At 45.2% G+C, this 144,179-nt stretch overlaps 2 protein-coding genes across 2 annotated transcripts in view; both read right to left on the bottom strand.

Annotated features, from left to right (window-relative positions):
• Positions 1-41,694: 41,694 nt before the first annotated feature.
• Positions 41,695-122,624, bottom strand: LOC309553997 (AP-1 complex subunit sigma-1A-like). Its single transcript, XM_082255518.1, has 5 exons — positions 122,467-122,624; positions 94,752-94,930; positions 75,480-75,588; positions 56,702-56,839; positions 41,695-41,851 (listed from the first exon to the last, which is right to left on the bottom strand). Exons 1-5 carry the CDS (start codon positions 122,467-122,469, stop codon positions 41,804-41,806), a joined length of 477 nt encoding a protein of 158 aa, XP_082111644.1. The 5' UTR covers positions 122,470-122,624; the 3' UTR covers positions 41,695-41,803.
• Positions 122,625-136,163: 13,539 nt separating this feature from the next.
• SERPINE1 (serpin family E member 1) overlaps positions 136,164-144,179 on the bottom strand; it is a 22,949-nt gene continuing 14,933 nt past the window's right edge. The window contains exon 9 of the mRNA XM_082253407.1: positions 136,164-136,508. Coding sequence (XP_082109533.1) covers positions 136,471-136,508 — 38 coding nt within the window. The 3' untranslated portion in view covers positions 136,164-136,470. The remainder of the gene's footprint in view (positions 136,509-144,179) is intronic.

Here is a 144,179-nt window from a genome sequence, read left to right as displayed (position 1 = left end):
AGGGTTCTGGGTCATGCCCCATTAACTATTAATCACACAAAAAAAGTTCTTAAAAATTGTCATTTTTGATAAAAAAAAAGCCAATTATTGAAAAAATTAAAAAAAAAAAAAAAGAGATTTTTTGATTTTGGATTTAGTATCTGGGGGGTCTAAAAGGTGTGCATGTGAAGTTTCAGCTCTGTAGCATGTCCAGAACCATGAAAAAAAAAAAGATAATTTTTCAGTAGAACAGGGATGTGGGTCGGGACCCTCCTTTAACTTTAACACCTATATGATCTTTTTTTCTGGCTCTGGACATGCTACAGAGCTGAAACTTCACAGGTACACCTTTTAGACCCCCCAGACACAAAATCACACAAAAAAAGTTCTTAAAAATTGTCATTTTTGATTAAAAAAAAGCCAATTATTGAAAAAATTAAAAAAAAAAAAAGAGATTTTTTGATTTTTACTTTGGATTTCAGATCTGGGGGGGGGGGGGGTCTAAAAAGTGTACATGTGAAGTTTCAGCTCTGTAGCATGTCCAGAACCAGAAAAAAAAGGATTGTTTGTATTAGAAAACTTTCTGACAGGGGGTTGGCTCCGCTCCTGTAACACCTTGCCGGTTTAATAGAAGGCATTTTTTTGGGATCTTTGCAGTCAGGAAAAACATCTGAACTTGTGTATAGTGGTACTGTGCACAAGTTCAGATGTTTTGCCTGCCTCCAAAACCCCCCAAAAAATGCCAGCAAAAACACACCTGGGCATTTTTTTTTTTGACGCTAGCGTTTTTTTGGAATTTTTTGGGGTTCTTTTGAGGCAGGCAAAACATCTGAACTTGTGTATAGTGGTATATATACACACATACATATATTTATATACACACCTAGACATATATAGGTGTGATAGTAGCAGAAATATATTACTGTAAATGATTTCATTAGCGCAAGCATATATTTCTGCTACTATCACACCTATATATGTCTAGGTGTGTATATAAATATATGGATGTGTGTATATACACCACTATACACAAGTTCAGATGTTTTTCCTGCCTCCAAAACCCCCCAAAAAATGCCAGCAAAAACACACCTGGGCATTTTTTTTTGACGCTAGCGTTTTTTTGGCATTTTTTTGGGTTCTTTTGAGGCAGGCAAAACATCTGAACATGTGTATAGGGGGTATATATACACATATATGTCTGAATATATACCCCTAGACATGTATAGGTGTGATAGTAGCAGAAATATATTACTGTAAATGATTTCATTAGCGCAAGCATTTATTTCTGCTACTATCACACCTATATATGTCTAGGGGTATGTATACACATATATGTCTATATATACCCCCTATACACATGTTCAGATGTCATGTCTGACATCAAACATGTCCTCAAAAAAGCACTGGCAGTGGCAGCCCCTGCAGCATAAAAAATGCTTGGCTGGTGAGAAGCCATATGGGTGTCCCGAAGCTATTCAGAAAAATGATAATTTCTCTATAGCGGTCACCCTGCTATGGAAGGGTTTTGTCACCCTGCCATAGCAGTCACTGCCAGTTAACCCTACACTACACTACGGTCCCCTGACACTTAACACTTTCCCTACAGAAACTAAATTTTTGAAGCTAACTAAAGTGTAAAGGAGCACTCTAACTACACTAAATATCCCTTTCCTGACACTAATAAATAGCTAAATGACACTTTTCAAGTAAAATTAACAGAACTGCTTCCACTCTCTTCCATGTCCAGTATAACAATGCTAGGAATATGGCGGGGGCGATCTTATAAACTGGGGGGCGTATTCACTAATGATTGGTCTAGGGACCCCCTAGTCACTCCAATCACATTCCTAGCATTCTCCTGCCCCCTCAATTGGCTTTTGCTAATGGTTCTGGTCCAATCACGGGCTTTTAAAGCCCATTTCCTGAACCATTGCATTTTGGGCGGTTCTGGTTGCCGAATTCCGAACTTTTTGGGCAAAAAGTTTGAAATTCGGCCGAACCTCGAACACCCAATGTTCGGGCCGAACCGATGGTGGACCCGAACCGTTCGATCATCCCTATCCCTCGCATGCGCCGACGGTAACTGCACGGGGCTCTGAAGGAATGGCACGAGTGGCCGTTCCTTCAGAGCGCATGCACCAGTGACGTCACTGGCTGCATGCATAGTAAATATCTCCTAAACGGTGCATGTTTAGGAGATATTTACAGTACCTATAGGTAAGCCTTAATATAGAGGAGTTGCAGAGGAGGGTTTACTTCCTCTTTAAGTAACTTTTTTGCTTCTAGTTCCTTTTTCACAATTGGGGAAATAATGGCTCATATTTTAAAAGGTTTATTACCTTTTTTTGTGCTGCAGCCCACCACTTTCTCACCTAGGCGAGAGTGAAATAAGGAACCCCTTCCCCCAAAGCCTCTTGGGATGTCCACATCACACATGGCAGTAGACAGTTTTACTGAGAGGCATAGATGATATGTTAGATTCTGCAGCTGCTCTCTGTCAGGTATTTCTACGCATGCGCAGGGTTTTCCAGCACAAGTTTACACATGGCACAGGTCTTTACAATGTCCCAGATGCCAGAAACGAGCAGCTGGTATCTGCATGTGCAAATTCACATGCGCAAACATGCTACAGTTCTCAACCAGGTCCCAAACGCTTGATAATTGTGCGGCGGAAGAGGAGTGGTGTGCCGAGACTATTACAGGGGTGAAGTTCCTCTTTAAGGCTGCCATACACAGCTCAATTCTCTTTCAGTCGATTCCCTATCCATGCTGACAGCATAGAATGAGGAATCGACGATGCCGACTACTGTACTCAGGCAGCCATGGCAGCCCTGGCTGCCTTAATACCCCAACAGTGGCTAAAGCTGATAGGATGCAGTCACTGTTCAGTGGATAATTTTCCACCCAGCTTAGTTGATTTGTAAATTGAGTGGTACTCACAGGCCACCCATGGCTTAAATTTAAATATGGGATTCACTTTAAGTAAAGGACTTGTTTGCACGGTTCGGCAGTTTACAGTCAGCTTAGGGGACAATCACGTGTCTATAAAGGTCTCCTTAGAAGGATAACATTTCTGCTAAATCAACTTAAATTTGAGCTGTCTATGGGGATCTTTTCAGACACAGGATCCTCCCATAATTGTACCGTAAACTGCCGGACGAGGCAAACGCTCCCGTTACTTAAAGTGAATCCCCCGTGTACAGTATCTAAGTGCTTGTTCCAACAAAGCCCAGATCAGAAAGTTAAATGGCTGTGTCAGAGAGACAACACATCCTGGAATCGTAGATGATACAGACGGATTTTCCGTTCCCCCCAGGCTGCGGCGAGGACGCGGACTTCTCCGCTCCTCTATGTTTGTTATGACTTAATACCTTTTGCTGTCTTCCTCGACACTTGAATCACTCATCTTGCCCACAGCAGAGCAGGCTGTGACTCATTCCGTATTAATGATCTGTATCGGAATTCTCACTCATCTGACTAATGTGTGTGATGTTTTTATTAACCGTGACATACAGATCATTTCTTGCCTGCCTGGCTATTAAAGAGGAACGTACGCTCCGCAAACATCAAATGGCCGTTAGATTAAAGCAAAACTCCGCCAGGCACTATTTGCATCTAAACTGGCCACGTAGCCGTCTGCTGGCAGAGGGAAACGAGTTCTGCTTGGATGATCTGCTGCTGCTTTACCCTTGTCTGCTCTGTGTATGCTGTGCCATCCATCAGCATGATGTGCTGAAGGGAGGTGGGCACAGACACAAAATTCCTCCGGGTAACCAAAATGGGACTGTTTACTAGCACAGCATTTTTTAAAGGTGAACTCCGGGCTGCCCTTTAGCCTTGCATAGTTGTACCGGCTCCTCTCCCCTACTTACTCTGATCATACTGCACACTGTGCATTAGAAGGTGCAGCACCAACCTCATTTCTTGGCTGGTGAATGTTCAGCATCATCTATATCGTTCCTCCTCAGCTTGCCTGAATTTCAGTTCTTTCAATTTTTGGGACTCAACATCACATGCGGATGCTACCTAGGGTGGTCTGCATACAAATGCAGCCTGCTTAGGAACACATACTCCTTCAGACTACATTCACCCATCAAGGGTTTTGATATTTGCATAGCTCTGCCTAAGAGCCAGCCCCGTTTGCATCAGGGCATGAGAGGAGTTTGGCCCCTCCCACCAGCCATGATCTGCCTTCATTGAATAGAGAAGCACAGTGACTGGTGATGTCAATGGGTCTAAATCAGGGAATGTAATGAAAATGGAAAGTTTAAAAAAATCCTCAGTAGCATGTTGATAAAGGGAGGAATCAGAGAAGGCAAAATATAAGCAAAATAAACCACAACTTCAAGAGCAACTCTCCCCCAGTTTTTTTACGCTGAGTGGATTGAGGCACGGTTTGATTCCCTGCCATATCTATATTGTTGTTCATTAGGCACATTTTCTACCAGCCAACATCCAATCTATGGGTCCTGAACAGAATTCAGGACACATTGTTTAGTCTGTTATGCTCGGTGTCCAACGGCACTGCCCTGAGCTTTGCATGTAGTGTTCAGGCCACCTTATCCTGCTGATTTCATCTCTTTCCTAAAAGCATTTCCAGTGCATGCTGTATGGAACGGGTACTGGACGCTCTTCTGCCTCCACCCTAACTGAATGGTATTTTGATAAAGCACGTTGTATCATAATCAACTGCCATTTTTTTCCAATAAATAAATATAAATAGCCACTTCCTGTCTATCTGCAGTACAGCAATGGCTGCATAGCATTTCTGATGGACCACGCCTACATGATGTATGTTAACTTGCCACTTATAGTTTCCATGGTAAGCCTGTGTGCCAAGGTGACAACACAGTAGCACTGGAAGACAGGGATAAAGGGTTGTCACTAGACATGTGCGGTTTGTTTCCTTCCGAATAAATATTCGGACAAACTTTTGGTTATTAGGCGAATCGGAATATCTGAATTACAGTATCAACAAAGTTTACAGAGTGCACCGAATAACGAAACACAATTCGTCCGAATTTCCGAGATTCAAATTAAAATTTGAATTTAATTTTTCATCAAATTCCATTAAAATTTGAACTGTAAACCTATTTCTGAAATCAAAGACTGTGTTATTAGAGTACCATTACGAAATAATACTGTTTTTGTTAAGCCAAAGATGATTTAAAGAGTCATTGTAATCATTCGATAAAGATTTATCTTTTGTTTGTTCACTTTGCTGTATTTGAATTTAAAATAAATCTAAAATTTTCCATTCAACCGATTCAAAATTATCGATTCGAAAGTTGTGAATCAAAAAAAAAAATCTGTAAATTCAATAAAAATTTAAAAAAGACATAAAAACAAATTCAAATGTGAATTCGGAATACGAATCCCGAACATGAATTGAACAAATCAACCGAATTTAAGGAAACCAAATTACTAGATTAACTAATCTACAGGGAGTGCAGAATTATTAGGCAAATGAGTATTTTTGAGGATTAATTTTATTATTGAACAACAACCATGTTCTCAATGAACCCAAAAAACTCATTAATATCAAAGCTGACTATTTTTGGAAGTAGTTTTTAGTTTTAGCTATTTTAGGGGGATATCTGTGTGCGCAGGTGACTAGTACTGTGCATAATTATTAGGCAACTTAACAAAAATCAAATATACAGTATACTCATTTCAATTATTTATTTTTACCAGTGAAACCAATATAACATCTCAACATTCACAAATATACATTTCTGACATTCAAAAACAAAACAAAAACAAATCAGTGACCAATATAGCCACCTTTCTTTGCAAGGACACTCAAAAGCCTGCCCTCAATGGATTCTGTCAGTGTTTTGATCTGTTCACCATCAACATTGCGTGCAGCAGCAACCACAGCCTCCCAGACACTGTTCAGAGAGGTGTACTGTTTTCCCTCCTTGTAAATCTCACATTTGATGATGGACCACAGGTTCTCAATGGGGTTCAGATCAGGTGAACAAGGAGGCCATGTCATTAGCTTTTCTTCTTTTATACCCTTTCTTGCCAGCCACGCTGTGGAGTACTTGGACGCGTGTGATGGAGCATTGTCCTGCATGAAAAACTGAATTTTTGTAAAATCTTACCTGTAAAATTCCTTTCTCTGAGTCCTCCGACAGTCGCCGCCTCTTCATATTCGTCACTAATGGGGTTATTGACCTTTGCTCCGTAGGAGTGCTAGGCAACAGAATATATTAATATCAAAGCTTTTAGCATATCCCACCCCCAGGGGGTGGTCCCCTCAGTCAATACCTCCTTGCTTCCTGCATACCAACTCAGTTTCAGTAGAATAGCAGTAGAGTATACAAACAAACCCCAAAAGAGGGGCGGGGGCGGCGACTGTCGGAGGACTCAGAGAAAGGAATTTTACAGGTAAGATTTTACAAAAATTCCGTTTTCTCTTACGTCCTCCGACAGTCACCGCCTCTTCATATTCGTCACTAATGGGGACGTCCCAAAGCAGTGTAGACATGAGGGGTGGGAAAAAAAGCAGCCGCGCCCAAACAACGCAGTACCCACATCAGAGAAAGGAACCTTACCAAAGTAAGAGAACCAACTGGGCAACAGGAAAACGTGCTCAACAGGAGCAACAACCCAGGAAAAAACAAGTAACCTAGGGGTAAAAACACCCCAACAGCCAAGGACCCAAACAAGGGACCCTAAGGCACTGCCGCACTAAGAACTATGCGGCCAAAAGAAGCATCTGCCGATGCCTGAACATCCACCTTGTAAAATTTGGAGAAGGTGTGAACGGACGACCAAGTCGCCGCCTTACACACCTGGGCCACAGAAGCCCGATGATGACAGGCCCAAGACGTACTCAGAGATCTGGTAGAGTGCGCCTTCACAGGCACGGGAGGAACCTTCCCCCTCAAAGCATAGGCCTGTTCAATGGTCTGTCTGATCCATTTGGCGATGGTAGAAGCCGACGCCGCCATGCCCTTCCGAGGTCCCTCAGGAAGGACAAAGAGAGAATCCGACTTGCGAAAGGATTTAGTCGAAGACAGGTAAACCCTGATCGCCCTAACAACATCCAGGGAATGTAAAGCCACCTCCTTCGGATGCTTAGGCTTCACGCAAAGCGAAGGCAAGACAATGTCCTCATTGAGGTGAAATTCAGAAATTCTCTTCGGAAGAAAAGATGGGTTAGGTTGCAAGACCACCTTATCCAAGTGAATCACCAAATACGGAGACTTGCAGGACAGGGCCGCCAGCTCCGACACCCTGCGAGCCGAAGTAATCGCCACTAAGAAGGCAACCTTCTTGGACAACAAAGACCACGAGATCTCCCTGATATTTTCAAAAGGAGCATGTTGCAACACGGACAGAACAAGGTTCAAATCCCATGGAGGCAAAGGCTCCCTCCTAGGAGGGACCAAATGTCGCACCCCTTGAACAAAGGTGCTAACCAAAGAGTTAGACGCCACAGGACGTTGAAAAAGAACGGCCAGCGCAGAAATCTGACCCTTAATCGTGGCCAACGCCAAACGCTGGTCCACGCCCGTTTGAAGGAAAGCCAACACTCTCGACACCGAGTATGAGCGAGGGGAATACCCCCTGGACTCACACCAGGCAAAATACGCCTTCCAAGTACGGTAGTAAATCTTCCCTGAAGAGGCCTTCCTGGCCTTGATCAAAGTGGGAATGACCTCAGGGGAGAGACCCCTATCCTTCAAGACCTGGCTTTCAACAGCCAGGCCGTTAAAGCCAGCGACTGTAAAGCAGGATGGAATATCGGTCCTGAGAGGCTCGAAGAGGCAGACGCCACGGAGCGTCGACCGCCAGATTCACGAGGTCTGCGTACCAAGACCGGCGAGGCCAGTCCGGTGCCACCAGAATCACCGTTTTCGGTTCCAAGGCCAACCTGTGAAGGAACCTGGACAGCAGCTGAATCGGTGGAAAGGCATACATCAGACGATACTGATGCCAGTGCGTCACTAACGCGTCCGAGGCGTCTGCCCGAGGATCGCGCGTCCTTGCCACAAACCTTTCCACCTTGTGATTTAGACGAGCCGCGAACAGGTCCACATTTGGGGACCCCCACTTCGCGCACAACATCTGGAAGACATCCGGGTGAAGGGACCATTCCCCCTGGTCCAGGGTCTGGCGGCTCAGATAATCCGCCTGCCAGTTTTCCACCCCCGGAATGTGAACTGCAGAGATCGCCGGGACGTGCGTCTCGGCCCAAGACAGAATGTCGGCTACTTCCCGAGCCGCCCGGGCACTCCTGGTGCCCCCTTGGTGGTTGATGTAGGCCACCGCTGTGGCGTTGTCCGTCTGCACCTGAACTGGACGGCCCTGAAGCCTGTCCGTCCAACGCAGAAGACAGAGATTTATCGCTCGCAATTCCAGAATGTTGATCGGAAGGGAGGATTCCTCCTCCGACCAAGTTCCCTGGGAGGACAAAACGCCCAGAACACCACCCCAGCCCGACAGGCTGGCATCCGTGGTGATCACCGTCCATGACAAGGGACGAAAGGACTTGCCCCCCGACACCGCCGGGGACTGGAGCCACCACAAAAGACCCCTTCGGGTGTGGCGGCTCAACGAAATCCGCAGATCCAGAGATTGCGGACGCCCGTCCCACACGGCCAGAACCTGAAGCTCCCGTGTGTGAAACTGGGCGAAGGGAATTGCCTCGAAGGCCGAAACCATCAATCCCAGACACCTCATACACGTCTGGAGTGACTAGCACTGATTGTCCCTGAGGGACCTGACTTCGCACTGAAGTGTCCAAAGCTTGTCTTTCGGCAGGAAGACCTTTGCCTGAACAGAGTCCAGAATCATCCCCAGGTAGGGAAGACGAACCGACGGACACAATGTCGATTTTGGAAAATTTATCGTCCAGCCAAATTCCTGCAGAGTCTGCATCGTGATGGACAGGTCGTTCACCAGACCCCGATTGGTCGCGGACCGAATCAGGATATCATCCAGATACCCCAAGACAGAGATGCCCTGGGCTCTCAGTAAAGCCAGAACCGGCGCAAGCACCTTGGTGAAAACCCGCGGAGCCGAAGCGAGACTGAAGGGTAACGCCACGAATTGATAATGATCCTCCGCAATGGCAAATCGAAGGTACCTCTGGTGACCCTCGAAAATGGGGATGTGTAGGTACGCATCCTTCAAGTCGATGGAGGCCATGAATTCCCCCGGAACCAGGGCAGCCACCACCGAGCGCAGGGATTCCATGCGAAACTTGCGAACCCGCACAAAGCGGTTCAGAGCTTTCAAGTCCAGAATCGGACGTACTTTGCCCTCCTTTCTGGGCACAGTGAACAGATTGGAATAGAACCCCCGAAATCTGTCCCGATGAGGCACCGGAACCACCACCCCCTGGGCCCGCAGGTCCCGCACCGCCAGGTGCAGATCCTGCAAGCGCTCCGGAGTCAGCTGAAGGTTTGAGGGGAAAAATCTGCCCGCCGGCCGAGAGAGAAACTCGATCTTGTATCCAGATGCGGTCCAGCCAGGTTTGAAGAAAACCGAGCAAACGTCCTCCCACCCCAGAAACTGGTGAGGGCGCCGCTTCAAGCCGCATTGTTATGGGCAGCGGATCCGGACTGACCGGACTTCTGCTTACCCGCCCACGGCTTCTTCTGGGAGCCTTGGCCCTTGAAGGGCTTGCCCTTATAGTGCGACCGAAAGGCACGAAAGGACCCCTGAGAGGGCCTAAACGAGGCATTCTTCCTACCACGAACAAACTTATTCTTGTGAGATTGGGGCAAGAGAGTGCTCTTACCCCCAGAAATACCCTTTATCAGAGTATCCAAAGATTCGCCAAAAAGGCGGGATCCCGCGTAGGGCAAATTTGCTAGAGTCTTGCGAGAAGATTGGTCAACCGACCAACATTTTAACCATTATCAGGCGACGGTTCAAGACCGCCACACTAGAAAGGCGCGCCGCCAAAGGGACTAAATCCAAGTCTGCATCACACAAATACATGACACCCTGATGAATCTGATCCACCATAGCCAAAGTTGTCGGCGGGGCAGAGTCAGCCACCAGAGTGCGCTTGAGCACCTGCGTCCAATCCGCAATAGCCTGGGCTGCCATAATGGAAGCAAAAATAGGCTTCAGCATAGAGCCAGCAACCGTATAAGCATGACGGGCCAGAGATTCCAATCTCCTGTCCGTCGGGTCCCGGAACACCAGGGTATCCTCAGCAGGGATCGCAGTTGATTTATTCAAAATCGCCACCGCGTGATCCACCTGAGGCGGTACACACCAATGCTCATCAGTAGCCGGTGTAAAGGGATAACGCAGTTTGAACCTACTCGGCACAGCAAAAGGCTTTTTTAAATTGCGCCATTGCTCATCAACCGCGCGCTGAAATTCCGTAGAGCAAGGAAAAACCTGCGATGTTTTGCGTTTTTTCTGCGTCCCATAAGAGGACATCAAAGCAGGAGGACATGGTTCATCCTGCAAATGCAGCGTTTGCTTGATAGAAGCAACCAACTCATCCATGAGTGCAAGCTCTTCAGACGAGCCAGGGGGAGAATTATCAACCCCTTCCACCTCAGCCTTCCCGTCAGACCCCACAAGGTCTAGGGATGAGTGAGTCCCTGAGAAGGGCACTCCAGCCATAGCAGCCCCATCGCCCTCTGAATCAGAGGAATAGACACCCTGGGCCGTTTAGTGGATCGATCAGCCACCAGCATCTGCACCTGAGCAGCTACGTTTGCCACAATAGTGGCCAGATCAGTCCCCTCGGGGGAAGCAGCAGCCCCTTGGCCCCCCACCAGGGTGGGAGGAAACTTGCAATCCTGAGAATCCATGCCCCAGCAAAATAATTAATAAAGGGTACTGCCCCTTTAAGATCGCGGCGAGCGCTGCCCACCGCACCCACTGAACGCACTGACCCCCACAGGGATAAGAAACTGGGCAAGGAATACAGGAAAAAAGGAGATATAAAACCTGGAGAGCTCACACAGGCTGCTGCACCGATCGCTGTCCCAGAGGAAAAGGAAGTGATGCAAGACTGACCGCCCCTATGAAGCCTATGCAAGGCTACACAAACATGGCCGCTCGGCTGAGGACAAAACCCTGGGCAAAGAGAACATGGCGCTGACATGTGGGATCGATCGCCGCTCAAAATGGCGGCGTTTGGCGCCAAAAACGTGTGCAGTACCTCACAGGACCTGCCACCATAATTTTTGCCCCAGAAAAATGGCGGATCGCCGCAGCAATCTCCGCACAGCATGTCTTAAATCTTACTGCTTCATATATGACACCCAGCAGAGCGGGAGAGCCCCCCCCTCACAGCCCACACACAGGCAGCAAGTGCACACAGGAGCTGACAGGGAGCACAGCAGCCACACAGATATGCAGGGTCACACAGTCCCAGACTGACACCCAAAAAAGACAGGTCCCCACATAGAGATACACTTACCAGTCCGGATGGCGTGGGGAGCCTGCTCCAGCGACCAAACCGCAGTACTGAGGACAGGGAGTGTCGCAAGCATGACGCAGTGGAGTTGCGGTGCGAAACCGCAATGGCGTCCAGTGAGGTAGCCACCTCACCGATAGCATCCCTGCAGCGAACAGGGATGGGTCGTTCAATGTGCCAGGGTTAAACCTAAGCTGAACGCTCGATGGCAGGCTGGGAAGCCCCTGGCCCTGAGATCCAGGGTGGCCAGACTGAGACCCAGCTCCGCACGAGCATCTTCATCAGAAGAACTAACTAACGCTGGAAATAAACAGCTAAGTAAAAGAAAGAGAAAAAACTTCAAATAAAATCAAAAAAGAGAAAAGTGGCTGAGACTAAGAGCCCCAGCACAGGAACAACCTGCACTCCTGAGCTAGGCATATGAAACTGAGTTGGTATGCAGGAAGCAAGGAGGTATTGACTGAGGGGACCACCCCCTGGGGGTGGGATATGCTAAAAGCTTTGATATTAATATATTCTGTTGCCTAGCACTCCTACGGAGCAAAGGTCAATAACCCCATTAGTGACGAATATGAAGAGGCGGCGACTGTCGGAGGACGTAAGAGAAATTATGTTTTTCTTGAAGGATGCAGACTTCTTCCTGTACCACTGCTTGAAGAAGGTGTCTTCCAGAAACTGGCAGTAGGACTGGGAGTTGAGCTTGACTCCATCCTCAACCCGAAAAGGCCCCACAAGCTCATCTTTGATGATACCAGCCCAAACCAGTACTCCACCTCCACCTTGCTGGCGTCTGAGTCGGACTGGAGCTCTCTGCCCTTTACCAATCCAGCCGCGGGCCCATCCATCTGGCCCATCAAGACTCTCTCATTTCATCAGTCCATAAAACCTTTGAAAAATCAGTCTTGAGATATTTCTTGGCCCAGTCTTGACGTTTCAGCTTTTGTGTCTTGTTCAGTGGTGGTCGTCTTTCAGCCTTTCTTACCTTGGTCATGTCTCTGAGTATTGCACACCTTGTGCTTTTGGGCACTCCAGTGATGTTGCAGCTCTGAAATATGGCCAAACTGGTGGCAAGTGGCATCTTGGCAGCTGCACGCTTGACTTTTCTCAGTTCATGGGCTGTTATTTTGCGCCTTGGTTTTTCCACATGCTTCTTGCGACCCTGTTGACTATTTTGAATGAAACGCTTGATTGTTCGATGATCACGCTTCAGAAGCTTTGCAATTTTAAGAGTGCTGCATCCCTCTGCAAGATATCTCACTATTTTTGACTTTTCTGAGCCTGTCAAGTCCTTCTTTTGACCCATTTTGCCTAAGGAAAGGAAGTTGCCTAATAATTATGCACACCTGATATAGGGTGTTGATGTCATTAGACCACACCCCTTCTCATTACAGAGATGCACATCACCTAATATGCTTAATTGGTAGTAGGCTTTCGAGCCTATACAGCTTGGAGTAAGACAACATGCATAAAGAGGATGATGTGGTCAAAATACTCATTTGCCTAATAATTCTGCACTCCCTGTAAACAAATGTTTTTGTCATGCACATATCTAGTTGTCACCCTATAACAGGAAGTGCCTGGACATGGCAGAAGCACCAGGTACTATTTTAATGAATGCTGCACGAATAAAAAGACAAATTACATTTTAGCAATTGGATTTACATTTACATAACTCCTTGCAGGTATCAGGAATCGCTCTGTTATAGCCTTATGTGGGCAAGAACTGTCAGGTCATAAAAGTAACGGACTGCAAATGAGTTTAGAGATGTAAAAAAATGGACTTTTAAAAATTCAAAGTTTTAAAAGTAAACCTGTGCCCAGACTATGCATGTTAAAGTATTTACATATTCTTAACATGGAGTAAAATATACATTTTTTTGTACTCACTGTAAAAATCCTTTACTTGAGGTACACAGGAATTTAGATACTGTGAAGTTATACTGCCACTTACTGGAGCATTGGAGATTGGCACAATTGTAGGCCTGCTTCAGCATAACAACTCCTCTACCCTTCATGCCTCAGTTTAAAGCAAGCAGCAGCAAAAGCATGAACATAAACAAAGAGGGGTGGGACCAATGCCCTTCAATTAACTCCAAGAAAATGGAATATTGCTAATAAATACTTACCACAATTTTATATGGTGCTCCATAGCAGCATATGAATAAGTAGGCTCCGCTCTTGCTCAAACCTCGTATGACCCCTCTCCTATAAATTATGAGGCTTATCTAGTCCACATGTTCTGTAACTAGACTGCTCAACAATTAGCAGGGATCCTATGCTGCCATGGAGGTAATCAGGAAAGAAAAAGTTTGGTAAGTATTTGATAACAATTTTTCGTTTTTTCCCTGACTAGCTCCATGGCAGCATAAGAATGGGAAATAACTAGCTCCAAATAAGTGTGGGATGCTTTAGCCGACTAAATATTATTAACACCAAAAAATAACCAGGTAAGGATGTTAACTTGCCACCGCAGTCAGCCATAAAAGTATTAGTGGAGGACCATGCGGTCCTATGCATTCCTGGACATGGCCAATAGTAAATAGATGCTGTAGCAATGATATGCTAGCAACTGGTGATAACATAAGTCAAAGCACATATCACCAGCACATCATGGCTCCTGGCTGAGCATGTTGCTATTGTTTCTATAAGAGTCCAACCTTAATCTTCTATCCAGTGATGAATCTGGATGATGTTTTCTTAACTCTGATTTTGCCGAAATAAGCGACAAAGATGGCCTAAATCTCCAATGAAGCCAAAGTTTGTGAAAAAGCTTGAAGTAACTTGACATCCTGTGAATGGAACTGATCATACCAAGTAGTCCTACACACAGGGAGAACAGTACCCAAAGTGGAAATGAAAACAGAAAAGGAATAAAAAGGGTTCCTTGCACAGTAGCTGAAAGTGAATCTTCACCCAACAGTCAATCTTCAGTCCTATCCACCCCTCCTCCCCTCCACCTGAAATAGCGCTGTTTTTTATTTTTTACTTTTTTTTTAAGTGTTCGGGTCACCCCAAGGAGCACATCATTCGCCTAGACCAATTACATGCACTGTGCTCCCTTTGCCTCTTAGCTCTCTCTGAAGTCAAGGATGCAGCAGCCCATTAAGGAGTAGAATGAGCAGGGGGAAATTTACCCAGGATACATTGAAAAGATATGGATTGCCAAGATCAGCACTCTCAACAGAGCCAAAGATCAGCCCAATATCCAGGTTGGTCTGTAAGAAGTCCAGAATGTGTTGGACCTAAGGATTGAAACAAGAGAGAAGGCAGAAGTAGCCTAACTGGATGCACTTAACTCAAATTCTGTTGTAAACTATATATGTGCACCATCTAACTACAGTATAGATACATCTATCAGTCAATAACTGGAGGAAATAAACAAGGGTGAAGTATTGCACCTTGTAACAGAAGATCTCATCTGAGAGTTAAAGGGACTGGGTCCTGATAACCGAGTTTGAAGTAGAAGAGGGAACCAAAGCCCGTTTGGCCAAAAGGGAAACACCACCATGGTTTCCATTGTTTTTAAAAGAAGTCTCAAGAAATGAAATATGGTAAAGACTGAAGGGAAAGCATACAGCTTAGGAAACCTCTCCTGATCTGTTAGAACATCAACTTCCAGGACTTGCTAGCCTATGGCACTTATGAAAATATCTTGCATGCAATTGTAAAGAGATGCAAACAGAACTAACTCTGGAATCCTATGCAGAGACAGAATCCACTTTAAGGAGCCTAGAAGTAGAGATCACTTGTCCAATAGGGATCAGGAACATGGAGTCCTAGAAGTTCTGAATCCTTGGCATGTAGATTGTTAAAATGTTGGAGAGATTCTTCTCAGTCCGGGTCAACTCTACCTCTCAATAGACTAATGCTACAAGTTCCGACCTGCCTCTTGATGTATGCCACTGTCATGTTATCTAGCATCATTAAGACTGAAGAGCCTACAGCCAAGTGACAAAAATCAAAAGAAGGCACAAACTGACCAGAAATCTGGAATGTGTGTGATAACTCCCTGAACAGGGAAGTTCTATTCACTTTTGAACCACTGTCAAGCAACTGAGATTTTCTACTACGCCCACCATCACTGTTTGTGAGATATGAATAGTATGGTGCATGTCCATTGTTGGAAAAAATCCTTCTGGAAAGGGTACCGCCTCCATTGAGCCCACTTAATACAGGGAGAGGGGAGACCATAGTCCAGGTAATCATCAGGCATTCAGGTCCATACAAATGGAGAGGAATGCCAGGTCAATTCATCACCTTACCATCGCTATGTTTTTTAGCAGCAGAAAAGGCATACTTCTGAACCATGATTATTTGGGCTCCAAAATACACAGGGGGTTTGATTTACTAAAACTGGAGAGTGCAAAATCTAGTGCAGCTGTGAATGGTAGACAATCAGCTGCTAACTTCAGCTTGTTCAGTTAAGCTTTGACAAAGAAAAAAAAAAAAATTGAAGCGGATAGGTTCCTATGCAGAGCTGCACCAGATTTTGTACTCTCCAATTTTAGTAAATCAACCCCAAAGACTTGTGTAGTTGTTGGATGACCCTGCTCTTTATTCGCTAACTAGCTGAACACTTGTAGTAGGCATGTAAAATGAATAATGACTCAAACTGCAGATAAACAGAGATCACCCTCTGAGTAACAATAGTACCTGTCCTAAAACCACATCTGTTGGGATTGGAATTATCATACCATGAGTAAGCAAGTTGATTTGTTTGACAGGCTAGAAGAACAAATTTTGTTGCTGGAGCAAAAAAATTATTTGTGGCACAATATGAGACATGAAGGATGAATTATCTCCCAAACATGGCCGGAAGTGCTTCCCCTGAGAGCCCAGGTATCTGAGATCAAGACTGTACCCTATCAAAAGAGGAGTAACCAAGCAACCATAAAAACATTCATGGGTGGCATCATTCCCTAAATACCAGGAAGCATCCTGGCATGGAGCTCTTTGATGACTTCTTAGATGATGTGTTGGCTTCCCAGTTTGTCCTTGAGTCCCATCCAAGACTGCAGAAGCTAACCTCTCTGCTTTAACTCAACAGATGTTGAGACAGGAAGCCAGACTAACCACAATCTCAGATCCTTCTAAGATCAAGAATAATGCAGTGATTTAGTACTTCCTTGAAAAACACAGCATCTTCTAATAGTAATGTCATATCTGGCCAATCTCATAAGGGACACAACGAACAAAGGGGTGATTCCATATGATGGACACCTTCCACTTCTATTTCAGTTTTTGGATCGCATACCCTTTGTTGGTTTTGTACCATGGATGGATTTACACCCATATGTTGGTAATGTCTATACGGTTTTATTTTTCCTCATAAATTGTAAGAGCATTTTGACATTCTCCTGTGAACACATTCATTTTTTTGCTCCATTCCTCAAGAATGGGCTTTTAATCAAGTCACCATAGGGAAATAGCCAAGTCATCTTTTGGAGGCACTTGAAATATTTCCACTGCTTTGGTTCCATTTTAAGGCATCTCATCAGCCTTACAAAGACAGGGATAAAAAACCTGGACAAAGATCACCCTCATCCACGTCTTCTTTAGAAGAGACTGAAAAAAGATGATTTACCCGAGAAGTCCAATTTACTGGTTTTGGAAGGAAAACCGGACATTGCCAGAATAGATAGCCCTTGCACAAGGTTAGTGCAAACAACTTCTTTAGAGTATAATGAGTGTAAAACCCGCGCTACCAGTGACTAACCCCCAATATTACCGCAAAAGAAAACTACTTGTATCCAGCTGCTGCTAATACTAAGTGTGTTCCCACAAATACAACTGATTAGCACAAGAAATAGTGCTGCACTGGTGTCTTATGCCCCATACACACGTGCAGATTATCTGCAGACTTTTGTCTGCAGACTTACCAAAACCATATAATATGAGGTCAAACCTAAACACTTTCAATTCGTAAGCAATCCGGCAGGCCCTTGCACTACATAGAAAAGGTAAGTCTGCAGACAAAAGTCTGCAGATAATCTGCACGTGTGTACGGGGCATAAGTAACAAAAGACTGAACAATATGTGCAAGGTTTGTTATGATGTAAACACACACACAATTATAAATAACAAAACCAATCAAAATCACCAAAAAGTAGTAAGAATCAAATAAGTACTCATAGATCAAATGCAAAATTCCAGTAATGTGTAAGAAAATATTACAGTATATACACAAACGCTGAGCAAAGAATAATAAATCAGTCTCTTCATAAAACCGCAATCTCATTGGGGGTTGTAACTCAACTTTAGTCTTCTGTAATAATGGATCCACACACTGGTGATAAATCACACAATGCCTCCATATACAGGTCCCTCTCAAAAAAATAGCATATTGTGATAAAGTTCACTATTTTCTGTAATGTACTGATAATCATTAGACTTTCATATATTTTAGATTCATTACACACAACTGAAGTAGTGCAAGCCTTTTATTGTTTTAATATTGATGATTTTGGCATACAGCTCATGAAAAACCAAAATTCCTATCTCAAAAATTAGCATAAAAAAAAGTGTTTTTAATACAAAAAAAGTCAACCATCAAATAATTATAAAACAACTATGTACCTGCGCTGCTTGTGCATAAACACCAGATAAATATGTGTCAATGATAAAGTGTTAGTGCAAAACTATGCTAAGTGCAACTATAAATCATGTGCATATAAATCAAGTAAATATCAGCAGTAAATATTGATTATAAATAATAAAAACATTCCATGTGCAAAAAGAAAAAATGAAAAAAATATTACTCTCATATACATAAAAAAAAAAAAAATATATATATATATATATATATATATATATATATATATATATAAAAAGTTCATAAATTTCTATAATCTTCCTCCAATATTCTTAAAGTGAAAGTCTCTGTGCTCATTCAAGTGCTTTGTGCTTCGTAGATAAATAAATAAATAATAAAGTGCCAGTGCTCAGTCCAGGTGAGATAGTGCTCCCCTCTCGGTTCCCCACTCACCAGAAGCGGAGTATAAAATCGCCTTATCAATGATCTTATGGAGTAGGCACCTCAATAGATCGCCAGCAGGAGGAGGGTGCTGATCCACTTGCCCACACTCTATATCCAGACAATACTCTCCCAGTTCATGAAAAGAAAAGGGCCATCATCGTGTAGTATGTTTAACAGTTTATTAACACGCAGTATAAAAATACACTTACACTGTATAGGGAAACAATCCGCCTTGTGCAAACCCGCGGGACGCCAAGCAAATGGCCGTGCGTTCCACCCGCGTAACCGGAAGTGGTTGCAGCCGGAAGTGACGTATTACGTATTTGGACGGCTTGACGCGTTTCGCTCCGCCAATCAGAGCGTTATCAAATAATTATGTTCAGTTATGCACTCAATACTTGGTCGGGAATCCTTTTGCAGAAATGACTGCTTCAATGCGGCGTGGCATGGAGGCAATCAGCCTGTGGCACTGCTGAGGTGTTATGGAGGCCCAGGATGCTTCGATAGCGGCCTTGAGCTCATCCAGAGTGTTGGGTCTTGTGTCTCTCAACTTTCTCTTCACAACATCCCACAGATTCTCTATGGGGTTCAGGTCAGGAGAGTTGGCAGGCCAATTGAGCACAGTAATATCATAGTAAACCATTTACCAGTGGTTTTGGCACTGTGAGCAGGTGCCAGGTCGTGCTGAAAAATGAAATCTTCATCTCCATAAAGCTTTTCAGCAGATGGAAGCATGAAGTGCTCCAAAATCTCCTGATAGCTAGCTGCATTGACCATCACTGACTGTGGGTACTTGACACTGGACTTCAGGCATTTTGGCATTTCCCTCTCCCCAGTCTTCCTCCAGACTCTGGCACCTTGATTTCCGAATGACATGCAAAATTTGCTTTCGTTCGAAAAAAGTACTTTGGACCACTGAGCAACAGTCCAGTGCTGCTTCTCTGTAGCCCAGGTCAGGCGCTTCTGCCGCTGTTCCTGGTTCAAAAGTGGCTTGACCTGGGGAATGCGGCACCTGTAGCCCATTTCCTGCACATGACTGTACACGGTGGCTCTAGATGTTTCTACTCCAGACTCAGTCCACTGCTTCCGCAGGTCCCCCAAGGTCTGGAATCGGTCCTTTTCCACAATCTTCCTCAGGGTCCGGTCACCTCTTCCCGTTGTTTTCTGCCACACTTTTTCCTTCCCACAGACTTCCCACTGAGGTGCCTTGATACAGCACTCTGCGAACAGCCTATTCTTCAGAAATTTCTTTCTGTGTCTTACCCTCTTGCTTGAGGGTGTCAATGATGGCCTTCTGGACAGCAGTCAGGTCGGCAGTCTTACCCATGATTGCGGTTTTGAGTAATGAACCAGGCTGGGAGTTTTTAAAAGCCTCAGGAATCTTTTGCAGGTGTTTAGGAGTTAATTAGTTGATTCAGAGGATTAGGTTAATAGCTCGTTTAGAGAACCTTTTCATATGCTAATTTTTTGAGATAGGAATTTTGGGTTTTCATGAGCTGTATGCCAAAATCATCAATATTAAAACAATAAAAGGCTTGCACTACTTCAGTTGTGTGTAATGAATCTAAAATATATGAAAGTCTAATGTTTATCAGTACATTACAGAAAATAATGAACTTTATCACAATATGCAAATTTTTTGAGAGGGACCTGTATATGTGCGACCACAGTGCTCCCACAACTCTTACCTCAATTGTAAGGTAAATAATCGCATATATGTATAGAGCTACCAGGGTCTCCCATCTCCTTAGACTAAAAACACCAAAGCCTCCTGTCCACTAGGGTCTTTCTTGGTACAATCCACAATATCCCCAGGTAATGAGTAGTATGGTTCCTTTAACCACTTAAGGACTGGAAGATCTTCCCCCTTAATGACCAGGCCATTTTTGCGATACGGCACTGCGTTACTTTAACTGACAATTGTGCGGTCGTGCGATGTTGCACCTAAATAAAATTGATGTCCTTTTTCCCCCCCACAAATAGAGGTTTCTTTTGGTGGTATTTGATCACCTATATGTATTTTTTGACCTATAAAACAAAAAAAGCAACAATTCTGAAAAAAAAAAAACAATATTTTTTACTTTCTGCTATAAAACATTGCCAATAAAAAAAGAAAAAAAAAAGAAAAATTAATAATTTCAAATTTTTTCATAATTTTAGGCCAATATGTATTCTGCTACAAATTGTTGGCATACAAAATCCCAATAGGTGTATATTGATTGGTTTGCGGAAAAGTTATGGTGTCTACAAACTAGGGGAAACATGGGGAGCGACTGCACATACCCGGCGGACATCACATCCACCGGACTCGCTAAGTGGCTCCTCCTGTGGCCAATCGGCACGTGTGCATGTGCCCCCACTAGTTGTCTCATGAAGAGACATACAGGTACGTCGTTTCGCGGGACAGAGCCAATCTGCTGCAGTAAAACTACGGCGGCTGGTCGGCAAGTGGTTAAACCTCTTTAGTATTCATGTGGCCATATTTGCCCTGCTCATATTTAAAGAAAGCAAACAGAAAAGCCTCCCGTAGTGTAGTGAATAAAATGCAGGTATTTATTTATTTTTTTTAAATTGCACTTACACTAAAATAGCTGTGAACTCGCAATAAAACATGTAGGAATACCGTTATACCCTCTATATTGTGCCACTTCCGGTTCGCATCCAACTCCGCTCCGCCCTAAGCATTACGTCACAATCATGTGACTTCCTCAGGACATGGCTGTCCCCTGACGAAGTCATGTGATTGTGACATAAATGATTTATCATTCTTTGCTCAGTGTTTGTGTATAGACCGTACAGTTTTCTTACTAAAATTTTGTGTTTTAATCTAATTCGATCCTCATTACTTTGTAATTTTTGGTGATTTTGATATTTATAATTGTGTATTCACATCATATATGCACCTTGCACATTGCTGAGTTTTTTGTTGCATCAGTATTTCTTGTACTAACTTCTTTAGTGTCTTGATCGCATGCCTAATGAGTTGTGACAACTTGTCATGATCTTAATCACTCACTTTTGAACAAAGCAAGATTCATACAGTCATATTCATCTGCATCTTCTAAACAAGAAGAGTCCTAAGATGGTTGATTTGCTTGCGAAGGCTCTGAGACAAGCAAAACACAAAACTCATGTATAAGCCGTATTTTTTTAAGCCAGTGTGCATGGACCCTTAAAGCAGAAGTATAGGCAAACATTTTTTTTCCCATTTTGGATAGAGTAAGGGAGACCCCTGTCAGATTTTTTTTTTTTTAACCATCTGTGTCCCATTACGAAGATTTCCCTTCACTTCCTGTCCCATAGCCAAACAGAAAATCCCTGCAAATTAAGGGAAATCCTTGGGGACCCCTTGGTCACCAGAACTAGTGTCCCCATTGGAAGACAGGAGCAGAGACTGTGATACATACTACATACATACATACATACATACACACACACACACACAGTATCTCACAAAAGTACACCCCTTACATTTTTGAAAATATTTTATTCTAACTTTTCATGTGATAACACTGAAGAAATTACAAATGCTACAATGTAAAGTAGGGAGTGTACAGCTTGTATACAGTGTAAATTTGCTGTCCCTTCAAAATAACTCAACACAGCCGTTAATGTCTAAACCCCTAGCATCAAAAGTGAGTACACTCCTAAGTGAAAATGTCCAAATTGGGCCCAAAGTGTCAATATTTTGTGTAGCCATCATTATTTTCCAGCACAGCCTTAACCCTCCAGTGGCATAGAGTTCACCAGAGCTTCACAGGTTGCCACTGGAGTCCTCTTCCACTCCTCCATGACGACATCACGGAGCTGGTGAATGTTAGAGAACTTGCACTCCCCCACCTTCCGTTTGAGGATGTCCCACAAATGCTTAATGGGGGTTTAGAGCTGGAGACATGCTTGGCCAGTCCATCACCTTTACCCTCAGCTTCGTTAGCAAGGTGGTGGTCCTCTTGGAAGTGTGTTTGAGGTTATTATGTTGGAATACTGCCATGCAACACCCTCTCCGAAAGAAAGGGGATCATGCTCTGCTTCAGCATGTCACAGAACATGTTGGAATTCATGGTTCCCTCAAACTGTAGCTCCCCAGTGCCGGCAGCACTCATGCAGCCCCTGACCATGACACTCCCACCACCATGCTTGACTGTAGGCAAGACACACTTGTCTTTGTACTCCTCCCCTGGTTGCCACCACACACGCTTGATACCATCTGAACCAAATAAGTTTATCTTGGTCTCATCAGACCATAGGACATTGTTCCAGTAATCCATGTCATTAGTCTGCTTGTCTTCAGCCAACTGTTTGTGGGCTTTCTTGTGCATCATCTTTAGAAGAGGCTTCCTTCTGGGACGACAGCCATGCAGACCAATTTGATGCGGTGTGCAGCGTATGGTCTGAGCACTGACAGGCTGACCGCCCACCCTTTCAACTTCTGCAGCACTGCTGGCAGCACTCATACGTCTATTTCCCAAAGACAACCTCTGGATATGACGCTGAGCATGTGCACGCATCTTCTTGGCAAGACCTGTTCTGATTGTAACCTATCCTGGTAAACTGCTGTATGGTCTTGGTGACCATGCTGCAGCTCAGTTTCAGGCTCTTGGCAATCTTATTATAGCCTAGGCCAGTGATGGCGAACCTTGGCACCCCAGATGTTTTGGAACTACATTTCCCATGATGCTCATCTACACTGCAGAGTGCATAAACATCATGGGAAACGTAGTTCCAAAACATCTGGGGAGCCAAGGTTCGCCATCACTGGCCTAGGCCATCTTTATGTAGAGCAACAATTCTTTTTTTATTTTCAGATCCTCAGAGAGTTATTTGCCATGAGGTGCCATGTTGATCTTCCAGTGACCAGTATGAGAGAGTGAGAGCGATAACACCAAATTTAACACACCTGCTCTCCATTCACACCTGATACCTTGTAACACTAATGAGTCACATGACAGCAGGGAGGGAAAATGACTAATTTGGCCATTTTTACTTAGGGGTGTACTCACTTTTGTTGCCAGTGGTTTAGACATTATTGGCTCAGTGTTGAGTTATTTTGAGGGGACAGCAAATTTACACTGTTATACAAGCTGTACACTCACTACTTTACATTGTAGCAAAGAGTAATTTCTTTGCTACAATGTAAAGTAGTGTCACATGAACGGGTATAATAAAATATTTACAACAATGCGAGTGGTGTACTCACTTTTGTGAGATACTGTGTGTGTATATTATATATATATATATATATATATATATATATATATATATATATATACACACATATACATACACACACACACACACTATATACATATATATATATATATATATATATATATATATTTATATACATATATACATACACATACATACACACACACCACTACTTGCCTGCACATTTCTCCTCTCTTAATGAATACTAATGGATCTCGCCAGTCTCCTCTTATCTCTGCCCTCATCCAGCCCCCTCCAGCTCTGCAGCCCTCCTTGGCTGTCCTAAGACTTACCTTGCTGCAAACTCTCTCATGAGAGAGAGAGCTGTGCATGATGGCATTAGCCTAGGCTAATAACCAAACAAGAAAGAAGAAGAGGGCTGTATAAGGTGTTTGGATAGTGAAACATTTTTTTCTGCCAGTAAAGTTAAAAACAATTAGGGCAGAGGATTTAATAGACGGAAAGATGAAAAAAGACTGATGAGCCGCTTTAATGTGTTAGTTACCTCAACACATTTCTGATATGTGCCTGCTTTACCATATACTTGTAGGAGACAGTATCCTGTTCTCTTTGTATTGCTTCCTTTATGTGAAATCCTTGGTGTTCCTGCCAGTCCCTCTGCTTTCCTATTAAAAGCTGACTACACTAAGCAGGAGTGCACACTGTGGTCAGTTCTCTAGCTGTGCTGGGAACTCAGTTTGTTCTCATCCAATGATCAGACGTGCCCTGACATCCCCCCCGCTGCACAGCCATTCAATGCATACTGCTACTTCTCCTCACAGCTCTTATGCAGCTAAGAACAGAGGGAATGTGATTACCTATATAAAAAAGGGAAAAAGGTATTTATAAATGTTTTTTTTTTTTTTTTATATCTATACAATGTTTTGCCTTTCATTTCTATTTTAAACTGAATAGGTTGTTTTATAAGGTGATTGTTTAAAATCACTTTAGTAGGACTATAGGCAAAACTTTTTTTTTTTTTCCATTTTGGATACAGCGAAGGAGAGTTATAACCCAAAAGATTTTCTTTTTTTTCCACTATCTGTGTCCCATTGTGGAGATTTCCCACACTGTCCCATAGCCAAAACAGGAAGGTAGAAGAAATCCCTACAAAATAAGGCAATCTCTTGGGGGTCCCAGGAAGGTAGAAGAAATCCCTAAAAATAAAGGCAATTTCTTGGGGGTCCCTCAGATCACCCAGCTCTAGTGTTCCCATTGAAAGTTTTCCCCTTTATTACCTTCTGAGGACAGCTCAAAATTTGGGATATCCTTTTACTTTCAATAAATAATGGTAAACATGACAGAGAGGGTGAATCTTCTTAATGGGTGTTTAGACAGTAATACCACACCCCTGACGACATCAATGACGTATGACGAAACACGTTGGGTGGAGCCCACAGTGGACGGACGCAAGCGCGACCGGGGAGTACGGCGGCCATCTTTTTGGTTTGAAACAAGCTCACGCCGGCTAGCCATTGTATGATACGCTACTGCCACTCTGCATACATGTAAGCTGCTTTTCTTTTCTCTTAATAAAATTGTTTTAACATATAACACTATGAGAGGCATCTCTGCTTGCTTTTTGGGAGTTGATTTGGAGTGACATGCTGGCTATCACATCATGCTGGGAGAGAAGTATTATACGGTCTAGAGCCTTGATCTTCATTACCTACAGTCTGCAATATAGGACCTGTTTAGGTCTAACTGTCTGGTAAGAGTATATTAATGAATACTTGGTGGTAGATCTTTATCTCCCTGCACTACTAAGCCTGCTGGTGTGATTCGTATTCCACATGTGGAATTTTATTATATTTCCTATGGACTCTAAAGCACCTGGTTTTGGATTAGCGCTACACCTCCACTTATATAGTAATAAAACCTTACAGGTGTTCTAATTCCCTCTCCACGCTATCCAAAAAACAAAAAAAAAAAAAATTGCCTTTAGTTTATACTTTAACTGCAGCAAAAAAAAATAAAATAAAAATCAGGTCTCCTACCTGCCCAGACAGGGGTGCACTGTGTGTCACCCCTGTGTAAATCTCAGGTCTTGATTGACAGAAAACAGCTCCTGTATATGTATTTTATCTCTGTATTTATCGGTTTGCCTAAACGTCTGCTTTAAATATTCCTGTTTTGGTTGGATAGTGCTGGATTGACTCACTCACCAACTCCAATAGTTAGATTTCTACAGCAGATTAGGTCTCTGCACACAAGAGTGCTATGCAATTCAGATGTGACAAAGCTATTCTCAAGGAAGGCGATGAATGTGTATTAGGCTGCCTGTACAGCTCTGAAATCATATATAGCTATGGAAACACAAAGTTACTGACGTTTGTACAAAATAAAACGAAGAGACAGCAGACTTGTAGAATTGAAATGTGAGCGATCTTTTGCATAATGCTTACATTTAGGTATTACATTTTTATTTACATACTTACATTGGTTAAGAGTGGACCACCAAGTATGTACAGTGCCTTGAAATATTCATACCCCTTGAAATTTTCCACATTTTGTCATGTTACAATAAAAAATATCAATGTTTTTTATTGGGATTTTATGTGATAGACCAACACAAAAGTGGCACATAATTGTGAAATGGAAGGAAAATGATTAATGGTTTTCAAATTTTTTTTACAAATAATTATGTGAAAAGTGCAGTGTGCATTTGTATTCGCCCCCCTGAATCAATACATTGTAGAACCACATTTCCCTACAATTACAGCTGCAAGTCCTTTTTGGGGATGTCTCTACCAGCCTTGTACATATAGAGTGACATTTTTGCCCATTCTCTTTTGCAAAATAGCACAGGCTCTGTCAGATTGGATGGAGAGCGTCTGTGAGCAGCAATTTTCAAGTCTTGCCACAGATTCTCAATTGCATTTAGGTCTGGACTTTGGCTGGTCCATTCCAACACATGAATATGCTTTGATGTAAACCATGCTATTGTAGCTCTGGTTGTATGTTTAGTGTCAGTGTCCTGCTGGAAGGTAAACCTCCACCCCAGTCAAGTATTTTACAGACTCTAACAAGCTTTCTTCTAAAAGCCCATACACATGATAAGAAAATCGTAAGTATAATTTCATCCCACGAATAATCTGCCGATTTTCGGATCGTTAGTATAGTGCTTTCGTCAGCCGATTACGAATTTTCATACGATAAAAACTGCATGTGCAGGCTTTAAAATTTTTATCGTACGTGAACACAATGTCCCATTTTTGTTTAATTAGTAGGAATAATCGAACGGTTCGGGTCGACCATCGGTTCGACCCGAACATTGGGTGTTCGAAATTTGGCCTGAATTCCAAACCTTTTGCGGTAAAAGTTTGGAATTTGGCCACCAGAACCGCCCAAAATGCAATGGGACAGGAACTGGGCTTTAAAAGCCCATGATTGGCCCAGAAACATCAGTAAAATGTGATTGGAGTGACTACGGGGTCCAGAGCCCAATAAGGAGTGAATACGCCCCCCAGTATATAACATAGCCCCCCCAAAACTATAGCACTGTAATACAGGGGCTGTGGAAGAGGAGTGGAAGCATTTGTGTTGCTCCAGTGTCATTTTGCAATTATTAGTGTGAGGAAAGGGCTATGCAGTGTAGTTAGGGTACTATATACCACTATAGTTAGATTCAAAAATCTAGTTTTTGTAGGGATAGCTTTAAGTGTCAGGGTGACCATAGTGTAGTTAAGGGTGAACTGACGCTGCCATGTCAGGGTGACCATAGTGTAGTTAAGGGTTATCTGACTCTGCCAGGTCAGGGTGACTGTAGTGTGGTTAAGGGTGAACTGACGCTGCCATGTCAGGGTGACCCCACTATGCAGATTCTGGGTTAGGGGTGTATATATATATATAATCTCTCAAAAACAACAATTTTTAAGAATTTATTTTGCCTGATTCATCATCCCTGGGGCATGACCCAGAACCCTAGGCACTTTTTAGGGGCATTTATTGGGTTTTAGGGCTTCAAAATGGTGTTTTTTGATTCCAGAAGTTCAGGTCCCATTGATTTCAATGGGGTTCTGGAATCCGAACCGAACTTTTGGGAAATTCGGGTGTTCTGGTCGAACCGAACTTTTCAAAAGTTCGATCATCCCTATTAATTAGTACAGTTTTCGCCCCCCCAAAAAATAAAAATCATAAGAGCAAGACTACACATGCTCAGAAACTAAAGAATGCATACAAAACAATTCCACATGTGACAATTCTGAAGTTGAATTCTGCCGTACGAGAATTTTCGTATGAAAGTAACCTCTTCACTTTCCATAGAAGACGGACATGCAACAAAAAAATGCACAAAAATTTGTCAGATAATCTGATTGTGTGTACGAGGCTTAAGATTGCACTGTATTTGGCTCCATTGATCTCCCCATCAACTCTGACCAGCTTCACTGTCCCTGTTGAAGAAAAGCATCCCCAAAACACGATGCTGCCACCATGTTTCATGGTGTGGATGGTGTGTTCAGGGTGATGTGCAGTGTTAGTTTTCCACAACACAGGGTTTTGCTTTTAGGCCAAAAAGTCCCATTTTGTTCTCATCTGACCAGAGCACCTTTTTCCACGTTTGGTGTCCCCCACATGGCTTCTCGTAAATGGGACTTAAGGCTTTCTTTCAACAATGGCTTTCTTCTTGTCACTCTTCCAAAAAGACCAGATTTGTGGAGTGCACGAGTAACAGTTGTCCCGTGGACAAATTCTCCAACCGGAGCTGTGGATCACTGCAGCTCCACCAGGATTACCATGCTGGTTCACAGATTAATGCTTTACTTTACCAGCCTGCCAGCCAGTTTAGGTGAACGGCAATGTCTTGGTAGGTTTGCAGTTGTGCCATACTCTTTCCATTTTCAGATGAAGGATTGAACAGTGCTCTGTGAGTTGTTCAAAGCTTGGGCTATATTTTTTTTTGTATAACCTAAAGTGCTTTAAACTTTACAACTTTATTTACCCATGATCTGTCTAGTGTGTTCCTTGGCCTTCATGATACAATTTAACTAAGGTTCTCTAACAAACCTATGAGGGCTTCACGGAACAGCTGTATTGATTGACAATAAATTACACACAGAAGGACCTTTTTTTATTTGTTGGGGGTCTTCTGAAGGCAATTGGTTCTACTAGATTTTAGTTAGGGGTATCAGAGTAAAAGGGGGCTGAATACAAATGCACGCCACACTTTTCAGATATTTGTAAAAAATGTTGAAAACCATTTATCATTTTTCTTCAACTTCACAATTCTGTGCCACTTTGGGTTGGTCTATCACACAAAATCCCAATAAAATATGTTCACATCTTTGGTTATAACATGAACAATTTCAAGGAGGTATGAATACTTTTTCAAGGCACTATTTGTTCCATAGGTGTGGGATCCCTGTGGAAGCTGGAAATCCTTATAGAAGGCACCGCTACTCCAGCAATCTCCACTCACTTTCGGGGGCCTAAGCAAGTGGCAGCTCTGCAAACACAGAAGGTCGCTTGTTTGGCATGAATTTCATTCAGGGAATACATTGCATTTTCGCAATAAGTTCAAAGCCTTCTCGCATATGAAGATGTGGAGAGGAAAGGAGGTGGCATCAGGATATTCACCTTATTGAATCAGAGAACACTTTGCATTTGTTGAGAAAATGCAGTGTTCTCTAAATGCCATCATACCCAGGGAGTAAACTACTGTGTTTAGTAAGCAGCAGGACCCATGCTTGGCATGGGACCCAGAAGATAGTGGAGATCACTTTAGTAGCAGTGCCCACTGCAGTGATTTCCATTGGAATCCCACAGGTTTCTAACTTACAATGGTCCAAGCTGGACCAAATGTAACTACAGTGCTATTTGCCCCATTCCTGATATATTTTTTTTCTTTTGCATATTTATCACACCTAAATAATGCAGATCATCAAACAAATTTTAAAAATTACACAAAGATAACCCTAGTAAATACAAAATGCAGTTTTTAAATGATGATCTCATTCAGGGGAAAAAAGCTGTCCAAACCTGCCTGGTCCTACGTGAAAAAGTAATTGCCCCCTAAACCTAATAACTGGTTGTGCCACCCTTGGCGACAACAACTGCAATCAATCGGGTGCGATAACTGACAATGAGTTTTTCACATTGCTGTGGCAGAATTTCTGCCCACTCTTCTTTGCAGATTTTTTTAAATTCAGCCACATTGGAGGGTTTTGCAGCATGAACCAAGACGAAAAAAATCAATCAGTGCAATCCCAGTGTAAAATAATGAATAAAATATGCATATAACCCCAAGTGGCCACCGTCACTGAAACAGTGTTTTCACTACACTTAATACAATACATTAACTGATAAAAACAAACTATAAACAATAGTCCATTATATAATCCAGCACTAAGCAAAACAAGAATATTGTGTAATTTACCATAAACCACATATCCATATGAAACAAAAACACTGTTTAGGATGAAACAAATCAACAAAATGAGCCACCATGAAGTGCAAACAAATATCAAAGTGCTCGCCTCCACCAGTGCAGTTTGGCCAGTCACCTCATATTTAGACCCGTTTCACCAGTGAGTCAAAATCAGCGGTCCCCCTCGGGGGATAAGAGATTAAATATGGCGTGCTGCTGGCACTCTGCTCCTCTGTCACTCACTCTCCCTCCAGCTGGCTCAGTGAGCCTCGATAACACTTCACAATATCAGATATGAGAGGGAACAATAAATGGCAGAATCTAGTGCTCTCTGTTAAACTAAAATGGTATTTCTCCACAAAAAAATCAAAGGATTAAACACTCACAAGTGTGGCAATTAAGCAGTGCTAGCTGATCAAGCATGAATCGTTAGACTCTCTTAGACGAGATGGCCGCGATGCAACATCAGCATGTAGGCTCCGCCCCCTATACATGTTGCATCAAGGCATAGACTTCTTCAGTGGGGCCGAAATAGGAGGCGAGCGGCCAGACTGCACTGGTGGAGGCAAGCATGAGCACTTTGATATTTGTGTGCAATTCATGGTGGATTGTTTTATTGATTTGTTTCATCAAGTCACATCCTAAACATTTATGGACTATATTTTTTGTGTTTCATATGGATATAAGGTTTATATGGTTAAATTACACAATAATGGGATTTTTGTACTTACCGTAAAATCCATTCATCGACGAACACAGCGCTCCATAAATCATAACTACTGGGTTATATTGCCTCCTCCAGAAGTAGGCCTAGGCAGAACAAAAAACACCTAAGCCCCTGGGCCATCCTCAGCATGGTATATAGCCCCCCCCCCCCCTCTCTGCTCTAGGTAATCAGTTTAGTAGCAAGCAGTATTAGAAGTATCAGCACTCCATAGAGAGGTGGGTGCTGTGTCCGTCGATTAACTCAGAGAAATGGATTTTATGGTAAGTAAAAAAAATCCAACTTTCGCTATCATTCATCGACAGATACAGAGCTCCAAAAATCATAATTACTGGGATGTCCAAAAGCAGTGCCAAAAGGAAAATGAGGGTGGGGAAATTAACCCAAGGCTAAACATAAGAGCTCTTAACCAGGACACAGGAGCCCTAACGGGGTCACAGGAACAGCCCCTCTTAAACATCAGCCTGAAAAAAACTTTGCGGCCAATAGAAGCATTGGCAAATGCCAAAGTATCTACTTTATAGAATTTTGTGAAGGTATGCACCGACAACCAAGTGGCCACCTTGCAAACTTGGGTTATTTATGCCTGATGACGGAAGGCCCAAGAAAGCACTCAGCGCCTAAGTACTATGCGCCGTGACAGGGAAAAGCGGAACCTGACTTTTAATGGAATAGGCCTGAGTCACCATCTGTCTGATCCATCTGGAGATGGCAGCCGAAGGAGCGGCCAGCCCTTTTCTCGGTCCATCCATAACCACAAAAAGGGAGTCTGAACTCTGAAAGGACTCAGTAGCTGCTAGATAAACTCGAATCACACAAACCACATCCAAAGTATGCAAAGCAAATTTCTTGGGATGAGCCGGTTTGGGACACCAGGAAGGCAACACAATGTCCTCATTCAACTGGAAGTCAGAGACAACTTTGGGCAGGTATGATGGACAGGGACGAAAGAACCACTTTATCCCTATGGATCACTAAACAGGGACTGCGACAGGCTAATGTCGCCAATTCCGATACCCTGCGGGCTGAGGTAATAGCCACCAAGAATGTCACCTTCTGTTCCAACGTAGGCAAATTAATCTCAAGAATATTCTTAAAAGGAGGTTTCTGGAAAACTGAAAGTACTAAATTTAAATCTCATGGCGGCAAAAGAAACAGTACAGGTGGAGCCACACGTCAAACTTCCTGAATGAAGGTACAAACTAAAGAGTGCATGGCTAGAGGTCGCTGAAAGAAGATTGCCAGGGCTTTGATAGTGTTCAAGGCCAACTTCTGATCAATGCACTATTGAAGAAAGGTTAAGATCTGAGCCACAGAAAAAGATTGAGGATGAGCGCCAATCGACCATACGATGGTATATCTTGCTGGAAGACGACTTCCTCGCCTTCACCATAGTAGGGATCACTGATCCAGACAGACCTCTATCCCTCAGTACCTGGCTTTCAATAGCTAAGCCATTAAAACCAATGCCTGTAAAGCAGGATGGTAGATCATCCCTTTGGGCAACTGGTCTTCTCAGAGAGGAAGCCCCCAAGGGACATTTATGGCCAACGGACTGATTGGAAGATCCTCGCCCTTGATTCTTCACAGGAATTGCGGAAGGAGCCTGAGCCTAGGACGATACTGGCCTTACCATAGTCCTTGGACGTCTGCGGCGTCTGCCAGAGGAACTCGTGATCACTCCACAAACCTCAGTATCCTCCTGTGGAGCCCAACCTGCTAAAGGAGCTGCATGCAGGACTGTGCAAACAGAACTGTCTTGCAAGAATGTCCCATGAAGGCGCCACTGCCATAAAAATGGCACTAACTGCTGACCCTATAAATGTGAAGATCACATTAGTGGTAAAATAAAAGTGATTAAAGTGAGGCACTATTAGACTGTGAATATTACATAACCATCTAAAGAAAGGACCCATTAGCCAGTGCGTGTTCTAAATGGATGTCCGACCAACTATAAAGAATATATATATGTGTGTGTGTGTGTCCCCTCTTCATATATTTCAATACTTGAGAGCCATTAGTGAAGAAACAGATAACAGTCCATAATTCAATGTTGAATGTTGAACTTAAATAAGTGCTCTTCATTTATAAACTTCCACCAACACAGTGATTTCTTCTTTTATATTTGGGTGCTCCACCCCATGAATGACAAGTATAAAAACGCTCACCAAAAGTCCCCAGGTCCCAAATAGCTTTCACAACTCAAAGCCCACAGATCGACCAGAAAAAAACTCCCCCCTCAATCTTCTTTCAGGTAACCGGTGACATACAAACAATACACCACATAATACCGCAACCTTGCTTTTATTGAATATTGGTCATCAACAACACAACCAATGGTTCTGCTTACATCATTATTGCCCAGACCGGCAACAGCTTAAATGGCACATATATTTGCATCCCAATAGAATACCAGTTATAGTCTCTCCCCTCGCTGAAAGCTCCAGGAAGCCGGCCGGCGTGCGTTCCACAGAGTTGCGGGATGTGACGTCAATGGTTTACAGGAAGTATTAACAGTGAATGAACAGCAATGCATTTTGATGTATGGAGTCTTCAGGAAATTCAGGGATTTCCTGAAGACGCCATACGGCGAAATGCATTGATGTATATGGCCTTTCTTTACATGGTCATGTAATAGTCACAGTCTCACAGCGCCTTACTTTAATCACTTTTATTTTAAAACGGTCTTGAAGGTGGATACCACCAGACTCAGCCGGTGAATCACGGCCTGTGGTTCTTGAAGTTTGTCCAGAGGAAGGACCACCCAGGTCAGAATTATTATCAGACCTAGGTAAATGAATTCCCTGGACAGGGACAGGGGGGACCTTAGGTAGTTTGGACATCACCTGAACCTTTGCAGGAATTAAATCCGCACAAGTAGACTTCGGACCTAAAAAACCTGAAAAAGGACAAGCTTTGTCCCCCTTTCTGGGTACCCCCAAAATAATCATTTTGTGGATCCCCTTGATGCTCATGAAGGAGGTCCACGAGGCCAGAAACCAAAGAAGATGTCACCCAGCCCAATAATGGGTGAGAGCAGACCTTTGCGCTGAAGGGGTCTTGTCTTCGGGTCTCGAGAAGCTAGCTCTAGGCTTACCAGACCAAGGATGCTTGGAACCTCCCGCAGAAGATTTGAAAGATCTATTTCTCCTATTCTCTGTCCCAGAAGCACAAAATAATTTTCTATGTGCTGAGAAGGAGGACCCCCGCCTGCGCTGAGGCTCCATCCCTTTCCTAGACCAGTGGTTCTCAAATCCGGTCCTCGGGACCCACCAACAGGCCAGGTTTGCAAGATAACTAAATTACATCACAGGTGATCTCATTTGCTTCTCAGTGATTGCAGTATTCTAGTCTGCATCCCTCAAGGTAATACTTAAAATCTGGCCTGTTAGTGGGTCCCGAGGACCGGATTTGAGAACCACTGTCCTAGACTATGGCAGTAAGTTACCCCCCACCCCAATAATGGGTGAGGGCAGACCTTTGTGCTGAAGGGGTCTTGTCTGCAGGTCTTGCACTGCATTGATAAGTGCGTCTATCAGCGCTTTTTAATTCGCTGCTGCGACCATGGAGGAATCATCCTCATTATCGGATGGATCTGGGGGTGGGATATTAGGCCCAACTGGACAAGCTGCGTCCATGGCAGCATCAGGCTAAGAATCAGGAGACAGACTGAGCAGGATAAGGCAGGGGACGCTTCCTGCTGGGCCTTTGCCCACACGCCACTTCCACCCAGGCTACTAAGGACTGCAGGACCAATGTCTGTGCAACAATGGGAAGCTGTGGTTCAGAGGGACCTGCCACTTTCATGAGGGGGTTAGTGGGGGAGATGTGACCCTGAGGCTTCATAAAAGGAAAGGAAGACCTTGCAGTACAAAAATGATCTTTTGGCACCAATAAAGGATCCCCCCAAGGCTCAGGGTACATATCAGCAGAGAGAGATAACAGGGACCCCAAGGACTCACCCTACCGATCAGAGGAGCGCAGAGAATTCAAATCCAGCATCACCATGGACGCCATCCCTGTTCATATGTCCTGGGCACAGGAAGAGGAAACCAAGGAGCTTTAGCAACCCCAGGAGGCTTCAGTCATCTCCAGCGTCTCCCGAACTAAAGGAAAATAGCCCCAGTCATATCATCGGGCTACACAAACATGGCCGCCAGCTGGGGACCAGCCAGACTAAGGGAAAATGGCTTCCATCAGCTACAGCATGCTGCCAGGATCTTCACTGTGCCCTCTGCAATACTGCACCCTCTGAAAGGTGACCCCCTTCTGAAGGTAGGACACACATTAGAGGAGATCTGCTGCGCACTCTGCATCGGTCTCTGCACTGGGACCCCCCTGCACTATACCCACACTGCAAACAGTGGGGCATGCACCTAGGGGGTCATCTACACTGGGACCCCTCCAGACTACCAGGGCAGGACACACTATCCCAGGCCCCTACAGGACCTCAGGAGGGCTCTGCTGCATCCTCTGCCCTGGGACCCACACCAGACTCCAGGTCCAGACAGGGAGGAAAGGTAGTGGGGGGAAGCCCAGCTCACTGAGGAACTTTTAAGGATGGGAGAAGGGAACCTGCAGCAGATCCGATTGTCCCTGGAGGCTACCCGTGTCCAACCCCCCAAACAAAGAAAAAAAAAGCCAGAAGGAAAAAAGCCAGAAGGAGAGAAGGGGGGGGGGACTGTACTTACCCTTCCGTGGTGCAGGTAATGCTCCAGACGCTCCTCGCCACCGAAGGGGAGCTGTCAGCCAAGGGACCACTGCAACTCAGACTAAAGCCCAGTCGTATGTGACCCTGCGAGACGTTTAAGTCACAGGCCAGCCTCTGTTGGTGAGGCTATTTCGTGGCCGACCTAGCGCGTAGCTGTAGTCTGCACATGCTCGCTGGCTTGTGGGGGGACCACTGAATCTAGATTATCCAGCCCGTTGCCCAGCCCGGCTGTTGGTTGTAGATCTCCAGAGAGAAAAAACAAAAAAGATGTAAGGAAGGAGGAAAAAAAAAAATTGCCAGGACCAGAGATCCCAGCCGGGAGCCTAGGTCTTTACTCCTGACTAGACAGACAAAAACGGATTACCTAGAGCAGAGAGTGGGGTTATATACCAAGCTGAGGATGGCAATTATCTCAGAGAAATGCTAACCCCTTCCTGTTTAATGGGTGCAACGCCCTCCAAAATTGAAGGACTACAAGTCCCAGCAAGAACCACTGAGATCTCATGGGGGGGGGTTGAGAGAGAGGGGGATGGGTGAGGAAGGGTGTGAGAGATGGGGGGTGAGAGAGAGAGGGGGTGAGAGAGGGGGGTGAGAGAGTGGGGGGGGGGAAGAGAGAGAGAGAGGGGGGTGGGAGACCCCCTAGCCCTGCCTGCAGTCCCTTCTGTTCCCCCCTGTCTGTGGGTAGGTGTGTGTGATTCATCTACCTCCCGCCCGTCCTCATCTTTTGGGCCCTGTTGATGTCCCCCAGGAGAGAGGAGGTTTGAGGAGGAGTGCAGACTCTGGGAGGCGCCAGGGATGCGGCACCCGCTGCTGCTTAGGACAGGGTGGCGCCGTGGCAGTGGAGGTCTTCTCCCTCGCAAGCTCTCAGTTCTAGCCAGCTTCCAGGGTTGGCTGGCTGCCCGCTTGCTGTGTGAAGACGTCACAGCTCAGCAGCTGCTGTCGGCGGTGGATTGGTAGATTTTGCTTCATTGCCCTGCACCCCACTGTCACCGGACCAGCAAGAATCTTTGGCCCCCACAAGCACTAGGTGTGGAGGAGGAGGAAGGTAAATCCTCCTCCACTTTGAATCATGGCCAGGGAGTCACGGCTGTGACGTCACTGGTTGCTAGATGCCAGCCGGCTCTAGCAAACAGTTGCCAATAGACTCAGGTGGAGGTGGGGGCAGCTATTTTGCCACCCTAGGCCTGGGCAAAAATACAGCGCTGGTTCTAATACTTTTAATACTGCATGCTACTAAACTGATTACCTAGAGCAGAGAGAGGTGGGGTTATAAACTAGCTGAGGACAGCCCATGGGCTTAGCCGGGTGTTTTTTGTTATGCCTAGTCCTACTCCTGGAGGAGGCAATTTAACCCAGTAGTTATGATTTATGGAGCGCTGTGTACGTCAAACTAAAAAGATCAGCACTAGAGTATATAATAGACTATTGTTGATAGATAGATTTTATCACATTTATTGGCGCAGCACTGAATTTGAGTTTGATAATTTGCAGCATGAACGGCCTGCTTAAATTCATGTCACAGAATCTCAATCAGATTTAAGTCTGGACTTTGACTAGGCCACTCTAAAACCTTAATTCTGTTTTTTTTGAGCCGTTCAGGAGATGGACTTAGTGTGTTTCAGATCATGTTCCTGCTGCATAACCTAAGTGTGCTTGAGCTTGAGGTCAGGGACTGATAACCAGACATTCTCCTTCAAAATTTTTTGGTAGAGTGCAGAATTCATGGTTCCATCAATTATAGCAAGTCGTCCAGGTCATGAAGCTGCAAAGCAGCCCCAGACCATCACCACCATATTGAACTGATGGTAGGAACGTGACGCACACTTTCCAAAAAGTTCAACTTTTGTCTCATAAGTCCACAGAATATTTTCCCAAAAGTCTTTTGCAAATGTGAGACAAGCCTTTGTGCTCTTATTGGTCAACAGTGGCTTTCGCCTTGGAACCCTACAATGGATGCAATTTTTGCCCAGTCTCTTTCTTATTGAATCATGAACACTGACCTTACCTGAGGCAAGTGAGGCCTGCAGTTCTTTAGATGTTGTTCTGGGTTCTTTTATGACCTCCAGGAGGAGTCATCGTTGTGCTCTTGGATTGCTCACCCAGTGAAGTGACTAGCCTCATGTGATACAAAGAGATTTTATATAAAATCAAACATGCAGCACTGTATTGCAAATAACCATAAATACACTGCTCAAAAAAATTAAAAGGAACACTTTGAAAACATTTTAGATCTCAATCGAGAGAAATATCATGCTGGATATCTATACTGATATGGACTGTGTAATGTGTTAGGAAGGAAAAGGATGCCACATCGTTTAATGGAAATGAAAATGATCAACCTACAGAGGGCTGAATTTAAAGACACCCCCAAAATCAAAGGGAAAAAGTGATGCAGCAGACTAATCTATTTTGCTGAAATTTCATTGCAGCAACTCAAAATGGTCCTCAGTAGTTTGTATGGCCCCCACGTACTTGTATGCATGCCTGACAACATCAGGGCATGCTCCTAATGAGAAGACAGATGGTGTCCTGGGGTATTTCCTCCCAGATCTGGACCAGGGAATCACTGAGCTCCTGAACAGACTGAGGTGCAACTTGGTGGTGTCAGATAGACCAAAACAATGTCCCAGAGGGGTTCTATTGGATTTAGGTCAGGCGAGCGTGGGAACCATTTAATGGCATCAATTCCTTCATCCTCCAGGACCTGGCTGCATACTCCCGCCACAAGGCCAGGCATTGTAGTGCACCAGGAGCAACCTAGGACCCACTTCACCAGCGTAGGGTCTGACAATGGGTCCAAGGATTTCATCCCAATACCCAATGGCAGTCAGGGTGCCCTTGTCTAGCTGTGTGTTGAGTTATTTTGAGGGGACAGCAAATTTACACTGTTATACAAGCTCTACATTCACTACTTTACATTGTAGCAAAGTGTCATTTCTTCAGTGTTGTCACATGAAAAGATATAATAAAATATTTACAAAAATGCGAGGGGTGTACTCACTTTTGTGAGATACTGAATATACAGTACAGACCAAAAGTTTGGACACACCTTCTCATTCAAAGCATTTTCTTTATTTTCATGACTATGAAAATTGTAGATTCACAGTGAAGGCATCAAAACTATGAATTAACACATGTGGAATTATATACATAACAAAAAAGTGTGAAACAACTGAAAATATGTCATATTCTAGGTTCTTCAAAGTAGCCACCTTTTGCTTTGATTACTGCTTTGCACACTCTTGGCATTCTCTTGATGAGCTTCAAGAGGTAGTCACCTGAAATGGTCTTCCAACAGTCTTGAAGGAGTTCCCAGAGATGCTTAGCACTTGTTGGCCCTTTTGCCTTCACTCTACGGTCCAGCTCACCCCAAACCATCTCGATTGGGTTCAGGTCCGGTGACTGTCGGCCAGGTCATCTTTCGCAGCACCCCATCACTCTCCTTCTTGGTCAAATAGCCCTTACACTGCCTGGAGGTGTGTTTGGGGTCATTGTCCTGTTGAAAAATAAATGATGGTCCAACTAAACGCAAACCGGATGGAATAGCATGCCACTGCAAGATGCTGTGGTAGCTATGCTGGTTCAGTATGCCTTCAATTTTGAATAAATCCCCAACAGTGTCACCAGAAAAGCACCCCCACACCATCACACCTCCTCCTCCATGCTTCACGGTGGGAACCAGGCATGTAGAGTCCATCCGTTAACCTTTTCTGCGTCGGACAAAGACACGGTGGTTGGAACCAAAGATCTCAAATTTGGACCCATCAGACCAAAGCACAGATTTCCACTGGTCCAATGTCCATTCCTTTTGTTCTTTAGCCCAAACAAGTCTCTTCTGCTTGTTGCCTTTCTTTAGCAGTGGTTTCCTAGCAGATATTCTACCATGAAGGCCTGATTCACACAGTCTCCTCTTAACAGTTGTTCTAGAGATGTGTCTGCTGCTAGAACTCCGTGTGCCATTGACCTGGTCTCTAATCTGAGCTGCTGTTAACCTGCGATTTCTGAGGCTGGTGACTCGGATGAACTTATCCTCCGCAGAAGAGGTGACTCTTGGTCTTCCTTTCCTGGGGCGGTCCGCATGTGAGCCAGTTTCTTTGTAGCGCTAGATGGTTTCTGTGACTGCACTTGGGGACACTTTCAAAGTTTTCCCAATTTTTCAGACTGACTGAACTTAATTTCTTAAAGTAATGATGCCCACTTGTTTTCCTGTACTTAGCTGCTTTTTTCTTGCCATAATACAAATTCTAACAGTCTATTCAGTAGGACTATCAGCTGTGTATCCACCTGACTTCTGCACAACACAACTGATGGTCCCAACCCCATTTATAAGGCAAGAAATCACACTTATTAAACCTGACACGGCACACCTGTGAAGTGAAAACCATTTCAGGTGACTAACTCTTGAAGTGTGACTACAATTTTCATAGTCATGAAAATAAAGAAAACTCTTTGAATGAAAAGGTGTGTCCAAACTTTAGGTCTGTACTGTACATCTCGAGCTTGGTACTACAAGCTTTATCTGGCAGCTATTTTTTTTTTTTTTTTTTTTTTTAGGAGACACACCTGAGTGCAGAAATGTATCTATTTGTTTCTGAACTAATCCTCCTACATAAGTTGTCCTTCGTGCACAATTTACACAGCTTTTCTGAGCTTCCAGTGGCAGGGGATCTGATGGCACACACTCCACCACTGAGAGCTCAGTGTAGGGAATGGGCGCGGCAGCCCCCCCCCCCCCCCCCCCCCCCAAAATTAAGCAAACATGCACAGTCAAGGATGTCAATAACAGTTTGTGTGGCGGAGCTCCACTTCCGTCTCCTTCAATCACTTGGAGTTGGCACAACCTACCAGAGAGGACCCATGCAGATAGCAATGGAACGTAGCAGCAGACAGAAATTACACTAGGTGCTTTGGATTGAGGCAAGTACACACTTTAACAGGATATGCTTTGTTAATTTTTATGACATCGGATTTACCTGATTACGGGGACTCAGCATTTTAGTGCAATGGTAGCTTTAAAGAACTTGTTATATATATATATATATATATATATATATATATATATATATATATATATATATGTTGATTCAAGTAACCCAACCTTTCCAATGGCAGCAAAAACCCTGGCTCACACCTCCCAAAAATACCTTGGAATGCACACACAGGAAACATACAATGGCACTTAGTAACTTAGCAGCACTCATGTTTTATTCCAGAAGTTTGAGCAGAGGGAGGGAGGCCCTTGTAGCGGAGACGGATGGAAGTAGTGGTGATCCTTGAACCAGACAGGACAGTGTGGTGGGAGTGTTCAGGAGAGACGAGCAAGTGCAGAAATATACAGACGAATGCCCACCACCATATGTGAAAATCAGACTGAAAGGAAGGGGAAAGAGGTGAGCCCTGGCAATAGACAGTGTACAAAATAGAATTGCGTAAAAGTGCCTCCGTAGCATTAATTCATAAAAAAAATAAAAATTAAAAAAAACATTATAAAATAAATTCAAAAGAAAAGAAAAAAAAAAAAGGCAAAGAATGTGGCTGGGTGCTATTGGTCCCTTTTTAGAAAAAGTAAAGCAGCCTTTTTACCTATCAGGCATCTAATGCCCTATCCAGCTCGCTAGTATTTAGCGAATTTAAAGGTTGCTTCTTTGGCAAGCCCAAAAAGTAAAAAAAAACATTGCTCATTTCTCAAAAGATTCCCCAGGTACAATTTTAGTTTTGGTACTAGTATGCCAGTGGTAAAGCCAGAGCATGCGACAGCTGTGACCCAGAGTTTGAGGACTGTGTTGTGGCCCTCCATAGCAAGGGTAACAAGCACCTAAAGTATATTCTGGAAGGCCACAATATAGTCCTCAAAAACTAGTCGGACTCCGGAAAGCACCCTGGGATACAGTAAGTGGCCACCTTTTGAGGTCCAAGCTGTCGTTATGGTAAACTTTCCATGCAAAACTAAAATATTGGAACTGAAATTGTGGGTGGAGAACTTTAGAGAAGTGTGCAAGCTGCCATTGTTGAACAAGAATGCAATCACTGAAATCAGAACTGCCGGCCTACATTCTTGCTCCAAAAGCATCCGAATCAATGCGACAGCCAGTCGACTTGCATTTTCTTGAGCAAAGATCAGGAACAACACCGTTCGTATTTCTGTCTTTACAGAATAACTTTTAGAAACTGATTCATAGAATGGCTACCCATCTGTAGGTGGAAGGTCAAGCTGAACAGAAGCGACTACACACAGTGACATACACGGTTACCTAGACAAAATCCTAGCTGGCACTGGTGTGTGTGCTGGTTATGTAGACGAGTCTCTGCAGTGACTGGGAAGAAAGGGGATGGGGGGGGGGGGGGAATTTAGGTTGCTGGATTTGGGTTTTAAAAGTATTCGGGGGTGAAAGAAAATAGGAAAAAAGGAAGGGGGTGTTGGTGGTCTTTGTCTATCAAGCCAGTCCCATTTCCTCTAGCACGCTGCGCGGTGACTCATCCTCCTGCAGAGAAAAGAGAGAGGGAGAGAGCAGGGGTCAGACGAGAGAGAAAAATACATTGCAGCACATTACAGAATGCAGTGGGCTTTAATAGCTTGACACAAAGAGCAGCGATGTGCAGTAACCCATGGCAACCAGATGTTCGCTTTTTCGAGCCAAACTACTAAACTGCTGAAATTTGATTTCCGATGGCTCACTGCCGATTACTCCAAATCATCTCTCCTTGTTTTGTACAGTAAATGAAAGCCATTTAATGTATGAATGAGAACACTTTCAAAAAATACCTTAGTTCTTCTCATTTCCAGGTGAAGTATGAAAATAATATAATTTTGTACTCCCTGTAAAATCCTTTTCTTGGAATAAACTAGGGGACACAAACTGTCACAGGTATACTGTCGCCTACATGATAATTGGACAATGGGCATCAAAACAACTGTAGACCAGCCTCAGATAACACCCCACACCCACCCCCCACCGACATGGCTCACATTGTAGCTAGGGATGCATCAATACCATTTTTTCCTTTTTTTTTTAACACAGAGTACGGATACTTTCTTCTTTTTAAGTACTCGCCAATACCAATTATCAATACCTTTCGCCTAGTAACAGTAGGTAGAGGGGTGGTTTGGGAGGTGGTGGTGGTGGTGGGGGGGAGTGGGGTGGTTGGGCGAGGCTGGCGTGAGGGCAGGGTGGGGTGAGGGAAGGGTGGGAGGGAACGGAAGGGTGGGAGGGGACTGCACACACATGTATCCACAGACACCGAACCCACACTCTTCTTCGCTATTTGACACAAGACCCCCATGTTGCCCTCTCTGAAGATGGACATTGCCCCTGGTCCCTCTCCAGACAGTACTGGGTAGTCCTAGATACAGAAGGACAACAAGTCACAGCTGAGTGTACACCAGCCACTTACCCAGCACTCAGTGGAGAGTCTTCCTCCCTGTGCCCGCCACTGCTCAGCGTACACAGCAGCAGGTGGGGGGGGGGGGGGCATTTTGAAAATGGCATGCGGGATGCCTGGAGGAAGTGCACAGCCAACGGCCCGCCCCTTCCAGTGAATTGGGCACAACCCCAATCCTAAAATCCAATTGTGACAGTGGCTGGACAGGTGTGAATTCTAGGAATGAAGGTAGCAGTTATTGGTCAAACAATTGTACTGGATCCATACTAATCCAATCTGTGCTGGCGAGAGAGTGGAGCGGTACCTGTCAGTACACCCAGCGAGGGCCTGGTCACAGCTGGCGGGGGGAGGAGTAGGTAGGGAGGGGAATCCCGCGGAGAGTTGACACGGTTGATAAGAATGCGGCGGCCCCCCTCCTTAACAACCAATAATTGCCAACATTTTATTTACAATTCATCTGTTAGCGGGGAAAACCCGCTGACAGCTGAAAAAACCGAGCCGTATCGTTTTCGGGTATTGGTGTATTTCCATGAGTACCAGTACCCATAAAATGCTTAGTATCGGCACCAATACCAGTATCAAGAGCATGAGCATAAGCATGCGTCCCTCAGCCAGGGTTCACACTACTGCAATGCGGGAACTAGCGCGATTCTAACGTGGGTTCCTGCATCGCATCTCCCCCCGCAGGCAGTTTACACTGGCCTCAGCGAACTGCTGCGGGTGTTAATACAAAGGTAATGACACCCAGGTCGGTTTGCAGATCGCAGTGTGAAAAGTGGCATCGGACAGGAATTCAAACACCCATGTGATCAGATTCCAGTGCGGGAAAAAAAAAAAAAAAAAAAGGTTCCTGGACCATTTTTGTGCGAATGGGATGAGAGTTCAGCTATACAAACTGTAGGGCTGAATTTGCATCACACAGACATCGCATGTGATCTGCACATCAATGCGGTGCGAATCATACGCAATGTCTGTGTTCGCAATAGTGTGAACTCAGGCTCAATGGGCTCCAAGAAAAAAAAAAAAAAATGTTATGACAAGTACAAAAATCTTGTTTTCTTTTTTGTCCATTGTAGGACACAGGAAGTCATTGATTGTCGAGATGTCCAAAAGCTGTCCAAATGAGGAGTGGGCAATAGCGAACCAAGCCATTACAGGCCCACTAAAAATGGAAAACTGGGGACTGCCTGCAGCTTAAATTTCTACCTGAAGAACCTTATGCCTGAAGTTGGAATTAGATGAGGAGTGAACAGACATGGGGACATGGCAGAACTTGGAGATGCTTGAAGAGAAAAACATGTGCAAAGGGGGCAGCCTTGCAAATCTGGGAAGGGAAGCAGTAACCTGATGCTGAACAGCCTGATAGGCACTAACAGATCTAGTAGAACGCGCCTCAACAGAAAAGGGTGGAGCCTTGCTTTAGGACTATAAGCTTGGATAATGTGTTGTTTGAGCCACTGAGAAATAGTGGGATGAGGAGCAGATTTACCTTTATGGAGAACATCTGGAATGACAAAGTCAGTCTTTCTGAAGATAGCAGTGGTTTAGAGATACTCTCACAGACCCAACTACAACCAGTGGAGACAAATCTCCTTACAAACTCACAGACCCAACTACAACCAGTGGAGGCAAATCTCCTTACAAACTGGTGAAAGCAAGAGGTGGAAGCACAATGTCCTAAGTCAGCGATGGCAAACCTTGGCACCCCAGAGGTTTTGGAACTACATTTCCCATGATGCGCAACTACACTGCAGAGTGCATGAGTATCATAGGAAATGTAGTTCCAAAGATTCGCCATTATGGTCCTAGGTTAAGGTGAAAGGTTGAAACTACAAATAGGTAGAAAGTAAGTTCTGGGCCTAAAACAGCACCTTGTCCTTGTGCAATATCAAAAAGGGTTCTTTGCAGGATAAGGATGTCAGGTCAAACACTCACCTTGCAGAGGTGATAGCAACAAAAAAACACCACCTTATGGGTATAGCTCTGGTTCAAAAGGAGGTTTTTGAAGTACAGGGAGAACAAAAATTTATATCCCATGGAGTCACAGGAAGATGAACAGGGGATCCACTCTGCACAAATGTTTTAACCAAGGAAAGGAAGGTTAATCTTTGTGACAAGATAGCAAAAGCTTAACGGCGTTGAGGGCCAAATGCTTGCCCAATGTCAGCTGGAAGGTGGTGAAGATTCTTCCCACAGAAAATGTCCTGGGGTAAAAGCCTCACAGCAAAGTGTGCCTTTCCCGCACTGCTATCGACCTTGCAAGAAGTAGACTTCCAAGTTTTTAGCATTGTGGGGATAACCAATACAGAGATGCTCCTGTCTCTCAGAACCCAGGCTTTAAACAGCCATGTCATTAAAGCTAGCAATCACGGAGCTATAAGAATAACCAGAATGCTCTGCATCCTGATCTTTCAAATCAGACAAGGTCAGCGTTTTAGGGGAGGAAAAGGCGTAGAATAAGGTGTACTGATCTACCTGGAGACAAATCTGGCCAGCTTGTAGTTGTACCTAGAATACTGGGAGGTACACATCAAACATCTCCACCTATAACAGGTAATGAACACCTCAGGTTGTTGGGATCAGCTGAGCAAGTCTCTCGACGGTCAATGCGTGAGATTTCAATGGCAAACATGGCTAGCTGGCATAGAGAACTGCTATGGTATTGTTTGACTGAATCTTGATAGGACGACACTCCAGCTAGGCAGGTCAGTGCTGTAGGAACAACAAAAATCCCCTGAAGCTCCATAATTGGCAGAGGAGATTCCAGCAACATCCAAGTTCCCAGGACTCTTTACCAGCACAACATGCTAGCACATATCATGAGGGGCTTACAAAATACAGGGAGAAAGTACTCCAACTCCAGAGCCGGATCCCTGAGCCACCAGGCTTGTGACAACCTGTTGCTCTTTCCTAGATGAATTGATCCAGTGTTTGTTAGTCAGTTCCAGTGCTAATCTCTGAAGTTTCAGGATCCAACCAAAACCTCTGCATTGTTTGGACAGTTAGGGTTTAGTTGTCTGCCAGAACCTATGTGGATTATTCCTCCAACAAATTTGTCTAGGTATCCCACAATAGGAAAGCCCGGAGAGCACAATAAAACTAGCACTGGGGCCAGAACTTTGGTAAACACTCAAAAAAAAAAGAGGGCAAATGGAAAAAATACAGCGCAGAGGGCCCACAGCAACACAAACCACTGGTGTGAAGGTAAAATGGGAATGTGAAAGTACATGTTCTTGATGTTGACAGAGGCAACCATCTCCCCGGTGAAGGGAGACATTCAGAGCTTTAAGACCGGAAAAGCCCTTTGGATTTGGAATGGTGAGTAGATTGAAGTAAAACCCTAAAACCATTCTTCCCCAGAAACTGGGGCAATGACACCCTGATCCAAAGGGCCTGCTACAGGTGGCCCCCTTGCAAATTGCTAATCTGTGCAGTGACACAGAAAAGGTTGGAATTGATGAACTTAGAAGGGGGTTGGGAGCGAAACTATCTTGTAGCCCCTGGAAACCACCTCCTGAATCAAAGTCGTTCAAATGTCCACAAAGGATAAGAGACATTCCCTCACTTGAAAAAGTGGGGGCCCACCTTTTCAATGAAGATCTGTTCGTCTGTTTGGCAATTAGGAGCTTCAGGATTTGAGGAAAGTCTGGGAATGTGGCTTGGGTTTGAGACTGCAAAGTAACAAAGTAATTTTTCTTTTTTTTAATAATAAAAACCTGCCTAGCCTTGGCCTTAGACTTCTTTGGCTAAGGTAGATGGGTGCTCTTACCACCTTCAGAGAAGACCCAAAGAGACGTCCCTTGAAGGACATGTAGAGTAAGCGCTTTTTGTATGTGGAGTTCATCAGTCTAACACTTTATTTAAACTGTTCTCCGCATGTGAAATGACAGGAAACTTATGCGGGAAATGAGATGAGAAACCTCCAACAGCTCGTCTACAACTATAGTTCAGAACGATAAAGCAGTCTGCTCAAATGTTCTATGACCAGTCAGTGTTTCACAGATCAGGGTCACGGCTAGAACTGTTTTCAAAGCAGGGCCTGCCAGAGAGAACACGGCTCTAAAGAGGGCATCCAAAAACTTATTGGTGGAGTCCTTGAAGGCAGGTGCATCCTATCCATATATCCAGCCATCCGCACACCATATATATGTACAGGTGCATCTCAAAAAATTGGATTTTTGACTTGTCGTAAAATCCATTTCTCCGATGTTCATTGACAGACACAGCTCCTGTCATTCTTGACCATTGGGTTATACTGCCCCTACAGGAGTAGGACACTAGGCAGGAGAAACTTCTGGCTACACCCATGGGCAGTCCCAAGGGGTATACTCCCTCTCCCTGCTATAGTCACTCAGCTTTGTTACAAGCAGTATCAGGAAAATTATAGCTCCACAGAGGGGTGGGTGCTAAGAAATGGATTTTACGGTAAGTCAAAAATACAATTTTCTTTTGTTCATTGACAGACACAGCTCTTATTCTTGACCATTGGGACGTCCCAAAGTAGCGTTAAACAGGAGGGGTGTGAAACAGGAGGGGTGTGAAACAGCAAACAATTCTCAACCAAATCAAAGTTTGGGACACTAGGGCAATGGAAAATACCGGCTTCATTGCAGAACCCACTAATGTGTACATAATACAGGCCACAGCCCCCGCCTTCCAGTCAGCTGGATCCTTAAAGGCCGGGGACTCTTCTACCGGAATCCTGGTTGCCTTGTTTAATCTGGAAACCGAAGAGTCCACCACCGGTGGTACAGTCCACTTAAGAAGGGACTTCTCATTGGGGTAACACCTAGTAAAGTGCTTAGGAACCCCATGGAGAAACTTTGGTCGTCCCCACTCTTTAGGGACAATTCTGTCAAAATAGGCAGGGAAAGGAAACACCTTTGCCACTCTGGATGGGTTTGCAAGTGCCAAAGGGTACCTGCGCCTCCGTCGCAGCTTCAGCCGCATATCTCCATCTTCAGGGTCTAAAGCACAGGTACAATCCGTGCATCTACCAGCGCCTTTTCGTGCGCAGTCGCAGATGTGGCAAAATTATCCTCACTATCAAAAGGATTGCAGGCACGTGGTCGCAGACCCAGCAGGGTGACCCACGTCCGTGGTGGCTGAATCAGATTCAGGATCTGATGAGACAGATGAAGCAGGGGGCGCTTTTTGCTATCCAGTCGCCTGCAACCTGCCTCCACCCAGGACACAAGGGACTCCAGGACCGCCGTCCGTGTATGGATGGATGGATGGTTGGGACCCAGAGGGCACTGCAGCCTCAGAGAGGGGATCAGGTAGGGAATTGTTCTCCGAGGACTTCATAAGTCACCAGGGGGACACCACAAAAAGTGTAACACACTGCTAAGAGACAACCCCCACCGAGCTGGCAGCACCACACAGTCGGCAAGCACAAGGCACAGAGCGATCAGCAGAGAGGGGGAGAACCCCACCAGACTGCTCATCCGCCGACACACAGGCACCTGCAAGCACCTGGAAATTCTGCACTATACGTGCAGCGATCAAGAAGCTAAATGATCCAGGAGTCAGCACCAGGGGAAAAGGTGGGGCTGCCACCGCCGAAATCGCTGCCTACAGGGCTTCATTGGCCGCCACTTTTTGCAATGGTAAACCACATGAAAATGGCCGCCCGACTACACAAACATGAAACAGAAAGGTGGCAAGACCACCCCAAAAAAATACATCCCCAATGAATGTGGAGGGGGGGGGACAGGATGAGGGACTTGACAAGGCGGGGGGGGAGGGGGGGCTGCCCAACTCCACCCCAAAACCCTCCAGGGGTAGAGGGGGGATAGCTACTCACCATACCAGGAACCAGGTGGGCACTGCTCCAGACAGATCCTCCTCTCCAACTAAATGGAGGGGCTGTCGGCCAGGAGGAGCACTGCAACTCAGTCCGAGGCCAGGTCGTATACGACCTCGCGAGATGTTTAACTCGCAGGGCCAGCCCCCCTCCAGTGGGGCTATGTCGCAGCCGACTTATCGCGGAGCTGAGGCCTACGCGCGCTCGCTGGCCAGACTGGGGTGACCACTGGATCTAGATTATCCAGCCTGTCACTCAGTCTGGCCTTTGATAGTAGATCTCACAGGAAGAATCCAGGAGGAAAACATTTTCTATCTAAAAAATTTTGCCAGGACCAAAGATCCCAGGAGGAACTAGGTCCTTACTCCTGACTAGGCAGAAAAAAACTGAGGGAGAGAGAGTATACCCCCTGGGACTGCCCATGGGTGTAGCCAGAAGTTTTTTCTGCCTAGTGTCCTACTCATGAAGGGGGCAGTATACCCCAAATGGTCAGGAATGACAGGAGCTCTGTCCTTCAATGAAAATAGGAGAACATTAGAATATCAAAAAGTTAAATTCAGTAATTGAATTCAAAAAGTGAAACTTCTATTTTAAACAGATGCGTTACACACAGTGATATATTTCAAGCATTTCTTTCTTTTAATTTTGAGGACTATGGCTTACAGCTAGTAAAACCCCAAAATTCAGTATCTCAGAAAAATATATTATTACAAAACTCCAATAAAAAAAAAAAAAAAAAAAAAAAGAAGATTTTTAAAACAGAAATGTTGGCTTACTGAAAAGTATGTCCATGTACAGTATAGTATGCACTCAATACTTGGTCGGGGCTCCTTTTGCATGAATTACTGCATCAATGCAGCATGGCATGGAGGCGATCAGCCTGTGGCACTGCTAAGGTGTTATGGAAGCCCAGGTTGCTTTGATAGTGGCCTTCAGTTTGTCTGCAATATTGGGTTTGGTGTCTCAGCTTTCTCTTGACAATACCACACAGATTCTCTTTAGGGTTTAGGTCAAGCAAGTTTGCTGGCCAATCAAGGACAGCGATACCATGATAATTAAACCAGATATTGGTACCTTTGGCAGTGTGGGCAGGTGCCAAGTTCTGCTGAAAATGAAATCAGCATCTCCATAAAGCTGGTCAGCAGAGGGAAGCATTAAGTGCTCTAGAATTTCCTGGTAGAGGGCTGTGCTGACTTTGGACTTGATAAAACACAGTGGACAAACACCAGATGATATGGCTCCCTAACCACTTGCCGACCGCCGCACGACTATCTACGTCGGCGGTCAGCCCCTCACAGGCAAAGTGACGTAGGGCTACGTCACTAGCTTGTGAGGGTCTAGGGAGCGGGCGCGCTCCCTCTCCCGCGTGGTCACGGACCCCCCCGCGCGTGTGACCGGCGGACCAGATGTCCGCAGGCCACTCTGCGATCGGAGGGGGAGAGGGAGAAGGTCAGGCAGCTTGTGTAAACAAGCTGCCTGTCATTCTCCCCTCTGTATGAGAGATGATCATACGGATATCTACTATGTAGATCCGTTGATCACTCTGCATACAGCTGAAGCCACAGCCAATCACAGTAAGAATCACGCCCCAAGGGACACACACAGCCCCTCCCTCTCAAATAAAGTTAACCCCTTCACTACCAGTGTATTTTTACAGTAACAGTGCATATACAGTGGGTACGGAAAGTATTCAGACCCCCTTAAATTTTTCACTCTTTGTTATATTGCAGCCATTTGCTGAAATCATTTAGGTTCATTCTTCTTCCTCATGAATGTACACATAGCACCCCATACTGACAGAAAAACACAGAATTGTTGACATTGTTGCAGATTTATTAAAAAAAGAAAAACTGAAATATCACATGGTCCTAAGTATTCAGACCCTTTGCTCAGTATTTAGTAGAAGCCCCCTTTTGATCCAATACAGCCAGGAGTCTTTTTGGGAAAGATTCAACAAGTCTTTCACACCTGGATTTGGGGATCCTCTGCCATTCCTCCTTGCAGATCCTCTGCAGTTCTGTCAGGTTGAATGGTAAACGTTGGTGGACAGCCATTTTTAGGTCTCTCCAGAGATGCTCAATTGGGTTTAAGTCAGGGCTCTGGCTGGGCCATTCAAGAACAGTCACGGAGTTGTTGTGAAGCCACTCCTTCGTTATTTTAGCTGTGTGCTTAGGGTCATTGTCTTGTTGGAAGGTAAACCTTCGGCCCAGTCTGAGGTCCAGAGCACTCTGGAGAAGGTTTTTGTCCAGGATATCCCTGTACTTGGCCGCATTCATATTTCCCTCGATTGCAACCAGTCGTCCTGTCCCTGCAGCTGAAAAACACCCCACAGCATGATGCTGCCACCACCATCTTCACTGTTGGGACTGTATTGGACAGGTGATGAGCAGTGCCTATTTTTCTCCACACATACCGCTTAGAATTAAGGCCAAAAAGTTCTATTTTGGTCTCATCAGACCAGAGAATCTTATTTTTCACCATCTTGGAGTCCTTCAGGTGTTTTTTAGCAAACTCCATGTGGGCTTTCATGTGTCTTACACTGAGGAGAGGCTTCCGTCGGGCCACTCTGCCATAAAGCCCCGACTGGTGGAGGGCTGCAGTGATGGTTGACTTTCTACAACTTTCTCTTATCTCCTGACTGCATCTCTGGAGCTCAGCCACAGTGATCTTTGGGTTCTTCTTTACCTCTCTCACCAAGGCTCTTCTCCCCCGATAGCTCAGTTTGGCCGGACGGCCAGCTCTAGGAAGGGTTCTGGTCGTCCCAAACGTCTTCCATTTGAGGATTATGGAGGCCACTGTGCTCTTAGGAACCTTAAGTGCAGCAGAAATCTTTTTGTAACCTTGGCCAGATCTGTGCCTTGCCACAATTCTGTCTCTTAGCTCTTCAGGCAGTTCCTTTGACCTCATGATTCTCATTTGCTCTGACATGCATTGTGATCTGGAAGGTCTTATATAGACAGGTGTGTGGCTTTCCTAATCAAGTCCAATCAGTATAATCAAACACAGCTGGACTCAAATGAAGGTGTAGAACCATCTCAAGGATGATCAGAAGAAATGGAAAGCACCTGAGTTAAATAAATGAGTGTCACAGCAAAGGGTCTGAATACTTAGGACCATGTGATTTTTCAGTTTTTCTTTTTTAATAAATCTGCAACAATGTCAACAATTCTGTGTTTTTCTGTCAGTATGGGGTGCTATGTGTACATTCATGAGGAAGAAGAATGAACCTAAATGATTTTAGCAAATGGCTGCAATATAACAAAGAGTGAAAAATTTAAGGGGGTCTGAATACTTTCCGTACCCACTGTATATAGCACTGATTACTGTAGAAATGTCACTGGTAACCCCAAAAGTGTCAGTCAAGGGTCCGATCTGTCCGCCGCAATGTCGCAGTACCGAAAAAAAAAAAAAAAAAAAAAAAAATCGCAGATCGCCGCCATTATGCGTTAAAAAAAAAAAACACAACAAAAATGACAAAAATCTTTCCTTTTGTTAGTAAACGCGATAACTTTTGCGCAAACCAATCAAAATACGCTTTTTGCGATTTTTTTTACCAAACATAGGTAGCATAAAACAAATTGGCCGAAAATGTTAAAAAATTTTGATTTTTACATTTTTTTTTGGGGGAATTTCATATAAGTGAAAAATATTGCTATTTTTGCAAAATTTACGCTCTTTTTTGTTTATAGCGCGTGATCAAAAAATCGCACAGGTGATCAAATACCGCCAAAAGAAAGCTCTGTTTGTGGAAAAAAAAAGGACGCCAAATTTGTTTAGGTACAGCGTCGCACGACCGCGCAATTGTCCGTTAAAGTCACGCAGTGCCGAATAGCAAAATACCCCCTGGTCGTTTAGCAGCCAAATCCTCCAGGGCTTAAGTGGTTAAATAATGACCGACTGTGGAAACCACTCTGGACCTCATGCAACTTGGATTCTGCACCTCTCTTCCTCCAGACTCTGGGACCTTGATTTCCAAATGAGATGCTAAATTGACTTTTATCCGAAAAGAGGACTTTGGACCACTGAGCAAACAGTCCAGCCTTTTTTCTCCTTAGCCCAGGAAAGATGCTTCCGATCTGGTCTCTGGTTCAGGAGTGCTTGACACAAGGAATGCGACAGTTGTAGCCAATGTCCTGGATACGTCTGTGAGTGAAGCACTGACGCCACTCCTTGCGAATCTCCCCCAAATTCTCGAATGGCCTTTGCTTCACAATCCTCTCAAGGCTGTGGTTATCCCTGTTGTATGTGCTCCTTTTTCTACCACACGTTTTCCTTCCTTTCAACTTTCCATTAATATGCTTGGATAAAGCACTCTGAATAGCCAGCTTCTTGTGGAGGGTGGCAATGACTGTTTTCAGGACAACTGTCAAGTCAGCAATCTTCCCCATGATTGTCTAAACTATGGAACCAGACAGAGACCATTTAAAGACTCAGAAAACCTTTAGGCTGGGTTCACACTGGTGGGAACACAGACATCAAATGCGATTCGCATCACATTGCTGTGCAGATCAAATGCGATGTCTGTGCGATTCAAATTCAGCCATACAGTTTGTATGGCTGAATTTGCATCGGATTTGGACCAAAATGGTACAGGACCCTTTTTGTGATCCACACTGGAATCAGATTGCATGGGTGTTCTGTACCATTTCACAGATCACACGGCAATCTGCGAACCTATCTGAGGGTGTCATTAACTTTACATTGACACCGTCAGCAGTTCACAGATGTCAGTGTGAACCATCTGCAATTCAGTTGTGATGGGGGAACCCGCACAGGATTCGCAGGGTTTTCCCGCATCGCACCAGTGTGAACCCAGCCTTACAGGTGTTTTGAGTTAATTAGCTGATTACAGTGTGACGCCATGAGTCTACAATATTGAACTTATTCACAATATTCTAATTTTCGGAGATACTGAATTTTGGGTTTCCACTGGCTGTAAGCCATAATCATCAAAATTAAAAGGAAGAAATGCTTGAAATACAGCCAGGTCCATAAATATTGGGACATCGACACAATTCTAATCTTTTTGGCTCTATACACCACCACAATGGATTTGAAATGAAACAAACAAGATGTGCTTTAACTGCAGACTTTCAGCTTTAATTTGACGGTATTTACATCCAAATCAGGTGAACGGTGTAGGAATTACAACAGTTTGTATATGTGGCTCCCACTTTTTAAGGGACCAAAAGTAATGGGACAGATTAACAATCATAAATCAAACTTTCACTTTTTAATACTTGGTTGCAAATCCTTTGCAGTCAATTACAGCCTGAAGTCTGGAACGCATAGACATCACCAGACACTGGGTTTCATCCCTGGTGATGCTCTGCCAGGCCTCTACTGCAACTGTCTTCAGTTCCTGCTTGTTCTTGGGGCATTTTCCCTTCAGTTTTGTCTTCAGCAAGTGAAATGCATGCTCAATCGGATTCAGGTCAGGTGATTGACTTGACCATTGCATAACATTCCACTTCTTTCCCTTAAAAAACGCTTTGGTTGCTTTCGCAGTATGCTTCGGGTCATTGTCCATCTGCACTGTGAAGCGCCGTCCAATGAGCTCTGAAGCATTTGACTGAATATGAGCAGATAATATTCCCCGAAACACTTCAGAATTCATCCTGCTGCTTTTGTCAGCAGTCACATCATCAATAAATACAAGAGAACCAGTTCCATTGGCAGCCATACATGCCCACACCATGACACTACCACCACCATGCTTCACTGATGAGGTGGTATGCTTTGGATCATGAGCAGTTCCTTTCCTTCTCCATACTCTTCTCATCACTCTGGTACAAGTTGATCTTGGTCTCCTCTGTCCATAGGATGTTGTTCCAGAACCGTGAAGGCTTTTTTAGATGTTTGGCAAACTCTAATCTGGCCTTCCTGTTTTTGAGGCTCACCAACAATGGTTTACATCTTGTGGTGAACCCTCTGTATTCACTCTGGTGAAGTCTTCTCTTGATTGTTGACTTTGACAACATACACCTACCTCCTGGAGAGTGTTCTTGATCTGGCCAACTGTTGTGAAGGGTGTTTTCTTCACCAGGGAAAGAATTCTTTGGTCATCCACCACAGTTGTTTTCCGTGGTCTTCCGGGTCTTTTGGTGTTGCTGAGCTCACCGGTGCATTCTTTCTTTTTAAGGATGTTTCAAACAGTTGATTTGGCCACACCTAATGTTTGTTATCTCTGATGGGTTTGTTTTGTTTTTTCAGCCTATTGATGGCTTGCTTCACTGATAGGGACAGCTCTTTGGATCTCATATTGAGAGTTGACAGCAACAGATTCCAAATGCAAATAGCACACTTGAAATGAACTCTGGACCTTTTATCTGCTCCTTGTAAATGGGATAATGAGGGAATAACACACACCTGGCCATGGAACAGCTGAGCAGCCAATTGTCCCATTACTTTTGGTCCCTTAAAAAGTGGGAGGCACATATACAAACTGTTGTAATTCCTACACTGATCACCTGATTTGGATGTAAATACCCCCAAATTAAAGCTGAAAGTCTGCAGTTAAAGCACATCTTGTTTGTTTCATTTCAAATCCATTGTGGTGGTCTATAGAGCCAAAAAGATTAGAATTGTGTCGATGTCCCAATATTTATGGACCTGACTGTATATCAGTGTAATGCATCTATATAATGTACGAGTTTCACTTCTTGAATTGAATTACTGAAATAAAATTAACTTTTTGATATTTTTTATAATTTTTTGAAATACACCTGTATATATATGCGACAACAGTTTGCACAGTGCTTTACAAAACGAGAGCTGACCGTACTGCTACAATTCAATACAGGAGGAATCAGAGAACCCTGCTCATTAGAGCTTACAGTCTAGATATGGGTGTTACCATGTAAAATGGATGTAACAGGTAATCTTATCCTTTAAAGCGGAGTTCCACCAAAAAGTGGAACGTCCGCTCATGTGCTCCCCCCCCCCCTCCGGTGCCACATTTGGCACCTTTCAGGGGGGAGGGGGGAACGATACCTGACAGGTACCCCTCCCCACTTCCGGGAAACGGTGCCGCGACAATGATATTCGGAAGTTTGGCCCCGTCCTCCTTCCTTTGCCGCTGAGCCAATCCGAATGCGCAGCGCGCTTCGTGCATGCGCAGTAGGGACCCGCCCGTGAAGCCGCAAGGCCACAATGGCAGCGGCAGCACCCGACGGAAACATCGGCTGCGGGGCCCACATCGTTAGACTCCAGGTCAGGTAAGTGTCCTAATATTAAAAGTCAGCAGCTACAGTATGTGTAGCTGCTGACTTTTAATTTTTGGAGGGGGGGGGGGGGAGCGGATCTCCGCTTTAAGTTTAAAGCATAGGTCCACGTTACAAAAAGGCTGAGAGGATAAAATTGGAAGGTGCCATTGCCATCAGCAATTCTTGGATTGTTTGCCATAGTCTGCCTTCACTATGCCAGCTGGCGATTGCAGATCAGGACCCCGGCCCCAGAGCCTTCACCTTTAATGAGAGTCGTCCCTGCACTCCGATGTTTTTCTTTAACATCACAGCAATAGAAAACATCAACTTGATAGAAATCTTTTCTTTTTCCTCTTTGTTTAGCGCAGATAGGTACATTTTCATGTTAACATTTCATCGCTATCGCCAGGTGCTTTTATTACCCCAAATTCTCCGAACAGCTATAATCTCTACTCGCTCCCCCCCCCCCCCTGTATATAATTCAGCCCCCTCCTTCCCTCCATTCTGCCTTCTCATTACTCTCTCTTGTTACTTCGGCGCCTACCACCCATTCATCATTTCATTCAACCACTTTCTCCGTATCATTGAACTCCACAGCGTGCACCTGATCCCCCCTCCTCCTCCACCTTCCCCAAATCTGTGCCCCCCTCCGCTCAGACAGCCATAATCTCCCCGCCACACACACGCGCACTCCCTCCCCCTCCCCACCGCCCCCCTGCTCCAGTGTGGAAATTTCTTGTGATGAAAGTGAGTGGGTGGGAGTCACTGAGCTGTGACAGGACAAGAGATGTGTGATTCATCCACTGCAGAGAAAAGGAGGAGGGAGCAGGGAGACACAAAGAGAATGGAAAGGAAGAAAAAACAGCCAACTGAACAGCTGAGCAGAGAGACTAATGGAGGCAGAGGACGTGAGCGGGGAGAGAACTCAGAAAACTTGTCACCTCTTGTAACATGTCTGATTGCTCGATCGCTTTCAGCACGCTCTTTTTCGACGTGTCTTGGATTTCGCCCCCCATCAGGAACTCGTCTAGGATAAAGTAGGCCTTCTCGAAGTTAAAGATGATATCCAGCTCGCACACCTGTAGGAAGGATGGGGTACAAACGTTAGGGGTTGATAAAATGGGCACTTCAAAATGCAGTAGCATACTATTAAAAAAGAAAAAAAAAAAAAAATCAATCCATACTCACCTAGCATCGGTCTGATGCTGCATCTTTCCTCCTCCGCCTTGAAGACCGAGAACTGATCAAACACTGCTGATCGCTCAGTCCTCTGTCTTTAGTGAGTGGTGATCGTCAACCCCCCACTCTCTGCTTCTCCACGCTCACTGGATTGGCGGGCTGGGCAGGATCAGCTAGCTGAGCCAGCTGCTGTTCAAGCATTTTGGGTGGATCCTGACATTAAAGTTGGGATCCCTCCAGAGTCTTGACTGGCAGAGAGATGTCAGCCGACAGTGGACTTTAGCCTGCTGTCGGCTGAATATGGGTCACAGGAGTGCAGCACTCTTGTGATCTACAGAAGCAGGTCAAAAGAGCTTTGGCCTACTTCTCCTTTAGGAAGACCCTGTCACCTTGGTCATTCAGGGTCTTGCTAAAGCCAAACATTTCTCCAATGCCCCCCTTCGCACGTCAAAATACCCTGTGAGGTCACCACTTCAGTCATGTGACAGTTGCTAGGGGATTAGTGACTGGACACTTGGTCTGAGCAATGCATAACAGGAGGTGGTCACATTCGTCCACACAAGCCACAGTACTGGGTATTTTGCAGTGGCAGTCCTGGAAGGTGACATGGAACGCTGGAAAGGCAAGTATAAGCTGGACGAGGGGGGTCTTTTGCAGACCATCACCTTGGCCATTATGGCAACAAATATTCACCTCTCCAACCTTCTCTTGCTATTACTTCCTCCATCATAACGGTGACCAAAATATCGAGTGTGTGGGTCCCAGTCACATGACAATCACTAGGCCTGAGAACTGCGGTGCAGAAGGAAGCACAGAGTACTGTGCAATGACTGTATCGTGATAAAAAAGTAAATACTTTGGTAATATCCACCAATCTATATTCTTCAATGCTAAAGGAACAATGCATAAAATCCACTCAAAAGGCCTATGAGTTTTACCCATTAGGCATTAATCATGGCCTAATGGCCAAAAACGCATTGGCCTTTTCAGGGGATTTCATGCATTGTTCTTTTGGTAATATCCCCAAACAAATCCTCTTTATTTCTAAGCAACAATGCATAAATTCCACTCAAAGGGTGAACGAGTTTCGCCCATTAGGCATTAATCATGACCTAACAGCCGAAACACATTGACCTTGTCAGTGGATTTTATGCCTTGTTCCTTAGAAGTAAAGATTGTTTGGGGATATTACCAAAGGAACAATGCATAAAATCCACTGAAAAGGCCAACGTGTTTCAGCTCTTAAGCCATGATTAAAGCCTAACAGGCGAAATGCGTTGGATTTTCTGTGAATTTTTTTGCATTGTTCCCTAGGAATAAAATAAAAGATTTGTCTCCGCATTTTACTAAAGTGCAAGCCTTTTATCATGACACAGTCTTACTAGAGCCTGCAGCAGCTGTCAGCCTGGTGTTTCTTATCAAGAGGTGGCGGTAGCAGCGGTGGGTGTTTTTTTTTTTCCATACTTTGCAAGAAGTGCCAGGAGGGCAGGTATAAGGTGGATGGGTCCCTACAACTTGCGGTCGAGGGGGCGGGGAATTCCTTGCCTGCTTGCGATTGGCGGTGATCAGTGACAGCTTCCTGGGGGGGGGGGGGTATTGACAGTTCAGGTGTGCGCAGACTAGGATCCAGACACACCTGAGCTCACCCCTACTTACCACCCATAAACAAAGTAGACAATACCAGCTTCAGATACATTGTTGTATCAATCATCCTTGTACTTTCCACATCTATGCAAACTCAGGAACTACTTTCAGGTACAATGGAAATGAATACAAAGTATAATGAATAATAACACAGAGCCATAAGACACAGCATCATTGGACCCTTCTGTGATGTATACATCTGCATGAAAATAACCTAACGTATCACAAGATAGAACAACAAAGTTCCACCGGTTCTAAATAAAAATCTGTCCTTGAGCTCCAGTCAGTGACTTTGCCTAGGCTGAGATGATGTCATGAGTCTGCTAAAGGCAGGAGGAACCATGTCCTCATTTCCCCCTTCCCAGTCTTAGACACTATGGTGGAACTTCGTAGAAAGTCACAAGGTGAGAGGCTGCAGCAGGGGCTGATCTGTGCCAGAGATTTGTAAACACAGCAAGGAATTGCACAGACATCATCATTTACATGGCTGAGCCGGTATCCCAGTTCAGGAAGTACATGCTGACCCCGAATGATGCCCAAACAAAGATGGCTCGGTCCTTCTGGACAGAAAAGCAGATAATGGCATTACTAGAGAGAGTACTGTGATCTCTGTGAGAGGTAATATATACAAGTTACATTTAAGTTTTGTATTCTTCACTCAAAGTAAACTGCAGCAGCGTGCATTGCACGGGGCCACAGTGCGGCCCTATTCACTTGAATGGGTTGCAACATGTGTAGGGGGGGGTCTACCGATTACGTTTTTTCAGGGCAGATCCTTATTTTTTCAACCGTTTTTCAGGCCGACAGCTGATATCAAGTGACGATATTCTGCACATGTAAAGTTTTTATTTTTACATGGTCCTTTTAAATTTTGTTTTTGATCACTTTATTGCTATCACAAAGAATGTAAACATCTCTTGTGACAGTAATAGGCAGTGACAGGTACTCTTTATGGAGAGATCTGGGGTCTATAAGACCCCAAATCCCTCCTCTGCACTTAAAAGCATTTTTAAAACTGGCACCTTTCAAGCACAACTCCACTTTTGTTGAGAAAAAAAAAAAAAACACACTCCCCTCTGGGCGATCTCTGTACATTACAAGCATTTTAACAAACTTTGTTGCAGATTCCTACCTTGTGTTATTCTGAAGAAATCCGTTTGTTCCTCTGTGCTGAGTGGGTCTAATGGGAGTGATTTCATAATTATCTATCAGCTGTGGCAGCTGCAGGGCTCTAATGAGGAAATCTGCTGGGTCTGCATCCCTTTAGACATGTTCCTTTTGGGAGTATCTCACCAAAAATGAAATATGTGTTGCAGGGGATGCCAGAAATCTGACTTGTATCTTAGTGCAGACTTCTGGGAAAATTGGTGAGCCAATCACACAAGCAGGAAATTATGTTTCCGGGGGTGTGGTCAGTATACATTCTGGGGGTGTGGTCAGTATACATTTTCTGGGGGTGTGGTCAGTATACATTCTATGTACAGAACAGCTCCAGGTGGCCATATGGCATAACATTTTCAGAAAATTACAACAGCTGCAGATTAAAAAGGAAAGGTCATATTTAATAACATTCAAATACAATATGATTTGTGCCCCGATTGTATACGCTATATTGTTTTTTCTTTATTTTTTTTGTGTGGGAGTTACCCTTTAAGGCTTCAGTAACCAGAAGTGATGTCATGACATTGCGTCCGGGTTACTACATCGGAGACCCGTTTAAAGCCGATTCTGGCTTTGTTCGGGTCTTCGGCCAGCTGGTGGATGTGGCAATGTGACGGGAGAACCGGGCAGTGCGGCGGGGGGTTTATTTGGAAGAAAAACGTCCCCTCCCCCTGCTTGTAATAACAGCCAAGCAGCTGCTTTGTCGCATTGGTTGTTATTACAAGAAAGCCGACTGCCAGCTCTAAAAAAAAAAAAACTGCACGGGGTGCTGCATCACTCTGGTACAACCCCTTGGAGCAATATTGGTAAGTTTGTGACCGATACGGATTCTTCAAAAAAAAAAAAATAAATAAAAGGGAATAAATTGGCTGCATGGATAACCAGTCGTCCCCTGATTCGGTGGTGGTACTGCCCACCAAAACAGAACTGCAGCATGTTTACAACCCCCTCTGGGGGCTGTGTTGGGTACAAGCGCAGCAAGTGCGAATGAGCTCCCTAATGCTGCCCATACACTATACGAAAAATCGTTCAAATTAATTTTCGAAAAACGAACACTCGGTCCTGAGAGCAGGCGATTGTGCCATCATGTAACGACCGAACTTTGAACGATAAATCGTTGAATGGACATAAATGAATCAATTTTTCCTTCATTTTGTCACATATACCGAGTGCAAACAGTTCGGGCGAGAAACACTTTAACCACTTTGCCGCTGCTCACTGGAGCTCTACTGCGGCAAAGTGGCTCGATAACATCTGGCGACGTAGACCTACGTCGCCAGGCATTCCCCTCTCTCGGCGGCACGCGCTCCCGCTGTATTCAGTCACAGCGGGAGTCGGGTCAGGGGAGGAGCGGCGATCGCCGCTGCTCTTCCCCGATCGTCGGGGAATCGAGTGTGGAGATCCGCCTGCTTGTGTAAACATCGGGCGGATCTCCTAAGTGACAGGCAGGGTCAGATTGCAGGGTTCAGCATAGCTGAACATGCAATCTGTCCTTGTGTCACTCAGTCACCTCCCCCCACACGTTAGTAAGCACCAGGCATACATTAACCCCTTGATCACCAATAAAAATTAACCCCTTCCCTGCCAGTGTCATTTTTACAGTAACAGTGCATATTTATAGCACTGATTACTGTAGTAATGTCACTGGTACCCCCAAAAGTGTCAAAAATGTCAGTCAAGGGTCCGATCTGTCCGCCGCAATGTCGCAGTCCCGAAAAAAAAAAAAAAAAAAAATCACAGATCACCGCCATTACTCGTTAAAAAAAAAAAAAAAAAAACACCAAAAATGACAGAAATCTTTCCCTTAGTTAGTAAATGCAATAACTTTTGCACAAATCAATCAAAATGCGCTTATTGCAATTTTTTTTTACCAAACATGGGTGGCAGAAAACAAATTGGCCACAAATTAAAAAAATGTTGATTTTTACATTTTTTTGGGGGGAAAAAAAAATGTGAAAAATAGTTATTTTTTCAAAATTGTCGCTTTTTTTTTTTGTTTATAGCACAGGTGATCAAATACCACCAAAAGAAAGCGGTTTGTGAGGAAAAAAAAAGGACGTAAATTTAGTTTGGGTACAGCATCGCACGACCGCACAATTGTCCGTTAAAGTCGCACAGTGCCGAATCGCAAAAAGTGGCCCAGACGTAAGACAGCAAAATCCTCTGGTGGAAAATTGGTTAAATTTATCGTTCGGCAGAATTTTTCCAAGCTGTTCCTGCGATCTTTCGGCTCTTAAAAGTTAGAAAATTGGTTTTATTTGTGCCCATTAACTGGACGAAAAACGAACAGACCAAATGACAGATTTTTGGACGATTTTTCGGCCTGTGTATGGCCAGCATAAGGGTTTAGGCAGCCCTGTGTGTCTACAGCTATCTGAATGCACTAGATGGCAGAGCACATTCCTCCATCAATGCCGTTTAGCCTGGATGGAGAAATCCATTGAGTTATCTCTCGTTCAGTTCGCAGGCTCCACAGGAGAATACAAAAGGAGCATTATGAGGAGCCAGGACAAAGGTAGACGGCACCGTATTGAAGGACAGAACAATGAGCGGCATGGGGAGAATGGAGAGAGCGTTGTCAAGCCTGATGGAGGGATTCAAGGACAAGCTGCAGAAATCTGCTGCCGGATGCATAGGAGATGAGGCGTTTTAATCTACATCCTCACCACAAAGAAAACCACGTGTGTATTAGAAGATAAGTGTGCTTTCAAAGCACAGTGCACTTATCCCTTTCAACACCTTCACCCCCCCCCCCTCCTTCCCTGACCCAAATGCCATGCTGCCATTGCTTCACTGGAGTGCATGTAGCTAGGAAATGCCTGTAAGAGGCTGCAGGAGATGAGCAGCGCTAAGGAAGACAATAAGGTTTTTTTGTAAACGTATTTAGTGCCTTTTACTAGAGTAAAACCTAGGATCTTTGTAAGCTGCTTATGGGGCCATTTCCCGGGGCGCATATAGTTGTGCTTTTCTGCTCCTTGCAGAGTGCAAGTCGTCCACTGATTAAAAATAAATGCACACCCAGTTTGGCCAATATTTTTCAATGGGTTTTAAATCGTATACAAACTCAAGAACAGTAACATATTACAGCAGATTAAGGGCCCCTTCACACAGGTGGACCGTTCAGATCCGCCTGTTCGTTTTTTTGGCAGATCTGAACGGTCACCCCATGCATCTCTATGGGGCATCAGATGTCAGTGGAGACATGTCCGCTGACATCCGATCCGTCAAATCTGGACGGATGGAAACCCTATTTTCCATCCGTGCAGCAGATCGGATGAGAATGGACAGACGGTCTGTTCCCATCCGATTCCCCCATAGAGATGCATGGGGACCTGACAGCTCTGTCTCCGCACACAGCGTGGAGAACAGCTGTCATCCTCCTGCTCAGCGGAGAATCGGCGGATCGATCCCCCACTGAGATAAAACGAACGGACTGTGTGAAAGAGCCCTAAGCCTTTAATGTGGTGGCTGCATTGGTTTTCTTTTTTTCAGGGCCTTGACACCACAAAAACATCCTCCAGATTGGTTGCGGATGAGTTTCTGCATGCACGTCTTTGGTGCACTCTAGTGCGTTTTGGTTGCCTGTTTGATGCGCTTCCAGATGCTTTTTTTTTTTCACTGTACCGGTGCCCAGTGCGTTTTGGATGGATTTTTTTTTTACCTTTTTTGTGTTCCAGTACAGTTCTGTGCAGGAAAAAAAGGCAGCGTGTTGTACTTTTTTTGGAGCCGAAAAACACTGCAAAACACTGTGCTGGTGTGAACAGACCCCAACACACAGAGTCCTAGGGTGACAACGCTCACCCATCCATGGAAGAGCAGTGTTGTTCCCGAAGGACAGGACATGTTAAGCCAGCCATAGATGGAAGGAAATGCGATCAGTTCAACATGGACCATCTATGGGCAGGTGGGATGTACTGAAGTCGATCCATCGTTTGACTTAAGTACAACCAGCCTGTTGGGGTTTCTTTTACCCGATCACTGCTGGCAGCTATATTCGCCAGCAGTGATCATTCTATTCTGCTCGTGGGGAATCCTCCCTGCTGACAAAGCACTGCTCAATTCCCCCATTAACACAGTCCATGCTGATGGGAGATTTGAGCGATTTTCGGTTGAAGGAAATAAATATATATACATACACACACACATATATATATATATATATATATATATATATATATATATATATATATATATATATATATATATATATATATATATATATATATATATATCTTGCCAAAGGATTCCAGAAAACCTTCCACTCTCCATAACATCAGTGAGGAGGGGGATTGCTCTGTAGACTGGGAACAATTCTGACTATTAGGAATGCAGCAGAAAAAAAATTAATTAAAAAGAAGTCATCAGCTCACTGGATTTCTGGCAGGATCAAGGGGTTTTCTTTTGCACATATCGGAGGGATATGAGTGGTATATTTTACAGACTTAATGGGATAAAATAAGAAAAGTTAAGGGTTTACATATACTTTAACCCTTTCTCGCCCATTAACTGGGCTATTAGGAAGGTTCAAAATCATATAGGATTTCTGCACTAAAACATACATACATACATACATACATACATATAGCTTAATGCTGCCGAAAGCATTGCTGAATATTTACACTGCTTCAAAAGTGCCGAGCTAACAAGTGTCAATTCCACATATAAAATAAAGTAAAATAAAATAGAACTCCAAACTAAATTAACATGAAGTCCATTTTTAAACATAAGTAGTGTGATGTGAACCTAATGATGATATATCCAAGTATCTTTTTGAATCCATAGTGTAGTAGAATACTATCTGCAATTAATAATGTCCCAACGTTCAAGTGAGAAATTTTCCATTGACAGTTAAATAAATGGCAGCTCACCTTCTAATATTGACCTTTTCATTATAAAAATTATAAAAAGGTTATATAGCATGTGTTCATCTTTAAAGCCAGGATCAGCTCTAGGCATCCAACTGAATATTGCCAGCTTTTCCTCCAAAAACAGCCCCAGGAGTTCCACCCATAAAAGATAGAAGGATGCTCTCCAGACAAAAAATACGAAGTGCCTTATTGTAATATTAAAAAACACACAAGAAGGCTAGAATATGAGGCTAAATATAGAAGTTTAGAGCGGGTTGTCCCCCGTGGCTCACCGATCCCTGTGGAGTTTGGCTGACAACTCAAATAACTGGGTTTGGGCTGTGGCTAGTAAGCAGGAAATTCTCTGCTCCGATTGTGTGCCTCAAGAAGCTCTGCCCTACGCGTTACGTCGATACGGACTTCTTCATAGTGCTCCGATCCCCTTTAAAGAAGTCAGTAGTAGATTTGTGGAGTGGTATATTTGTGGAAGTTAATAACTTTTTGTGCTGTAACTTTTTTACCCCCTTTCTCTTCTCATAGATTAACATATTTGGTGAGCAGGAAGGGTTTGGTTGAGTGTTGCATACTGTATGTAGCCAATGCTACAGTATGACACAGCGCCAGAATAACTTCCTTATGGCTAGCTTGGCTCAAACAAACTATTTAAAACTTTAAAAGAGAACGATGGACTTAAAAAAACAAAGAAAAAAAACCCAAACATTCATACTTACCTAGGTGGGTGCAACGTCGATCTGATTCGGAACCTGTCCCCCCGCCAGCTCTGCACTGAGAACTTTGCAATTAAAGACTGCAGATCGACTAGTTCTCAGCAGGAAGAGAGACAGGGACTGTCAGTCCCCAGCGATCAGCTCTGTACACCCCCCCCCCCCGTGCTCACTGGACTGTAGCGCTGGGCTGTGGAGGGTTCAGGAGGGGCTGGCTCAGGCTCTCAGTAGATCGCCGAGAGGTTGAGCCAGCTGTCAATCCAGGCTGCAGGGCAGATCCCGACCATATGGTCAGGATCTTTTCAGAGCTTGACTGGCTCTGTGACGCATCACAGGAGTGTAGAATAAAGTGTGATCTATAGAAGAAGTATGGCCAAAATAGCTTTGGCTGTACTTTTCCTTTAAGGTTTTTCTTTACCTTCCCTCATTACTAAAATAGGCTTATTCAGCAGGTGACCGGTTGACTTTACCAAGCAACATCAACCAAATCCTCCACCTGATGAGAGCACCGGTGGCAGTGTTCAAACAAAGCCGAGTATGCTGCATTTAGTCATCTAGACGGCTCTTTCCGCACAACAAGCAGGATCGCTGCAGGTGCTGATCAAAAGGTTGCCTGAGAAGCACAGCGAGGGGAAAGCATCAAGAAAGGATGCCAAGAGTACAACAGGTTTGCTGAAAGGTACATTAAAAAACAAGAGGCATAGCAACATGTCACTGCTTCTAAACAGATGCTTCTGTGTTTCATGTCACAGACAAACAAGAGGATTACTCACAAAGAATTCCTATGAAGTATCCTAGCCGTCTCTCTACTATTGCTACACTACACAACCTTGCTCTTTCAGATAGTGTAGTCATTAAGTGACGCCGCCGTCACCTTGTCCATATGTGTCAAAATGACAGTGGGTTGGGGGGGGCGACGACGACTTCTTGACACAGGCACTGATGCATCTCCTACAATCCTCTATCGCTTCTTCCTCTGGTACAGCTAGTGCAAAATATTCTGTGTATCTGAATATGTGGGGAGAACGTGACCTTCTCCCATATGGCAGTTATAGGGGAGGGGAAATTGTGATCTTCTCCCATGTGGCAGTTATAGGGGAGGGGAAATTGTGACCTTCTCCCATGTGGCAGTTATAGGGGAGGGGAAAATTGTGACCTTCTCCCATGTGGCAGTTATAGGGGAGGGGAAATTGTGACCTTCTCCCATGTGGCAGTTATAGGGGAGGGGAAAATTGTGACCTTCTCCCATGTGGCAGTTATAGGGGAGGGGAAAATTGTGACCTTCTCCCATGTGGCAGTTATAGGGGAGGGGAAATTGTGACCTTCTCCCATGTGGCAGTTATAGGGGAGGGGAAAATTGTGACCTTCTCCCATGTGGCAGTTATAGGGGAGGGGAAATTTGTGACCTTCTCCCACGTGGCAGTTATAGGGGAGGGGAAATTGTGACCTTCTCCCATGTGGCAGTTATAGGGGAGGGGAAAATTGTGACCTTCTCCCATGTGGCAGTTATAGGGGAGGGGAGAATGTAATCTTCTCCCATGTGGCATTTAGACTCGTGTGCCCACAACGACCTCAGTGCATCCTGTATCATCCAGTTGCCCCAAGCAATGGTTTCATCCACCGAACACTGAGAATCACGTGTCATCCAGTGACTCCAGAGCATTCTTCGTTATCTAGTGACTTCAGTGTTCCACTTGTATCTTTATGTAGCCTGCACCCCTGATGTAGGTGGGACAAGTCCTCATGTGATCGACGATTGGCGCTCAAAAACTTGTAAAGAATGGCTTATTTTTATAAAACACAGACACGGGGCACACAGGATTATTAAACAGACTGTAGACAGGATATGAAACTTTAAATGAAACTACAGCAGCTGGAAGGGAGGGGGGGGGGGCACTGACACAGGAGCAGACAGACAAGGGAGGGAGAGGGGAGAGAGGACAGAGGGTGAAGGAGGCACATAGACTGACCACGGTCTCAGCAGCCATGATATACCATGGTCAGTTTACAGAGGGTAGGACATAGCCAGTCATTTTAGTTAATACGGGAGGGGGGGGGCTAAATTACATAGCACAAGCACTGTGCTGTATAACATGCTTTAAGGGAACAGGATCCATTTTTTTTTTTTTTTTTTTTTTAAATACTCAAAATAAGTATAATGACTAAGCCCCTCCTTCATGATATTGTTAAAAAGGGGCGGGGCATGGGTGACCTTAAAATGATGATCCCCCTGAAAAAAGTTCTGTGCATGCACATGGATGAGGGTAGAGGGATGTACCCCTTCTCTCTACCTTATCCAATCAGAGATGACCTGGTATGCATTTTAAAAATCCAAGGTGTTTTTTGAACACTGGCAGTGCCATACCAGTGACACTTGTGTTCAGTGTGCAGAGTGGAAACAGGAACACAGAGATCATGGCTATCACTCAATGATGTGATTTTCAGCATTCCCAGCACCCCTTTGGATATCAAATATGGATAATTCCATTGTGCCAAGCTGGACCAATGTAAGATGGAAATAAAGATAATTCCTGGATTTCGGCTTTATTTAAATTTAATGCCAAACGTCAATTGGAAGCAGTCAAGTGTTTCTGTGACAGACTGTATGGTGCTTTCAGCCCCAAATAGTTCAGTTAGAAAAAAGGACACAAATAGCACCTTCTTACTGCTAAAATAGATCCAAATGATGCTGGACAACTTATGCTTGAGCAGTCTTAGGCACAATAATCAAAATTTTCCAGTCCATTCAACTCGTTTCATTTTTGATTTAGAGATGCAAGATCGGGTGAAGGGGATCAATATAACAGTAAAAAGAAAACCTACATTGGCTAGATTTGACATTGATGTAGAAACAATTCTGCAAACAATGGGATGCATTTAGCCAGAGTCAGTCCAGTTTTCATAAACCAGCGCTGCGCAGTTATAATGCTTTCGCCACCCCATCAAACCATATTGCGTTGGTCAGAGTGGAGGCGTCGTTCTAAAAAAAAAACACCTGACAAGATTGGACAGGATGTCTGTGTCCTCCAAGATTAAATATGTGCGTAATGCCCAGATCTGACTCATTTTAATTATATGTTGCAGAGACATGAAACTGTCCATTACGGAGCAAGAATAACTCTGCGATACAATGAAAACTGCGTGGAAGCGCAATTATAAAACTATTGGCTAGACTCGGTAATAGACTTGTGAAAGAAGAATGAAGATAACATAATGTGAAGCCGTTCTATTGGATTATACAAATAAAGCATTGCAGGAAACGCTTGTTGCCTGAAACGTCACTGTGTATCGGGTTGAATTTCCAAGTTCGAGCCGGCATACCTTGTGGGTGTTGATGGTCAGTTGCCAAAGGTTGTTGTTTTTGGGTTTCTATTTGCTATAGTATGCTGTCACAGTTCAGCAGGAGATGGAACATGGTTTTCTTTGAGCTTACAATGTAACTAAAGGGTGCACTGCAGCCAACTTGAGAGGAGAGTTTGTGATTAGTGAAGAATAACTGGATTTTTGACTTACTGTAAAATCCTTTTCTCTGAAGTTCATTGACAGACGCAGGGAGTTCTACTCAGTTTGCACGGTTTGTCTAGGCTGTTAGGCTGCTCAGTAGAATCCAAGCACACAAGAAAATGCTCCATCATTCATTGACAGATGCAGCTCCATATTCTTCTTGACCATTGGGTTATGCTGCCCCCTACAGGAGCAGGATACTAGGCAGGAAAAATCTTTACCATGCCTATGGGGCAGTCCCTGCAGGCATACACCCACTCACTCTGCTATAGGATTCAGTTTTGTTGCAAGCAGTGCTTAGAAGAAAAAACCCCATTCCACTCAGAAATATAGGGGCGCGTGCTGTGTCTGTCAATGAACTTCAGAGAAAAGGATTTTACAGGAAGTCAAAAATTCAGTTTTCCCTATCGTTCATTGACAGATGCAGCTCCATATTCTTCTTGAGCATTGGGTTATGCTGCCCTCTACAGGAGAAGGACACTAGGCAAGGAAAATCTTTACCATGCCTATGGGGCAGTCCCTGCAGGCATACACCCACTCACTCTGCTATAGGATTCAGTTTTGTTGCAAGCAGTGCTTAGAAGAAAAAAACCCCATTCCACTCAGAAATATAGGGGGCGCGTGCTGCGTCTGTCATTGAACTTCAGAGAAAAGGATTTTACGCGAAGTCAAAAAATCAGTTGTTTTCTCTATCGTTCATTGACAGACACAGCTCCATATTCTTCTTGACCATTGGGACATCCCAAAGCAGTATTTGCATGAGGGGTGGGAAACCAATGTAGAAAAGAACGTAATTCCCCAAAGGCTAAACTTAGCCAACCAGGTAAAATGGAGCTCAACTGAATCCTATAGCAGAGTGAGTGGGTGTATGCCTGCAGGGACTGCTCCATAGGCGTGGTAAAGATTTTTCCTGCCTAGTGTCCTTCTCTTGTAGAGGGCAGCATAACCCAATGCTCAAGAAGAATATGGAGCTGCGTCTGTCAATGAACGATAGGGAAAGTGCATTTTCTTGTGTGCTTGGATTCTACTGAGCAGCCTGGATTCTACTGAGCAGCCTAAAAGCCTAGACAAACTGTGCAAACTGAGTAGAACTCCCTCTCTGCTCAGCTTTAAAGTGGTTATAAAAAAGGTAGAAGGTTTTTACCTTAAAATGGTTCTAAATCTTAAAGGTTTTTTACCTTAATGCATTCTATGTATCAAAGTAAAAAACCTTCTGTGTCTAGGACCCCCCTCAGCCCCACTCAACTTACCTGAACCCAATCTCAATCCATCGCTGTGCAAGCCCGCAGCACCTCGCTCCATTCTCTCTCCTTACTGGGTAGATTAAAGCGGTAGTATCCCGCTTTTTTACACTTTTACCTACAGGTAAGCCTATAATAAGGCTTACCTGTAGGTACAATTATTATCTCCGGCACGGTTTAGGAGATATTTGCAGTGCATGCAGCTGCTCACGCGAGCAGCGCATGCGCTCTGAAGGTCCGGGGGGGGACCTTCAGTTTTGCTTGCCGGGAGCTTGCGGGAGTGACGTCATCGCGGCTCCGGCCAATCACAGCGCCGGAGCCGCCGAACCCGGAAGAGACGGCGAGGGATCATGGCAGCGCCCGCAGCGATGTCCGGGGGGTCCGTGTCGGGGCTTTGTTCTAAGGTAAGTAATACATAATGAGCTAGTATGCGATGCATACTAGCTCATTATGCCTTTGTCTTGCAGGTGTTTTTTTTTTACATTTTGGGTTTACAACCGCCTTAATAGCAGCAGAAGCCAATGACTTCTACTACTATCAATCAAGCAATTTGACGAGGGAGCAGAGGGTGAGGCTCAGCCGGCCTGTGTCAATAGATGCAGACAGGATGGTGCAGGAATGAGCCCACATGAGTGTTCCCGTATGTATGTATGTATTATATACATACATATACACACACACACACACACACACACACACACACACACACACATACATATATACACACACACACGCGCATATACATACATACTCACGCACACCATTCACGTCTCTAGACTTTTTAGGAGATATATGTTGCTCTCCTCTTGGAGTTTGCAATTGCCAAGCTTTAACTAGACCTGCTTCTATCACAGTGGGTTGTGAACTGGATATTTGATGATCTTGTCACATCTTCCAATTTCTCCTCTGCCTATATGGCCAAACTTATGGGAGAGCTCCACCCAAAAGGGGAAGCTCCACTTTCCTGCACCCCCCCCCCTCCTCCGATGCCACATTTGGCACCTTTTCGTGCCAAGCCATACATGGTTTGAATTTTGCCTGTTTCAGCAGGAACCGGCCGAGATTCAAACCGTTAATGGGCAGGCTGAATGTACCAAATAGAGAGGAGACATTGCTGGAAGTGGTAGTATAGGAGGATTACTAGTGGAGACACCTTTAATGGCATCCCAGTCTTAGTCTGTAGGGTTTAATATTGAGTTGGCCCACCCTTTGCAGCTATAACAGCTTCAACTCTTCTGAGAAGGCTGTCCACAAGGTTTAGGAGTGTGTCTATGGGAATGTTTGACCATTCTTCTAGAAGCACAATTGTGAGGTTAGGCACTGATGTTGGAGAGAAGGTCTGGCTCGCAGTCTCCACTCTAATTCTTCTCAAAGGTGTTCTATCGGGTTGAGGTCAGGGCTCTGTGCAGGCCAGTCAAGTTTCTCCACTCCAAATTCACTCATCCATGTCTTTATGGACCTTGTTTTGTGTTCTGGTGCGCAGTAATGTTGGAACAGGAAAGGGCCATCACAAAACTGTTCCCACAAAGTTGGGAGCATAAAATTGTCCAAAATGGCTTGATATGCTGATGCCTTAAGAGTTCCCTTCACTGGAACTAAGGGGCCAAGCCCAACTCCTGAAAAACACAACACACCATAATCCTCCCTCCACCAAATTATTTTGGGCGAGCAAGTTTGGGGTGGAGGAGACATGGATGAGCGAGTTTGGGGTGGAGGAACTTGACTGCTCTGCACAGAGTCCTGACCTCCAACCGATAGAACATCTTTTGTATGAATTACAGTGGAGACTGCGAGCCAGGCCTGCTCGTCCACATCAGTGCCTGACCTCACAAATGGGCTTCTGGAAGGATGGTCAAACATTCCCATAGACACTCCTAAACCTTGTGGACAGCCTTCCCAGAAGAGTTGAAGCTGTTATAGCTGCAATATTGAACCCTACAGACTAAGACTGGGATGCCATTAAAGTTCATGTGTGTGTAAAAGGTGTCCCAATGCTTTTGACAATATAGTGTATATTTGACACCTACTGTATGAGTGGACTTATTTAAATTGGACACTAAAAGCACTTTATATGAATTGAATGAACACTTCAGCACTTTACGATATATGAATTCTTTATCTATGAATTGTTGATTTATGTATTGGCTATACACATGATTTTGTTGTATGCACAGTATTTGGTTGAATTTTGTATATTGTAGCGCCAGCACACATCTGTGATTTTTTAATTTGGTATACTCTTGGTTAATAGTTATTGTGCAGGCAGCCACACCAAATTTGAACCCTTAGCACAGAGCCTATTGCATATAAGTAGTTAACTACAGCTGCCTAAGTTAGCCTGGGTTCACACAGGGGCGGCTTCAAAGCTGCCCAACTCTGAAGCCGCCTCGTGCAGATCAACTTCAGCATGGCTTGCAAACGACTTCTCTAATAGAATTCAATGTAAGTCACCCCCCCCCCCCCCCAAAGTAGTGCAGGAACCTTTTTCTAAATCAAAGAAACTTATGTTACTCCGATTAGAACGGTTCCATTGCACTGAATGGAGCGTGACTTGTCAAACGGCTAAGTCGCCTGACAAGTTGGCCCAGTATGAACCGGGACTTGATCTTCAGTAGCTGACACTTCCGGGAGTGTCAGATGCCTAGTACCCCCCCCCCCCCCCCCTCCAACAGGATACCTTTATGACACATGGGTCGGAGGAGAGACCCAAGAAGCAGGGACTTGGACATACCTGGAAGTGTGTCAGATACAGAAGATTGTTTAGCAGAAGTAGAATGGTAAACATTAACTGTGTATACACTCTGGATATATATATTTTATTATTTTTACACACACATATATATAATTTTTTTTTTTTTAAACAGTCTTTTTAAAAAGCAACTCCACTTTGTTGAGATAAAAAAAAAATAAAAAAATGTTCCCCTCTGGATGATCTATGCAAGGATTTTAACAAATTTTGTTGCAGATTCTTGCCTTTGTTTTTCTGAAGAAATAGCTGTCTGTGCTCATGTGCAGAGTCAGTCTGTATGGGAGTCATCACATTTTCAGCCAGCTGCTGCACCTGCAGGGGTCTAATTGGAGGATTCAGGATCTGAATCCTTTAGGCTCCATTCACACCTGAGTGTATCATTTTCAGGCATTATATTGGGTGTTTTTCAGGCGGTTTTTGCAGGTGTTTGGAGGCAGGTATTGACATCTAACAACAATGCTTGTAATCTGCCAAAAAAGAAGCTCATGTACTTTTTTGAGCTTCAGACAACAAAACGCTCAGATGTGAACAGGGGCCATTGAAATGAATGGGATTTTGCTTGTTGGGCGTTTTGAGACGTCAGAGATGAGCTGAAAAACGCTCAGGTGAGAACAGAGCCTTAAGACAGGATTTCCTTTGGTAGTATCTCACCAAAAAAATTAAATTTTTTTGTTACAGGGGATGCATAAAAATCAATGCGGAGGGAGTTCTGTACACTAGAATGTCCAGAAAGCCTCCAGGCCACCACATTGCATCTTAGAGAATTAAAGCACTGCAGTTTGAAAATGAAAGTTAATTTTTAATAACATTCAATTACAATTTGTGTTGCAATTATATACACTATATCAGGGGTGTCAAATTTCATTGGGGGGCCGCATCAGCATTATGGTTGCCCTCAAAGGGCCGGTTAGATCTGTAAGATTAGATGTCCAGAGCACCCCACTCCCGCTTACACCCTTACATGGGATTTCAAGAGCTCCCCACCTTCATAAATCAAGAATCACCCACCCTTCCTTACATCACAATGCACCCCCTTACCTTGTGCTACTGCCAGGAAGCAGATGCCGGTGGATCTGGGAAGAAAAGAGTGCAAGGTCTGGAGGAGGACCAGAGGAGGACTGGAGTCAACTTACAGAGTCTGCTGAATGCTGAGACCAGGGGAGGCAGAGACAAGGTGGTGTTGTGGCTGCACAGAGAGGTGCAGGATCTGTAGGAGTAGTTCTGCCCTCCTCTCTAAAGGGGGGGGGGCAAAGATAAGCCTTTCTGCAGCAGTACAGAGATGCACAGGATCTAGCAAAGGGGTTCTGTCCTCTCTGCTGCTGACTAAGGTGGGGTGCCGCAGCTGCAGGAGAGGTGGGAGGGCCACATGAATTGGCCTGGGGGGCCGCATTCGGCCCGCAGGCCTTGTGTTTGACACCTGTGTACTATATTATTATAATATATATATATATATATATATATATATATACACACACCGTATATACTCGAGTATAAGCCGACCCGAGTATAAGCCGAGACCCCTACTTTTACCACAAAAAGATGGGAAAAATCATTGACTCAAGTATAAGCCTAGGGTGAGAATGCAGGGCGGCGGGCATGGTACAGGAGAATGCAGGGTGACTGGCATGGTGCAGGAGAATGCAGGGTGACTGGCATGGTGCAGGAGAATGCAGGGTGACTGGCATGGTGCAGGAGAATGCAGGGTGACTGGCATGGTGCAGGAGAATGCAGGGTGACTGGCATGGTGCAGGAGAATGCAGGGTGACTGGCATGGTGCAGGAGAATGCAGGGTGACTGGCATGGTGCAGGAGAATGCAGGGTGACTGGCATGGTGCAGGAGAATGCAGGGTACTGGCATGGTGCAGGAGAATGCAGGGTACTGGCATGGTGCAGGAGAATGCAGGGTACTGGCATGGTGCAGGAGAATGCAGGGTACTGGCATGGTGCAGGAGAATGCAGGGTACTGGCATGGTGCAGGAGAATGCAGGGCACTGGCATGGTACAAGAGGATCCAGGGTTGTGGGCATGGTACATGTGGACCATGCCCGCAGCACTGCATCCCTCGTAGTGTGCCCGCAGCCCATGGCAGGTAGTGAAGCTGTTTCACTTACCTGTTCCAGAGGCGCCTTCATTTTAAAAATGGCGCCGCCCGGCGCCGACACGTCATTGCGCATGCGCCGCCGCCGCTCGTATACTTTCGGCTATTCCCGGCCTCTCCCGAGCGGCGCCGGGAATAGCCGAAATTACACGAGCGGCGGCGGCGCGTGCGCGGTGACATGTATGCGACGGGCGGCGCCATTTTTAAACCTTAAACCCGTCGGAGCAGACAGGAATTTTTTTCCTTGACTCGAGTATAAGCCGAGGGGGACGTTTTCAGCACAAAAAAATGTGCTGAAAAACTCGGCTTATACTCGAGTATATACGGTACTTATTTTTTGTTTTTTTTTATTTTCTTTTTTCCCCACGAAAAGTGGAGTTAACTTTTAAAGTAGAAGCTTGCATTGAATCTTGTAGGTTGGGAACAGTAGAAGGACTGCAGCTTGAGGAATACATCAGAAGACTGAACATAAACCCTTCATCCTTTTCTTTCTACTCCCACGTCTGGATTCTGCTCTTATTCCCCCCCCCCCCCACCCTTTGGCATAGTGCGTCTCACAGATAACACTTACGCTGCCAAAATATTTGTCCAGCAGTTCGACGTATCGGTGGATTAGCTCCAGGGTCAGCAGCTCATTATCCTGATCTTCAACCGCACAACAGAAATACAGGCTGGCGTATCTAGGAGAGAGAAAAGCTTGGATTTAAAGAAGGAGATAAACAGGGGGTAGGAGGTAGGGGGTGGGGGAGAGAGAGAAGTGCGACGGAGGTCAGTACATCTACACCAAATCTTCATAATGGTCACATAGAACATTCCAAATATGGTTTATAAGAAGTGAAACATCAATGAGAAGGAAATCAGTTTTCTGGAGCAAACTAATATGTTAGGCCTCATGTACACTGCTGCTAATAAATGGACGATTGGTGCCAGTTCACATATATGCAATAACAGACATCGCATGCGATTCGCATAGCACTGCAAATCACACACGATGTCTGTGCGATGCTAATTCAGCCATACAGATTGCATGGCTGAATTGGCTTCACATTTGAATTAAAGTCGCACATGACCCTTTTTTTTGGTCTGCACCAGAATCAGATCGCATGGGTGTTTACACCCATGTGATCCGATTCCTGTCTGAATTGACAGTTCACACTGCAATATGCAAACTAATCTGGGGGGTGTCATTAACTTTGTATGGACACTCCCAGCAGTTCGCATATGGCCGTGTGAACTGCCTGCTATATTAAAAAAGAATAGCGCACGCATGCAAAAGAAATGACCATCAAATATGGAAACAATCCATAAATAAAAATGGGGATTTGGTCCCACCATATGGCCATATCATGCTCAAGCCCACCACTGCGTCAAAGTACCCCATTATCAGTGGGTCCTACACTATCCATAAAAAAGGGGTGAATCCAGCCTTTCTTACCCTTGGAGACCACACTCCTTGCTGGGAAAGATGTGCTAATGCACTACAGGGGACTCCTCCTATATCTACTTGATAGTGGACACCAATAGAGTACAGGTGTGTGTGGGGGATGGGATGCTCAACCCCAGAAGTCTGGTCAGACCGAATACATAATAAACAAGCAATTGTGCGCTATTCTTTTTTAATATACATGTTGCTTGGTCCATAGCTGCACTGGCTTTAGATATACATGTTCAGGGTTTGCTCCCCCAATTTTTTGCTTGTTTATTATGTATTCAGTCTGACCAGACTTCTGAGGTTGAGCATCCCATCCCCCACACACACCTGTACTCTATTGGTGTCCACTATCAAGTAGATATAGGAGGAGTCCCCTGTAGTGCATTAGCACACCTTCCCAGCAAGGAGTGTTGTCTCCAAGGGTAAGAAAGGCTGGATTCACCCTTTTTTTATGGATAGTGTAGGACCCACTGATAATGGGGTACTTTGACGCAGTGGTGGGCTTGAGCACGATATGGCCATATGGTGGGACCAAACCCCCATTTTTATTTATGGATTGTCTCCATATTTAATAGTCATTTCTTTTGCATGTGTGCGCTATTCTTTTTTAATATACATGTTGCTTGGTCCATAGCTGCACCGGCTTTAGATATACATGTTCAGGGTTTGCTCCCCCAATTTTTTGCTTGTTTAGTGTGAACTGCCTGCGACTGGGGTGTGATGTGGGAACCTGCAGTGGATTCGCAGGGTTACCGCATCGCACCAATGTGAATCGGCACTTAGGAGCAGTTGGGCGTTTTTTTTTTTCAGCAGCCACTGAACTCTCCTCTATGTGATCTTATCTGTCCATGTACACTCAGTCCTTTATAGTCGTTTAGAGCATGGGTGTCCAACCTTTTGGGCCACATTGAGTGTAGAGAAATGTTCTCGGGTCGCATATAAAATATATACTATAGTTAAGGTATATAAGTAATAAAATGCCGTCGCGCCCCCTTCCCGTGCTAAAACCACCCCCCCCCCCACACCCAGCACTAATTTAACACAACTAGTGGATGATCCCCCTCCGAGGCTGCCTCTGTGGCCGTCCCCCCGACTCGACTCCCTTCCTCCCCAGCAAAAAAATAAATAAATTATCAGGGGGCAGTGGGCTGCATAGCCTGCGGTTCTGGGCCGCAGGCTGGACATTAAATTTAGTGGCATTTTTTTAAAGAAAATGCGTTCAGATAGAAGTTTATTGGCATTTGAAACCCCAAATGCTTTTAACAGCGTGCAAGCGCATCTAAACTGTGTAACTCACGTTTATAAGCGCTTAGTTTATAGGTGTTTTCAATGGGGATACATTTTGGACCATTTTATAATGTAAAAACGCTTCTAGCCGCTAAACACCCATAAACGTGGCATGTAAACGGATGTTTTTAACCGCTGTCAAGTTCCAGCGTTCAGCAGAGGTTTACAAACATCCCGTGTACATGAAGCCGTACACCCAAAGTAAGTGGATAAAGGGAACGCTGGTAATAAATGTGTGTAGCAGCTGGCACAAATCTAAGGTCCTTTCACACGTGCGGTCCGTATTTCATCCCATCCGTTTGCGGATGAAAAAACGGACATAATGCATGTCAATGGGATTGCAGATGTCAGCGGATGACCATCCGCTGACATCTGATTTGCGTCCTTTCCGATCAGTTCCGTTTTTGGCACGGAAGAGAACCCTATTTTTCTTCCGTTTAAAAAAATGGAACGGACGCAAAAAACGGGTGTCAGCGGTATCATCCGCAATCCCATTGAAATGCATTATCTCCGTTTATCATCCGCAAACGGACATACGGAACGGACCCTCCAAAAGTGCATTCATGTCCGTTTAAAATAAAGAAAAAATAAAAAAAAAGTCACCGGAGGAAAAAACTAAACGGACCGCGTGAATGTGAAAGGACCCTAAAAGGTGAATATACAACCTACAATAAACAATGTAAAATAAACTTAAGTGCAGCACTAAACATAACAGGGTTTAAACCAGTGACAGTCCAAACAGTACAAAACTTTTCTTATTAAATAAATCAAAATACATTAGTTCATAATCATGGAGTCCAAACAAAGAATCCAAATGTGTGAATAGGCAGCAGAGACTCGAATGCACGGGGCAGGCGGCTCCGATTGCCGCCTGACACCAGCGATCGCTCCCCGCTGAGAGAGAACAACGGTCGGCTGTTTTAAACACAGCTGACTGTTCTTCTCCCTGGAATGATCATAGAGCACCTGTGATTCTCTATATAGGATCACATGTCTGATCATTTCACAAGCCCCTCCCCCCCAGTTAGAATCACTCCCCTAGGCTCACATTTAACCCATTGATCACCCACTAGGTTAACCCCTGCCAGTGTCATTATTACAGTAACAGTGGATATTTTTAGCAGATTACTGTAGTAATGTCACTGGTCCCCCCAAAAGTGTCAAAAAATCTCAGGAGATGGCCAATTCCCCCCCCCCCCCCCCGCAGAACACGGAGGGTGACTGACTGCCTCAGCTGTGCATGTTCCTATGAGACTTTGTAGAGCACGGTTTCTCAACTAGGGTTCCTCCAGAGGTTGCTTGAGCAATGAGCAATTTCTGCCTCTGAGATAAGTTCCAACTTGACACCATTGATCTTTTTAGCTATCTGTAAGCGGCTAATTCTTCTCAATGACCACAAGTGTAAGGAGCATTCTTCCCACTGATCATTGCACTAATGTAAAATTAAAAACTCTCCTGTGCTCGAAAGGAATGTGTCGGCAGTGAATCTCTATGGCTCCGGGTAAATGCACAGACCCTGCTGCCCTCCTAGGGTCAGGGGACACCTAATGGAAACACACATCAGCTCTGAGGAAGAGGGGATCTCCACTCGAAAAGCATCAGCCATCTGGAAGTTCCTCCGGTGTGCTGGACACGGTCCTGGTGACCTGGTTGCTTTGTGTTCTTTGTGGACTTGAAATCAGGGTTCGAGTCCTACAGGAACGCACGGGAACGGTGTTCCTGTACTTTTTCCACAGCAGGAATGCCGTTCCCATTAGCAGCCGCATCCTGCAGGACTGGCAGGGTCGGACTGGCCTGGGGACAGCCAATTTCTGCAAAAGCCGGCTACCATAAGGTCCACGCTGCAGTCAGGCTTTGCATTCTAGTTGCTCCTTAAAGCTGATCCTGCAAAGGTTTCCTCCTGGCCCGCCCACATGGTAAGTCGGCTGGGCGTCAGCTACCCATTGGCTGAGGTGGTAGCAGAAGGCGAGCTGCACCGCCTTCCATTGCCCCACAGCCAATGGGTGCACAGTGCACTGTCCATTACTTTCCGTGTGCTTCCTGTGGTGTTGTGGCTTAGAGCTGCTCTGCAAACTGATTGAGGTGAGGAAGGAGAAAGTGTGTTATGACCCAACAGTAATTAAAAGCTGCTAAAAATGCCTTCCTTCCTTCCTCCCTCCTGCCTCTCTCTTTCTTTCTCGCTCTCTCTCCATCCCTCTTTTCTCTCTCTCTCCCTCTTAATTTCTCTTTTTCTCTCTCCCTCCATCCGTCTTTATTTCTCTCTTTTTGTCTCTCCCTCCATCCCTCTTTAGGTCTCTTTTTTCTCTTCCTCCATCCCTCTTTATTTCTCTCCTTCTCTCTCCCTCGATACTTCTCTCTCTTTTTTTCTCTCTTCCTCCATCCCCCTTTATTTCTCTCCTTCTCTCTCCCTCCATCCATCCATCTTTCTCCCTCCATCCATCTCTTTCTCTCTCTCTCCCTCCATCCCTCTTTATTTCGCTTTTTTTCTCTCTCCCTCCATCCCCCTTTCTCTTTTTCTCTCTCCCTCCATCCCTCTTATTTATTTATAAGGTCGGCCACAGACTGATTGAAATCAGGCCAGTTCAGCAAGGACTGGACACATTTCAATCCATCTATCAGCAGACTGGTTGTAATGAAGTCAATGTTGCACTTTTTTTTGTTAAAAAAGATTTGTGTGTATACATACACGCATACACACACACACACACACATTTTTGAGGGGGGGAGAGAGATCTTGAGTTCCCACACTTTTTTCTCAGGACTTGACCCCTGCTGGAAATGCTTTTGATTCACTTGTTTGTGAGTATATTTATTTTCTTTTACATCAACACCACTTTGGTAATGCGCAAGGTTGGTGCGCCCTCTTTGTGTTTTATTTCTACATCACACTAATGTATCATGAGTTGCAGGTATAGCCATTTTTAGCAGCGGTTCCCTGAGACCGGAAAGTTTTTCAAGGGTTCCTCTGTGTTGAAAAGGTGGAGAATGGTTGGTGTAGAGCAGAGGTCTCCAAACTTTCTAAACAAAAGGTCCAGTTTACGGTGCTTCAGACTTAAGGGGGGACAGACTGATCAGTGGAAGTAGAACATGTGCTGGCTGCAGTGGGAGTAAACAATGCTGCATCTTTGGTATTAGGGGAAATACTAGCACCCTGTTGTCCGTGTCAGTGGGAGGAATTATTACACCGTCGATCTCAGTGGGAGAAATAATTCCAGCGCCATTTCTTTCAGTGGGAGGAATTTCTGCACCATCGTTATACTTAGCTCCCTGCTGTGTAGTGTGTGACAGCAGATCCCTGCCCCCTACCTGCTGGTGCTGAGAAAAAGCCTTTGATCTCTGTTTTAGAAGGCTGTGGAGGAGAGAGGGCTGCAGATAGAATGTGTAGGCAGATAAGAACTATTTGGCCCATCTAGTCTGCCCAATATATCTGAATCCTATGAATAGTCCCTGGCCCTATCTTATATGAAGGATAGCCTTATGCCTATCCCATGCATGCTTAAACTCCTTCACTGTATTTGCAGCTACCACTTCTGCAGGAAGGTTATTCCATGCATCCACTACTCTCTAAGTAAAGTAATACATCCTCATATTACTTTTAAACCTTTGCCCCTATAATTTAAAACTGTGTCCTCTTGTGGTAGTTTTTCTTCTTTTAAATATGCTCTCCTCCTTTACCAAGTTGATTCCCTTTATGTATTTAAAAGTTTCTATCATATCCCCTCTGTCTCTTCTTTCTTCCAAGCTATACATGTTAAGGTCCTTTAACCTTTCCTGGTAAGTTTTTTCCTGCAATCCATGTACTAGTTTAGTAGCTCTTCTCTGAACTCTCTCTAGAGTATCTATATCCTTCTGGAGATATGGCCTCCAGTACTGCGCACAATACTCCAAGTGAGGTCTCACCAGTGTTCTGTACAGCGGCAAAAGGACTTCTCTCTTTCTACTGCTTATACCTCTCCCTATACATCCAAGCATTCTGCTGGCATTTCGTGCTGCTCTATTACATTGTCTTCCCACCTTTAAGTCTTCTGAAATAATTACTCCTAAATCCCTTTCCTCAGATACTGAGGTCAGGACTGTGTCAAATATTCTATATTCTGCCCTTGGGTTTTTACGCCCCAGGTGCATTATCTTGCACTTATCCACATTAAATTTCAGTTGCCAGAGTTCTGACCATTCTTCTAGTTTTCCTAAATCCTTTTCCATTTGGCGTTTCCCTCCAGGAACATCAACCCTGTTACATATCTTTGTGTCATCAGCAAAAAGACAAACCTTACCATCGAGGCCTTTTGCAATATCACTTATGAAGATATTAAACAAAATTGGTCCCAGTACAGATCCCTGAGGTACCCCACTGGTAACATGACCTTGTTCTGAATGTTCTCCATTGACTACAACCCTCTGTTGTCTGTCACTCAGCCACTGCCTAATCCACTCAACAATATGGGAGTCCATGCTCAATGACTGCAGTTTATTGATAAGGCTTCTATGTGGGACAGTGTCAAAAGCCTTACTAAAATCTAGATATGCAATGTCTACTGCACCTCCACCGTCTATTATTTTAGTCACCCAGTCAAAAAAATCTATAAGATTTGTTTTACATGATCTCCCTGAAGTAAACCCATGTTTTGCATCTTGCAATCCATGGGATTTAAGATGTTCCACAATCCTATCCTTTAATAGGGTTTCCATTAATTTGCCTACTATTGATGTCAGACTCACTGGTCTATAGTTGCTCGATTCCTCCCTACTACCTTTCTTGTGAATGGGCACGACATTTGCCAATTTCCAATCTTCCGGGACGACTCCTGTTACTAATGATTGGTTAAATAAATCTGTTAATGGTTTTGCCAGCTCACCACTAAGCTCTTTTAATAATTTTGGGTGTATCTCATCAGGACCCTGTGACTTATTTGTCTTCACTTTAGACAGCAATCTTAGAACGTCTTCCTCTGTAAAGACACATGCATCAAACGATTCATTAGTCATCCTTTCAAGTGGAGGTCCTTCTCCTTTTTCTTCTGTAAAAACTGAACAGAAGTATTCATTAAGGCACTCGGCTAGCCCTTTATTCTCTTCTACATACCTTCCGTCCTTTGTTTTTAATTTAGTTATTCCTTGTTTTATTTTCCTTTTTTCATTTATATATCTGAAGAATGTCTTATCCCCCTTTTTCATAGACTGAGCTAGTTTTTCTTCTACCTGCGCTTTAGAAGTTCTTATAACTTGCTTGGCCTCTTTCTGCCTAATCTTGTAGATTTCCTTATCTTCATTGCTCTGGGTTTTTTTTATAATTACAAAATGCTAGCTTTTTATTTTTAATGATTTGAGCCACTTCTGCTGAGTACCACAGTGGTCTCTTCCTTTTTTTGCTTTTACTGACAAGTCTAATGCAATTTTCTGTTGCCTTCAATAATGCACCTTTTAAGTAGTCCCATTTCTCCTGGACTCCATGTAATCCGTTCCAGTCTGATAAAGACTCATTTATGACTAATTTCATTTTTGAAAAGTCTGTTTTTCTAAATTCTAAATCTTTTGTTTTTGTGTGGTGTGACTCTTTCACAGTTCTTATATTAAACCACACTGACTGGTGATCACTAGATCCCAAGGTTTCGCCTACAATGACATCATATACCGAATCCCCATTTGTGAATACCAAATCCAAAATGGCCTCCCTCCGGGTTGGCTCCTCAACCACTTGTTGCAGAGACAACCCCAGTAGGGAATTTAGAATATCTGTACTCCTGGTAGAACTTGCTATTTTGGTTTTCCAGTTTATATCTGGAAGATTGAAATCTCCCATAATGATAACTTTTCCTTTCATTGTCATTTTAGCTATTTCTTCAACTAGTAGATCATCTAGTTCTTTGACTTGACCAGGTGGTCTATATATATCACACCTACACAAGTTACTGCATGGTTAGCAAACTGCAACGTAACCCAAACTGACTCTATGTTGGCCTCACCAACTTGTATTAGGTTAGATTTAATGCTATCTTTCACATACAGGGCCACTCCCCCTCCTTTCTTGCCTTCTCTGCCTCTTCTGTATAAAGAGTACCCTGGTATGGTTATGTCCCAGTCATTTCTTTCGTTAAACCATGTCTCCGTAACAGCCACTAAATCTACATTCTCAGATGCCATTATTGACCCAAGTTCATTGATTTTTTTACCTAAACTGCGAGCATTTGTAGACAGGACTCTGAGCTCATCATTTCTTAACCTCTGTGCTTCTGACCTGTTCTGGCATTGTTTTGGGGGGCAATTGGACTCTTGTAATTCCACTCTTTTGCCCCCCCTTCCTAGTTTAAATACTCTTTCGCAAATTCTTGGAGTTGTTCACTAAGTACATTTGTTCCTTTGAGAGAAAGATGCAAACCATCTTTTTTGTACAGTTCCTTTCTATTCCAAGTAGAGCTATCATGAGAAACAAAGCCAAATCCTTGCTCTTGACACCATTTACTAAGCCATATGTTGAACTCCTTTATGCGCCTCTGCCTATCATTCTGAACATTATGCACAGGCAGAACTTCAGAAAATGAAATGGTGGATGCAAAATCCTGTACGTCATTACCAAGTGTGATAAAAGATTTTTTCACCTCTGACACTTCATTGCAAGCCAGGTCATTTGTCCCTAGATGGACAAGAACATCCACGTCCCCTTCCTGCTTTGCTTGCTTAACAATATTAATAATACGTCTTCTATCTCGTCTAGCAGTAGCACCAGGGAGACATCTCACAAAACCATTTTCTTTAAGCTCCACACTTCTTATGATTGAATCACCCAGCAACAGCTGCTTCCTTTGAGACTTCACTTTATCTTTTTTGTCCTTGGCTGCAGTCTTGCATACATTAGACATAGGAGTCGATGGTTTCTCACCCTCTGTGCTTGAGTCCATATCCATGTTGTCCTTACATTCTGAGAGTGCTGCAAATGAATTTTGGAGAACCACCGACTGTGGGACATGTCTTCTATCCACCACTCTAAGTCTTCCAGAACCTACAGTAACCCATCTGCCATTTCTGGGGGTCCTCTGTGGCAGTGGCATTGCAGCAGTCCCAGCTGGAGTTTAACAGATAATTTAAATATCTCTGATTTCAAAAATGCAATTTCTTGCTGCAGTAAGGAGAACTGTCTACAGATCTGACAGCATCCGAATCTCCAAAGAGTGGAACATGAAATAAATGCACAACAATTCCTGCACTGAACCAAGTCTGACATTTTAAAGAGGAGAAAAAAAAAATAAGAAAATTTGTAAATTTAAGTCAAACAAATCTTACTTTTTTTTTTCTTTTTTCCACCTTCCAGGGTACCTCCTGACTATCTCCTGCAATATCTCTTCACTGTACTTAAAATGTTGTACTTGCAGCTAATGAATAGCTAAACATGTACAACTTATGCAGGAGGATTTGTTTAAGCTCTGTGGATTACCTGAGGCTAGTCACTACAGTGGGTATAGAACCACTATGATAAAGGATTTGTAAGGTTGCATCTATAGTGGGAATGAGCTAAGGCATGTTCAGATCCTAATTCTAACTAACCTGATCAATCCCACTAGGAAGCTGTCTGCTGTACTGTGGCCAAGGCATTCCCCACTCTGGGCTGGGGGGGGGGGGGGGGGGGCAGCTTCCTGGTGGAATCACTAAGGTGGGTTGGGACTAGGATCTGAACATGCCTGAGCCCAAAAAGACACCTATACAGTACATTGCTCTGTTTTCTCTTCTTTAAAGACCCTGCAAGTACAGAAAATTCCTTTTTGACCTGCCAATGTTTGAATGTTACATACATGGCTGCTAAGCCTGTGCATTAAAGTGGTTGTAAAGACTGAAGGTTTTTTGCCTTCATGCATGAAGGTAAAAAATCCCTCGGTGTGCAGATTCCCTTGCCGCCCCCCTCCCCCCCCCCTCCATACTTACCTGAGCCCCATCCCCATCTTGATCCAGCGAAGTGCATGAGAGCAGCGTCTGCTTGCTATGGGGGCAATCAGCAGGAGGGAGAGGCCGGGAGCCCCGCGGGGTACCCTAAAAGACGAGGATCAGGGCAGCTCTGTGCAAAACCACTACACAGAGCTGGTAAGTTTGACAGTTTTTTTTTTTTTTACTCTGCCTTTAATATCACTTTAACCATTTCTGGCCCGAAAGGTTTTCCCCCTTAAAGCGGAGTTCCACCCATTTTTAATAGGTTGGAATACATAGATCTTTGTAATCACCTTTAAAACGGCTTTTACCAATGGAAACTTTTTTTTTTTTTTTTTGCTAGTAAATACCTTAATTTCGGCTTTATTCCTCCTCTCCTCACTTCCTGGTCCGATCGGCGATGACGTCATTCGGCGATCCGCAGTGTCTGCTGGGATGTATTCTATTCCAGAAATCTCAGTAGCTGTATCTGTACTGAGCCGTGCCTGCCCCGCCTCCGCCCCGCCTCCTCTCATTCAGTTGCATTGTATGAATGTATTAAGGCCGTTCTCTGCCCCGCCTCCACCCCGCCTCCTCTCATTGAGTTGTATTGAGAGGAGGCGGGGCGGAGGCTGGGCAGAGAACAGCCTTAATACATTCATACAATGCAATTCATTGAGAGGAGGCGGGGCGGAGGCGGGGCAGGCACGGCTCAGTACAGATACAGCTACTGAGATTTCTGGAATAGAATACATCCCAGCAGACACTGCGGATCGCCGAATGACGTCATCGCCGATCGGCCCAGGAAGTGAGGAGAGGAGGAATAAATCCGAAATTAAGGTATTTACTAGCAAAAAAAAAAAAAAAAAGTTTCCAATGGTAAAAGCCATTTTAAAGGGGATTACAAAGATCTAAAGTTCCAAAAATGGGTGGAACTCCACTTTAATGACCAGGCCATTTTTTGCGATTAGGCGATTTGCGTTATTTTAACTGACAAGGGCTCGGTCATGAGACGCTGTACCCAAATAAAATGGACGTCCTTTTTTTCTCACAAATAGAGATTTCTTTTGGTGGTATTTGATCACCTCTGCAATTTTTATTTTTGTGCTATAAACAAAAAAAAGAGCAACAGTTCTGGAAAAAAAAAAATAATAATATTTTTCACTTTTTGCTATATTTCCCCCCAAAAAAATAATAATTAAATCAAATTTTTTTCCTCATTTTAGACCAATTTTTATTTTGCTACATATTTTTGGTAAAAAAAAAAAAATCACAATAAGCGGTTTTTTATTGGTTTGCGCAAAAGTTATCGCGTCTACAAACTAGGGGAAAGATTTATGTAATTTTTATTTATTACATTTTTTTTACTAGTAATGGCGGCGATCTGCGATTTTCAGCGGGACTGCGACATTGTGGCGGACATATCGGACTCCTAACTGGAATTTTTGGTGGGACCAGTGACATTACTACAGTAATCAGTGCTAAAAATATGCACTGTTACTGTAATAATGACACTGGCAGGGAAGGGGTTAACCCAGGGGCGATCAAAGGGTTAAGTGTGAGCCTAGAGGGTGTTTTCTAACTGTATGATGGAAGGACTTTTAGTAGCATATTTATTAATGTGGAGTGTATGTTCCTTGCTAAAGAATATTTTTTATCAAGTTGTTACGGGTAAAGTTTCACTTTAAGACCAATAAAGTTGCACTCACAAAAGAGAGCGGAGCTCAGGCAGGGATAGGTAACTATAGTATGAACCTAGGGAAGGGAGCCGGAAACCTTGCATGTTAGCCACCCAGCCTTCACCACAGGCATGGGGAGGGAGATGTGAGAACCAAGCGCCAGCACCTCTGCGGAATCCCTGTGACATCACACAACCCAGAAGTGCGGCCATAAGACACGGGACCTCCTCCCTATGACATCACTCCTCAGAGACATGTGGTGCTGGAGCTTGGTTCTCACATCTCCCTCCCCATAGTAAAAGAGACAGATGAGGCTCCAAGGTAATCAGTGGTTGGATAGCCAAAAAAAGAGAAAAGGAATCGCAACAAACTGCTGCTAATCTACTCCAGGTGTCCCACAGAGATGGAGAAATAAATAATCAGGATAAAAACATGCGCTGATTATTTTAATTTAGTTCTCTCTCCCTCCCCATCCCTGTGGCCAAGGCTGGGAGATCACCTTTCAAAATTGCTAGTTCCAAGGGCGTAACTACAGGGGTTGCAATCGCAACCGGGCCCCATGCTCCAGGGTGCCTGTGCAGCTCCCCTGTACACCTGGATAGGAGGGGCGGCAGGGGCAGCATGTAGAGAAATCACTGTACTCCTTTTTCCTCCTGTAGCTGCAGGCCCCAAGATGGAAGGAAGGGGGCCCACTGCAGAATTTGTGAAAGGGTCCCGCTGCGGGACTGTAATAAAGGGCCCCGCAACGTGATTTAAGGACCCCAGGATCAGTGGGAAGAGCCCCAGGCTTGAGGAGAAAGGCCCCCCGACCAGGGGTCTGAGGGGCCCTTCATGGTTTCTTGCACCAGGGCCCTGAAGGTTCTAGTTACGCCTCTGGCTGGTTCCCTTCCCAGTGGCGGCTGGTGCTCCATGGGCTGAGGGGGGGGCTTTAGACGGACCACACCATACAAACCCCTCCCCCCTGCCCCCCACCCCCGACTTCAGCAAGCACACCATACACCCCCCCTGGTCGCCGGCTCACTCACCCTGGAAAGGCAGGCAGCGGCTTCCCCCTCAGTCTCCTCCATGTGCTTCCCCTGCGTCTCCTCCCTCCTCCTCGGCCAAAACCATGGCTTCTCCTTTCGGCCAATCGGGAAACGGATCATAGGACCCACTTCCTGGTTGGCCAGGAGGAGAATCCGTGTGACAATAGTTAATATTCATTCGCTATTGTTACACAACTGGGTGGGCTCAGGGTGCAGTCTCTGCGCCCCAAGCCCACCCTTTTTTGAAGCCAATTAGAGCCTCATGTGCTTCAAAAAAAAAAAAAAAAAAAAACCTCATTGGAATCCATCCAATACATGAAGATTAGGGGGCCGGACGCATTGGATAGGGGGGACGGCACCTCTAAACCCCCAATAAATGGGCCGACCCTGTCCCTTCTGTAGGTTTACACTACAGCTACATTCCCACACCTGAGCTCATATCCATTTGTCAGTGCAATTTTATTGGTCTTAATAAGAGATTGCATGTTTTAACCATTTACCACACTATGCGGATTTTACACCGTCTGTTTTTATTTTTTTGGGGGGGGGGGGGGTTTGAGACAAGAGTCTCACCGTGACAGGAGTCTCACCGTGACAGGAGTCTCACCGTGACAGGAGTCTCACCGTGACAGGAGTCTCACCGTGACAGGAGTCTCACCGTGACAGGAGTCTCACCGTGACAGGAGTCTCACCGTGACAGGAGTCTCACCGTGACCGTACAACACAGTAATTGAATCTCAGTTTGCAGCGTCATATTCCACAATGCCATATGAAAAGCTGCTATTTGGCACTAATCAGGCTATGGAGTGTAACATTTAATCAACATTGTCTATGTCTATTTCTGTTCAATATGTGCTACACAGATGGACTGTGTAATGAGTCAGCAGCAAATGTAGGGATTTCAGAACGACATGTGAGTGTAGTAGGGTGTGATGTCAGGGGCTTTGCATGACAGCAATCTAATGTTCATGTTCACACTCACTCTCCGCGATGCTGTTTTTCAGCACAATGGATTCACGCCTTGACTCCTCAGGGATGGTACACAGCACAACCGGTTGCGGTTCATGATTTAAGGCAAAGTAAAAGCTATCACCGTAAAAGAACAAGCAAATACTCACCCAACTCTATGGGGGTCATTAACTTAGGCTTGGTTCACACTGACGCGATCTGAAAGTCACGCGACTTAAAGTGATAATAAAATATATATTAAGTAACAAACATGTCATACTTACCTGCTCTGTGCAGTGGTTTTGCACAGAGCAGCCCCCCACCCTCCTTTTCTAGGGTCTCCTAGCCCCACCCTCCTGCCGAGTGCCCCCACAACAAGCAGCTTGCTATAGGGGAACCTGAGCCGAGCTGCTGCTCGACCCTGCCCCCTCTCTCTCATCATTGGCTCACTGACTTTGATTCACAGCAGCAGGAGCCAATGGTGCTCACCGCGGTCTCTTAGCCAATCAGGAGGGAGAGTCTCGGACAGTAGAGTCGCTAATGCAACATCGCTGGATCGAGAGGGGTTCAAGTAAGTATTAGGGTGGCCTACATAAATATACAGTATCTCACAAAAGTGAGTACTCCCCTCATATTTTGGTAAATATTTTATATCTTTTCATGTGACAACACTGAAGAAATGACACTTGGCTACAATGTAAAGTAGTGAGTGTACAGCTTGTATAACAGTGTAAATTTGCTGTGCCATCAAAATAACTCAACACACAGCCATTAATGTCTAAACTGCTGGCAGCAAAAGTGAGTACACCCCTAAGTGAAAATGTCCGAATTGGGCCCAATTAGCCATTTTCCCTCCCCGGTGTCATGCGACTCTTTGATGTTACAAGCTCTCAGGTGTGACTGGGGAGCAGGTGTGTTAAATTTGGTGTTATCGCTCTCCCTCTCTCATACTGGTCATTGGAAGTTCAACATGGCACCTCATGGCAAAGAACTCTCTGGGGATCTGAAAAAAAGAATTGTTGCTCTACATGAATATGGCCTAGGCTATATGAAGATTGCCAAGACCCTGAAACTGAGCTGCAGCACGGTGGCCAAGACCATACAGCAGTTTAACAGGACAGGTTCCACTCAGAACAGGCCTTGCCATAGTCGACCAAAGAAGTTGAGTGCATGTGCTCAGAGTCCTATCCAGAGGTTGTCTTTGGGAAATACAGTACGAGTGCTGCCAGCATTGCTGCAGAGTTTGAAGGGGTGGGAGGTCAGCCTGTCAGTGCTCAGACCATACGCCACACACTGCATCAAATTGGTCTGCATGGCTGTCATTCCAGAGGATCTGAAAGAAATAATTGTGACTCTACACAAAGATGGCCTAGGTTATAAGAAGATTGGAAGAGGACTCCAGTGGCAACCTGTGAAGCTCAGGTGAACTCCATGCCCAAGAGGGTTAAGTCAGTGCTGGAAAATAATGGTGGCCACACAAAATATTGACACTTTGGGCCCAATTTGGACATTTTCACTTTGGGGTGTACTCACTTTTGCTTCCAGTGGTTTAGACATTATTGGCTGTGTGTTGAGTTATTTTGAGGGGACAGCACATTTACACTGTTATACAAGCTGTACACTCACTACTTTACATTGTAGCAAAGTGTAATTTCTTCAGTGTTGTCACATAAAAAGATATAATAAAATATTTACAAAAATGTGAGATACTGTAAATGCTTCATTCAAGCAGTATGGATGCCAGCGCACAGAAGAATGAGGTCCCAGCAAACACCACTTGATAAGAAAAGCTATACCAGGTAACACTACTACACTGCAAAAAATAAAAAACCTCTGCTGAAGCCCCGGTTCACACATATGTGACGACAGACATCGCATGTGATTCGGAGTGCACTGCTCTGCAAATCACATGCGATGTCTCTGCCATGCGAAAACAGCCCTACAGATTGTACGGCTGAATTTGCATCGCATTCGGACACAACACGCACAGGACCCTTTTTTGAGTCCGCAGCAGAATCGGATATAGTGGTTCACACCTATGTGATCCGATTCATGTATGAACTGACAGTTCGCACTGGGATATGTGAACTGATCTAGGGGTTAACTGTATCGACACCCCCAGCGATTCGCATATGGCAGTGTGAAATGCCTGCGATTTGAATGGGATGCGGGAACCCGTAGTGGATTTGCAGGGTTTCTGCATCGCATATATGTGAATCGGCAAGAAGTGTCTTCCGAGATTGTCTACTGTTTACTTCCAGGTCACTGCAGGACACAGTAGTGAGAGTGACACAATGCAAGCTCCAGCACTAGATGGTAACCTTGTACGGACCAGAGGAATACCATTGACAGGTTACCTTTAAAAACTTTAGTTCTTGTTAACCACTTAAGCCCCGGAAGATTTTACCCCCTTCCTGACCAGGGGGTATTTTGCAAATCGGCACTGCGTGACTTTAACGGACAATTGCGCGGTTGTGCAAAGCTGTACCTAAACGAATTTGATGTCCTTTTTTTCCCCACAAACAGAGCTTTCTTTTGGTGGTATTTGATCACCTGTGCGATTTTTTGATCATGCGCTATAAACAAAAAAAAGCGTCAATTTTGCAAAAATAACAATATTTTTCACATTTTTTTATATGAAATTCCCCCAAAAAATGTAAAAATCAAAATTTTTTAACATTTTCGGCCAATTTTTTTTATGCTACATATGTTTGGTAAAACAAAACAAAACAAAACAAAAAAAAAAAAAAAATTGCAAAAAGCGTATTTTGATTGGTTTGCGCAAAAGTTATCGCGTTTACTAACTAAGGGAAAGATTTGTCATTTTTGTTGTTTTTTTTTAACGCGTAATGGCAGCGATCTGTGATTTTTTTTTGCGGTACTGCGACATTGCGGCAGACAGATCGGACCCTTGACTGACATTTTTGACACTTTTGGGGTTACCAGTGACATTACTACAGTAATCAGTGCTATACATATGCACTGTTACTGTAAAATTACACTGGCAGTGAACAGGTTAACTTTGAGAGGGAGGGGCTGTGTGTGTCCCTAGGGGCGTGATTCTAACTGTGATTGGCTGTGGCTTGAGCTGTAGGAACAATGATCAACGGTCCTACATAGTAGAACCGTATGATCATTGTTTCTACACAGGGGAGAATGACAGGCGGCTTGTTTACACTAGCCCTCTGCCTTTCTCCCTCTCCACCGACGATCGCCGAGTGACCGGCGGTTCGCCGGTCACACGCGGGGGGGGGGGGTCCGCCTCCGGCGGCGCGCGCTCCCTCCCCAGAGCCTCACAGGCTAGTGACGTACCCATACGGCAAGTGGTTAAAGTGATCAAATAAAGTGTATCTTTAGCTACAACTCTTTTGGGGTATATATTAAGTCCAGGCAATCAAACTAACACTAAACCTGTTCTATGCCATATTCTAAATCTAATCTAACCCTGTAAAGGAGGAAAAAAAAAAAATGTCGCTGTACTTACCTTTTGTGCAGCCGGTCCGGTCCCAGCATCAGCGGCGACTTCAGCGTGGAGGCGGGTGCAGGAGACGCATCAAACAACGGAAGCCCCACAGTGAGTCTATGGGTGATGTCACTTCCCATTCATTTCACAGCCATTGTTGGTCCTCCCCTGCACACAGCTTCTGTCACTGGAGACCGGACCGCATTGGGTGTACAAAAGGCAAGCACAGCAATTTTTGCTTTACAGGATTCGATAGGTTAGGTTTAGAATGTGGCATAGAGCAGGTTTAGCGTCAGTTAGGTTTTGACTGGACTTCCTATTTAACCACTTCTGGACCGAAAGGATTTGCCCTCTTAACGACCAGGCCATTTTTTGCGATTCGGCATTGCGTTTTTTTTTAAACGGACAATTGCGCGGTCGTGCGACGCTGTACCGAAATGTACCTTTTTTTCTCACAAATAGAGCTTTCTTTTTGATGGTTATTTTTTGCGCTATAAACAAACAAAAAAAGAGCAACAATTCTGAAAAAAAAAAATAATAATTTTTTTCATATTCTGCTATATATTCCCAAAAAAAAAAAAAAAAAAAAAAATCAAATTGAACATTTTAGGCCAATTTGTTTTCTGCTACATATTTTTGGTAAAAAAAAAAAAAAAAAAACCGCAATAAGCTTATTTTAAATTGGTTTGCGCAAAAGGCAAAAGTTATCGTGTCTACCAACTATGGGAAAGATTTGTGGAATTTTTATTGCTTTTTTTTTTTTACTAGTAATGACCGCGATCTGTGATTTTTAGAGGGACATTGCGGCAGACAGATTGGCCCCTGACATTTTTGACACTTTTGGGGGGACCTGTGACATTACTACAGTAATCAGTGCTAAAAATATGCACTGTTACTGTAATAATGACACTGGCAGGCAAGGGGTTAACACTGTGGGTGATCAAGGTGTTAAATATATGTAAGCCTAGGAGAGTGTTTCTAACTGTATGGGGGTTGGGCTTATGAAATGATCACAGAGACCTGTGATCCTATATAAAAGGATCACAGGCCCTCTGTGATCATTCCAGAGAGTAAAATGGTCAGCTGTGTTTACAACAGCTGACCGTTCTTCTCTCTCCGCGGGGAGCGATCGTGGGTGCCGGCGGCAATCGGAGCCGCCAGACCTGTGCATCAGAGTCCCCGCTGCCGAGGGGGGGGGGGCCAGCTTCTGGCGTACGACTGTTGCGCGCCCTACGCCAGTTGAGCGCCCCCAGCTGCCGGCGCGCGACTGACGTAGGGCTACGGCAGTTCGCACAGGAGGGCCAGCCTGCCACAGTATATCTGCGGCGGGCGGTCTGGAAGAGATCAAGATAGATAAGCAAAAAAGGGTTAAAACCTCTTAAAAAGGAGAACTTTTAGAGGAGCTGTAGTCTCCCACCCAAAAAATTAACAGTCACCAGCTACAAATACTGGATACTCACCTGTGTAGGGACCCAGCAATGTCCTCACCCGAGCGGATTCTTCAATTGGCTTTGAAACCAGGAGCCGGCATCTTAACTAAGGCTTCCCACTGTGCAGGCACAAGCCGCACCGCACTTTGTGAATGGACCGGCAGTCTTCTGGGACCTGTGAGGTGTCCCAGAGGGCTGCGGGCAAAAGGGGGGTAAACTTCCTCCAGAAGTGGGAGCGGGGGTACCTGTTTAAAACCAGTAAGCTGCATTTTGCATCACTTACTGTTATATAAATAGAAGATGTGAAAGCTAATTTTTCTAAAAAGGGGGAAATCCATTCTTAGACAGCGGTCATGAAACAGGCATTCCCACATGAAGATTCCCCCTCACTTCCTGTTCCAATGACAACATTTGCAACTTTGTCACTTTTTCTCCCAGTGACAATGGTCCAGAATAGAGAGTGAAGGTGAAACCCCAGCAGTAATAAAGTGCTGATAAGGGTTGAATCTTTCCAAACTATCCAAAACGAAACCAAAAAAATGTCTTTGATAGAGATGGAATTTAAATAAAGATTTTTTTTATACATATTTGGAATTCTACAATTACATCCTCCAGTGACACTGAGGATTTTCCCAGGTCTATGAAGAGGACACACAGTAAGAGAGCCGGTTGTAGAGGGTCCTCACCTTTTATAGACCACCTTTAAGTCCTTCCACTCCAGAAAGCTGCACATTTTAGGTTTGCGGCTGAGCACCGTCTGCATTAAATCACGCACAAGCTTCTTCTTTTCTCGCTCTGAAGTGGCGACGTACCATTTCTGCAGGCGCAGCTTCCCCTGCCGGCTGAACAGCAGCATAAATCGCATCTACGAGACAAGAACCAGAAATGTCACCTTACAACCATGACGGACATAGGACGAGCGATGAGCTCCCTCTACTGCCCAACCTGATAATTGCCAGCCGAAAGCTGGACTGAACTTCTATCTATAACCACACAGAACAGCCTCTCATTCCTTCACACATCCCAAAGGATTATTTTTAATTTCAGGACACTGACTGGAGCCATGCAAATCATTCCAGTACATCCCAACAGATAAATAATCGAGAACCCATGGTCTACATTGCCCAAACCCAGGCTTTGATACACTGCACTGATGATGGACAACAAGCCTGAAACATTTCTAAGCAGTTTGGATTAGATAGCATGTATAGTACCCCGTAGCATGTATAGCACCCCATAGCATGTATAGCACCCCATAGCATGTATAGCACCCCATAGCATGTATAATAACACACACAGACAACTACAGCAGCCAGGAGTGCATGTAAATCTGACAGGCTGTCAGGTTGGCAGTAAAGGCTCCACTCTCCCACCTGCAGACCTGAAAACCCCACAGCAGGCGGATCCCATTAGAGGGGAGGGATGGGCATTACATCACTTCTGGGTTCGCTTTCACTTCCCCTGGCCGCTGTCACCGGGGAAGACGCGAACGGAGCACGATCTGTGCTTCATTAGCTTCAATGGAGGGTAGGTGAGACATCAGGGCTCTAAAAGATTTTAAAGTGGTTGTAAACCCCCCTCTGTAAGTTGTACCTATAGGTAAGCCTATAACAAGGCTTACCTATAGGTACTGTAAATATCTCCTAAACATGCACCGTTTAGGAGATATTTACTGTATAGTGCGTTTACGATGTAATCGGCGCATGCGCTCTGAAGGAACAGTCACCGGTGCAGTTTCTTCAGAGCCCTGTGCCGTGACTGGCAGCTCCTGTGCACGTGTGGGAGTGACATCACATGGCTCCCAAGGTCCGCAGGCCAGGAAGGAAGACGGCTGAAAAGGGATGCGGCATCCAGCGGGACAACGAGGGCTTTGTTTGGAGGTTAGTGTCACATATTTAAGGTGAGCAGTCGGCAGGTGTTTACAGCGGAGTTCCACCCAAAAGTGGAACCTCCTGCTCATCTGCCACCCCCCCCCCCCCCACCCCGTGCCAAATTTGGCACCTTTCCCCACTTCCGGGAGACAGTGCCATGGCACCATCCCCTTTTCTTCTTCCCATGGATGAGCCAATAAGAATGCACATGCGCAGTAGGGATCCGGCTGTGAAGGCTTTATTGCCGATTTCCCTTAGGCTCCGTTCACATGTCAGCGTAGAGATTGCGGGCAGAATCACCGCGATTCTGCCCGCAATCCAGAAATCATTGCAAATCGCGGGACGCATGAAGTCCAAAAAAGGTACAAGAGCTTCTTTGGGGCGTCATGTGACATGTCAACGGAGCCTTAGAGTGAATGGCAGTGGCAGCCAATCCGAAAATTGGCTGGGGTGCTGACATCACGGGCTCCCTGCACAGATTATTGTCTATATATTAAAAGTCAGCAGCTACAGTATTTGTAAGCTGTGACTTCTCATTTTTTTCCATAGCTGGAAAACCGCTTTAAGGTTTGAAATGTTTGGTATCCAATTACTCGATGCAACCTCATCCTTTATATTTTTCCAAATAAAATATTGGGTAATTTTCGTGTCTGCAAATCATCCTATTTTTTTGCGGATGATTTGTGGACTTTAATGTAAGTGAATGGCACTGCGGGTGTCAGCGGAATACCATCTGCTGACATCCGATTTTCCTCCTTTCAGTTCTGTTCCGTTTTTTGGAACGGAACAGAACCCTATTTTTTCATCCGTGTAAAAAACGGAAAGGAAGGAAAATCGGATGTCAGCGGTGTCATCCACTGACATCCGCAATGCCATAGACTTACATTATGTCCGCATATCATCCGCAAACCGATGGGATGATATGCGGGCACACGGAGCGGATGACAGAAATGTCATCCGCTCCGTGAAAAAAAAAAAAAAAAAAAAAGTCCCGCAGCGGACTAAAGCAGCAGAGCGGTCATGTGAAAGAAGCCAAAAAGAAAGAAGAAAAAGAAAGAAGAAGAAAAAGAAAGAAAAAGAAAGAAAGAAAAAGAAAGAAGAAGGAGAAAAAGAAAGAAGAAGGAGAAGAAGGAGAAGAAAGAAGAAGAAGAAAGAAGAAGAAAGAAGAAGAAAGAAGAAGAAAGAAGAAGAAAGAAGAAGAAGAAGAAAGAAGAAGAAGAAAGAAGAAGAAGAAAGAAGAAAGAAAGAAGAAAGAAGAAGAAGAAAGAAGAAAGAAAGAAGAAAGAAGAAAGAAAGAAGAAAGAAGAAGAAACGAAGAAGAAGAAGAAGGTTCTGGCAGCGAACACATTGATGCTGGGGGTGCGGAAGAAGGAACCGAGAAGACAAAAAACACCAGCAGATTAAGCTTCAGCTTTAGGCCTTACACACACTAATGTCAAAAACAGACCAGGATAGGACTGACTTAGGATAACGTAACCTGTAGTTTGCTGTCTATGACCTCTTCAGCATGGACATGTCACCAGTGCTCAGATACCCATTTTGTGACAATATAGCGGCCAGTGACAAAGGCGTTGGCTGGGCTGACTTGTTCTAGGCTGCCTTGTCCGCTGTCTGGCCTGACAAAGCTCATAGTGGAGTCATTTCTGGTCCTGCTGGTAGTACAGGTTGGACTTGTTCTTCATCTTCCTTCTGGCAGGCTGCCTTCCCCAGAAGTCTATACTATTTCCTCCTACTGATCCTATAACCCCCCCTCCTCCTCCTCCTCCTCTCTCCCCTTGTGTCTGCTCCTACTTCCATATAAATCCCTTTTACAGGATTTTACAGGATTTCCCCACCCTGGCTTAAGGCTCCTTCCACCACTTGGACTTGCCTCCTCTTCCTACTATATAAGCTGCTATAGAAATCAAACATGAAGAAAGCGTAAAACCCAACATTTTAACACTTCCGGTAGCGGCGCAATCTTGAAAACGCGACTTCCGCCACACCACCGGCTTGCGTGCTGCACGTGGAGACTCTCTCCCGTAGCCGCGCATGCAAGCCATCACAAGAAGAGTGGTGGACAGCCTCGCACCAGACCTCCGGCTGACTGTAAAAGATCCTCCATGGCTTCCACAGACTCGAACTCCCCCCCCCCCCCCCAGAGGCAAGAGAGTAACACCTTGAGTTTAGGGAGAACACGTCCCCCAAATCCTCTACCTTCCATATCCCCCAATATAGCCAGGAATCCAGGAGCAAGATCCAGGAAGAGGGGTCCTGTGAGCTTCCAGGTAGCCCCCTTTAAAGTCCTCCTCCCTCATCCCCAAAAGGCACCTGAGGCTTGGTGATCTCACCAGCTGAATACAGGCGGAGGGAGGAGGTGGACAGGGAGGCATGTCGTGGACAGGGAACAAAAATATGAAAACAGGGGATGAATGTGCATCAGCTTGTGTAAGCAGGACAGGAAACACAAGAAAACGGAGGGGAAGACATTTTAAACTTAACTGTGATTGTGTTTACTGTAGGAGGAGGAGCCTATCTCTCATGTGACCGTCCTGGAGGATGACTTGGGAAATCAAACATTAAAGAACACGTAAACCCAACACTTCATATTCCTGATATGTGCCTGCTGTACCATGTACTTGTATGAGAAGGTATCCTGTTCTCTTTGTATTGCGTCTTGTGTGTGAAATCCCTGGTGATCCTGCCAGGCACTCTGTGCTGTAATAAGTGTGGTCAGTTCCGTACAGGAAACAGAGTGGTCAGTTCTCTAGCTATGCTGGGAACTCAGCCTGCTCTCCTCCGATCTGACTTTTCCTGACACCCCCCCCCCCCCCACCCACCCAGCCATTCTCTGGGAAGATCAGCGTACTGCCGTTTCTCCTCCATTATATGGCAGCTGAGAACAAGGAGCTAAACAATCACTTATAGAAAGGTTTTTGTTTTTTTTTAAATCTATACACACATTTTGCCTTTCGTTTCTATTTTAAAGTGGTTGTAAAGTCCTAAGGTTTCTCACCTTAACCACTTCCCCCTTAATGGGACGTACCCCCTACTCCTCAGGTTCAGTGGTAATGCCAAAACGATGCCTGAACCTACAGGCATCATCCCGGTATAAATTTTTTGCAGCCAGCGATTCTCTTTTTTAGCCACTCCATCACTTCTGCGGGTGGTGGAAAGGGGTCCCACCCCCCTACCGGGCTTTCCAGTCTCATAGCAGAGGCTGGGAGCGATGCGGCTGGCGGCAATGGCTGGCTGGTACAGAAAGAGGTGAAGAATCATCATCCCCCCCCCCTCTCTGTAACCCCGGACACTGGGAACAATGCGTATTAGTCACTTACAGTCCAGCCCCTTTGTTTACCTGGCCAGAGAAGCAGCCGAACGGACCGATCTTGGTCTGATCGGCTGTTACAAGGGATGTGGTTCATCCCTTGTAACAGAAATAAAGTAATTACAAAAAAAAAAAAAAAAAATTGAAAGCACCCCCCTCCCACTTTGCTTACGCACAAATGCGAACACATATGTAAACGGTGATCGCACCGCACATGTGAGGTATTGTCCCGAACGTCAGAGAAACTCTAAACTGGTAACCTGTAAAGGCATTCAAAGCATCGCCTATGGAGAATTTTAAGCACCGTAGTTTGTCGCCATTCCAGGGGCAGACGCAATTTTAAAGCGTGACATGTTGGTTATCTATTTACTCAGCATAACATCTTTCACATTATACAAAATAATTGGGCTAACTTTACGGTTTTGTTTCTTTTTTAAATTCATGAAAGTTTATCCCAAAAAAATTGCGTCTGAAAAACCTCTCCGCAAATACCGGGACATAAAAAAATGCAACACACACACCATTTTATTCTATATGGTCTCTGCTAAAAAAAAACAAACAAAAAAAAAAAAACTGTTCGGGGGTTCTAAGTAATTTTCTATCAAAAAAATAAAAAGATTTTTACATGTAGGAGCGAAGTAGGTCGTTAATGTATTCTATGCATTAAGGTGCTTTGCTGCAGCTGCCCCCAGAACCCCCCCCCCCTTTTTTCCTTACCTGAGCCCGATTCGATCCAACGATGAGCATGAGCCCAACAGCTCCAGCCGCTGTCTCTCTCCTCATTGGACAGATTGATAGCAGCAGGAGCCATTGGCTCCTGCTGTTGTCAATCAAATCCAGTGATGCTGGGGGTGGGGCCGAGTCCCACTGTAAGTCAATGGACACAACAGTGGCACTCAGAAATGCACCCGCACAGGTGCCCCCATTGAAAGTGGCTTTCCGTGAGGGCATCCGATGAAGGGTAGGAGCCAGGAGTGCCAATGGGGCACCCCAGAAGAGGAGGATCAGGGCTGCTCTGTGCAAAACCCTGAGTATAACATGTTTGGTATTTTTATTAGAGAAAAAAAAAAAAACACGCACCTTTACAACCCCTTTAAAATGAATGGATTGTTTAACATGATATATAATAAAGTACATATATTTTAAATATATCTGCAAACCAAAAAGGTAGTTGGTGAAATGTAGGCTTATAAAGACAATTCTTCTCTTACCCTAACAGATCTAGGTGTCTGAGCAACCAACCACCTATTGCACCCCCATACTCAGAAGTAGTGGGGTTTTTGTTTTTATCCTGGTATTTAAATGGAGTTGCAGGGTAGAGAGGAGGAGGGGAGGTCAGTCAAGTGCCTCCACCCCAAACTCACTCATCCATGCTGGACCTTGCTTTGTGCACTGGTCCAAATCATTTGGTGGAGGGGGGATTATGATGTGGGGTTGTTTTTCCAGGGGTTGGGATTGGCCCCTTAGTTCCAGTGAAGGGAACTATTAAGGCATCAGCATAACAAGACATTTTTGACAATTTTAATGCTCCCAACTTTGTGGGAACAGTTTGGGGATGGCCCCTTCTTGTTCCAACATGACTGCGCACCAGTACACAAAGACATGGATGAGCGAGTTAGGGGTGGAAGAACGTGTCTGGCCTACACCTCAACCCGATGGAACACCTTTGGGATGAGGCTGCAAGCCAGGCCTTCTCGTCCAACATCAGAGCCTGACCTCACAAATGCGCTTCTGGAAGAATGATCAAACATTCCCATAGACACACTCCTAAACCTTGTGGACAGCCTTCCCAGAAGAGTTGAAGCTGCTATAGCTGCAAAGGGTGGGCCAACTCAATATTGAACCCTACAGACTAAGACTGGGATGCCATTAAAGTTCATGTAAAGGCAGGCGTCCCAATACTTTTGACAATATAGTGTGTATACCATACCTGAGGGATCGCTCTCACAAAGACGTATGCTGGTAGTATGCCCATTTGACTGAGGCCTAAGAGAACACATTTTCCTACATGAGACCTTAACCACTTGCCGACCGGTCACGTTGAATGTACTGCGGCAAAGTGGTTCGTTATCGTCCAGCGACGTAGACCTACGTCACTGGACTCCTCCCCCTGTAGGCGCGCTCCCGCTGTTCTCAGTCACAGCGGGAGTCGGGCCAGGGGAGGAGCGGCGGCGATCGCCACTGCTCTTCCCCAATCGTTGGGGAATCCAGTTTGGAGATCCGCCCGCCTGTGTAAACAGAGCGGGCGGATCTCCTAAGTGACAGGGAGTGACAGATCGGAGTGTTCAGCATAGCTGAACATGTGATCTGTCCCTGACTCACTCAGTCACCTCCCCCCCACACGTTAGTAAGCACCAGGCATACATTAACCCCTCCCTCTCCAATAAAATTAACCCCTTCCCTGCCAGTGTCATTTTTACAGTAACAGTGCATATGTATAGCACTGATTACTGCAGTAATGTCACTGGTACCCCCAAAAGTGTCAAAAATGTCAGTCAAGGGTCCGATCTGTCCGCCGCAATGTCACAATCCCACAAAAAAAAAAAAAAACACACAACAAAAATGACAGAAATCTTTCCCTTAGTTAGTAAACGTAATAACTTTTGCGCAAACCAATCAAAATACGCTTATTGCAATTTTTTTTTTTACCAAACATAGGTAGCAGAAAACAAATTGGCCAAAAATTTAAAAAAATTTAGATTTTTACATTTTTTTTTGGGGGGGGGGGGGATTTCATATAAAAAAAAATGTGAAAAATATTGTTATTTTTTCAAAATAAACGCATTTTTTTTTTTGTTTATAGCGCAAAAAGTAAAAAAAAAAAAAAAAAAAAATAGCACAGGTAATCAAATACCACCAAAAGAAAGCTCTGTTTGTGGGGGAAAAAAAAGGACGTAAATTTCGTTTGGGTACAGCGTCGCACGACCGCGCAATTGTCAGTTAAAGTCGCACAGCGCCGAATCGCAAAAAGTGGCCCAGACGTAAGACAGCAAAATCCTCCGGTGGTAAAGTAAAATAGGGGTCTCCAGTCTTTCTAAACAAAGGGCCAGTTAGCTGTCCTTCAGACTTTAGGAGGGCCAGACCTTACCATTACTGGTGTCAACGGGAGAAATCATGCGCCATTGTTGGTGTCAATGGTGTAAGTACCCCATTGTTGGTGTGAGTGTAAGAAATAGTGCCCCAAGGGCCAGATAAAGGCAGGCAATGGGCAACATTCAGGCCATGGGCCGCAGCTTGGAGACAACTATTCCAAGGCCTAGACTGAAAACGAAGACATCATGCTGCCTCTTAATCAAATGCCTATCTGGAAAAGACAGTAGACAATTTAGAAAAACTACACCTTGGGGTTACAAAGAGCAATGGGAGGATTCAGTAAAGATATATTTAAGCTAGGATAATTGATATTTGGAAAGAGTTGTTGTCATATCCAAGGCTTGGGGGTGGCCACTGCCCAGATTTTAATGTAGCCCTCACTCCTCCGCAGAATTGAGTACAATACGCCTGCCTGTATGTCTTCTGCATTCTCCTAAAAGTCTATAGGAGTGCCAAGCATGCTTGTATGAGTCAATGGTGACAAGGAGGAAGAAGAAAAGGAAAAAAAAAAGGGGGGGGGGGGGGGGAGATGAAAAAAAAAAAAAAAACACAAGAGATCCTTCTAAGAGATGTGTTCAATTGTATGTATGTGGAAATATAGATGTATCCTCTCATTCATAAGGTTTCTAGATACCTTTCTCAGAATGAAGCAGCCTACTGAAGGACACATGGGGAATAGGACTGTCTCCAGGCAGAATGTTGGCAGTTGCACTCAAGGCTTGTTGAGTTTTTCTGGAGATCCCTAAACTATCTTAGCCTGTGGTCTGGCCAACAGTAAAAGAGATGAGGCCACAAAATCTAACCAATGTGTAGTCAGCTGAGGTGCCCATTAAACTAAAAAAAAGTTGCTTCAAGTGTATGAGCCCCCAAAATAGAACTAGTGGTCAGCATGGGTGCCAGTTAACCACTTCCCTGTCCTAATTGGCCAGAATTCGTATTTCCTGTGTGGAGACATGGGAAGCCATCAGCTGAAACAAGCCAACCTCAATGCACTGTTTCATTGGGCAACTATGTGGAAAAATAGAATTTTTGTAAGAACTTACCGTAAAATTATTTTCTCTGAGTCCTCTGACAGTCGCTGGCAATCCATTTAGCCTTCACTATTGGGTAATGGCGCCCTCTGCAGGAATAAGCTAGGCAGTTAGAAATGTTAATAAAAAAACTTTTCTATACTTAGACACACCTCTAGGGGGCCGCTCCCAGCCATTAGCCTGATCCAGTTACCACTGGTCCTCAGTTTGTAGCAAGCAGTACCGGAAGGCAATAACCCCCAGATCGCAGAAACCAGAGGGGCGGGGGTGGCGGCTGTCAGAGGACTCAGAGAAAAATAATTTTACAGTAAGTTCTTACAAAAATTCTATTTTCTCTTACGTCCTCTGACAGTCGCCGCCCAACCATTTAACCTTCACTATTGGGATGTCCCAAAGCAGTGCAGGTGTGAGAAGACGCAACCAACTTAAAAGGTAACGAAAACAGCTGGGCTAGAAAACAACCTGAGCCCACAGGGTAACAAGTCCAAAACGGTAGTAAACCCAGACCAACAAGGAAGAGACAGAAAAAAAATATTGTGAGAAAAAAAGAAAAACCGAGACGCTAGGTCCCGGCCAGGAAGAGTTAGCCTACTCCTGACGCTAGGCAGCATAAAAACTGAGGACCAGTGGTAACTGGATCAGGATAATGGCTGGGGACGGCCCCCTAGAGGTGTGTCTAAGTATAGAAAAGTTTTTTTTATTAACATTTCTAACTGCCTAGCTTACTCCTGCAGAGGGGGCTATTACACACTAGTGAAGGCTAAATGGATGGGCAGCGACAGTCAGAGGACGTAAGAGAAGTGAGCTTTATTGTTGATAAGTAAAGTTATGCACTTGGGGGGGCTAAGAATATGCATGCATCATACATACTAGGTTGAGTAGAACTGGGGGAATCCATAGTGGAGAAGGATCTGGGTGTTCTGGTAGATCCTAAGCTTAATAATAGCATGCAATGCCAAGCTGTGGTTTCCAAAGCAAGCAAAGTCCTTTCTTGTATTAGGAGAGGCATGGACTCCAGAGAGAGAGAGATATCATTTCCCCCTGTACAAATCATTAGTAAGACCTCATCTGAAGTATACTGTTCAGTTTTGGGCACCAGTTCTTAAAAAGGATATCAGGGAACTGGAGACAGGGCAGAGAAGGGCAACCAAACTGATAAGAGCCATGGAGGAGCTCAGCTATGAGAAAAGATTAGAGGAACTGAATTTATTCTCTTTTGAGAAGAGGAGATTAAGGGGGGGATATGATCAACATTTATAAATACATAAGGGGTCCATATAGTGAACTTGGTGTTGAGTTATTCACTTTAAGGTCAACACAGAGGACAAGAGGGCTCTCCCTACATCCCTACATCTAGAGGAAAACAGATTTCGTCTCCAAATACGGAAAGGTTTCTTCACCGTAAGAGCTGTGAAAATGTGGAATAGACTCCCTCCAGAGGTGGTTCTGGCTAGCTCACTAGATTTGCTTTAAAAAAAAAAAAAAAAACCACAATATAGGAAGTGCCTCCCGGGGAGATCAGGAAGGAATTTATTCCACAGCTGGAGCAGATTGGATCATGCTTTGCTGGGGTTTTTGCCTTCCTGTGGGGTATAGGATTGTGTATATGGGATTGTACGCTTTTTTTTTTTTTATTGGTTGAACAAGATTGGCTTGTGTCTTTTTTCAATATAACTCCAACTATGAAACCACCTCATCTGGGGCACAAACCGCAATAAAAAACCTAACAAATATCTTTCTCCTATCCAAATAAAAACTGGTTCTGGCAGATTTTCTGCCTTCCCTGGTTTCCTCATCATGCTAAAGAAATGAATAAATAAAACCTTTACATTACAAATCTTGTTTTAGACACAATTAAGTCATCATGGGGGTCTCTGTTCTTCTCTATGCAATGCAGGCAGATCAAGGCTGGTGGGAGGGGCCAGCAGGCTGCTGTACATCGCTTCCTGAAAACACCTCGACTCTTTTTCGGAGAGGTGATATGAAAATATCAAAGGACTTGATGGGTGGGTGCCAGTCTGGAGGAATGGGCATCCCTAAGCATGTGGAGCACCCCAATAATACCTTATTCTTTGCTCCTGCAAGCTTTGGTGATTGCCTCTTCTCTCTGATGCTTGGAGCTGTGGGGGAGGCCTCACCATACTCCTGTACAATGCAGGGCTATTGGCCCTTCACTGTACTTGATGACTTAAATGCCCAACCATGACCCGGGGCCCCTTAAAGGTAGGGATTTGGGGGGGGGGGGGAGCGGTCACGCAGAAGCGAAGTTTGGGCACCCTGCAGAATTTATAGAATGCACTGCCCCCTTTGCAAGGCTGAGACCTGCCAGTGTCATGGATTGTTCTCAATCATTGTCTGGGAAGACCAGGTGATGTCAATCTCAAAGGTTTTAAATGCCCAGACTTATCTGACCTTGCCCCAACAATCAGCACCATGGGATCTTCTAAGCAGTTGTCTAGAAAAACTGAATATAGTTGACGCTCACAAAGCTGGAGAAGACTATAAGAAGATAGCAAAGTGTTTTCAGATGTCAATATCCTCTGTTCGGAATGTAATTAAGAAATGGCAGTCATCAGGAATAGTGGAAGTTAAAGCAAGATCTGGAAGACCAAGAAAAATATCAGACAGAACAGCTCGCAGGATTGTGAGAAAAACAATTCAAAACCCACGTTTGACTGCACGATCCCTCCAGAAAGATCTGGCAGACACTGGAGTTATGGTACACTATTCCACTATAAAGAGATACTTGTACAAATATGGTCTTCATGGAAGAGTCATGAGAAGAAAACCTCTTCTACGTCCTCACCACAAAAATCAGCGTTTGAACTTTGCAAATGAACATATAGACAAGCCTGATGCATTTTGGAAACAAGTTCTGTGGACCGATGAGGTTATAATTGAACTTTTTGGCCGTAATGAGCAAAGGTACGTTTGGAGAAGAAGGGGCACCGAATTCAATGAAAAGAACATCTGTCCAACTGTTAAGCATGGGGGTGGATAAATCATGCTTCGGGGTTGTATTGCAGCCAGTAGCACAGGGAGGGAACATCTCACGAGTAGAAGGAAAAATGGATTCAATAAAATTTCAGCAAATTTTGGATGGTTACTTGATGCCATCTGTGAAAAAGCTGAAGTTAAAGAGAAGATGGCTTCTACAAATGGATAATGATCCTAAACACACCTCGAAATCCACGGGGGATTACATCAAGAGGCGGAAACTGAAGGTTTTGCCATGGCCTTCACAATCTCCTGACCTCAACATAATTGAAAATCTATGGATAGACCTTAAAAGAGCAGTGCGTGACAGACAGCCCAGAAATCTCAAAGAACTGGAAGACTTTTGTAAGGAAGAATGGGCAAAGATACCTCAAACAAGAATGGAAAGACTCTTGGCTGGCTACAAAAAGTGTTTACAAGCTGTAATACATGCCAAAGGGGGCAGTACAAGATATTAACTCTGCAGGGTGCCCAAACTTTTGCAGACGCTATTTTTTTTGTTTTCTGTCATTTTGAAAGTGTAAATGATGGAAATAAAATCTAACTTTTGTTGACATATTATAAGAATGTCTAATCTGTAATTTGATGCCTTTTGGAGATTTTTCCATCTTTCCTTGGCTTCTTTATGTACATTAATACAAATTTTTACCTGGGATGCCCAAACGTTCGATCTCCACTGTATGCGGCGGGCGGTCGGCAAATGGTCAAGCTGGTTATAAGCTAGATAGGAAATCTGATTGCTTGCAATTGAATCCCTTTCAGGTGTTGGTTTCAGTTCCATACAAGCAATGCTTTAAGACGTTGGATGGAAAGTGGCAGTAACTCTCAGGGGTCTATTTGAGTTCTGTTTATCAGACAATTCCTCAATGATTGGAGAACACGGACATTATCTTTACCAACCAAATCATTGAGGGCCTGATCCCACTTCCCAGAGAAATAAACAGAAAGGCATCCGAACGCGTCAGCGCACACCAACCTGCATTGTTGCCCTTTTTTCAGTCAATGTGTTGATGTTCTCCATGACGCATGTTCACTAGAGAGTCTCATTACATCCATTGACAAGCATTTTCATTGATTTCAATTGAAAACTAAACAGGCCCTGAATGGTCTAAAAAAAAAACTTTTTTTTATTTTATTGCTTGCACACTCCTATTAACCACTTCAGCTCCGGATGGTTTTACCCCCTTTATGAGCAGGCCATTTTTTTTTTGTAATTCTGCATTGCGTTGCTTTAACGGACAATTGCGCGGTCGTGCGACGCTGTACCCAAATAAAATTGATGTTATTTTTTTTCTCCTACAAATGGAGCTTTCTTTTGGTGGTATTTGATCACCTCTGCGGTTTTTAGATTTTGCGCTATAAACAAAAAAAAAAAAAAAAAAAAAAAAAAAAAAAAGAAGAACACACCACGCAATATTTTTTTACTTTCTGCTATAAAAAATTTCCCAATAAAATTTTGTTTAACCACTTTACCACCGGAGGATTTTGCCGTCTTACGTCTGGGCCACTTTTTGCGATTCGGCGCTGTGCGACTTTAACGGACAATTGCGCGGTCATGCAACGCCGTATCCAAATGAAATTTACGTCCTTTTTTTCCCCACAAACAGAGCTTTCTTTTGGTGGTATTTGATCACCTGTGTGATTTTTAATTTTTGCGCTATAAACAAAAAGAGCGTAAATTTTGAAAAAATAATATTTTTCACATTTTTTTTTATATGAAATTCCCCCCCAAAAAAAAAAAAAAAATCAAAATTTTTTAAAATTTTTGGCCAATTTGTTTTCTGCTACATATTTTTGGTAAAAAAAAAAAAAAAAAAAAATCACAATAAGTGTATTTTGATTGGTTTGCGCAAAAGTTAAGGGAAAGATTTCTGTCATTTTTGGCGTTTTTTTTTTTTTAACGAGTAATGTCGGCGATCTGCGATTTTTTTCTTGCGGGACTGCGACATTGCGGCGGACAGATCGGACCCTTGACTGACATTTTTGACACTTTTGGGGGTACCAGTGACATTACTACAGTAATCAGTGCTATATATATGCACTGTTACTGTAAAAATGACACTGGCAGGGAAGGGGTTAATTTTATTGGAGGGGTTAATGTATGCCTGGTGCTTACTGACGTTTGTGGGGGGAGGTGATTGAGTGACACAGGGACAGATCGCAGGTTCAGCTATGCTGGACCCTGCAATCTGTCACTTAGGAGATCCGCCCGCTTTGTTTACACAAGCAGGCGGATCTCCACACTCGATTCCCTGACGATCGGGGAAGAGCAGCGGTGATCACCGGCTCTCCTCCCCTGGCCCGACTCCCGCTGTGACTGAATACAGCGGGAGCAAGCCTCCGGCGGCGCGCGCGCGCCGTCGAGAAAGGAGAGTGTCTGGTGACGTAGGTCTACGTCGCCAGACGATAACGAACCACTTTGCCGCAGTAGAGCTCTAGTGAGCAGACGGCAAGTGGTTAAAAAAAAAAAAAAATCTAATTTTTTTCATCAGTTTAGGCCAATTTGTATTCTGCCACATATTTTTGGTAAAAAAAAAAAAAGAAAATCCCAAAAAGCGTATTTTTATTGGTTTGCGCAAAAGATATAGCGTTTACAAATACGATACGATAGATTTTTGGACTTAAAGGTAAGTTTATAGGGTAAAGGTGCTACTCTATAGGATAAGGTGATGAATCAATTATGTGCGTTATCAAACTAAAGGGATATGCAAAATATCTAATAACATATATATTAATATTAATTATTATACATTTTTGGACTTATTTCTTTCTTTTACTAGTAATGGCGGCAATCGGCGATTTTTAGCGGGACTGCGACATTGCGGTGGACAGATCGGACCCCTGACATTTTTGACACTTTTTTGGGGGGACCAGTGACATTACTACAGTAATCAGTGCTAAATAATATGCACTGTTACTGTAATAATAACACTGGCAGGGAATGGATCAACACTGGGGGTGATCAAGGGGTTAAGTGTATGCCTAATAGTGCTTACTAACTGTGTGGGGGGATGGGTTGGACAGAGGTAGAAAGAGATCAGTGATTCAGCTTAGCTGAATCACACGATCTTTCCGTGCCTCTCTGATAGAAGAGCCGCCTGCTTTGTTTACATAGGCAGGCGGCTCTTATGTCATTCTAGCCAAAGTTCGCGGGAGACAAGCAGCGATCTAGCCCAATCCTCCTGCAGTCTGGCTCCTGCTATGTCAAATCACAGCGCGCGCCGCCGAAACCACGTAGATCTACATGATTATGCACCGCCGAGCCGCCCTGTCACAATAAATCTGCGTGGGGAGGTCGGCAAGTGATTAAAGAGAACCTGTGATAAATGACATATATAAGCACTATTCAACCAAAAAGCAAACATATTAAAGACCATCAATGCTTAGATGCGATGGCTGCATTAGTTTTCTTTTTTAGGCTTTCCTTTATTTTCACCGGGTGATCCTGCCAGTAAGTTGTAAGGAAAGAAAATAGTTTGAGTCCCCCAACATCTCCCATCCCGCCCACAGCACTATTGTGTTCTGTTGATAAAGAGACTTTCCTGCTAGTAGAAGACAATGATTAGTGTTGCTGTATAGCCAGGAGCTCTAATCATTCAGGAAAAACCCAACAGGCTGGTTATACACAGGCCGACCTATAGAAACAGGCTGGTCCTTGCTCAACTTCCATCTATGCTAAATTGTCAAAAGTATTGGGATGCCTGCCTGTGCCCACACACTTTAATGGCATCCCAGTCTTAGTCTGTAGGGTTCAATATTGAGTTGGCCCACCCTTTGCAGCTATAACACCTTCAACTCTTCTGGGAAGACTGTCCATAAGGTTTAGGAGTGTCTATGGGAATGTTTGACCATTCTTCCAGAAGAACATTTGTGAGGTCAGGGACAGCCAGGAGAAGGTCTGGCTAGCAGTCTCCGCTCTAATTCATCCCAAAGGTGTTATATCGGGTTGAGGTCAGGAATCTGTGCAGGCCCCAAACTCACTCATCCTTGCTTTGTGCACTGGTCCAAATCATTTGGTGGAGGGGGGATTATGATGTGGGGTTGTTTTTCAGGGGTTGGGCTTGGCCCTTTAGTTGCAGTGTTAAGGCGTCAGGACTCTGTGCAGGCCAGTCAAGTTCCTCCACCCCAAACTCACTCATCCATGTCTTTATGGACCTTGCTTTGTGCACTGGTCTGCAGTCATGTTGGAACAGGAAGGGGCCATCCCCAAACTCTTCCCACAAAGTTGGGAGTATGAAATTGTCCAAAATGTCTTGGTATGCTGACACCTTAAGAGTTCCCTTCTCTGGAACTAAGGGGCCAAGCCCAACACCTGAAAAACAACCCCACACCATAATCCCCCCTCCACCAAATGATTTGGACCAGTGCACAAAGTAGAGCTGCATGAATAATCATTAAGAAAAAAAAAACGCAATCTCTCCTCACGATCTTAAAATGGCATTTCCTCGTATCGAAGGCTGCTAGATAATTATAAAAACACAATGTTTTACAATGTATCATTTTATTCCTTAGATCAAAGGAATGAATGAACTTCCACCTGCAAGTCCCGGTTTACCTTAGGCTCCTTTCACACATGGGAGTCACATGGAAGTCCATCTGCGGACCTTCGTTTTTCTCAGCAGGGGGAATCGATCCGCCGATCCCCCGCTGAGCAGGAGGATGCAGCTCTGTGTGCGGAGACAGAGCTGTCAGGTTCCCGCTGTTCTCTATGGGGGAATCGGATGAGAACAGACCAGATTGTATGGCTGAATTAGCATCGCATTCAGGCAAAACTCGCACAGGACCCTTTTTTGGGTCCACACCAGAATCGGATCGCATGGGTGATCACACCTATACGATCCGATTCATGTCCGAACTGACAGTTCGTACTGTGATATGCAAACTGATCTGGGGGTGTTGTTAACTTTGTATTGACACCCCCAGCAACTGGTATAAGACAGTGTGAACTGCCTGCGAGTTGAATGCAATGTTTGAACCCGCAGTGGATTCACAGGGTTGCCGCATCGCATATGTGTGAACCGGGACTAAAGCTGGATACACACTACAACTTTTGTTGTCAGATTTCCTTCAGATTTACGATTTCTATGTAGTGCAAGGGACCTGCCAGATTGCATACAAATTGAAAGTCTTTAGATTTGACCTCATATTAAATGGTTTTGGTAAATCTAAAGGAAAAAATCTAAAGAAAATTGTATAGTGTGTATGGCCCATTAGTGAGGGCAGTTTATCCTCTTAAAGCGGAGTTCCACCCCACTTAAAAAAATTCAAAGTCTGGAGCAAATACTGTAGCTGCTGACTTTTAAATAGTAGAACTTACCTGTCCAGGGAGCCCACGATGTCGGCACTCAAAGCCGATTTTCGTATCGGCCATCAGGTGCCACCGCCATCCAGGGTAAGGGAACCCGGCAGTGAAGCCTTTTGGCTGCACTTTGAAATTGGCCCAGCGGCGGAGGAAAAAGGAGGGGGCCAACTTCCGAGGGACAGCGCCGCGGCCCTTTCTCCCAGGAAGTGGGGAAGGGTATCTGTCAAAAACAGGAACATTTTCCCCCCTGAAAGGTGCCAAATGGGGCCCTGGAGCAGGGGGGGGGGGGGGGCGAGGAAGCAGATCAGCGGAGTTTCACTTTTGAGTGGAACTCCGCTTTAAAAACTAAGCCTTTTTCTGACATTTGTTGCTTACAAGTTAAAATCAGTATCTTTTGCTAGAAAATTACTTCGAACCCCCAAACACACACACAGACATATCCATCTATCCATCCATCTCCGACCGCCCCATAGAGCAGGCTGTATCCATGCCTACTCTGCATAGCAGACACGGACCGGTCATCCGCCTGTTCAGCGGACAGATTCCTCGCTGAGCATGTAGATCCGATTGATTGAGTCCGCCCCTTCTGAAAGTAACCTGAGGGTAAAACTTTTTTTTTTTTTTTTTTTTATTACCAGAACAGTGACAGAGAGGAAATTTTCTAATGGGGACATTAGTAAAGACTTTGATATCCATCTATTAGGGATGCACCGAAATGAAATTCTTGGCCGAAGCCGAATAATAATGAAATGCTTGGCCGAAGGCCGAATACCGAACGCGGTGTTTCGCATTTTTTCCATTTATTCTCACTCCCTCTCTCTCGTCCTCTCTCTCGTCCCCCTCTCTCTCTCTCTCGTCCCCCCTCTCTCTCTCTCTCTCGTCCCCCCTCTCTCTCTCTCTCGTCCCCCCTCTCTCTCTCTCTCGTCCCCCTCTCTCTCTCTCTCGTCCCCCCTCTCTCTCTCTCTCGTCCCCCCTCTCTCTCTCTCTCGTCCCCCCCCTCTCTCTCTCTCGTCCCCCCTCTCTCTCTCTCGTCCTCTCTCTCTCTCTCTCGTCCTCTCTCTCTCTCTCTCTCTCGTCTCTCTCTCTCTCTCTCTCTCGTCCTCTCCCTCTCTCTCTCTCGTCCTCTCCCTCTCTCTCTCTCGTCCTCTCCCTCTCTCTCTCTCGTCCTCTCTCTCTCTCTCTCTCGTCCTCTCTCTCTCTCTCTCTCGTCCTCCCTCTCTCTCTCTCGTCCTCCCTCTCGTCCTCCCTCTCTCTCTCGTCCTCCCTCTCTCTCTCGTCCTCCCTCTCTCTCTCGTCCTCCCTCTCTCTCTCGTCCTCCCTCTCTCTCTCGTCCTCCCTCTCTCTCTCGTCCTCCCTCTCTCTCTCGTCCTCCCTCTCTCTCTCGTCCTCCCTCTCTCTCTCGTCCTCCCTCTCTCTCTCGTCCTCCCTCTCGTGTCTCTCTCTCTCTCGTGTCTCTCTCTCTCTTGTCCTCTCGTGTCTCTCTCTCTCTCTTGTCCTCTCGTGTCTCTCTCTCTCTCTTGTCCTCTCGTGTCTCTCTCTCTCTCTCTCTTGTCCTCTCGTGTCTCTCTCTCTCTCTTGTCCTCTCGTGTCTCTCTCTCTCTCTTGTCCTCTCGTGTCTCTCTCTCTCTCTCTTGTCCTCTCGTGTCTCTCTCTCTCTCTTGTCCTCTCGTGTCTCTCTCTCTCTCTCGTCCTCTCGTGTCTCTCTCTCTCTCGTCCTCTCGTGTCTCTCTCTCTCTCTCGTCCTCTCGTGTCTCTCTCTCTCTCTCGTCCTCTCTCTCTCTCTCTCTCGTCCTCCCTCTCTCTCTCTCTCGTCCTCCCTCTCTCTCTCTCTCGTCCTCCCTCTCTCTCTCTCTCGTCCTCTCTCTCTCTCTCGTCCTCTCTCTCTCTCTCGTCCTCTCTCTCTCTCTCTCTCGTCCTCCTCTCTCTCTCTCTCGTCCTCTCTCTCGTCCTCTCTCTCGTCCTCTCTCTCCTCTCTCTCGTCCTCTCTCCGTCCTCTCTCTCGTCCTCTCTCTCGTCCTCTCTCTCGTCCTCTCTCTCGTCTCTCTCTCCTCTCTCTCTCTCGTCCTCTCTCTCTCTCTCTCTCTCGTCTCTCTCTCTCTCTCTCCTCTCTCTCTCTCTCTCGTCCTCTCTCTCTCTCTCTCGTCCTCTCTCTCTCTCTCTCGTCCTCTCTCTCTCTCTCGTCCTCTCTCTCTCTCTCTCTCTCTCTCTCTCTCTCTCTCTCGTCCTCTCTCTCTCTCTCTCGTCCTCTCTCTCTCTCTCTCTCGTCCTCCCTCTCTCTCTCTCTCTCGTCCTCCCTCTCTCTCTCTCTCTCTCCTCGTCCTCCCTCTCTCTCTCTCTCTCTCTCTCTCTCTCTCTCTCTCTCTCTCTCTCTCTCTTCTCTCTCTCGTCCTCTCTCTCTCGTCCTCTCTCTCTCGTCCTCCCTCTCTCGTCCTCCCTCTCTCGTCCTCCCTCTCTCGTCCTCCCTCTCTCGTCCTCCCTCTCTCGTCCTCCTCTCTCGTCCTCCCTCTCTCTCTCTCGTCCTCCCTCTCTCTCTCTCGTCCTCCCTCTCTCTCTCTCGTCCTCCCCTCTCTCTCTCTCGTCCTCCCTCTCTCTCTCTCGTCCTCCCTCTCTCTCTCTCGTCCTCCCTCTCTCTCTCTCGTCCTCCCTCTCTCTCTCTCGTCCTCCCTCTCTCTCTCTCGTCCTCCCTCTCTCTCTCTCTCGTCCTCCCTCTCTCTCTCTCTCGTCCTCCCTCTCTCTCTCTCTCGTCCTCTCTCTCTCTCTCTCGTCCTCTCTCTCTCTCTCTCGTCCTCTCTCTCTCTCTCTCGTCCTCTCTCTCTCTCTCTCGTCCTCTCTCTCTCTCTCTCGTCCTCCCTCTCTCTCTCTCTCGTCCTCCCTCTCTCTCTCCTCTCTCGTCCTCCCTCTCTCTCTCTCTCTCGTCCTCCCTCTCTCTCTCTCTCTCGTCCTCCCTCTCTCTCTCTCTCTCGTCCTCCCTCTCTCTCTCTCTCTCGTCCTCCCTCTCTCTCTCTCTCTCTCTCTCTCTCTCTCTCTCTCTCTCTCGTCCTCCCTCTCTCTCTCTCTCTCGTCCTCCCTCTCTCTCTCTCTCTCGTCCTCCCTCTCTCTCTCTCTCGTCCTCCCTCTCTCTCCTCTCTCGTCCTCCCTCTCTCTCTCTCTCTCGTCCTCCCTCTCTCTCTCTCTCTCGTCCTCCCTCTCTCTCGTCCTCCCTCTCTCTCTCTCTCTCGTCCTCCCTCTCTCTCTCTCTCGTCCTCCCTCTCTCTCTCTCTCTCGTCCTCCCTCTCTCTCTCTCTCTCGTCCTCCCTCTCTCTCTCTCTCGTCCTCCCTCTCTCTCTCTCTCGTCCTCCCTCTCTCTCTCTCTCGTCCTCCCTCTCTCTCTCTCTCGTCCTCCCTCTCTCTCTCTCTCGTCCTCCCCTCTCTCTCTCTCTCGTCCTCCCTTCTCTCTCTCTCGTCCTCCCTCTCTCTCTCTCTCGTCCTCCCTCTCTCTCTCTCTCGTCCTCCCTCTCTCTCTCTCTCGTCCTCCCTCTCTCTCTCTCTCGTCCTCCCTCTCTCTCTCTCTCGTCCTCCCTCTCTCTCTCTCTCGTCCTCCCTCTCTCTCTCTCTCGTCCTCCCTCTCTCTCTCTCTCGTCCTCCCTCTCTCTCTCTCTCGTCCTCCCTCTCTCTCTCTCTCGTCCTCCCCTCTCTCTCTCTCTCGTCCTCCCCCTCTCTCTCTCTCGTCCTCCCCCTCTCTCTCTCTCGTCCTCCCCCCTCTCTCTCTCTCGTCCTCCCCCTCTCTCTCTCCTCCCCTCCTCTCTCTCTCTCTCTCGTCCTCCCCCTCTCTCTCTCGTCCTCCCCCTCTCTCTCTCGTCCTCCCCCTCTCTCTCTCGTCCTCCCCCTCTCTCTCTCGTCCTCCCCCTCTCTCTCTCGTCCTCCCCCTCTCTCTCTCGTCCTCCCCCTCTCTCTCTCGTCCTCCCCCTCTCTCTCTCGTCCTCCCCTCTCTCTCTCGTCCTCCCCCTCTCTCTCTCGTCCTCCCCTCTCTCTCTCGTCCTCCCTCTCTCTCTCTCGTCCTCCTCTCTCTCGTCCTCCCTCTCTCTCTCTCGTCCTCCCTCTCTCTCTCTCGTCCTCTCGTGTCTCTCTCTCTCTCTCGTCCTCTCGTGTCTCTCTCTCTCTCTCGTCCTCTCGTGTCTCTCTCTCTCTCTCGTCCTCTCGTGTCTCTCTCTCTCTCTCGTCCTCTCGTGTCTCTCTCTCTCTCTCTCGTCCTCTCGTGTCTCTCTCTCTCTCTCTCGTCCTCTCGTGTCTCTCTCTCTCTCTCTCTCTCGTCCTCTCGTGTCTCTCTCTCTCTCGTCCTCTCGTGTCTCTCTCTCTCTCGTCCTCTCGTGTCTCTCTCTCTCTCTCTCGTCCTCTCGTGTCTCTCTCTCTCTCTCTCTCTCGTCCTCTCGTGTCTCTCTCTCTCTCTCGTCCTCTCGTGTCTCTCTCTCTCTCTCGTCCTCTCGTGTCTCTCTCTCTCTCTCGTCCTCTCGTGTCTCTCTCTCTCTCTCGTCCTCTCGTGTCTCTCTCTCTCTCTCGTCCTCTCGTGTCTCTCTCTCTCTCTCGTCCTCTCGTGTCTCTCTCTCTCTCTCTCGTCCTCTCGTGTCTCTCTCTCTCTCTCTCGTCCTCTCGTGTCTCTCTCTCTCTCTCTCGTCCTCTCGTGTCTCTCTCTCTCTCTCTCTCGTCCTCTCGTGTCTCTCTCTCTCTCGTCCTCTCGTGTCTCTCTCTCTCTCGTCCTCTCGTGTCTCTCTCTCTCTCGTCCTCTCGTGTCTCTCTCTCTCTCGTCCTCTCGTGTCTCTCTCTCTCTCGTCCTCTCGTGTCTCTCTCTCTCTCGTCCTCTCGTGTCTCTCTCTCTCTCGTCCTCTCGTGTCTCTCTCTCTCTCGTCCTCTCGTGTCTCTCTCTCTCTCGTCCTCTCGTGTCTCTCTCTCTCTCGTCCTCTCGTGTCTCTCTCTCTCTCGTCCTCTCGTGTCTCTCTCTCTCTCGTCCTCTCGTGTCTCTCTCTCTCTCGTCCTCTCGTGTCTCTCTCTCTCTCGTCCTCTCGTGTCTCTCTCTCTCTCGTCCTCTCGTGTCTCTCTCTCTCTCGTCCTCTCGTGTCTCTCTCTCTCTCGTCCTCTCGTGTCTCTCTCTCTCCGTCCTCTCGTGTCTCTCTCTCTCTCGTCCTCTCGTGTCTCTCTCTCTCTCGTCCTCTCGTGTCTCTCTCTCTCTCGTCGTCTCTCTCGTCCTCTCGTGTCTCTCTCTCTCTCGTCCTCTCGTGTCTCTCTCTCTCTCGTCCTCTCGTGTCTCTCTCTCTCTCGTCCTCTCGTGTCTCTCTCTCTCTCGTCCTCTCGTGTCTCTCTCTCTCTCGTCCTCTCGTGTCTCTCTCTCTCTCGTCCTCTCGTGTCTCTCTCTCTCTCGTCCTCTCGTGTCTCTCTCTCTCTCGTCCTCTCGTGTCTCTCTCTCTCTCGTCCTCTCGTGTCTCTCTCTCTCTCGTCCTCTCGTGTCTCTCTCTCTCTCGTCCTCTCGTGTCTCTCTCTCTCTCGTCCTCTCGTGTCTCTCTCTCTCTCGTCCTCTCGTGTCTCTCTCTCTCTCGTCCTCTCGTGTCTCTCTCTCTCTCGTCCTCTCGTGTCTCTCTCTCTCTCGTCCTCTCGTGTCTCTCTCTCTCTCGTCCTCTCGTGTCTCTCTCTCTCTCGTCCTCTCGTGTCTCTCTCTCGTCCTCTCGTGTCTCTCTCTCTCTCGTCCTCTCGTGTCTCTCTCTCGTCCTCTCGTGTCTCTCTCTCTCTCGTCCTCTCGTGTCTCTCTCTCGTCCTCTCGTGTCTCTCTCTCTCTCGTCCTCTCGTGTCTCTCTCTCTCTCGTCCTCTCGTGTCTCTCTCTCTCTCGTCCTCTCGTGTCTCTCTCTCTCTCGTCCTCTCGTGTCTCTCTCTCTCTCGTCCTCTCGTGTCTCTCTCTCTCTCGTCCTCTCGTGTCTCTCTCTCTCTCGTCCTCTCGTGTCTCTCTCTCTCTCGTCCTCTCGTGTCTCTCTCTCTCTCGTCCTCTCGTGTCTCTCTCTCTCTCGTCCTCTCGTGTCTCTCTCTCTCTCGTCCTCTCGTGTCTCTCTCTCTCTCGTCCTCTCGTGTCTCTCTCTCTCTCGTCCTCTCGTGTCTCTCTCTCTCTCGTCCTCTCGTGTCTCTCTCTCTCGTCCTCTCGTGTCTCTCTCTCTCTCGTCCTCTCGTGTCTCTCTCTCTCTCGTCCTCTCGTGTCTCTCTCTCTCTCGTCCTCTCGTGTCTCTCTCTCTCTCGTCCTCTCGTGTCTCTCTCTCTCTCGTCCTCTCGTGTCTCTCTCTCTCTCTCGTGTCTCTCTCTCTCTCTCATCCTCTCGTGTCTCTCTCTCTCTCGTCCTCTCGTGTCTCTCTCTCTTGTCCTCTCGTGTCTCTCTCTCTTGTCCTCTCGTGTCTCTCTCTCTTGTCCTCTCGTGTCTCTCTCTCTTGTCCTCTCGTGTCTCTCTCTCTTGTCCTCTCGTGTCTCTCTCTCTTGTCCTCTCGTGTCTCTCTCTCTTGTCCTCTCGTGTCTCTCTCTCTTGTCCTCTCGTGTCTCTCTCTCTTGTCCTCTCGTGTCTCTCTCTCGTGTCTCTGTCCTCTCATGTCTCTCCTTACCTCCCTCCTTCCCGTCTGCAGAGTCGATGTTTGCTGTATGGCTCCTGTGCCCTGTCACAGGCGGAGGCGGAGTACATTTGGTATCACTCCGCCTGTGACAGAAGCCGGCGCTAAGCGGCTATACAGGAAGCATCCGCTCTGCTTCCTGTAGTGCCTCCGGCTATGTTTACAGTGATGCTCGGGGATGGCGGGTCGCCGGTCAGGGACCCGCAATCTGGGCTTACCGACCCACCATCCGCGTCATTAAAAACGTCATTGTTCGGCAAAATTTATTTAAAATTTAAATTTTGGTTGCCGAACATTCGGTGCATCCCTACCATCTATATTCACACACACTATAATGCTTTGTGTAAACGATAAATGACACTATGGTGTTGTGTGTAAACACTCAATATACTCAGGAACTGATAAGACTGGTGCAGACAGATTTTGTGAAAGGGTCTCCCGTTGTTTCTAAGGTCCCTTTTATGCCTAGTACACAGGATGAAAAAATAGAAATTGGACAACAAAAACGCTGCTTTCTTAGCGATTGTCTGATAATCCGATCTTTAGTACAGAGCTTTCAAGAGCCGTTCAAGTGTAATTATCTAAAGGTACTTCTCCTTTAACAAGTGGGATTAAAAGAGAAGTTCACTTTTGTAAAATAAAAAAAAAAGTTACATCTTTTAACCTCCCTGGCGGTCTGATTAAGTCAGGATTTCTGTGCTTAAAGCTGTACATTCTTATGCATGGAAATCTATTTTATATTTTAAAACTCACCTTCCCCTGCGATCCCCGCCGTCCTCCCAGCCGATGCCGGCACCTGTCTTCTGGTTCCCTTCCCTGCGATCGTTGCGTCGGGGGGGGGGGGGGGGTTTTACTGGCGGCAATTTCAAAAATATAAATACACCAAATGAGATGATAGAAAGCTGTGACCCCAACGGATTACACTGTACCATCCCATTTCACCTGGTGACTTTTCCAGTGCCCTGCCTGTGCTTTTCCAGTTCTTGTGTGGAAAATAGAGAACGACCATGGCGTCCAAAAAGCGTTCTTTGTGCAAAAGCACTTTAATGCCCCGTACACACATGCAGATTATCTGCAGACTTACCAAAACCATATAATATGAGGTCAAACCTAAACACTTTCAATTTGTATGCAATCCGGCAGGCCCTTGCACTACATAGAAAAGGTAAATCTGCAGACAAAAGTCTGCAATCTGCATGTGTGTATGGGGCATTAGACGAACTGGAAAACAGCGACAGCGAAACGGAGTAGCTTGAAAAACTGAGCGATATCGATTTGTGGGAAAATTCGTCATCCGGTACGGAAAAGTGATGACAGCGACGATTCTGATGTCTCTTTCTGGCACATAGCTCCGTTAGAAATTCTGAAGAATCATTTGATATATTTCCCAAATTCTACAAGCCATGTGCCAGAAAGAGACATCAGAATCGTCGCTGTCGTCACTTTCCATACCTGATGACGAATTTTCCCATGAATCGCTATCGCTCAGTTCTTCAAGTTACTCCGTTTCGCTGTCGCTGTTTTCCAGTTCGTCTAAAAGCGCTTTTGCAAAAAAAAAAAACGCTTTTTGGACGCCATGGTCGTTCTCTATTTTCCAGGCACAAAGAACTGGAAAAGCACAGGCAGGGCACTGGAAAAGTCACCAGCTGAAATCCTGTGGTGAAATGGGATGATACAGTGTAATCCGTTAGGATCACAGCTTTCTATCATCTCATTTAGGGCTCTTTCACACGGGCTTTCCGTGTGAAAGGTCCGCCGCGGGACTTTTTTTTTCACGGAGCGGATGACATTTCTGTCATCCGCTCCGTAGGTCCGCATATCATCCCATCCATTTGCGGATGATATGCGGACATAATGTAAGTCTATGGGGGATTGCGGATGTCAGCGGATGACACCGCTGACATCCGATTTTCCTTCCTTTCCGTTTTTTGAACGGAACAAAAATAGGATTTTTTCAGTTCCAAAAAACGGAACAGAACTGACAGGAGGAAAATCGGATGTCAGCGGATGGTATTCCGCTGACATTCGCAATGCCATAGACTTACATTATGTCCGTATATCCCCCGCAAAAAAATAGGATGATTTGCGGACATACGGAGCGCCCGTGTGAAAGGGCCCTAAGTGTATTTACATTTTTGAATTTGCCGCCGGTTCCACCCCTCCTACATCGCAACGCTCGCAGGGAACTGGAAGACAGGTGCCGGCATCTGCCGAGCACAGAGTGGGGAGAGAGCGTGAGGAGGACGGGGAGGACAGCGGGGGAATCACAAGGAAGGCGAATGTGCTTCTGGGGTATTCCTGAGTGTGGCTCGGGGTTACCACTTTTGGTACTGAGGGTTAACCCCGAGCCACACTCGGGAATACCGCTAGGGGGGTTAATAATAAATAAAAGACAGTTACACAGACCAGAGTCCTGTGAGTTGCTGTACCCAGGTGCAATGCTTTCCAGGCTCCTAATAAAAAGCAAATAATAAATGTACATATTATTAGGAGCCTGGAAAGCATTGCACCTGGGTACAGCAACTCACATGTGTCATGCAGGACTCTGGTCTGAGTAATGGTTTCCTCATACCTGCAGGCAGTTACTGAATGACAGAAAGCTCAATGAACTACCAGAGAACTCAACACTGCCCTGGCAGTTCACTGAGAACAAGCGGTTAGGTGCAAAGGCTATCAGTAATTCCATTCACAGAACTCTGTAAATCAATGATGGGGGGCCGGTGGGCAGAGCCCTGCACTGCTTTTATTTTTGTGACAGCGAATGGGAGGAGAAGATCCCCGACTCACTGTCACAATGGGGACTTGGGGGCTGCTGTATCAGTAACAGAGAAGGAAGGAAAATTAACATTTGATACAGGACTTTAACCATTTAAGCCCCGGAGAATTTGGCTGCTCAAAGACCAGGCCCTATTTTACAATTTGGCACTGTGTGACTTTAACTGACAATTGCGCTGTCGTGCGACGCTGTACCCAAATAAAATTGATGTCCTTTTTTTCCCACAAATAGAGATTTCTCTTGGTGGTATTTGATCACCTGTGAGATTTTTATTTTTTTCGCTATAAACAAAAAAAGAGCGACAATTCTGAAAAAAAAAACAATATTTTTCACATTTTTTTTTTTTTATGAAATTCTCTAGTCTACATTTTACATTTAGCCCCGGTTCACACTACTGCGTGTGCGGGGTTCGCATGTCATGTCGGAGCGCACTGCTCCGACATGACATGCGATCAGCTGTGCGGTGCGAGTTTAGCCATACAGTTTGTATGGCTAAATTCGCATCGCACCCGCAGCAAACACGCACAGGAGGCATTTTTGCTGCCGCATCAGGATCGGATCGCACAGCGGTTCACACTTGTGCGATCCGATCCTGTGCGAACTGCACGATCGCACTGCGATATGCGATCAAACTGGGGGTGTCGTTAAGATTACATTGACACCCCCAGCGGATTGCATATGGCAGTGTGAACTGCCGGGGGTGCGTGTGCGATGCGGGAACAGGCTGCGAATTCGCAGCCTTCCCGCATCGCATAAGTGTGAACCGAGCCTTACTGTCATGTCCAAGAGGGTTAGGGCAGTGCTGGAAAATAATGGAGGCCACAAAAAATATTAACACTTTGGGTCCATGTATTTAGTTATTGAGGGGACAGCAAATGTACACTGTTATACAAGCTGGACACTCACTACTTTACATTGTAGCAAAGTGTCATTTCTTCAGTGTTGTCACATGAAAAGATATAATAAAATATTTACAAAAATGTGAGGGGTGTACTCACTTTTGTGAGATCCTGTATGTATGTATATATATATATATATATATATATATATATATATATATATATATATATATATTAGTATGTGATGCATTGTAAAAACACTCCATATATACCCTCATACAGAACAGAGGCCTATAATAATAATGATGATGATGATGATGATGATAAGTTGATGAGGTCAGTGTCCCCCTGGTGTAATGTACATCCAGGGCCCCGGTGCTGCAAGCACACATGTACTGATCACCTCCCCTCCCCCATAGAGGGCCCATTCTGCCCTCTCAGTCCTGTATGATCACATTCCTCCCATGTGACAGGCACACATGACGTCACCTCTCCAGCTATACAGGTAACCCTCACCTGCACACCCCCCTCCCCGCACACACAGGGCTCCTCTCCCTCTTCCCCCACTCTCACCATCTTGCTGCCCGTTCCCAGAGCCGCCTCTCCCCGTCTGAAGGCCTGCTCTCAGGCCTCGGTCCCCGGACTCTCGTGGTTGCAGTGTCCGGTCCCCGGCACCTCCTCCCCCAGCCTCACCCAGCAAGGAGCAGAGAGGAGGGCAAAGCGGCAGAGCTGCGCATGCGCCAGTCTCCTATTCCCCTCCCTTACCGCGCACGCGCGTAGTCCCCCATCTTCCGGATATGGCCGGTCGGCTTCGGCTCGCTAAAGTGCGCATGTGTCAAGCGTTCTATAGGAGCCTGTACGGTCCAAACTTCATACAGTTCAAATTATCCGCAGTCAAGAGGTGTGTTTGTAACTATGGCAACGGCTGTCACTTCTCACCTGCTACACTAGTGTAAGGAGGGGGTTTTAGCCGAAGGTACACGTCACTGCACTAGTGCACGCCCCTTTATGTGCTGATAGGGAATGGAGGGCGCCATCTTGTTGGTGGGTAAACACAGCTTTTAAAAGGAAACAAGATATGAAAATATGGAAGCAGTTTTTGTTGCCTTTTTCTTTTGGGAATGGAAGTTGTCTGTCTATATGGCTCAGTGGCTTCACACAGAACAGCAACCGGAAATATCAAGGCAAAAGTAAATAGCTCATTAAAATATATATTAGTGATCGACCAATATCGTTTTTTTTTTATTGCCGATACCAATATTTTGGTCATCACATATCAGTATCGGCTGATATCTGTCAATATTTTCGGACATTTAGACTCCGTTCACACTGGGGCGACCTGTCAGGTTGCAGTAGGTCGCCTCCCATAGAGAAGCTGCGGACCCGTTCTAATAGGAGCGACGCGACACAAGTCGCTCTGACTTAGAAAAAGGGTCCGGAGCTTCTTTGGGGCGACCCGGAGCGACCTGCATTGACTTCAATGATATGAAGTCCGTGCCGGCCGCTCCGAGGTCGCGGTGCGATCTGCGCACTGCGACCTGTGAGGTCGCCCCGGCAAGTAGCGTCGCCCCAGTGTGAACGGGGTCTTAACCACTTAAGCCCCCGCGGCGCGGTCGGCCGATATTTAACATCCATAAAGGCGCAGGCGCACTCGGCACCGTCGCCGTGACCCGGAAGGTGTCAGACTCAGAAACAAGAAAACTGCAGTATGCTTTCAAATGCTTCTGATCACACTGAAGCAGGGTACAGGTATGAGCGCAGGGTGGTCGCAATAATACTGGGTAAAGGCTAAAGTACAGGAGGTTGCCCTGAATCAGGTACAGGTTGGAGTACAGAAGGGTCACACTGGTGCAGGGTACAAGTTGGAGTGCAGAGGGGTCACACTGGAGCCAGACACAATTTAGAGAGCAGAGGGTTTACACCTGATTAGAATACAGGGTTGAGTGCAGAGGGGTCACACTGGAGCAGGGTACAGGTTGGAGTACAGAGGGGTCACACTGGAGCAGGGTACAAGTTGGAGTGCAGAGGGGTCACACTGGAGCCAGACACAATTTAGAGAGCAGAGGGTTTACACCTGATTAGAATACAGGGTTGAGTGCAGAGGGGTCACAGTGGAGCAGGGTACAGGTTGGAGTACAGAGGGGTCACACTGGAGCAGAGTACAAGTTGAAGTGCAGAGGGGTCACACTGGAGCCAGGAACAAGTTGGAGAGCAAAGGGTTTACACCTGATTAGACTACAGGGTTGAGTGCAGAGGGGTCACACTGGAGCTGGGTACAGGTTGGAGTGCAGGGGGGTCACACTGGAGCTGGGTACAGGTTGGAGTGCAGGGGGGTCACACTAGAGCAGGGTAAGGGTTGGAGTGCAGAGGGGTTGCACTAGAGCAGGATACAAGTTAGAGTACAAAAGGGTCACACTGGAGCTGGAGCCGAATACTGGTTGAAGTGCAGGAGGGACCACAATGGAGCAGAGTATAAACTGAAGTGCAGAGAGGGTCACACTGGAGCCAGGTACAAGTTGGAGTGCAGAGGGGTCACACTGGAGCCAGGTACAGGTTGGAGTGCAGAGGGGTCACACTAGAGCAGGGTACAGGTTGGAGTGCAGGAAAGACCACACTAGAGCAGGGTACAGTTTGGAGTGCAGAGGGGTCACACTGGAGCAGGGTACAAGTTGGAATGCTGAGGGGTCACACTGGAGCCAGGTACAGGTTGGAGTGCAGGAGGGACTACACTGGAGCAGGGTACAAGTTGGAGTGCAGAGGGGTCACACTGGAGCCAGACACAAGTTAGAGAGCAGAGGGTTTACACCTGATTAGAATACAGGGTTGAGTGCAGAGGGGTCACACTGGAGCTGGGTACAGGTTGGAGTACAGAGGGGTCACACTGGAGCAGAGTACAAGTTGAAGTGCAGAGGGGTCACACTGGAGCCAGGAACAAGTTGGAGAGCAAAGGGTTTACACCTGATTAGACTACAGGGTTGAGTGCAGAGGGGTCACACTGGAGCTGGGTACAGGTTGGAGTGCAGAGAGGTCACACTGGAGCTGGGTACAGGTTGGAGTGCAGGGGGGTCACACTGGAGCTGGGTACAGGTTGGAGTGCAGGGGGGTCACACTAGAGCAGGGTAAGGATTGGAGTGCAGAGGGGTTGCACTAGAGCAGGATACAAGTTAGAGTACAAAAGGGTCACACAGGAGCTGGAGCTGAATACTGGTTGAAGTGCAGGAGGGACCACAATGGAGCAGAGTACAAACTGGAGTGCAGAGAGGGTCACAATGGAGCCAGGTACAAGTTGGAGTGCAGAGGGGTCACACTGGAGCCAGGTACAGGTTGGAGTGCAGAGGGGTCACACTAGAGCAGGGTACAGGTTGGAGTGCAGGAAAGACCACACTAGAGCAGGGTACAGTTTGGAGTGCAGAGGGGTCACACTGGAGCAGGGTACAAGTTGGAATGCTGAGGGGTCACACTGGAGCCAGGTACAGGTTGGAGTGCAGGAGGGACTACACTGGAGCAGGGTACAAGTTGGAGTGCAGAGGGGTCACACTGGAGCCAGGTACAGATTGGAGTGCAGAGGGGTCATACTGGAGCCGGGTACAGGTTGGAGTCCAGAGGTGTCACACTGGAGCAAGGTAGTACAGATTGGAGTGCAGAGAGGTCACACTGGAGCTGGGTACAGGTTTGAGTGCAGGAGGGACCACACTGGAGCAGAGCACAGTTTGGAGTGCAGAGAGGCCACACTGAAGCCAGGTAAAGGTTTGAGTGCAGGAGGGACCACACTGGAGCAGAGTACAGGTTGGAGTGCAGAGAGGTCACACTGAAGCCGGGTACATTTTGGAGTGCAGAGGGGTCACACTGGAGCCGGGTACATTTTGGAGTGCAGAGGGGTCACACTGGAGTAGGATACAGGGTTGAGTGCAGAGGGGTCACACTGGAGCCGGGTACAAGTTGGAGGGCAGAGGGGTCACACTGGAACCGGGTACAGGTTGGAGTGCAGAGGGGTCACACTGGAGTAGGATACAGAGTTGAGTGCAGAGGGGTCACACTGGAGCCGGATACAGGTTGGAGTGCAGAGGGGTCACAGTGGAGCCGGGTACAGGTTGGAGTGCAGAGGGGTCACAGTGGAGCCGGGTACAGGTTGGAGTGCAGAGGGGTCACACTGGAGCCGGATACAGGTTGGAGTGCAGAGGGGTCACAGTGGAGCCGGGTACAGGTTGGAGTGCAGAGGGGTCACAGTGGAGCCGGGTACAGGTTGGAGTGCAGAGGGGTCACAGTGGAGCCGGGTACAGGTTGGAGTGCAGAGGGATCACACTGGAGCCGGGTACAGGTTGGAGTGCAGAGGGGTCACACTGGAGCCGGATACAGGTTGGAGTGCAGAGGGGTCACACTGGAGCCGGATACAGGTTGGAGTGCAGAGGGGTCACAGTGGAGCTGGGTACAGGTTGGAGTGCAGAGGGGTCACAGTGGAGCCGGGTACAGGTTGGAGTGCAGAGGGGTCACAGTGGAGCCGGGTACAGGTTGGAGTGCAGAGGGGTCACAGTGGAGCTGGGTACAGGTTGGAGTGCAGAGGGGTCACAGTGGAGCCGGGTACAGGTTGGAGTGCAGAGGGGTCACACTGGAGCCGGGTACAGGTTGGAGTGCAGAGGGGTCACACTGGAGCCGGATACAGGTTGGAGTGCAGAGGGGTCACAGTGGAGCCGGGTACAGGTTGGAGTGCAGAGGGGTCACACTGGAGCCGGGTACAGATTGGAGTGCAGAGGGGTCACAGTGGAGCCGGGTACAGGTTGGAGTGCAGAGGGGTCACACTGGAGCTGGATACAGGTTGGAGTGCAGAGGGGTCACAGTGGAGCCGGGTACAGGTTGGAGTGCAGGGGGTCACAGTGGAGCCGGGTACAGGTTGGAGTGCAGGGGGTCACAGTGGAGCAGGGTAGAGCGTGGAATGCAGGGGGACATTACCTATGGAGGTCAGCATGCAAATGCAGTCTGCATAGGAGTGCTTGCTTCTTCAGACTGACAGTCACCTATGGAGGTGTATTGGAATTTGCATAACTCCTTCCAAGAGCCATCCCATTGCTTCCATCAGGACAGAGGGCTCTTAAGAAGAGTACTGAGGCAGGGTGCTTCCTATGTTATCAGGAAACATTGTACAGAACCCTGCTGGCCCCTCCCACCAGCCATGTTCTGCCTGCATTGCAGAGAGTAGCACATAGACAAAGTGATTATGTTAAAATCCTCCTCAAAAATAAGGATTTTTTTTTTCTTAGACAGTGTACAAGTGTCCCATTTGAAGGGCTTCACCATTATTCTTGTGACAGTGACAACTTACAATTTTGTATTTTCCTTCACTTCCTGTTCCGGTGACAACTATCAATTTCTATAAGCAGCTCAGCCATTTTATTAAACACGCACCAGTCTGTTTAAGTGATTTATTCTCTTTTGGATAAAAACAGATGAAATATTGGCAGCCTGCTTGTTTTTCTTTTCAGTAAACTAATAGAATGTATGGTAGCAAAAGAAAATAGTCAAACATCGCCAACCCATGGGAACCAGGGTTTCTGTGTCTTCCACTGGTAAGATTTAGTCCCGTTCACACATATGCGATGCGGAAACCCTGCGAATCCACTGCGGGTTCCCTCATCACATTCAAATCGCAGGCAGTTCAAACTGCCATATGCAAATCACTGGGGGTGTCAATGATTTAATGACACCCCCAAGTGTCCCATTAATGACAAATTTAATGACACCCCCAGATCAGTTCACATATCGTAGTACAACATGAATGGGATCGTATAGGTGTGAACACCCATGTGATCCAAATCTGGTGCGCACCCAAAAAAGGGTCCTGTGCGAGTTTGATCCGAATGCGATGCGAATTCAGCCATACAATCTGTATGGCTGAATTGATATTGTACCGACATCGCATGTGATTTGCAGAGCAGTGCGCCCCCGAATCACATGTGATGTCTGTTATTGCATATATGTGAAGCGGCTCTTCAGCTGGAAACTTGGATTTATAGCCACAGCCTTAGTAGAGAAGTCTTGCAGCTGCTGCAGAGCAGGGCTCTAGCACTCTATGTGGAAGCAGTGGTCTCTCTGCAGAGATCCGACCCATCCCCCTTGTTGAATCAAAACTACAGCTCCCCAAAAAGCAGAGAGCATGAGCTTTGCTGATTGCACATCTATAGTTTACACTGAATCGGGACATGTCAGACCTCTGCAGCGAGGCCACTGCTTCCATACAGAGAGCAAAGGTCCCATTCTGCAGTTGCTGGCAGGGAACTAGTTTTTCTACTCAAGCTGTGGCTGCTTTAACCACTTCTGGACCGGAAGGATTTGCCCCTTAACCATTTTTTTGCGATTCGGCACTGCGTTATTTTAACGGACAATTGGGCGGTCGTGCGAAGCTGTACCCAAATAAAATTGATGTCCCTTCTTTCCCACAAATAGAGTTTTCTTTTGGTGGTATTTGATCACTTCTGCGATTTTTATTTTTTGCGCTATAAACAAAAAAAGAGCAACAATTAGACTTTTAGACCTCAGATGTTTTATACAGGAAATCTGTAACCAAAAAATCATCAGATTTGTCCCCGTTGTATTAAAAAAAAAAATAACATAACCCCCCCCAAAATGTTTTGATGTCCCCCACATACACGCACATATGCATACCTTCCAACTTTTTGAGATGGTAACCAATGCCACCTATTAGCAAAAGTATGTAGTCACACCCTCTGTCACGTCCCCTTAAAGGAGAATTATAAAAAAATAGTTAAAAATTAGTTAAACCCAGCGCTGTTTTTTTTTTGTCTTTACCACTACTATTTCTTTATACTAATGATCGATAGGGATGATCGAATGGCTCGGGTTGACCATCGGTTCGACCCGAACATTGACTGTTCGAAATTCGGCCGAATTTCAAACTTTTTGCTGAAAAAGTTCGGAATTCGGCAACCAGAACCGACCAAAAGGCAATGGGACAGGAACTGGGCTTTAAAAGCCCGTGATTGGACCAGAACCATCAGTAAAAGCCAATTGAGGGGGCAGGAGGATGCTAGGAATGTGATTGGAGTGACTAGGGGGTCCAGAGGCCAATCAGTAGTGAATACGCCCCCAGTATATAAGATAGCCCTGCCAAATCTCTAGCATTGTAATACAGGGATCTGGAAGAGAGTGGAAGCAGTTCTGTTACTTCTGCTTCAAAAGTGTCATTTAGCAATTATTAGTGTGAGGAAAGGGATATCTAGTGTAGTTAGGGTACTATTTTCCACTATAGTTAGATTTAATAATCTAGTTTCTGTAGGGAAAGTGTTAAGTGTCAGGGGACCGTAGTGTAGTGTAGGGTTAACTGACTCTAACTGCTATAGCAGGGTGACCAAACCCTTCCATGTCAGGGTGACCGCCATAGAAAAAAGATTGTTTGTATTAGAATTGCAGTTGAGCAGGATAGTGGCTTTGCTACTTTCACACCTGGCCGTTTTTGTTGCAGGTGTTTTATTGGGTTTTTTTGTGGACGTCTTTGGAGGCAGGCATGACATCTGAAATTCTGTGTAGGGGTATATATACACACACACATATATATGTATATATACACATACACATATATAGGTGTGAAAGTAGCAGAACCCTATGCCTGCGCTAATGAAATTATTTGCAGGCTTGGGGCTACGCTCCTATCACACCTATATATGTGTATGTGTATAAATACATATAAGTGTGTGTGTATATATACCCCTATACAGAAGTTCAGATGTTTTGCCTGCCTCCAAAGACGCCCAAAAAATGCCCAACAAAAACACCTGCAACATCACACCTGGGCGTTTTTGTTGCAGGCGTTTTTTTGGGCATTTTTTGGGCGTCTTTGGATGCAGGCATAACATCTGAACTTCTGTATAGGGGTATATATACACGCACACTTATATGTATTTATACACATACACACATATAGGTGTGAAAGTAGCAGAACCCTATGCCTGCGCTAATGAAATTATTTGCAGGCATAGGGCTTCGCTCCTATCACACCTATATGTGTGTATGTGTATAAATACATATAAGTGTGTGTGTATATATACCCCTATACAGAAGGTCAGATGTTATGCCTGCCTTCAAAGACGCCCAAAAAATGCCCAAAAAAACGCCTGCAACAAAAACACCCAGGTGTGTTGTTGCAGGCGTTTTTTTTTGGGCATTTTTTGGGCGTCTTTGGAGGCAGGCATAATATCTGAACTTCTGTATAGGGGTATATATACACACACACTTATATGTATTTATACACATACACATATATAGGTGTGATAGGAGCGTAGCCCTATGCCTGCAAATTATTTCATTAGCGCAGGCATAGGGTTCTGCTACTTTCACACCTATATGTGTGTATATGTATATATACATATATGTGTGTGTGTATATATACCCCTACACAGAAGTTCAGATGTCATGCCTGCCTCCAAAGACATCCACAAAAAAGCCCTATAAACGCCTGCAACAAAAATGGCCAGGTGTGAAAATAGCGGAGCCACTATCCTGCTCTACTGCAATTCTAATACAAACAATCTTTTTTTTCTGGTTGTGGACATGCTACAGAGCTGAAACTTCACAGGTACACTTTTTAGACCCCCCCAGACACAAAATCCAAAGAAATCTAATTTTTTTTAAAATAATTTTTTCAATAATTGACTCTCAAAAATGACAATTTTTAAGAACTTTTTTTTTTGTGTGATTCATAGTCCCTGGGGCATGACCCAGAACCATAGGCACTTTTTAGGAGCATTTATTGGGTTTTTAGGGCTTCAAAATGGTGTTTTTTGATTACCGAAGTTCGGGTCCCATTGATTTCAATAGGGTTCTGAAATCCGGGCCGAACTTTCGGGAAGTTCGGGTGTTCTGGTCTAACCGAACTTTTCAAAAGTTCGATCATCCCTAGTGATCGACCGATATAGTTTTTTATTGCTGATACAGATACCGATATTTTGGTCATCGCATATCGATATCGGCTGATATTTTCATACATTTTTTTTTTTACTTGACAGGTACTCTTGTGGAGGGATCTGGGGGTCTAAAAGACCCCAAACCTCTCCTCTGCACTTAAAAGCTTTCAAAAACGCCAAGTTTGGCTGTTTTGAATGCTGTCATTATTTTGAATTTGGCGCAGAGTACCCGGAAGTGATGTCATGACATCACTTCCGAGTTTTTTACATGGAGACCCAATCAGAGCCGAATGCGGCATTGATCGGTCTTCTCTTCGGCGGCCGTGCAGGCTGGTTGCCCAGGTCTCCGAGTGGGACGGGAGACCTGGGCGAGCTGCATCGGTTGCCATTACAAGACAGCCGACCGTCAGCTATGGACGCCGGTACAGGGTGACGCCTCTAGCTGCAGGCATCACTCCGGTACAGCACTTTCCAGAAATATCGCCAATATCGGTAACCTCAGGGGCCGATTCCAAAATATCGGGGAAAGTGCATATCGGCCCCCGATAATGGGTCGATCCCTACTTTATACTGTTTTCTGGAATTTACAAATTTAGCAATTTGGAAATTGGATGAAAGGTTTAGCACTCTGAAACACTTTTTGAAAGGTAAAAAGTGCATTTTATAAACAACTTTATAAATCAGACCAAAATGAGGGACAAATAAGGAGGACAGAGGGACTTTGTTCCAAATCAGGGACAGTCCCTCAAAATCTGGGACAGTTGGGAGCTATGCATATAAATGTGAACGCAGTTGTCGAAAACAGTGATTGCAATACACCTGTTACATATCGCCGTGCAAGCAGGAGTGAGAGCAATATTTCTAGCACTAGACCTCCTCCATAATGCTAAACTGATGACCTGTTGCCTATGGAATGAATAGGGTTCCGAAGTTTGTCTCCATTTCACAGTCACACACAAATTTAAGGTTTGACATGCAGGGTGTCTATTTACTTGGAGCAACCTCATCTTTCATATATTGATAAAAAATTGGATGATTTATTGCATTGCCGTCAGAGGTGGGGGACTTGAGTCACATGACTTGACTTAAGTCAGACTTAAGTCACCAGTTTGAGGACTTGAGACTTGCTTGACTAAAATGAATAAAAGACTTGACTTGACTTTGACTTGGTATTCATGACTTGAGACTTGACTTTGACTTGAGACATATGACTCGAAATGACTTTACTTTTTTAAGTTATTAAATATTTGCATTTTTTTAAGATGTGTTAAAGCAAAATGAATGTGCCTGTTATGTTTCTGACACCACAGTCACTTAAAACACCTCAGTGTGTTCTGATTTTTAGGACACTGGCTGTTTAACAATGGAAATACTGAACATGTTTTTGGTGACTGTGGTGTTGAAACATAACCGGATGAAGGATTTTGAGCTGTTTGGACATTCAAAGTGTTTCTTTAATATGCCAAGAAAAAAGCACTAAGCAGTTTTGTTAATGTTGAAAATAAAACAAAACCTTTCCTGACCACTGACTTTTAACTGATTTAAAGGTGAAAATTGGGGTAGATCAGTATTTTGACTTGATTTGTGACTTGACCAAAATAAATGACTTGACTTGCTTGACTTCTAGCAGGGACTTGACTTGACTTGCTTGCTTTTCGCCACAGTAACTTGGGACTTGCTTGAGACTTGAAGGTTAAGACTTGAGACTTGCTTGTGACTTGCACATGTGTGACTTACTCCCATGTCTGCTTGCGGTAATATCAGCTGACATAAAGAATTGGAACCACCACTATTTTATTCTCTAGGGCAGGGGAGTCAAACTCAATTTCGTTGAGGGCCGCACAAGCATTATGGTTGTCCCCAAAGGGCTGGTTGTATCTGTAAGACTATATGCATTTATGCAGGGCTTTTTTTCTCGGAGAATAGGTGCAGGAACTTTACCGCATCCAACTATGGGTGTGGCCAAATTGCACTTACAGTGGGAGGATCTCTAAAGGCGCTATAAATACCAGGAGTGCAGTATGTGTGGAACTCAAGTGTAGCACTGCCCCCTTGGGGACTACTGGATTTCCCACTTACGGGTTCCCCTGGGTTACCGTTAGCAACCTTAACATTAACAGTCTCTTCGTTTTCTACTTGGCTCATTCAATAAACTATATGGGTATGTACATAACCAGGGGTATGTAGCTGTTTTTGGTGTTTTATTGATAAATTAAGGATAGGAGAAGGGAATACTCCGAATTAACTATGTACAAGATTTGAGGACTTCTATCGCGTGGTACAGCTAGGCTGTTGATCCACCTTGCCACGGAGGTGAATTTAGTTTTAAGTCTCTTTCCCAGATGACTTGATGAACTGATTTTATCTTCAGGACACTCTCCTTAGTATCCTCCTTCTTGCTTTCTGACACCCGTCCACTGACTATCCTATTCCTCCTGGGGTGGCCCCCCTCAGGTCAGGCCCCTAGACACGATCCCCTGTACTCACTATACTGTTTTTCCAGAGTCTCCAGTGTCTCCCCCTCAGTCAGCTTCTCCTGGACCTCCACCCTCCCTCTGGGGGTTCACTAGCCAAAGACCCCACAGCACATGTGCTCCTGGCTTTTATACAGTGTCCCAGAATGCACCGAGACAGCTGGTCTCTACCAGTCACCAGGACTGTACCAAAGCCTATGCATCCGTTTGTCAGGTTTCCTCCCACTGTCCATCATGACTACCTACTGGACCAGTGTGAAACACTGTCTAGACATAATGGATTGCATACTGAGCACAATGAGCAGACCTCACTAACCGATCCTGCTCTCTGGTAGGCAGAGAGCAATATAAATTTGCCTGCTGCTTCTCTGATAGGCAGACAGAGCCAAAAAACGATACTCTCTCACTAGCACCTACCTAGGAGGGTGCTACACAGGGATGCACTACATACAGAGTGCAGAGTTCAGGAGTGCGCTGTGTACAGAGTGCAGTATTGAGGAGTGCGCTACATACTGAGTGCAGGGTTTAGGGGTGCGCAGGAATTAGCTCTCTTTCATAGGCTGTTCACATCTCTCTTCCACTCCTTTCCCTGGGTGTGAGGGCCACATTAAATGGCCTGGAGGGCCGGATTCAGCCTGCGGGCCTTGTGTTTGACATATGTGCTCTAGGATGTCCGCTTTCAAAAAAAAAATATGTTTTGGGGGTCTATGCAATCTTCAAGCCTAAAATGTTTTTTTAAACATGTGTGCACTCCTAGATTGTAAACTCTAACATTCAGGGCCTTCAGATTCCTCCTGTATTGAATTGTATTGTAAGTCTACTGTCTGCCCTAACATTGTAAAGCGCTGTGCAAAGTGTTGGCGCTATATAAATCCTGTATAATAATAATGTGTGCAAAAAACGGCCTTGGTAGTGAATAGGGTTAAAGGCCTATTCACATATGTTACAGCAGCACCCTTTTAACCACTTAAGCCCCGGAGGATTTGGCTGCTCAAAGACCAGGGCCTATTTTGCGATTCGGCACTGCGTGACTTTAACGGACAATTGCGCGGTCGTGTGACGCTGTACCCAAATAAAATTGACGTCTTTTTTTTCCCACAAACAGAGCTTTCTATTGGTGGTATTTGATCACCTGTGCCACTTTTACTTTTTGAGCTATAAACAAAAAAAAGAGCGACAATTTTGAAAAAATAACATTATTTTTCAAATTTTTTTATATGAAATTCTCAAAAAAAAATGTAAAAATCCAAATTTTTTAACATTTTAGGCCAATTTGTTTTCTGCTACATATTTTTGGTAAAAAAAAAACCGCAATAAGCGTATTTTGATTGGTTTGCGCAAAAGTTATTGCGTTTACTAACTACGGGAAAGATTTATGTCATTTTTATTGTTTTTTTTTTTTTTTAACTAGTAATGGCGGTGATCTGCGATTTTTTTCTGCGGGACTGCGACATTGCGGCGGACAGATCGGACCCCTAACTGACATTTTTGACACTTTTGGGGGTACCAGTGACATTACTACAGTAATCAGTGCTAAAAATATACTGTAATATATAATATACAATAATATAATAATATATATAATATAATAATATATAATAATAATAATAATATAATAATAATATAATAATGACACTGGCAGGGAAGGGGTTAACTTTATTAGGGATCAAGGGGTTAAGTGTGTCCCTAGGGGCGTGATTCTAACTGTGGGGGACGTGGCTTTTCATGTAACCACAGAGACATACGATCCTACATAGCAGGATCAAATAGTCTCTGCAGTTACACCAGGGAGAATGACAGGCGGCTTTGTTTACATCAGCCGCCTGCCTTTCTCCCTCTCCAGCAGGAGATTGCGAGTGACCGGCGGATATCGGAGCCGCTGGGCACACGTGAGGGGATGGCAGGGAATGAGCGGGGGCGGGAGCGTGCCTCCGGCGGCGCGCGCTCGCCCCCTAGAGGCTCGTGGGCGAGCGACCTACCGATACGTCGCTTTGCCCAGGAGGGGCTGACCGCCGCAGTACATAGTCGTGCGGCGGTCGGCAAGTGGTTAAGGCCTGTACAGACAATAAGAAAATGGACTGAAAAAATTTTGTCCGATGAAAGATCTGTCGATTTTTGGATTGTTAGTATAGTGCTTTTGACAGCCGATTATGAATTTTCGTGCGACAAAAAGCTGAATGTTCAGTCTATACATTTTTTATTGTACGTGAAGACAACGTCCGATTTTCCTTTAATTAGTACAGTTTTCAAATTGTAAGAGCAAGACTAGGCATGCTAAGAAAGGAAAGAACACATATAAAACAATTCAACTCATGACATCACTTCTGAAGTTGAATTCTGTCGTACGAGAATTTTCGTATGAAAGTAACCTCTTCACTTTCCATATGAGACTAGCATGCAACAAAAAATGGATGAAAATTCGTCCGATAATCTGATCGAGGCATATGTGTGAACATAGGTGTGCGCAGCCTATTGCATTAGGGTGTGCACCCCAAAGCTCAAACACACACGTCTTTCTCTGCAGCCTCAGCTGCACTGGACAGTGAATGAATGGGAAGTGCTCTGTGCTGAGCGGCTTCCGGTTCATTCACTAACTGAAGCATAGTAAACCTAGTTGTGTTCACAATGTTCATTTGGATAAGGAAGCCACCAGTAAATTACATATTTACTAGCCCCTTTCCTCACTCTCTATCCTGCAGCATAGTGATTAGGGTGGGCCCAGGCACACCTGGCACACCCCCCTGCGCACGCCTATGCGTGTGAACAGACCGCCGATAAGGTCACAATGTTGAGTTTTTAACTTTCACGGTCGTTGTGCAAATGTTTATCAATATTTTTTTTTTCTTTCAATTGGTTATATTACAAATTACATACAAGGCTGCGATAAAATATAAATAAATAGATTTATTAAATATTCAAACAGTATAAAAATGTCATAATCAGCAATATAAATCTCATTAACAAATATAATCTTTTTTTATAATAGTTCACGACCTGCTCACACACTCCATACAGCGCTCCCATACTGCATTTCACGCATTCACACTACCCGTGGCTCCCCATTCCCCCCTTTAGTAGTCCTTCAAGCTTTTCTAGAATCAAAGCTTCTCAGCCGTAGCGACTTTTCACTATTGCTGGTCAAAAGGTGATGGAGGTGAGGTGCTGAATATTATCACTAGATGGCGCTAGACTCATGGCTCCATGACTTGTCCTATGAACAGCAGTGTGCCTAGGAGAAAGAAGAAGAGACGTTGTATCACTATGTTGTAAAGTACAATGCATATTTTACATCCACTCTATTACCAAAATCATTTTATAATTAACCACTTTACAACCGGAGGATTTTGCTGTCTTACGTCCAGACCACTTTTTGTGCTTCGGCACTGTGCGACTTTAACTGACAATTGTGCGGTCATGCAATGTGGTACCCAAACAAAATTTACGTCCTTTTTTTCCCACAAACAGAGCTTTCTTTTGGTGGTATTTGATCACCTCTGCGCTTTTTATTTTTTGCGATATTAATAAAAAAAGAGCGAAAATTTAGCAAAAAAATGAAATTTTCAACTTTGTCTTTTAAAAAATATCCAATATACTCAATTTATGTCATATTTTTTGGCCAAAATATATTTAGCTACATGTCTTTGACAAAAAAAAATTCAATGAGCGTATTTTTATTGGTTTGCGCAAAAGTTATAGCGTCTACAAACTATGGTGTAAATACTGAAATTTTACGCAGCTTTAATTTCTGACTGCCTATCTCAATTCATGAAGTGCTAAAATGGCAGGGCAGTACAAGACCCCCCCAAATTACCACTTTTTGGAAAGTAGACATCCTAAGGAATGTTCTGAGACGCATGTTGAGCTCATTGAATATTTAATTTTTTTGTCACAGGTGTTTGAAAAATGAATAAAAAAAAAAAAAATTTTTTTTTTTAACACAAAGTTGTCACTAAAAGATAAATTTCTCACACATGCCATGGGTATATGTGTAATTACACCCCAAAATATATTCTGCTGCTTCTCCTGAGTACAGGGATACCACATATGTGAGACTTTTTGGGAGCCTAGCTGTGTACGGGACCCCGAAAATCAATCTCCATCTTTAGGTTTTCTAATGGCGTAAATTGCTGATTTTACTCCTCACTACCCATCACAGTTTCGGAGGCCCTGAAATTTCAAGATAGCACAAAACCCCCCAAATGACCCCATTTTGCAAAGTAGACACCCCAAGCTATTTGCTGAGAGGCATGGTGAGTCCATGGAATATTTTATATTTTGCCACAAGTTTTGGGAAAATTACAATTTTTTTTTTTTTTTTTTTTTAACACAAAGTTGTCACTAAAAGATAAATTTCTCACACATGACATGGGTATATGTGGAATGACACCCCAAAATACATTCTGCCGCTTCTCCTCAGTATGGGGATACCCCATGTGTGAGACTTTTTGGGAGCCTAGCTGTGTACGGGACCCCGAAAATGAATCTCCATCTTTAGGTTTTCTAATGGCGTAAATTGTTGATTTCACTCCTGACTACCCATCACAGTTTCGGAGGCCCTGAAATTTCAACATAGCACAAAACCCCCCCAAATGACCCCATTTTGCAAAGTAGACACCCCAAGCTATTTGCTGAGAGGCATGGTGAGTCCATGGAATATTTTATATTTTGCCACAAGTTCCGGGAAATATATTATTATTATTTTTTTTTTTGTTTTTTTACACAAAGTTGTCACTAAATGATATATTGCTCACACATGCCATGGGTATATGTGAAATGACACCCCAAAATACATTCTGCTGCTTCTCCTGAGTACAGGGATACCACATGTGTGAGACTTTTTTGCAGTCTAGCCGAGTACAGGTCCTCGAAAGCCAACCCCCACTTTCAGGCTTTCCAAGGGCGTAAATTGTTGATTTCACTCCTGACTACCTATCACAGTTTCGGAGGCCATGAAATGCCAAGACAGCACAACCCCCCTCCAAATGACCCCTTTTCGGAAAGTAGACACCCTAAGCTATTTGCAGAGAGGCATGTTGGGTGTTTTGCAGATCTCACTTTTTGTCACAAAGTTTTGGAAATTGAAAAAAGAGGAAAAAAAATGCATTTTCCTGTTTTTTCTTCATTTTCCAAAAAAAATGAGAGATGCAAAATACTCACCATGCCTCTCAGCAAATAGATTAGAGTGTCTACTTTGCAAAATGAGGTCATTTTGGGGGGTTTTGTGCCATCTTGGCGTTTCATGGCCTTCAAAAGTGTGATAGGTAGTAAGGAGTGAGATCAACAATTTACGCCCTTAGAAAGCCTGAAGGTGGGGAGTGGTTTTCCGGGTCCTGTACGCGGCTAGACTGCAAAAAAGTCTCACACATGGGGTATCCTTGTACTCAGGAGAAGCAGCAGAATGTATTTTGGGGTGTCATTTCACATATACCCATGGCATGTGTGAGCATTATATCATTTACTGACAACTTTGTGTAAAAAAAAAAAAAAATAATAATTTTCCTGAAACTTGTGGCAAAATATAAAATATTCCATGGACTCATCATGCCTCTCATCTAATAGCTTGGAGTGTCTACTTTGCAAAATGGGGTCATTTGGGGGGGTTTTGTGCCATTTTGGCATTTCATGGCCTTCAAAAGTGTGATAGGTAGTAAGGAGTGAGATCAACAATTTACGCCCTTAGAAAGCCTGAAGGTGGGGAGTGGTTTTCCGGGTCCTGTACGCGGCTAGACTGCAAAAAAGTCTCACACATGGGGTATCCTTGTACTCAGGAGAAGCAGCAGAATGTATTTTGGGGTGTCATTTCACATATACCCATGGCTTGTGTGAGCATTATATCATTTACTGACAACTTTGTGTAAAAAAAAAAAAAAAAAAAAAAAAATAATAATTTTCCTGAAACTTGTGGCAAAATATAACATATTCCATGGACTCATCATGCCTCTCATCTAATAGCTTGGAGTGTCTACTTTGCAAAATGGGGTCATTTGGGGGGGTTTTGTGCCATTTTGGCATTTCATGGCCTTCAAAAGTGTGATAGGTAGTAAGGAGTGAGATCAACAATTTACGCCCTTAGAAAGCCAGAAGGTGCGGATTGGTTTTCCGGGTCCTGTATGCGGCTAGACTGACAAAAAGTCTCACACATGGGGTATCCCTGTACTCCGGAGAAGCAGCAGAATGTATTTTGGGGTGTCATTTCACATATACCCATGGCATGCGTGAGCAATATATTATTTAGTGACAACTTTGTGTAAAAAAACAAAAAAAAAAAAACAAATTGTCATTTTCCTGATACTTAGGGCAAAATATAAAATACTCCATGGACTCAATATGCCTCTCAGCAAATAGCTTTGGGTGTCTACTTTCCAAAAAGGGGTAATTTGGGGGGTGTTTGAACAGTCCTGGCATTTTATGCTCAATTTTAGCAACACATCACCCACTCTTCTAACCACTTGAAAACCAAGCCTTTTCTGTGAGTTTTTGTTTACATGAAAAAATATTTTTTTTTCACAAGAAAATTACTTTGAACCCCCAAACATTATATATTTTTTTAAAGCAGAGGCCCTACAGAACAAAATGGTGGATGTTGCAATTTTTTTTGTTACACGGTATTTGCGCACACATTTTCCAAACGCAATTTTTGCGTAAAAAAACACTTTTTTTATTTTTAATGCAGAAATACACTATATAATTCCAAATTGTTTGGTAAAATTTAAAAGATGATCTTATGCCGAGTTCATAGACACCTAACATGACATGCTTTAAAAATTGCGCACGCCCGTGCCGCGGCAACAAACTACGTACGGTTTTAAAAGCCTTTAAAAGTCTTTACAGGTTACCACTTTGGACTTACAGAGGAGGTCTACCACAACAATTACTGCCCTCGACCTGGCGTTCACGGCGATACCTCACATGCATGCTGAAATTGCGGTTTACATATGACACTAGACCAACGCTTGTGCGCGCATTTGCGCGCAAGCACGGGGGGACAGGGGGGCTTGATTTTTTTTTTTGTTTTTTTTTTTTTTTAATTTGCTTTCTTATGTTATTTTGACACCTTTTCTTTCATTTTTTTTTCTTTAATCATTTTTATTGTTATCACTGTGAATTTAAATTTCCTCTATGATAGCAATCTGTAGTGACAGGTACTCTTTTTAAAAAAAATTGGGGTCTTTTATACTCTAGATCTTTCCTCTGACCTTAACGCATCTGACCATACCAAAATTGGTGTGATAAAATACTTTCCCAATTTCCCAATGGCGCTGTTTATTTCTGGCGAAACAGAAGTTATGAAATGCTCGTAGCCTCCGGCATCTTAGGCCATAGAGATGATTGGAGCCATTCTCATCTCCAATCAGCTCTATGGTTAGATAATTGAACCACCGGCTGCACTCTCGGGTTAACCGGTGGGACAGGAGAGCCCGAGAAAAACCGTGGAAGGCAGCGGAAGGCGGCAGGAGGGGGGGGGGAGTCCCCTCCCACTGCATGTAAAAGCAGTCTAGCGGCCAATTATCCGCTAGGATTGCTTTTACATGTAAGCCGACCGCTTGCTGTAAAAAACGATACCAAGATGATGCCTAAATCTGCAGGCATCATCCTGGTATAACCACTCAAAGTCCAGCAACGTACCAGTACATTGCTGGTCTTTGTTTGGCATATAGGTTTTTTTTTTTTCATGCAGCCTGTGGGCTGAACGAAAAAAAAGAGAACCTATCAGAAATCAGCACAGGAATAATGCGTAGTATTACTCATCATTAACCGCCCAAACAACCACCCACTGAATTTAATGATGGGTATACACGGCGCTATCCACGTATACCAAAATAGGATTTTAACTGCAGTGCTGAAATCAGAAAATCACCACAGCTGCTATCAGCAAAGGTATCCATGTATGCTGAGCGCAAACACTGTTTGTGTCAGAATATATGAAATCAATGCGTGGTAGCCGACGAGTACCTGCAAGAGAAACAGGTCACAAAAGAATGAAAAACAAACAAAGTACATTAAAAGTACATAGGAAGTGTAGAAGAACATAAAAAATGACTGAGACGACAACTATTTTTGGCTTTTATGTATTTTTTTTTTTTTCTTCAAACGTCGAGTTCCAGGTTCCAGGTTCGGGTCTCTCAAAATGACGATAGCCATCGAACATCTTTTGAGACCCTGTGTAAATGTGCCCTAAACTGTGCCGTGCTGTACCCTATGCTAATAATCCACTAGTGTGTGGTAGCGACGGAAACAGTCACCGTGGCAAAGACCAGGTCGGTCAGGACAGTCGGGACAATAATTCCGGGTGTCACGCCTAAATCCGCGCTTGCTGCAGACACGGCATCTTTTTTGGGGGTATCGTTTGGTATCGGTACTCGGGAGGTATTGCGGAAAATGCCTCTCATGCAGCCGCCTCACTGCATCTGGTTGGGGAAGTTGGGCAGGAGCACCAGCTGAATACAGAAGGGCTCTGATTATCTCTTCTTGGAATTGAAAGAAGGATAATGTTCCAGCAGAAGCTTTGTATAAGACAAAAGCGTTGTAAACAGCCAATTGAAATAGGTATACAGACACTTTTTTGTACCAGCGTCTGGCCTTACGGGCAATTAAGTACGGTCCCATCATCTGGTCGTTGAAGTCCACCCCTCCCATTTTACGGTTATAGTCGTGGACACAGAGGGGTTTCTCAACAACAACACCGGTGACCGTAGTAATTTGGACTGCCGTGTCTGGGTGAATGGAGGACAGCACGTAAACGTTTCGTTTGTCCCTCCACTTCACTGCAAGCAATTCCTCGCACCTCAAGCAGGCTCTCTCCCCCGAGCTCAGTGGGGCATTCACTAGCCGTTGGGGGAAGCCCCGGCGATTAGATCGCACGGTGCCACAAGCGCCAATTTGCAATTGATAGAGGTGTCTAAAAAGTGGCACGCTTGAATAGAAATTGTCCACGTACAAGTGGTACCCCTTTCCGAATAAGGGTGACACCAAGTCCCAAACTATCTTGCCGCTGCTCCCTATGTAGCCTGGGCAGTCGGGGGGCTCCACAGTGCTATCTTTTCCCTCATAGACACGGAAATTAACTGTATAGCCTGTGGCCCTGTCACAAAGCTTATACAACTTGACCCCGTATCTGGCACGCTTGCTGGGGAGGTACTGTTTGATAGCAAGGCGACCAGTAAACTTAATCAGGGACTCGTCAACGCAGACATCTTGTTGGGGGGTAAACAAGGCTGCGAACCGCTGATTGAAGTGGTCTATGAGGGGCCGAATTTTGTGGAGCCGATCATATTCAGGGTCTCCCCGAGGACGACAGAGTTCATTGTCGTTGAAATGCATGAACCGAAATATTTGTTGGTATCGAGCCCTGGACATAGCAGCAGAGAACACGTACATTTGATGAATTGGGTCAGTGGACCAATATAACCGCAATTCATTCTTTCTTGTAATGCCCGTGTTGAAGGAAAGGCCCAGAAAGGTTTTAAACTCCTGAATCGTAATAGGATTCCAGGCGAATGGTCTGGCAAGGGGTGAATTTGGGTTGGCGGCGATGAATTGTTGAGCGTACAAATTTGATTGGTCCACAATAGATCTGAAAAGATCTTCAGTGAAAAACAGCTCAAAAAAGTTTATGGGATTAAAACCAGCTGTTTCCACTTGTATTCCGGGTTGGGCGGTGAATGGGGGAAGTACTGGCGCTGTGGAATCTGTGGGCTGCCAATTAGGATATGCCAGCGCTTCAGGGAGGACACTATGGGCTCTACGGGCCTGTCTTCGGATACGCGGTGGCTGCGGGCCACTACTCGTGCTAGCCACCGCACCAGCTTCAACTGCACTCAGGTGACTCGCCACGTCACCAGGTGATACTGCAGTGCTGGTTGAAGGTCCAGGGTGTACTAGGCCGCTCGTGCTTGCCAGTTCACGAGAAGTGTGAGCGGCACTAGTACTGGCACTCTGCTGCATACCAGAAACCTCCAGTTCTTGCAAGTCAACAACTCCAGAATGGGGTCGGGTACGCCTGACCCTAGCAGGGACCCCTCTGTCGGAGCTATCTGTCAGGGAGCCGCTGCCGTCATCTGGTTCGTATATTGACCCTGATTCTGACAGTGAGGCTTCCCCATCGCTCTCACTTGACATGGCCATTATACTGTATATAGCATCATCACTGAACGAACGTTTTGTCATTTTGGTAGCTAAATTTACTCGTACAGTGATGCGACTACTAGGTAATAAAAGCACCTGGTTGTCGAGGACTATTTGGTCGCTACAAAGAAAAACTGCTAGTGCTAACAGAGATCAGGCCTGACTCTGCTAACGCAGCGGTTTTGTGTGATTTGTGTTTTTTGGAAGTGTCAGTAATCTATTGATTACTACACTTGCCTGGGTAAGGTGGGCTGGGCAGGGGGGCTAAACACAGGTGCTAGCAGGAATCAGTGCTGATTGTGCAAACACTGCGTTTGGGGAACACTAAATTATGAGGACGCTAGTATAGTTCTGATCAGATCAGATATTGATCTGTTCAAACACTATACTAGTAACGGTGGTGTGTGTGTGTTAGTGTACTTGACTCTAACTGACGCTAAGTAACGGTGGTGTAGTGGGACCCTGACGCTAACTAGCTAGCCTAAGTTGTGTCACCCGTGACGCTAATACAGTGATCGGTAATCACTGTATATAGTGAACACTGTGACAGGGAAGTGAAGGGGTTAAACTGGGGGAGATCAAGGGGTTAAACCTTTATAGAGGATAGATGGCGGGTGGCCTAAACCTATTCGGGCCTAGCGCAAGCGCAAATTAGGGTCACCAGTGACACTAAATACAGTGATCAGTAGTTATCTGATATACTGTATATATTAGTGCACTGATTTATATGGAGTGAAGGGGTTAACTGGGGAAGATCAAGCGGTTAAAAGTTTAT

Source organism: Pelophylax lessonae (assembly GCF_965119305.1).
Source record: "Pelophylax lessonae genome assembly, chromosome: 4".
Classification (NCBI taxonomy): Eukaryota; Metazoa; Chordata; class Amphibia; order Anura; family Ranidae; genus Pelophylax; species Pelophylax lessonae.
Note: the sequence above shows the minus strand (reverse complement) of the source record. Positions and strands in the feature narration are given on the sequence as shown.

Coding starts and splice junctions, on each gene's coding strand:
- LOC309553997 (XM_082255518.1), bottom strand. Junction 75,589..94,751: donor TTAAAGGTGGTCTATAAAAG/GTGAGGACCCTC, acceptor TCTCTCTCCTAG/ATACGCCAGCCTGTATTTCT. Junction 56,840..75,479: donor TGGACAAATATTTTGGCAGC/GTAAGTGTTATC, acceptor TCCTTCCTACAG/GTGTGCGAGCTGGATATCAT.